This window comes from Bos javanicus, chromosome X, assembly GCF_032452875.1.
Source record: "Bos javanicus breed banteng chromosome X, ARS-OSU_banteng_1.0, whole genome shotgun sequence".
NCBI classification, from domain to species: Eukaryota; Metazoa; Chordata; class Mammalia; order Artiodactyla; family Bovidae; genus Bos; species Bos javanicus.
In genome coordinates, this window is record NC_083897.1 from 38,859,219 (window position 1) to 38,982,519 (window position 123,301).

Genomic DNA, 123,301 nt, shown 5'->3' on the forward strand with positions numbered 1-123,301 from the left:
CCAGCCTCCCCTCAGGCTGAGGGCTCACCTTGTGAGTCCCCGTCACCTCGGGGACATACCAGACAGAGAAGGTACGGTTCTTGTCATTATTGGCGGTCACCTTGGCCTAGGGTGGGAAGGAGCCCGTGAGTCTTCGTTCGGAGCAGCCCCGGGCACACGGAGGCCTGGTAATGCGAGGGCCTACCTGCAGGCTGCCTTACCTCCTCCTGGTGCCCAGCCGGGTCCTCCACGTATACCAGCACCTCTCCCTGCCCGGCGCTTCTGGTCTCCACCGTGAACTCTGCCCTCTTCTTTACCATGTTGCCTGTAGGCTCAATGCCTGCCCGGGAAGTGTGAGGAAGCCACGGGTTGGCCTCAGGGCCACCCCCTCACCTGCATGGGCTCAGCACCCCTCCCTATTCCCTTCTGAACTGGTCTCTTGTGGGACAGGCCTGGGCCTGTTTTCTAGAACGCTCGCTCAAGCGTGCCGGGGCTCAGGCTCCCGTCAGATAACCTGGCTGGGTCTCAAGTTCACTTACAGCAAAGTGGATGGGTCCTTACTCCCTAAACACACTCTGCCTTGGGTGGGTGTGACGTGGGGAACATCCAGCCAGTGGCTGCTTTTGATCAGCCCTGACCCACTCCTGTCTGACTTGCGGAGAGCAGTCAATAACCCTGCGGCCACGTGATGGAAGACTCCCAAGGAGCTGACATTTCCCAGAGGACGCGGCCCCACGGGGAGAAGGTGACCTCGCAGGAGCACTCCTGCCTGGCTCCCTCACCTGGCCCATAGGCTCGGGCTTTCTTCGGGTTGAGTTTGGGCCGCAGGGGAGCCCCTGGTTTCAGCTTGGCCTTGGGGAACTGGGACAGGTAGGTCATGACGGAGTGCTCATCCACGTTGGGGTCCACAATCTCCTCGGGGGTGATCACCTTCACAGACAGAGGGAGGAGCCAGTGGGCCTCCAAGCCTGGGGCTCCTGGGACACTCCACCTCTCCCCATGGGGATCTTGGCCCCCAAGCAGACCCCGCTGGCCAGGGTAGGGGGGCATACCTGAGGGATGCCCAGCCAGTCATCAGCTTGTTGCATGGCTTCCCGTGCATTGTTCACGGGCTTGCTGGCATCCCAGGAATCCCAGTCGGGGCACAGGCCTGCAGATGGAGTTAAGTCGTCTGTCTAGGGACCACGGGACCTCGCCAGAGGCCGTCCCCTTCACCCTCAACACCCGACACCCCTCACCCGGGGCACAGCTGTCGACCAGGGCACCCAGGGCTCTGCCGCTCTGCCAGTCACGGCTGAAGTTGGTGATGGGCAGCTGTGGCAGCTTGTTCTGGATCCAGCCCAGCAGCCTCTGCTTGGGGGTCTGCTTCTTGGCCTCCTCGTCCTCCTCCTCATCCCACATGGGCATGGAGATGGAGTAGTGCAGGATCAGGGTCCAGATGAGGCCCAGGATCAACTTGAGGTTCCCGTCCACGATGGCCTTACTGTCTGCAAGGGCAACGAGTGGCAGCGCTGGGTGGGCACGGCCAACCCGGTGGGGGGGCCTGGGCACAGGCACAGACACATGCACACACACGGTTTCGGGGGTGGGGTGTGGAAGCACACACACGGAACAGCAGGCCACTCCCAGGCACTGGCGAGTGTGGGAGACAGCAAGCCCGAGGGAGGAGGAGGCCTCCGTGAGGCAGGGTGGGGTGCGGGTGCCTGTGGGACCATCAAGGAGGTTCAAGGGTAAAACCCTTCCAGACGCGCAGTGCCAATACAGCACAATCAGGGGGGCTGCCAGAAGCCCTGAGGCCATGGGGGCCCAGAGAACAGACAGGCGACAGACCCAGGCTGTCGATCGGGGCTCTGGGGCCCCGATCCCCAAAGATGGTTCCAGAGAGAGAGTGGGTGAGTGCTTTGCAGCCACCCAGGCCCCTCTCCAGAGGTCTCCAAGGAAGGGGCAGGGGAAACAGCTGGACCCTGGGGCCTTGATGCCAGGGCCCCTGGGCGGGCGCTGGGGAAGAGGAAGCCAAGCGGGGGTTGGGTTGGGAAATACAACTGCTGGCCCAGGGTGGGGGCGTGAATGACTGAGGCTGGGGAAGTTGGGCAAGGACCCTTTGGGTGGAGGGTGTGAACCCCTGCCGGCCCCCACTTCCTTTGTACTCACCCCTCCCCCGACAGAGCCAGGCTGGGGGTTGGGCCATTGGCCTGGTGTAGGGGAGGGGCTGAACACTGGCCCCAAGGAACCGGCGGTCTGGCCCTGACTCACTGGGGCCCAGCAGGGATGGCCTGCCAGCCGGGATGTCGAGCAGGACACATTCCAGGGGCCCCCTCACCCAGCCCGGGGGGGTGGGGCTGGGGTGGGGCCCGCCAGCCTGGGTTGGGTGCCCAGGGCCCCTCGCTTGGCGGGGGGTTGTGGGTGGGGTCCCAGAGTCCCGCTGTCTCAGCAGTAGGCTCAGCCACTGCCCGCCCTCCTCATCACTTAACAGGCCGCTGGGCTGCAGGCGGGTGGCCACCAAGCTCACCACAGGGGAAGTGGTTAGGGCAGGCACCCTGTACCCCATCACCATGGCAACCCCTCAGGGCCCCACCCAAGGCCCTTCTGGGTGTCAGTCTCAAGCTCTTGGGGACTGGGGCGTAGGGCTGGGCCTAAGAACACAGGAGGGCCGCTTATCTTTGGAATCCCTGCTGATGGGTTCCACTCACCCACTCCCCAATAATCAGGAGAAAATGCTTGTCCAGCAAGTCAACTGGGGGGTGGGGACCAGGCAGCCTCTGAACCCAGCAAGCTGCACCTCGAAGACCAGCTCAACACCACTCAGCAGAGTGGCCTCCCAGTTCTCAATGGGGGGCTCATCCCAGTCCTACACCACTGCCCCGCACTATTGCCAAGCGGCAGGACAGGGGGTCTCAGGCTCGGAGAAGACCAAGTACACGGGAGCACTTGCACTTTCCCACCAGGTTCCCATCCCCAGAACCCTGAGCCTGGAACCAGAGCCTCGGGAGGCCTGAGGTCCACCCAGACCCACGAGGGGACACACAAGGCCAAGCTCACCGGTCCTCCCGGGGCTGGGCCCTCCCCCTGGTCCATAGGAGGCTGGCCCAGGCCGTCCCATCCAACTCACAAAAGAGGGCGGGAAGGACTGGGCTAAGAGTTGAGAGACTGACTGGTTGGATGGCCCCGCCCCATCCCACCCCCTTTCCCCAGCCCCGGGCCAGCCTGCCCCCTCCTTCCCCTAATCACTGCTGCTTTCCAACATTTTTTTGCCTTATATGGCAAAGCTCTGGGAACTAGGCCTGCTCCAGCCAGCTCACAAGAGGAGGAGGAGAAGAAGGGTGGGGGGGGGGAGACCCCCCCCCAGACAACTGGGGTGTGGCTCGCCTCCCCACATCCGGTTGCCCCCCCAAGGCTCAAAGATGACTCAGCTTGGCTAGACTGAGTATGGGACTGGGGGGTGGGCCTCGGCCTAGACTTGCATTCCAGAAAAAGAGGTGGGGCCCTTGAGACCTGCTCAGAGTGATTGGGGGCACCTGAGTCTTGGTCCCTCACTTTCTCAGGCTCAGCGTGGACCAGGCCAGGGCTGCAGGGGCTGCTGGAAGTTCTCTTTGAATGCTGAAGAAAATAAAGCTGGTGCCCCTTCATTCCGTGTCTCACATCGCCGCCCCGCCCCCCCGCTCCAGGGCAAAGTCACCAGTTCTGGTGCCAATCCCTGTGTGGCTCCCATCTCGAGAGGTGCCTGGGAATGATGCGGTAGGCCTGGTCAGTGCCAGCCTCACCAGCCCAGTGACACGGACAGTGGGCTGGCAGTGAGCCCAGCACATGTTGGAGTACCTCCCAGGGAACTCCTGTATTCTAGATGCAGAAAAGCAAGTCCTACATAGAAGCAAGAGTTTGGCCCACAATCAACAGTAACTGGGTGTCTAAGCGACTACAAGCCAGCACCCAAACCTATCTCAGGTGCTGTTTGGCTAGCTATGGTCCTTTCTGGGCCCCGAGTTCCCAAAAGGAGATCTAAACTTGGAGCAATCTTCAGTTGAGGGGTCCTAGACAATGGAACCCACAAGCTCCAAGCCTCTGTTTAGGAACCACAACGGTGTTCGGAGGCCCAAGAGCCGTCTCCCAACTGCTATAGGAGGTGGAGAGTCCTGGCCTCCCCCTCGTTAGAGATGAGGCGCTGGGCGTACGGCCAGAGCTTGGCTAGTGCCCGCCGCACCGCCTTCCCACTCCCCCCCACCCCGTCCCGGCCCTCTCCCACCACGGGCGCAGCGGCAGGGGCGCGGCCTGTGGAGGATGTGAGCTCAGCCTGGGCGTGGGCCAGCCGGGGACCGGCGGGCGGGGGCGCGTAGCGGTCCGCACGCACCGCTGGCTTGCGAGCCTTTGTTCTCGAGGCCCGCACGCAGCTGGGTGGCCCCCGGGGCAGCGCCGCAGCTTAAGGGGATGTCTGCAAGGGGTCGGCTCAGGGAAGAGGGGAGGACGCGCGGAAACCCCCACCCTCGCCCCGCCAGCGCCACCGGGCGTCCGGCGCCCTCACCGATGGACACGAGCTTGATGCTCTCGCGGTCCAGGAACTCGAGCGCCACCGACACGTTCTCAAGCTGCATCTGGCGGAAGGTGGGCCTCTGGTTGTGCTTGCGGTGCATCTTCTTCTGGCTGAGCACCTCGAGCAGCGCGATAAGCCGCAGCCCGTCGCTCAGGTCCGTCTGCAGGTTGGCGATGCGCTTGCTCACGCACTTGAGGTGCTCGTTGCACCAGCGCGTGAATGTGTTCTGCTGGATCTTCTTCCACGGCGCATCCTCCGCCAGGTCCTTCTCGGTGGCCGGCATCTCGGCGTCTCGTGTGTCGGCACCGATGCCCAGAACCGCGCCCGCAGCGCTCTGGCCCGCCCGAGAGTGGGAGCTACTCATTTTGAGGCGCGAGGAGCCGATGGGCGGTGCTGCAGCCTAGACGAGGGGACGGCCCTTTAATTAAAGTCGCAGGCACCTCAGCGAGCGCAGGGCGAGGCAGACAGCTGAGGTTGCGCTGCGGTGAGAGCGAGCCCTTTAAATGCTGATGGAGGCGGGGCCAGGAGGCGGGGCCGCGGCGGGGTGGAGCTTTGGGGCCCCACCCGCCCCGCCCCTCCCCACCCGTTGGAATGCCCCCCTGAGTACCCCCGCCCCGGCTCTTTGACCCGACCCCCAGGCTCCGGGAAGGGTCGTAGGGCCCCGGAGCAGGCGAGGCTGCGAGGAAATGCTGAGGTCTCCCTCCCGCGCTGTAGGAAACGCTGCAGCGATGAAAGGCTGAGCAACGTCTAGAGCGGGGGACCGCTTGGCCTGCAGCGGGCACACCATACAAGGGACTTTCCTTCCCCAAGGCCCCTGCGGGGGGTGGCTCGCCCTCCGTGAGTCACGTGGACTCCGCTCGGTCCCCGCCGCCCCCTCTCCCCCAACCTCCGACGCTCGGGGGTCCCTGGCCGCGTCCCAGCCGGCCGCCTCGCCGGCAGCCAAGAGAAAGGGCCCGATCCGAAGGGGCGAGCCCTTGGAGAGCGCGGGTCCGGACTAGGCTCTGCTGCCCGCGCCGGGCGCGCGTGCGCCACGCCAGGGAAGCTCGTAGCCGCCCGACCCTAAGCCGCCCCCCAGACCCCCAGACCCCCTGCCCCAGCACGCCTTCCCGCTCTGCAGGATCCTGGCCTGCGCTCGCCGGTTCCCACCGCCTCCCTCCCTCCCCTCTGCACCCCAGAGGAAATGGGGCACTGGGCCAGGAGGCCATCAGCGCTCCAGGAGCCAGCAGCCTTGGAAGGGGCCCGGGCATGCCAATGGGCACTGGCACGGGGCGCCCTGTGATGCGATGCATGCAGAGATGGCGGGTGCCTGCCTCACCCACCGGCAGTCCACCCGAGGCGCGAGGGGCTTCCCCTCCATGGCTGGGATGGCCCCTGAACCCAGCGTGACCCAGAAGGCTGCCAGAGGGAACTGCCCCGGGCTTCCGATAATGTGCTCTGAGCACCTGGGTCTCAGTGGGCTTCAGGGTCGTGGGAGTGCAGAGGGAGCCTCCCGGGCAGGGGGGCCAGGGGACTGAGGGGGGCAAACCATGAAAGGCAGCCGGGGCCTGCCATGGAGCCAGGACTGGGCACTGGGGACCTATTCACTCAAAATACATTTTCTTGTAGATAACTGGAGACTATGGGGGGGGGGCGGTCACTGTGGGGATACTAAGACCAGCAAGAGGCCTGTCGGGGACAGTCACTGCCACCCTCTTCAGTCTGGAGAAGCCAGCCTACCCGTGGCTTCGTCCCCAGAGTGGACTCACTTCCCTCGGTCCTGTGTACTTTCCCTCTGCAGGATGTTCCCTTCTTCACATCCTTTTTTTTTTTTTTTCCAGAAAAGCATGTCTCTGTCCCTCCTGCTTGGTACTTAGATCGAGCTTCCGACTAGCAGTACCTAAGTTCTCTGCTAAAGACCAGTGGGAAAGGAGCCCCTAGGTCAGCATGCCCAAATAAGGCCGACTCTCACAGCCCTGGGGACTGTGTCACCCACAGTAGGGCTGCAGTCAGCACCTGGCCTCCAGCATGCTCTCTTTGGGGCTGCCTGGCACCCCACACTGGCTTTTGCTCACCAGTGACATTTTTCAGTCTAAAGGCCTGACCACTTTAGACACACCTGTGCAAAACTCCACACCACAGTGTCTGGGGACTGGGATGGAGATGGGAGGGACAGCGGTAGAGGGGGACCCATGCAGACTCCTTCCTAGCAGGCCCCATCCAAGCAGAGATGAGAGCCATCCTTCTGTTCCCCTTGCCCCCCTGAAGAGCCAGTCCCCCAAGGAGAGAATCATACTGAGAATTCATTGTCACTCGACAAGTGCCATCCAGTTGGGTTATCTGTGTTCATTTCTTAATCTGCAGAGAGCAGGGAAACTGAGTCAGCGTCAGTAACTAGCAGCCAACTCCAGCAGAAAGGGGGACAGAAGCCTTGGCTGCCAGCCTTAGGCTTCTTCCCTATTTGGGGGGTGATAAGAGATGGGGCTGTAACGAGTTCTTGTCCCCAGGGGACACAGTATCACCACCAGGTGGCGCCCCATCCCAAAGCCCCCAGATCGGGCAGTCCCTGGAAGCCGAAATACAGCTCTTTCATATTTTCCCTTATTTGGAGTCGATTTCTTGGATGTTGTTAGACACACCCCGCCTCCCACCCCCACTCCTGCCCTCAGACCCCAAGCCAGGCCCTCCCACGGCTGGTGAAAGAGAGGCACAGGGTGGCAGGAGAGGCTGCCCAAGCCCAGGTGTGGCAGGCAGGCTGACAGCGCTCCAGTGCTGAATTCCCACCTTGACTGCACTGCTAGGAGCCCGTGCAGGTGGGTCTCCCAGAGGCCGTCACCTACTCCTCCTGGCCCAGGAATCGGGGCGGGGGAGGGGGGGCGCTGGCCTTCACATCCTACCTGGTAGTGAACATCCAGTTCAGAGCCAACCTGGGACAGGGCCCAGCCTCGAATCTAGCCTGGCCAACCCCGTGTGCCCTTGCCCCAGTGGAGCGCAGCGGCCCGGAAGCCAGCCCCGCACCCCTACCCAAAGCAGCCACTGCCCAGAGCACTGATGTCAGGGAGGAACCGATGGTCGACCTCCCTCCTGGGGGCATATTGGCTGCAGTGTCTTTCCAGGTGGCCTCTCGCCCTGACCCCACACAACGTCCTGCTCTCAGAGCCCTGCCTTCCCGGACAGTCATGCAGTGACCTGTCCCCCGGTTCACCCTCCCAGGGCGCCCCCGTGGCTGTTGGGCTCTCACACTGCGGGGCCAGACCCGGATTCCCCAGGAAACCAGGGAAGGCGGCTGCAACACCACACCCCGGCTTGCACCTGGCCCCGGGCACCCCCCCACCAACGCCGTGAGCTGCCCGCCAACCGCTCCGCTGGGTGCCCGCCGCAGACGCCTCACCTGCTCTCCCTGCGGGCGGCCGGCGGCCGCGGGGTGGCGCCTGGCCGGTCTTCGAGCCCGCGCCGGGCGCCTCGGGGCTCTGCTGGCGTCCGCTGCGCGCCGGGCGCCTCCACGCGAATGGGCCGCTGCCGCCCGCCTTCTTGTTGGCCGCACCCCCGCCCCGCACTCGGCCCGACCCGGCCCGGCGAAAAAGCCTTAATTGGTAAAAATCACCCAGGAACGGGGCGGGGGGGCGGGGGGGACCCGCGGGGGCGCGCCGTGAGCTCAGGCGCCCGGGCAGCCGGCGACGCCCCCCCCCACCCCCGTTGAGATGAGCTCACCCTCTGCCGACGGGGAGGGGCGGCCCGGAGGGTCTGCAGAACCCACGTCTCAGCCCAGCAGCAAAGGCCACCTCCTCCAGGGAGCTGCCCAGTCTTGCGCTGCCTCCCCACCTTTACCCCAAGCCTGAGGCTGATCGGGAAAGTTGGAGTCTACCTTGGAGTGGGAAGTGCAACAGGCCCTAGCAGGTATGCACTGAGCGCCTCCCACCTGAAAGTCTGCACGGGGGCAGGGACCTGAGCCCCAAGACAAGCCAACCAATGTCCTGGGCTGGCATGGGTTTGGCCCCTGCCCAGTGCCAGGCCTGGCCTGGAAGCAAGCAACAGAAACGGACTGAATTCTCAGCAGCACGGTTAGCTGCAGTCCTGAGGGCTGGGCATGGACGGTGGGGTGCAGCCGAGGAGCCAAGTTTCCGGGGAACTAGGTGGGCACAGCCACACCCTGGCACTGCCAGGCTCCCTCTTCCTCTTCTGCGTGCCCATTTCCTGGTATTAACAGCTTCGTATTCAGCTCAAATGTCACTTCCTCGGGGAAAGCCACACAAAGCAGTGTCTTCTCACTGTGACCACAACCCTCAAGAAGAACTGCATCTTACATCCTGAGCCAATACTTGCAGGCACACACGCAGATCGACACAAATGGCTGAAATAAACGTTCCACCAAGTGAGACTGTCACTTACCACCTGAAAAGAACTCTGATCTTTCTTCTTTTCTTCTACTTCATTAAAGGAGAAAAAGCAAAGAAGGGAGCTGCTGCTACTGCTAAGTCGCTTCAGTCGTGTCCAACTCTGTGCGACCCATAGACGGCAGCCCACCAGGCTCTGCTGTCCCTGGGATTCTCCAGGCAAGAACACTGGAGTGGGTTGCCATTTCCTTCTCCAAAAAGAAGGGAGGGAGGGAGGCAAAAAGGGAGAAGCAGGAAGGAACAGGGGGGAGGAAGGGAGAAGTGTGCTGTCACCTGCTAACGTGGTTTGATATCTACAGCTGCACACTAACAGGAAGGCACTGATTGCCCTCCAGGCTTCTCCGCAGCCACTGCTGCCCTTGTTGGCAATGACCTCTCCTCCTTGACCCCAGGTGAGATCGCCTAGCAGTGGCCTCGGTCTCTGTTTCTCCCCGCCCCATCTAGTGGGATCCACCCCTCCGCCTCTCACGGCAGTGGGTTATCCTCCCTTGATAGATGAGCAGCCTGAGTTTAGGTCCACAAGGTAGCTCATGGCCAAGGCTATCCTTCAAGGAGGGACACCCACCTGCCAGAGTTATTGCAATGGGAATCAGTGGTGCAATAGCTGGGGTAGCAGACAGGAAGTGATGGCTTCATGGCTGGATCTCAGGACCCCCCTGCCACCTCCGTTTTAATCCTCTCTTTACTCTCTCTCCCTCCACAGCCCTGAGACACATGCAACTCAGAGTCTCTACTTTTCCAGGTCTGGGGGGAATGAAGGTTTATACAGCACCAGCTCTTCCCTGGTGAAAGATTTTAACAAAGGCTTTTGCTCCTTGTGTTGATGGAGAAGGAAATGACAATCCACTCCAGTATTCTTGCCTGGAAAATCCCATGGACGGAGGAGCCTGGCGGGCTACAGTCCATGGGGTCACAAGAGTTGGACACGACTTAGCAACTAAACCACCACCTTGTGTTGAAGATTCCACAAAAGCACTAAAAGCAGCTCCATTCCTGCTACCATGCCGACTGTCCCAAGGCAGACTGATGTGTCCTAGGACTGGAACACAAGGTGTCATCTGAGAGGCTTTTGGTTGGCTAACCAGTCCCTGCTATATATTGATTGTGACAACCTTCCACATGGTCATTTTCACACTAGTCACCATCTTACAACTTTTGTTACCATCTGAGCCATGTTTTAAAGCATTCGACTGCCAGGCAAAACCCAGAGGATCTTTAACATCCTTGAAGGGAAAAAGTAAGCTTTGTATTGTACCAAAGGACTTAGGTTCTGATCTTAAAACATTAATCACTCAGTGAATAATCGTCTCCTTGGACCTGTTGAGAAATGTATTCATGTTGATATTACTTTTCCTTACAATTTTTTGATGTTGCTAGGATCAGAAGTTACATAATCTATTGCTTAGAATCCTAGTCCTTAAAGGAGAAACTGTCTTCTTGTTACTGACTTGGAATCGGTGGCTTCCAAGCCCTTTTTGCCCCAGCTACAGTTGCAGAGAAATGCCTCCTTTTAACTCTGCCCGGGAGAAGGCAATGGCACCCCACTCCAGTACTCTTGCCTGGAAAATCCCATGGACGGAGGAGCCTGATAGGCTGCAGTTCATGGGGTCGCTGAGGGTCTGACACGACTGATGGACTTCACTTTCACTTTTCACTTTCATGCATTGGAGAAGGAAATGGCAACCCACTCCAGTGTTCTTGCCTGGAGAATCCCAGGGACGGGGGAGCCTGGTAGGCTGCAGTTCATGGGGTTGCTGAGGGTCGGACATGACTGATTGACTTCACTTTCACTTTTCACTTTCATGCATTGGAGAAGGAAATGGCAACCCACTCCAGTGTTCTTGCCTGGAGAATCCCAGGGACGGGGGAGCCTGGTGGGCTGCCATCTATGGGATCACACAGAGTCGGACACGACTGAAGTGACTTAGCAGTAGCAGTAGCAGCAACTCTGCCCACTCTTCCCAGGAAGACTCCCCTCAAGGCCCCAGATTTCCACTACCAGCTCCTCTGCTGACTCGGAATCCCCAGTGGGCCACGCTGTCCAGGTTATGACCCCGAGGGCTAGGTACTGGCTAGGGGAACATCCATGAATGAATTGCTGCACTGGGTGCCCCTGCATAAGTCCCCTCCTTCTCTGGGCCCCTAATTTCTCCTCAATGTGATGGTGGCGGTGCCAAGGGCCTCTCAGCTCTGATGGTCAAGGGCTTGCCTGGTTTCTGGTGGTTTGATACAGGTCTGCCTGCAGTGGGGCTGGCATGGGGTTCCAGGTGGGCTCGTGTGCAGGAGACTATCACAGGTCAGCCATGTGGTGCCATCTGTGGTGGGACCTCATAGTGGGGCAACTGGGGGAGAGGGAAATAAAAGGCAGAGGGCCAAGGCAGGTGCCGGGGAGGGGGTGCTCCCAGAGGAGAAGGCAAACTTAGAATTCCTTGACCTCATAAGGAAACGGCTTGGGTCTGTATGGGGCGGGGGTTGGCAAGGGGAGGCCGGCCTCCGGGACAGGGGCCAGCACTGCAAAAGAAGGCTTGAAGAGGTGCTGGGGAATCTGATCTGGCCCAAACTCCAAATTCCGTGAAGCTGGCTCTGAGGAGCCCAGAGCCCAAATGCCATCTCCCTCCCTGCTCAGAGATAAGCAGCAAGACCCTTGCCCTGCCTGGGGCATTGCCCCTCATCCGACCATGCATATGTGGGGCCCTCATATTTTGGGAGATGGAGAAAGCCTCATCTCTAAAACCTGGCCAACAGCAACCTTGCGGAGGGGCTTCGTATGTGGTTAAACCAGGACCCCATCTTCTCTCCACCCCATGAACGAACTTTCGCTGAGACCAAGGCTGTGATCCTCACCAACTGGGCAAGTCTACCAGCCTTCATCCCAGTTCCGGGAGAGGCACTTCAGTTTCCCCTCATTCCATTGGCTGGCTTTGTTAGAACGTGACTGTCATCTCCTTCCTAATTTCAGGGTCTTTCCTGACCAAGGCTCTCACCAACTCCCTGTGACAGGCCCCCCGCTGCCTTCCATGGTTTGCCCCCCTCAGTCCCCTGGCCCCCCTGCCCGGGAGGCCCCCTCTGCGCTCCCACGGCCCTGAAGCCCACTGAGACCCAGGTGCTCAGAGCACATTATCGGAAGCCCGGGGCAGTTCCCTCTGGCAGCCTTCTGGGTCACGCTGGGTTCAGGGGCCATCCCAGCCATGGAGGGGAAGCCCCTCGCGCCTCGGGTGGACTGCCGGTGGGTAAAGCAGGCACCCGCCATCTCTGCATGCATCGCATCACAGGGCGCCCCGTGCCAATGCCCATTGACATGCCCGGGCCCCTTCCAAGGCTGCTGGCTCCTGGAGCGCTGATGGCCTCCTGGCCCAGTGCCCCATTTCCTCTGAGGTGCAGGGGGGAGGGAGGGAGGTGGTGGGAACCGGCGGGCGCAGGCCAGGGTCCCGCAGAGTGGGAAGGCGTGCTGGGGCAGGGGGTCTGGGGGTCTGGGGGGCGGTTTAGGGTCAGGTGGCTACAGGCTTCCTTGGTGTGGCGCGCGCGCCCCAAGCGCGCAACAACAGCGCCTAGTCTGGACCCGTGCTCTCCAAGGGCCTGCCCCTTCGGATCGGGCCCCTTCTCGCAGCTGCCGGCGATGCGCCTGGCTGGGGCGCGGCCAGGGACCCCCAAGCGCCGGAGCAGAGGGGCAGTTGGGTCCGAGCGGAGTCCACGTGACTCAGGGAGGGCGAGCCCCGCCCAGCGCGCAGCTCCGCCGGGCTCCCACATCCTGGCCGGTTTCTGCTGGTTGCACGGCCACAGGCCCCGCCCCTCCACCCTTCTGACCCGAATAGCCGAGAGGGTGACGTCGCGGCTCGCGGGCCCCGCCCCGCTCCCAAGCCGGGGCGGGTCTAAGCTAGTTCCCGTCGCGCCCAGGCCCCGCCCCTCACTGGGGTCCAGCCCTAAATGCGCTAGCGTGTGACGTCTCTGGGCTCGCGAGCCCCGCCCCTCCCCGCCCGTTCCCAAGGCTCCACCAATCTGCGCTGGCAGCTCTCTGCGAGGCCCGGCCCCCGCTCCGCGCAGCGCGCGCTGCCCGCTGAGACCGCGACTGTGACGCGGGAGTGACGCGCGCGTAGCCGCTCCCGAGGCACTCCTGTTGCCCCCGCCGCGCTCCGAGGCCGTCGTCTCTCGGCCGGTGTTGCAAGGCCCAGGCCTCCCCCAGGCCTCCGCCGCCCGCTGCCCGCCATGGACGACTACGCAGCCCTGTCGGACTCCGAGCTGGCCGCCGTGCTGCGCCAGTACAACATCCCACACGGGCCCGTCGTCGGTACGCGGTGGACGGAGGGCGGGCCCGCTCCCCGCGCTTAGCCCCGCGGCCCCCTCCCGGCCCGCTCCCTGACCGCCCTGTGCCCCGCGTCTGATCAGGTTCCACTCGCAAGCTCTACGAAAAGAAAATCTTCGAGTATGAGTCCCAGAGGCGGAGGCTCTCGCCCCCGAGCTCGTCCGCATCCTCTTTCTCCTATCGGTTCTCGGGTGAGGCTCCCGTCCCAGGGCCCCGCCTGGCCGCCCTTGGGGACACGGTTTGGGGGACGCTAAGGAAGGGGTCGCGGGGGTGTGGCCAGGGCACTGGCTGGAAGGGGCGCGGGGGAAACGGGAGGGGACCCCTGTGGGCCAATGGTCCTAGCCCCTCCCCCATTCAGACTTAGATTCGGCGTCCGTGGACTCGGATATGTATGATCTGCCCAAGAAAGAGGACGCCTTACTTTACCAGAGCAAGGGTAAGGCAAGGGTGGGGTGGGCAGTCTGACACCTTCCTTCCAGTGTCAGCCAGAACCTGAGACCTCAACCCCAAGCGTCCTGCAGGCCCCCCCTCCCAGTGGGATTCAGATTAGGGCCATCGGGCCAGGTGGGGACACCATTGCCCCTTCTGCTACCGCTGCCCCCCCTTCCCAAGGCTATAATGATGACTACTATGAGGAGAGTTACTTGACCACCAGGACTTACGGGGAACCTGAGTCTATGGGCACATCCAAGGGCTTCCGCCAGCCCTCAGCTTCACTCTCAGATGCTGACCCCTTTCACCGCCAGGTGAGCTGAGTTGTCGGGCACCCTGTACTTGGGTACAACCTGAGGGGGTCCTCATGGGGTTTGGATGAGTCAAGGGGACCACTGGGCGCAAATGGTAGTTCAGAAACCTCTTGGGAGAGGTGGGGCCTGCAGACACCTGCCAGGTCAGGGCCTTTGCGAGGGGGGGGGGGGCGGGCTGTCAGAACTGTTTTGACTAATGTGCCCAGGACGTGCCCTAGCTCTGGTCTGGGATCTAGGTTTGAGCTCTTTTTGAGACTACTGGGGTAGAAAGTAGGATTCAGGCAGCTGGAACAAGTGGCACGGCCCTGCAGACATAAGGCTGAGGACCAAGAAGGGGGTCTGGAGGGTGGCAGGGCCCCGGCCTTTAAGCAGTGTTCAGAACAGGCTGGGAAGGGCAGTTTGGACTGAGGGTATGACCTGTCATACCTACATCAACCGTGACAATAGGTATCCTCACTCTGATTCACTTCTTTAGGTCCGTGATGACAATCTTTTCTCTTTGGAAGAGGAAGGCAAGGATCGGTGAGTATTAAGGCGAGCCAGGGGCTGGGGCTGATTCAGGGCTCAGGCTGTCCTGGTCTACCTGCTGCACTCTTTGCCTCAGGGAACGCCTCCTGTATGGCCAGGACAGTGCCTACCAGAACATCGCACACTACCGCCCTATTTCCAACATCTCCAGAAGCTCCCTGGGCCTGTCCTATTATCCCACATCCTCCTCCACCTCGAGTGTGTCCTCATCTTCATCTTCGGCCCCTTCGTGGCTCACCCGCAGAGCCATCCGGCCTGAAAAGCAGGCCCCTGGGGCTGCCGGCCTGGGCCAGGATCGCCAGGTCCCACTCTGGGGCCAGGTGCTGCTGTTCCTGGTCTTTGCTGCCTTCCTGCTCTTTGTTTACTACTTCATGCAGGCCGAGGATGGCAACCCCTTCTGGGCAGAGCCCTAAGGGTCTGACCTCGTACCTTGGAGGCCAGCTCCTCTTGGAAGCCCTGGCTGACTGCCTTATCAGTGTTTGTTGGGGGAGGGGGGTTGGGGCTTTTCTGTGTGTTCTAGCTTGGGGTTACCAGGACAGGGGCAATGTTTGCTGACCCCTGCCCTGTCCTGCCAGGGAGGCAGCAGGCCTGGGCCCTCCGCGGCATGGTGGGCCTGCTTCTGGATCCTCCTGGCCCTGCTTGCCTGTCACCCTTCGGGCCTAGGAGGGCAAGACCCTTCTCCTGGAGAGGAGAACATGGTTTTGGTCATCGCATGCCTCCTATTTGTCGTCACCTCATGGGGGGATTAACCAAAGGCCACCCTGAGTTTGTTTTCGTGGACACAATAAAAGACCATTTATTTTTAATGTGTGGGTTCTTCTCTTTAACATGGGGAGGGGTTGGGCTGCCCCCTGCTAAAGGTTTCCAGGCCTTGGGTCTCCAGAATTGCCATCCAACTTTGTCAGTTCATCCTTTTGTCCTCTGAGCCTGAGATAGGGATCATAGGCTACCCATAGACTCATTTATGTTCTGCTTTTGGTGCATGCTCCCTGACATGTTATCAGAAGCTCTTGTAAGTGCTTATAAAAAATAGTCACACAGAGAGCCCACTGGGAAACGCAGGTGAGGCTGCTTGCACCATGTCAGTTCTGGGTGTTTCAACTGGGACCAGCAGACACCAACCGTGGTGTCCAAGGGCAGAGTGATGGGAAGCAAATGAGGCATCTGCTTGATGGGCTGTTTCTGCTGGAAAGCTGGTTGTCTAATGACAGGGGAAGGCTTTCAGTCCTCTGAATGTTTCATCCCCTTTCAGTAAACCAGTTCCTCACCTGGGTATTACCCACAAGGTTTTCTGCTGTGGGCATTTCACAATTTTCACAGTTTACATGTGATTTTTAACATCTAGTTGGAGAAAGAAATGGTAACCCACTCCAGTATTCTTGCCTGGAGAATCCCATGGACAGAGGAGCCTGGCAGGCTACAGTCCATGGGGTCGCTAAGAGTCTGACACGACTGAGCGACCATCACTCACTTAACATCAAGTGCTAAGGAAACCTGGGGTAGAATGGCACACTGTGCGTCTGGGCTCCACACTGCCTGTAGAGGGCAGTAAAGTCTGGAGAAGCAAGCACACAAAAGGGAAGCAGAGGCACCCGCCGGGCCACCATTGGGTGGGACCCTGGCACCTCAGCTCTGATGGGCTCCTTCCTACAGGTGGCAGGACTTGGCAGGGCCTGCCCTCTCACCTGCACATGCACCATGGGCTCCTGAGCCTTTGGGGCTCTCTGCTGTCTACAGCTGCTGGGTAAGCTCTGCTCAGGGCCAGGACTGGAACTTTTCTACCAAAGCTCCTGGACATTTCTTTTTACTGCATCCTAGTCTCTGCACTTTTGTGGGGTGGGGTGGGTGTTTTCTTAAAAGCAACAGGCTTTTTTTGTGCATTTCAAGTACACCAAAAAGAAATGGCTTCTCATATTCTCACCCCTCCCAGAGCCCCAGCCTCCCTCGTTTGCTGCTAGGCACTCCCACCTGACTCCTGTGGCACCCAGTCCACTGTGGCCGGGACACCCCTGGGCCCCCAGCATCTGTCTCATGCCATCCTGGACCAAGAGCTGAGACACGGATGCTCCGTGGTAGGCAGTGGGCATAGGCAGGAGGTGTGGCCTGCTGATCTGTGACCACAGGGGCAGGTGGTCAAATCGGTGAACTGGAGGGGGGTGAACAAGGAGTCCCATCGTCAGGGCATCAGAACTCTGTAGGGGCATGGCGCAACATCTCATTTCAAGTGATCTCAAGTGCTCCTCCTGGGAGTGGCTGTGCAGCAGGAGCCCCACAAGGTCCTGGTGGAGAGGAGGGATTGCAGGGAGGAAGGGGAGAGAGATGGCATGGCCTCTGGACGAAATGGTCCCCTCCGGGCTTCAGACCCTCCATCTGCAGGACCGAGGGGGAGGCTAGATGTGCTTGGCAACCACTGCCATGTCTGAAGGAAGATGGAGTCGCCTCCCAGGTGACATAGTCTCCCCCTTTTATTTCCCATGGGTGACCACATCCATTGATCACCATGCACCAGACGGAGGGTTTCTGAGGGCCTTGCTTCAAAATCACTGCCCCAGGGCTCTGAGATACCTGCCCCCCAGAGAGCTCTCTTGAGGACTCTGGACCTCCCTCCAGACTCCCACCAGGCTTAGCCTTGCTTTCAAGGCCCTGGACCCCCATAAGGGCACCTGAATGCCTTCAAGTGCTCTGGGCACCCCAGCCCAAAGCTTTTGAGGGCTCCGTGAGCCCCCAAGAGACCTCAATCTTCCAAGTCCCCACCTAGGGCTTTCCAGGGCTCTGAGACCAATCTCCAGGCTCTGCCTGGACCATGGGCTGCAGTGGTACTGGGAGCACAGCAGGGGGCAGCAGCTTCCTAGCGTGCAGGGCACCTCCTGCCATCTTAGGTACCACCAGAGTGGAGTCGGGGGATGGTGGTGGTGGTTGGCAGACATGGAGGAGCTCGGGAGGCCCTGAATGAGGCAACTGAGCTGGTAGCTTCGGACCCTGCCAAACAGCCTGAGCAGCATCCCTGGTGGAGCAGAGAGAGAAGTGCCCAGGAGGTATGGCAAGCAGGAGGAGCTCCTGATGCCACCATTGACATCGGCCGCACCCTCCCCCCGCCTCCTGGTCTAGTGGAAGTAGCAGACAGCATTCCACAATCTAGGACCACTCCCACCTTGACCACTCTACTGGGCTAGTCCCAGCACTGAAGAAGCAGCCATCCAAGAGTGGGTACAAGCCCGTGGGTCCACAAGGATGAACCTCCCCAAGGGACTCAAGAAAAGGAGGGTGTCACTGTTACTGCCCCTGGGGCTGGCCTTTGGCCTTAGGCTCAGCATACCCATGCCCTGGAAACTATCCCCAGCCCCTCCCCAGGGCAGGCAGGAAATCAGTGAAACAAATCAAGTCCTACCCAGAGAAGTCCCCTACCACTGGGGAGAGCCAGGTAGAGAGGTCCTCCCAGAAAGCCCCTTCTCACCTCTGCCGGCCCACCAGGCACCACTCCTCTACCCAGACTCACCCAGATTCTCCTGCCTGCTGCCTGGACCAGCCTGCCAAGAGCAGACAGTCCTCCCTGCCATCAGTCCTCCCTGCCATCCCGTGTCCCAAAGCCTGCTTGGTGGGGGACCGGAAGGGAGAATGACCCCAGAGGAGAGCATAACCAGACCTGTTCCCTCCCTGGATGCCACATCACACCTGGGCGGTCATGACGCCCGCGGGGCGGCAAGGGGAGAAGCTGGAACCTGCAGGGGGAACAACCCTGAGGACAGCCCCAAGGAGATGCCACGGGCCAGACCAGGCCAGAGCCTCGACCAGGCAGGGGCAGGAGGGAGTGAGACAGGGTGCCACCTCTGGAGGGCTTCTGGAGAGGGAGACATGCAGATGGCACCAGGAGCTCATCTGCTGGGGGCAAGCGGCCTGAGACCTGGTCCCCAGGAGCAGAGGAGGGGTCCAGCCACAGACGCCCGCCGGGGCCCTTCTTCCCTACTAAGACTGGGGAGGGGGTGTCTGGTCACACTGTGGGGAGCGGCCCCCGCATCCTACAGGTCCTGTCTGCTCTGAGTCAGGGGGACGGGAGAGCTGACCACTCCCACAACAGAGCCGCCCCCCCCACCCCAGGGAACCCCTGCACCCCACTCTCCCTGGTGCCTGCTCCCCCAGGAGGGTGTGCCGGACCTAGATGAAGTGAGGGGCACAGCGCCCCTCAGGATGGGACGGCCACCCACAGAGAGAGAGCTTCGGCATTTCAATGACGGTGACAGAGCTCTAGAGACCCTTGGAGGTCCCGCACGGCCCCTGGTCTGGGCAGCCACACCCCACTCCAGGGCGCAGGGCCAGGGCACTGACGGGCACCCCGCTGGAACCCTGATGGAGGCAGTGAGCCAAAGGGGGAGCAGCCGATAAGTCAAGGTCAGTGAATGTGAGGAGTGATGGACGCTGGCCTCCAGGAACTCGAGAGAGTGAGTGAGTGAGTGAGTGAGTGAGTGAGTGAGTGAGTGAGTGTGTGTGTGTGTGTGTGTGTGTGTGTGTGTGTGTGTCCCAGTTCCAGGTCCCAGCTGTGGACGAGTCACAGTCAGCAAACATGAGTAATGGATACTGGCCGCCAGGAACTCGAGTGTGTGTGCATCTGCATGTCTGTGTGTATCATCCAGCTCCACGTCCCAGCTGTGGACAGGTCCCCAGAGGACAAGGCCCGCCACCTACAGCAGCCTCCTCCACAGCCCATGGGCACCCCCAGGAGGACTTATGCACCCAGAAGGGGCACGCTGTGCTGCTCAGAGGTCAGGCTGGCCTCAGCCAGCTCCACCACTCGCCACAGACGTCTGCAAGGTCCCCATGAGCCCAGGGAGGCCACAGCCTGGGGAGCGGGGCTGAATGAGGGGGACTGCTCCCGGACCCAGCACCGGCGGAGGCTGGACTACTCCAGATGCCTGAGCTCCAAAGGTCAGGCACCATCATGCCCAGTGGACGGAGGATGAGGACAAGGGTGAAGCCCGAGGCAGGCGGACAGTGGGGTGGGGCCGGGTCGCTGCCCAGTCTGTGCCCATCCACCAGGCAGGTACCTGCAGGAGCTCCGCGAGGCACAGAGGCCGGGCAGCAGGAGAGGGAGGACAGTGCCCACGCAGCCCTGGGCCTGAGGGCATGCTTGAGGAAGGCAGCCCTGAGGGCGAAGACGGCAGGGCAGAGGCCCCTTGTCGGTCCTTGTGCCCGGGGCTCAGGGGCTGCAAGGCGGCTCTACTTAGGGGAACAGTCAGCAGGCCCAAGAGTGTGGGACCGCTGGGGGGCTCAAGCCTCTCCAGGGGACCCCGGGACCCTGCGGCGGCCCCACATCCTGGCCGAGGGGTGTCCCCATGAGTCAGGGCCACGATCCCTGAGGACAGGCCCCGCAAGCTCAGCCTCAGCCTCAGCCTCAGCTTCTGCCCCGGGACGGAGACAGAGAACCCGGCTCTCCTGAGGCCATAGTCATCAGGCTCGAGAAGAGTGTGGTGGCCACGGACAGGGCCAGGAGCTGTCGCCAAGGGCCCCAGCGCTGCCCAGAAGCAAGAGGCAACAGGAGGAGCCCTCACCACCCACAGAAGCTGCATGACACATTCACAGCCACCAAGCGTGTCACCGGGAAGTCCCATCTCAGTCCCAGCCAGGAGGTGGGGCAGCAGGCACATCCCCCATGGGCACAGCGAGAGTGCCTTCCTGGGACCAAAGGGACACTCAGCTGCCACCCCAGGCTGGCACCAGCCCAGCCCAGGGATACCAGGCACAGCCATTGAAGAAAAGGGGCTCATCAGCCTTCACCCCCTCAACGGGGGCCCCCTGGGAAGGAGGGGTGCGGGCAGGGCTGACCACAGGGTGGGGACACCTCGGAGGTCAGAGAGCATGGGGCCCAGGCCTGAGTGTGCACTTGCACAGCCGTAGCATGCACAGGCTGCCAGAGTGAGAAAGCTTCTGCGCCCGTTCCCAGGACTGAAGCACTGGCTGGGACGGCCCTTCGGGCTGCAGACTCCTGGGCGGAGGGCAGAGGGCACACGCCGCGGGCTCTGTGGGCCACGCTGGGATCATCACACGATCTGTTTCTCTGGCTTTCCGTGTGTTTGGTCTGCAACCATTTCAAGGTGAAAAGCCACTCTCTGCCTGTACAACACATGCCTGGCCTGGCTCAGTTCTGGGCTGCAACCCGCCACCCCTGCTTCCACAAAGGACACATTCCTGAGGGGCCTGGGCAGCCCGGGAGTCCCACACCTGGGCTCAGGGGCAGGGACACTCCTTGGAGCCTTCTCATGCGGCATGAACGTGAAGAACCTAGGCCCACGTGGGTACCGTTCTCTTCTCCACGGGGTGACCAGTGTGACCCATAAAATCACAGCAGTGGTGAGGGAGTGTCACCTCGAGATGAGTTACGAGACAAACACTGTGGCTTCCATCTCGGGGCTGCTCTGTCTCTCTGAGATCGCTGGATCTGGGGAAGGCCTGACCCGAGCAGCCCGGTGGAGAGGCCCGGTGGAGAGGCCCGGTGGGGAGGGACCGTCCCCTGCCGCAGCCCCATGAACCCTCCAGAAGCAGAGCCTACCCCCCACCCACCCCAACACCCCAGGCAGACCAGAGGGCTGTGGCCCCGGAGAAGCCTTGACTGCAACCTGTGATGGACCCCAGGCCAGAAGCCCCAGCCAGGCCTTCTAGAATTCTGTCCTTCAGACACCTGGGAGATTACCAGTGCTGGTTGTTTTAAGGGACTACACTACATCTGGGGTAATTTGCTACACATGGTTGCATGCTAAGTCACCTCAGTTGTGTCCGACTCCTTGCGACCCCATGGACTGTAGCCTGCCAGGCTCCTCTGTCCATGGGATTCTCCAGGCAAGAGTACTAGAGTGGGTTGCCATTTCCTTCTCCAGGGGATCTTCGCAACCCACATCTCTTCTGTCTCCTGTGTTGACAGGCAGGTTTTTACGCTACCTTCACCTGGGTAGCCCCTTGTTATTCAGCAATGGGTAATTTATACACGATGACTTTAAATAGAGAAGATCACTGTAAGTCAATTGGGAGCAAACAAACTGACAAGAAACCCCAGAAACCAATAGGAAGACCCTGGAAAGTCTGGTGACACAAACTCTAAGATCGTCTGCCTAGTCAAACACAAACCCCAAACCACAAAGTCAAGAGACAAGTGACAAAGTGGGCCAAAAAATAGTACCAAGATGTGACTCAGGGCTCATATCATTAATGTATAGAGAACTTGAACCAGTCAATAAGAAAAGACCAGTGACCCAAAGGAAAAGGGTGCAGGAGAGGGCCTTGGAAAATGCCAACCAAAGCGCCACCCCACCGCCCTGAAATGACTCCAAGAATGTACTCGGGGGCTGGGGTTCCAGAGCTGCTGGTTCTGGGCACATGGGGCAGCTGGACACTGGCATCGCTTTTCATCTGTGGCTCCAACTGGATGGCGGGCCATCCTGGAGCCAAAGACAGACAAGCCTCGGCAACGACTGGCCAAAGAAGTGGGTGATGGCGCTGGGTGTTGAGGAGGTCTGGGCAGCATCACCCAGGAGCTGGGAGATCCTCTTGGTGAGGAACGTGTGGCAGGAAAGGCAGTGGCTTCCCACCAGCGAGAGAAGGCTGACCACACCTGCAGACCAGACAACTGTCAGGGCAGTTCCTGGGCAGACAACCCCCTTGCTGCTCTCCGCGCGTGTGTGCTAAGTCACTTCAGTCGTGTCTGACTCTTCACAACCCCGTGGACTGTAGCCCACCGGCTCCTCTGTCCATGGGATTCTCCAGGCAAGAATCCTGCAGTGGGTTGCCATGCCCTCCTCCACGGGTCTTCCCAACTCAAGGATTGAACCCACATCTCCTTACATCTCCTGCATCGGAAGGTGGGTTCTTTGCCACTAGCACCACCTGGGAAGCTCTTCGGGTCTCCATGCTCCCCCAGACCCACACTTGGTCCTAGGGCCGATGTTCCTTTCCCATCCCTGACCTCAGCATGTAGGCCTTTTTCCTCTGCCTCATCAGATAGTTCGTCCCCACACCCAGGCACTGGATCTGATCTCGCCCCACCCTCCTACGTGTCCAGATGTTATCAGCCCAAGTGAGGAGCTGTTGAGCAACTCAACAAACCTGACACCTGATCCTGCCTGGGCTGTGGATAGCCCCTCCTTCGGCTTCAGGCAGGGAAGGGTGACGACTGCTCAATGGGAAGCCCCAGATCTCGCGAGAACCACCAGCCTCGTGGCTTTTCCCAGCCCTGCGGGAGAAGGGCAGGGGGCACACACCTAGGAGTCTCAGGCCTCTAGAGCAGCGCGCTTACTGTGAGGTTTCTAGACCAGCAACGGCAGCAGCACTGGGAGCTTGTTGGAGTCACAAATGCTCAACCCCCACCTCAGATGTGCAAGATCAGAGATTCTAGGGCGGTGCCCTATGGTCTGGCTTTGAGTGAGCCCTCTAGGTGTTCTCACGACCCTTCCAGCATGAGAACCAGCGTCAGGATGGATGGTTTCTTTCTTTTTTTTTTTTTTAACGATGGATGGTTTCTGATCACATCCACTGCTAGTGAAGCCAGGAGCTTTCTCTCCCTGCTGGGTTCACTCACCTTGACCTCCAGGGAAGAGGCAGGCAGCAGGCACTGAGGGCTGCAACCATAGGCGGTCCTGGAGAACAGGAGTGCTTGGGCAAGATTCCCTCCCAGCGGGCCACACCTGTCGAGTGACAGGGGGAAGACTGTGTTACTTTGGGCCCTCCCCACCTCCAGAAGCATGGCACCCCTGGCCGACTCCACGTTTCTGGGCACTGGGCTCAGCTCTGCCCACCTCTCCCTTGTTACTCCGTGTGGGGCGGGGGGAAGGGGGCAGGATCCGGGCTTCACAGAGAATCATCCCAGTCACACTCACGGGCTGTGGAACACGGTGGGCCGGGCAATGGGTGGGAGCGGCTGGAGGCGGCCAGATTCGAGACCCTGGGAGGGTGGAAGGCATCAAGACCGCAGGTCAAGGCCGCCCTCAGACGCCAGGACTGGAGGGAGGGGCCAAGCGAAGACCCCCTGACCCTGCCCTTTGGCATATTGGCGGGGTTGCCGCCCACCCTCCCCGCTCCCACGGTCCTTGGGCACCCCTAATACACTGTCCTGGGCCATCCGCCCTCAGTACAGCAGGGGGAGTCCTGCCGGGAGTGGGGGGTGGGGCCCCGACGGAATCCCCAAGGTCTCCAGGGCCCTGGGCTCTGGGGAGACGTCTCTTCGCCCTCTCCCCAGTAAAAGACGCACAACCCAGCAAACTGCGGGGCTTTGGCCCCGCCCAGGACCCAGAAGGCAGGCTGCTGTGCACCGAGATGGAAGTGGGGACGCGAAGCTGGGGGCCGTTTCCGTGCTTCGAGCCCCGCCCTGAGCGTCCCCGCGGCCGTCGCCTCTCGCTCCCCTCCTCAGGCCGCCCACCGGAAGCCGTGGCGTACCGCCTTCCTGCCCACCTCTTCCGGCTGGCTTCACCAATGACCATGCTCGACTCCTGAGAAGACCCGCCCTCCAGCTCCAAGTAAGCCTGTCCCTCTTTGTGACGGGCAGCTCTGTGACCCAATCATAGCAGGCCGGTCGCGTAAGCTCCGCCTTCCGCCCAGCAGTCTGTCTCTTTTTCCTCAGTCCGTAGTCGGGCGTGCTGTGGGCCCCTGGACTTTCCCGCGGGGAGATCCAGACTGTCCGTGCAGAGTCACGCATAGAGTGATCCGATGTGTATACGCCAAGCCCTGCTGTGTGCCTTTGGTGTGAGCTTGTATTCTGAAGGAATTAAGTTCACGGGAAGTTACAGGGAAATGCCCCTCCCGTTGTTGCCCCAGCATCAGCTTGTTGCGTAGCCAGTGGACCGTCACACCAGGAGATGGCATTGGTACCATCGGAAAGCTGCTCAGGGTTCTCGGTGTGTGTGTGTGCGTGCGCGCCAGTGGTTAGGACACCGCACTCCCACTGCCGGTGGCCTGGGTTCGATTTCTGGTTGGGGAGCTGGGATGCAGCATGCCTCACCATGTGCTCGCTCGTGTGTGCGCACACACACACACACACACACACACACACACACACACAGACGTCAGTACGTTAATGAAACCATGCACTTTGAAACCCGGGATGGGCCTTTGTTCCATCACACCCTGCCCTTGAGATCCATCCATCTCAATCAATAGTTGGTTTCAGCAGTCAGTTCTCAGTTTGTATTGCTAGCCTTCGTTGGTGTGGGTCAGCCACAGTTGTTCAAGCCTTCACCCACTGTTGCCTGTTTCCACTTTTAGGTTTCTAGAAAAAATCTGCTTTGAACATTTGTATCCAGGCTTTCCTGTGGTCAGAATTTTTCATTTTCTTTGGCATGAATGCCCAGCAGTGCAAGTGCTGTGTCCTAAGGAAGTGGACGATTAGCCTTAGAAGAAACTGCCAATTTGCGTTCCACTGTGGCTGGACCATTTTACCTTACCACCCTGGATATTTTTAAAGCACATAATTGAAGATTTTTACAAAACATTGTTTTAGGCAAGACTGTTAACAATTGTGTTTCTCACCTCTAACTATATTCTTCTATGGGATCACCTACATAGTTCCTCACTCAGGTTAAAAATACACACACCCTGTATATTCAGTGTGATTTTTAACTAGCAATAATATATCTGCAAAAGTCTTCCTTCTCAGTACACAAGTCTAGCTCATGTCATCTCTGGCCACAAGGTATTGAACAGAACACATGTACTATAGTTTACATAACAAATCCCCAACAGATGTATTATTACTTTTTCTGTACTTCTTGTTTGTTTGTTAGCACCTCTGAAGATTTGTAAATCTCCCTCCGGATGTTACCTTTAAGTGTAACTACCAGGTCAAAGCCATTTTGCTTTTTTGCATTTCTTTTCCATGGGGATGGTCTTGATGCCTGTCTGGGGAGGCCTTACAAATAGCTGTGAAAAGAAGAGAAGCAAAAAGCAAAGGGGAAAAGGAAAGATATAAGCATCTGAATGCAGAGTTCCGAAGAATAGCAAGAAGAGATAAGAAAGCCTTCTTCAGTGATCAGTGCAAAGAAATAGAGGAAAACAACAGAATGGGAAAAACTAGAGATCTCTTCAAGAAAATTAGAGATACCAAGGGGACATTTCATGCAAAGATGGGCTCGATAAAGGACAGAAATGGTATGGACCTAACAGAAGCAGAAGATATTAAGATCAGGTGGCAAGAATACACAGAAGAACTGTACAAAAACGATCTTCACGACCCAGATAATCACGATGGTGTGATCACTCACCTAGAGCCAGACATCCTGGAATGTGAAGTCAAGTGGGCCTTAGAAAGCATCACTGTGAACAAAGCTAGTGGAGGTGACGGAATTCCAGTTGAGCTATTTCAAATCCTGAAAGATGATGCTGTGAAAGTGCTGCACTCAATATGCCAGCAAATTTGGAAAACTCATCAGTGGCCACAGGACTGGAAAAGGTCAGTTTTCATTCCAATCCCAAAGAAAGGCAATGCCAAAGAATGCTCAAACTACTGCACAATTGCACTCATCTCACACGCCAGCAAAGTCATGCTCAAAATTCTCCAAGCCAGGCTTCAGCAATATGTGAACCGTGAACTTCCTGATGTTCAAGCTGGTTTTAGAAAAGGCAGAGGAACCAGAGATCAAATTGCCAACATCCGCTGGATCATCAAAAAAGCAAGAGAGTTCCAGAAAAACATCTATTTCTGCTTTATTGACTATGCCAAAGCCTTTCACTGTGTGGACCACAATAAACTGTGGAAAATTCTGAAAGAGATGGGAATACCAGACCACCTGACCTGCTTCTTGAGAAACCTCTATGCAGGTCAGGAAGCAACAGTTAGAACTGGACATGGAACAACAGACTGGTTCCAAATAGGAAAAGGAGTATGTCAAGGCAGTATATTGCCACCCTGCTTATTTAACTTATTTGCAGAGTACATCATGAGAAATGCCAGGCTGGATGGATCACAAGCTGGAATCAAGACTGCTGGGAGAAATATCAGTAACCTCAGATATGCAGATGACACCACCCTTATGGCAGAAAATGAAGAGGACCTAAAAAGTCTCTTGATGAAAGTGAAAGAGGAGAGTGAAAAAGTTGGCTTAAAGCTCAACATTCAGAAAACTAAGATCATGGCATCCGGTCCCATCACTTCATGGGAAATAGATGGGGAAACAGTGGAAACCGTGTCAGACTTTATTTTTTTGGGCTCCAAAATCACTGCAGATGGTGACTGCAGCCATGAAATTAAAAGACGCTTACTCCTTGGAAGGAAAGTTATGACCAACCTAGATAGCATATTCAAAAGCAGAGACATTACTTTGCCAACAAAGGTCTGTCTAGTCAAGGCTATGCTTTTTCCTGTGGTCATGTATGGATGTGAGAGTTGGACTGTGAAGAAGGCTGAGTGCCGAAGAGCTGATGCTTTTGAACTGTGGTGTTGGAGAAGACTCTTGAGAGTCCCTTGGACTGCAAGGAGATCCAACCAGTCCATTCTGAAGGAGATCAGCCCTGGGATTTCTTTGGAAGGAATGATGCTAAAGCTGAAACTCCAATACTTTGGCCACCTCATTCGAAGAGTTGACTCATTGGAAAAGACTCTGATGCTGGGAGGGATTGGGGGCAGGAGGAGAAGGGGACGACAGAGGATGAGATGGCTGGATGGCATCACGGACTCGATGGACGTGAGTCTGAGTGAACTCCGGGAGTTGGTGATGGACAGGGAGGCCTGGCGTGCTGTGATTCATGGCGTCGTGAAGAGTCGGACACGACTGAGTGACTAAACTGAACTGAACTGAACCAGGTCAAAACCTATGGCCATTTACCATGTTTATTGATACTAAGCAGTTTCCTCCCCAAAAGACCCTGATCGGCATATAGCAGGGCTGTTAGCCCTGTGTTCCACGTGTTGCAGAGATTTTCTCTCAGTCTCTCTCTAAAGAGCTCAGCTTTTTATTGAATGTGTTATTACTAAAGTGAGTGAAGTTGCTCAGTCGTGTCGATTTTTTGCGACTCCATGGACTGTAGCCTACCAGGATCCTCCATCCATGGGATTTTCCAGGCAAGAGTACTGGAGAGGGTTGCCATTTCCTTCTCCAGGGGATCTTCCTGACCCAGGGATCGAACCTGGGTCTCCCACATTGTAGGCAGACACTTTACCATCTGAGCCACCAGGGAAGTTACTACAGAGGTTTAGTCAAAAAGAGCAAAGCTCATGTCATCATCAGAGTCCTCAGATTCTTTTTACTTTGTTCTACTTTCTTCTCCTCAGCTGGGGCTGCAGTGGTGGAGGGGGCAGGACCTTATGGTGGCGCAGTACCAGTTGTCGGGACAAGTCCACCAGCCCCCCCATGGCAGATGAAGCTGCCGATGCTGACACTAGCCAAAGCCTTTACAAACAAGCCTGGCCAGAAAGGGTCAACATTTACACTCGCTGCTTTAACGAGGGCACTGATCTTATCCTCTGTGACCATCACCTCACTGGGCAGAATGAGGGCCGAGTAGGTGCAAGGAAGCTCTGAGACAGAGGCCACAGTGTGGGCGAGTGCTCGGTGGGGCTGCTGGCTTGGTGCCAGTCGCCAGATGAAGTGAGGGCCTCACCCCAAAATGGCCTTGGCTTTTCAGAAGGACAGAGCAGCTTAGGGGCCGCGTAAGAAAGGATCTCTCTTTTTTGGCTGCGCAGCATGGCATGCCAGATCTTAGTTCCCAGACCAAGAATTGACTCGAGCCCGCCCCCTGCAGTGGAAGCATGGAGTCTTAACCACTGTACCGCTGTGGGATTCCTGTCTCTTGTCTCAAAAGACTAGGCCGGCTGGTTTCAGAAGTCGAGAAGTTACAAAATTTTATGTGACCAAATTATTACACTCTGGATTGATGATTTCTGGGTTGTGTATCTTGGGCACAAAGTTGTCCTGCCTCAAGTGAGGAGAGTCATGTGACTCGGGGCAGAATTTCTGAGTTCCCACACCCAATGCTTCGTGGACCCAGGCTGGCTGATTCTTGCTGTCCTGCTGGCCCCACTACTGTGTGTGTGTGTGTGTGTGGGGGGGTGTCCTATGATCTCAGGCTAGGTAGGCCGGGACTGGGGCCAGTGCCTCTCAGACACCCAGCCTCTGCCCCCATGGGATGCCAGGTCAGTTGGGGAAAAGATGAGGAAATGCGTACTGAGAAGAGTGTATTATATTATTTAAATGCATACGTGGCCCGCAGGTGAGCAAGCGAGATCCATGGGGAAAGCACAGATAAGAACCGAGAATCCACCTAAAACCAGTGCTCTTGAAAGGTCACCTGCATGGTACGAAGGAAGGACAAGGCTGTAAAAGGAACTGGGTCCATCCCAGCATGCGTCTGAGTGAGAAGACCGGTCCCCATCATCTGCAAGCAGGGGCTTCCATCCCTCTGCCACAGACAGTGGGGCTTCAGCAAACCACTGGCTGAGGGAGGCTCCCCCCACACCCCCAGCACTGTGGTTGTACTGCTGGGCTCCTGGCAGAGCAGATGGTCCCAGAAGGGACGCCTAACCCCTGGCTTCCCACTCAGGACTCCCAGAGGGCCAGCTGAAGACCGGTCTGCGATCTCATGTTGAAGACACCACCCATCCTCATGGAACGCTGGCAGGTCCTCAGAGAGAGGAGTGGCCCTGTTACGTCCCCAGGGCGTTACTGTCAGAGACCAGATGATATAATTTTCGGTAAGGGCTGGGAGTGTCTGCTATGTGCCTGGACTCATCCATCCCAGACATGTGGCGGCTCTAGGAAGTCGGTAGCATGTCACCCCCTTCTCCAGATGAGCAAATGAGGACACGAAGACTTGAGCAGCTTGTTCTAAATCTCTAGCTAGCAGAGGGAAGGGTGGATAGGGACATTGACCTATCCACTGACCTCCTTTTGCAGGCTGTAAAGTGAAGTGAAAGTCGTTCAGTTGTGTCCAACTCTTTGTGACTCCATGGACCATACAGTCCATGGAATTATCTGGGCCAGAATACTGGAGTGGGTAGCCTTTCCTTTCACCAAGTGATCTTCCCAACCCAGTGATCAAACCCGGCTCTCCTGCATTGCAGGTGGGATTCTTTACCAGCTGAGCCACCAGGAAAGCCCAAGAATACTGGAGTGGGTAGCCTATCCCTTCTCCAGAGGATCTTCCCGACCCAGGAATCAAACTGAGGTCTCCTGCATTGCAGGTGGATTCTTTACCAACTGAGCTCTCAGGGAAGCCCTTTTGCAGGCTACACTCTCCATTTGGCTCCCAAGGAGGTTCCTGGGGCATTGTATCGCACATCAGCTTGTCTTGAAAGCATTGGAGGTGAGTCCCAGTGAATATCCCTGGGCCTTGGACCAGTTTATAAAGGAAGGAGGTGAGAAAGAGAAACACCTGTACTCTTGCCTAATCGGGGGGACTTTGAAACAGACTGACAGTACCTTTGAATTCTCATGAGATCAAGGAGCGGTTCTCATGGATATTTACCAGTCATCTGCATTCCTGTGATAGAAGGCTACTGCAACTCCCCCAATCTTCACTGGCCTCCAAGACACCAAAAGAGACACACATGGTGGGATGTGGGAGGGAGGTTCAAGAGGGAGGGGGACGTATGTATACCTATGGCTGATTCATGTTGATGTACGACAGAAACCAACGCAGTATTGTAAAGCAATTATCCTCCAATTAAAAATGAACTTTAAAAAGTAGATACACAAGAAGGAATCATAAAGATAAGATGAATTCTAAAAGTCTAGGTGGATTTGAAAACCAACTTTAGACACTAGAAACAAAACCACAGTCTTTGAAATAAAAATTTCAACTGATGAATCAAACCACAGATAGACAGATGACTCAGAAGATGACAAGGCAGTGATGTGGAAGAGAGATGGGCTGGTCTTCGTGGCCCCTCATCCTGGGCGGGCTTCCAATGACATCAACCCCTTCCCTTCTTGCCCTGGGTCTGGGGTGGCAGCTGCTTCCTGTACTCACTGCGTGCCTTCAGCCCTCTGAGCCATCCCTGAGTGATCACCTGGGCTCAAGGCTCCCATGACCTGTGGGGGTCTCAGCAGTCACCATGCTGCCCCTGCACTCGACTGGGGTGAAGGGCCAAGGGCAGCAAGTGCCCGAGGTGCCAGAGCGGCTGCTATCCTGAACTGTCATGGAGGGAACACCGGGAACCAAGGCTGGGCTGTGCGGTGACTGCAGTGTCCCTGGGAGGAAACTGACAAGGACACCTGCCTTAGCTCTCGGCTCAGGTCACAGGATGACAGCCACAGCTCTTCCATGGCAGCCTGCAAATTCCCCTGTGCCTGCAGGGCTGACGGGGCTGGAAATCAAACACAGCATTCCACCATGTCAGTTGCAGAATCCCCAGGTTGCCTGAATTCCCAGCCTCTCTGCATTTCCTAGGTGAAAGGCACAGTGCTATGTGAACGAGTGGGACCTTGAAACTGAGACTCAGGATATCTGGCTGCCCTCGGTGGAAGCTCACAATTGGCAAGCCCTCAGTCCCCCAGAGCCTCCCTTGCTGATGGAAGTAGCTTGTCCGGTCGTGTCTGGGAGGCTGGTGTTCTGTCCTTTGAGGACTGTGTCATTACCTCACCTGGTGCCGATGCCTTGCAAGGGGACACTGACTGTCCTCCAGACCCTCTGCCACCACATCCTGTTGCCATGAGACTTATAAGTGGGGTCGGATTACTGCATGATTGAGGGGACAGACACAAAGTCTGACACTTCAGGAAATAGCTCATACATCAATAAATATTTCCCAGACTTCACTGCTATCTACCAGCTTAACTTTATTTGGACATTTGTGGTAAGAGCTTCTCAGGGAGTTCGACTCAGTAGGTGAGCTGGGCCAGTCGATGAAGTGGATTAACTGATAGAGGCCTATTTACTAGAGGGTTCTGATTGAAAGCATCAGTATTAGGACATGCAGCTGCTGTGTAGTCTAGCACGCACTTCACATGGGTGGCTGACTGATACTTGGACCTACTGCTGACCTGCATTTCATAGGTTTTGATGCCAGAAGAGCCCTGACAGGAGGTGGAGGAAAGAATACAAAGGCTTCAGTACAGTTCAGTTCAGTCGCCCAGTCGTGTCCGACTCTTTGCGACCCCATGGACTGCAGCATGCCAGGCTTCCCTGTCCATCACCAACACCAAGAGCTTGCTCAAGCTCATGTCCATCGAGTTGGTGATGCCATCTAACAATCTCATCCTCTGTCGTCCCTTTCTCCCGCCTTCAATCTTTCTGAGCATCAGGGTCTTTTCTAATGAGTCAGTTCTTTGCATCAGGTGGCCAAAGTACTAGAGCTTCATCTTTAGCATCAGTGCTTCCAATGAATATTCAGGACTGATTTCCTTTAGGATGGGCTGCTTGGATCTCCTTGCAGTCCAAGGGACTCTCAAGAGCCTTCTCCAACACCACAGTTCAAAAGCATCAATTGTTCAGTGCTCAGCCTTCTTTATGGTCCAACTCTCACAACCATACATGACTACTGCAAAAACCATAGCTTTGACTAGATGGACCTTTGTTGGCAAAGTAACATATCTGCTTTATAATATGCTGTCTAGGTTTGTTATAGCTTTTCTTCCAAGGTGCAATCATCTTTGAATTTCATGGCTGCAGTCACAATCTGTAGTGATTTTGGAGCCCTCCAAAATAAATTCTGTCACTGTTTCCATTGTTTCCCCATCTATTTGCCATAAAGTCTTGGGACCAGATGCCATGATCGTTGCTTTTTGAATGTTGAGTTTTAACCAGCTTTTTCACTTTCAACAAGAGGTTTTTCAGTTCCTCTTCGCTTTCTGCCATAAAGGTGGTATCATCTGCATATCTGAAGTTACTGATATTTCTCCCGGCAATCTGGATTCCAGCTTCTGCTTCATCCAGCCTGGCATTTTGCTTGATGTACTCTGCATAGAAATTAAATAAGCAGGGTGACAATATACAGCCTTGATGCTGGATATTGACAATATATTCCTTTTCCAATTTGGAACTAGTCCATTGTTCTATGTCTGGTTCTAACTGTTGCTTCTTGAACTGCATACAGATTTCTCATGAGGCAGGTAATGTGGTCTGGTATCTCTATCTCTTTTAAAATTTTCCACAATTTGTTGTGATCCACACAGTCAAAGGCTTTAGTGTAGGCAATAAAGCAGAAGTAGATATTTTTCTGGAATTCTCTTGCTTTTTTGATGATCCAGTGGATGTTAGCAATTTGATCTCTGGTTCCTCTACCTTTTCTAAATCCAGCTTGAACATCTGGAAGTTTTCAGTTCACATGCTGTTGAAGCCTAGCTTGGAGAATTTTGAGCATTACTTTGCTAGTGTGTGAGATGAATGAAATTGTGCAGTAGGTTGAACATTCTTTGGCATTGCCTTTCTTTGGCATTGGAATGAAAACTGACCTTTTGCAGTGCTGCAGCCCTGCTGAGTTTTCCACATTTGCTGGTGTATTGAATGCAGCACTTTCACAGCATCATCTTTTAGGACTGGAAATAGCTCACCTGGAATTCCATCACCTCCACTAGCTTTGTTCATAGTGATGCTTCCTAAGGCCCACTTCACTTTGTATTCCAGGATGTCTGGCTCTAGGTGAGTGATTGCATCATCATGCTTATCTGGGTCATTAACACCTTTTTTGTACAGTTCTTCTGTGTATTCCTACCACCACTTTTTAGTCTTCTGCTTCTGTCAGGTCCATACCGCCTCTGTCCTTTATTGTGCCCACCTTGGCATGAAATGTTCCCTTGGTATCTCTGATTTTCTTGAAGAGATCTCTAGTCTTTCCCATCCTATTGCTTTCCTGTTTCCTTGCAGTGATATTGAGGAAGGCTTTCTTACCTCTCTTTGCTATTCTTTCAAACCCTGCATTCAGATGGGTTTATCTTTCCTTTTTTCCTTTGCCTTTCGCTTCTCTTCTTTTCACAGCTATTTGTAAGGCCTCCTCAGACACACATTTTGCCTTTGTGCATTTCTTTTTCTTGGGGATGGTCTCAATCACCGCCTACTGTACAATATCATGAACCTCCATCCATAGTTCTTCAGGCACTCTGTCTATTAGATACAACCCCTTAAATCTATTCATTTGTCACTTGTACTGTATAATTGTAAAGGATTTGTTAGGTCATACCTGAATGGTCTAGTGGTTTTCCCTACTTTCTTCAATTTAAGTCTGAATTTGGCAATAAGGAGTTCATAATCTGAGCCACAGTCAGCTCCGGTCTTGTTTCTGCTGACTGTATAGAGCTTCTCCATCTTTGGCTGCATTGCTAGCAAAGTAATGCTCAAAATTCTCCAAGCTAGGCTTCAACAGCACGTGAACCGAAAACTTCCAGATGTTCAAGCTGGATTTAGAAAAGGTAGAGGAACCAGAGATCAAATTGCTAACATCCACTGGATCATCAAAAAAGCAAGAGAATTCCAGAAAAACATCTACTTCTGCTTTATTGCCTATGCTAAAGCCTTTGTGTGGATCACAGCAAATTGTAGAAAATTGTTAAAGAGATGGAAATACCAGATCATCTTACCTGCCTCCTGAGAAATTTGCATGCCGGACAAGAAGCAACAGTTAGAACCAGACATGGAAAAACAGACTGTTTCTAAATTGGGAAAGGAGTACGTCAAGGCTGTATATTGTCACCTTGCTTATTTAACTTCTATGCAGAGTACTTCGTGTGAAATGCCCGGCTGGTGAAGCAGAAGCTGGAATCCAGATTTCCAGTAGAAATATCAATAACTTTAGATATGCAGATGACACCACCCTTATGTCAGAAAGCCAAGAGGAACTAAAGAGCCTCTTTGTGAATGTGAAAGAGGAGAGTGAAAAAGCTGGCTTAAAACAAAATTAATGGCATCCAGTTCCATCACTTCATGGCAAATAGATGGGATACGTTGGAAATAGTGACAGACTTTATTTTCTTGGGCTCTAAATCACTGCAGATGGTGACTGCAGCCATGAAATTAAGAGACATTTGCTCCTTGGAAAGGAAGCTATGACAAACCTAGACAGCATATTAAAAAGCAGAGACATCACTTTGCGACAAAAGTCCATATTGTCAAAGCTATGGTTTTTGCAGTGGTCATGTATGGATGTGAGAGTGGACCACAAAGAAGGCTGAGCACCGAACAATTGATGCTTTTGAACTGTGGTGCTGGAGAAGACTCTTGAGCGTTCCTTGGAGTCCAAGGAGACCCAACCAGTCAATCCTAAATGAAATCACTCCTGAATATTAATTGGAAGGGGTGATGCTGAAACTGAAGCTCGAATCCTTTCTCCTGATGCGAAGAGCCAACTCATTAGAAAAGACCCTGATGTTGGAAAAACAGGGCAGGAGAAGTGGGTGACAGAGAATTAGATGGTTGGTTAGCATCACTGACTCAGTGAACATGAGTTTGAGCAAACTCTCGGAGACAGTGGAGGACAGAGGAGCCTGGCATGCTGCATCCCATGGGTTTGCAAAGATTCAGACATAAGTAAGTGAACAGTATCAACTGTTCCAGCTCTGCCTGATGTATACTATACAACCCTAAATGTTCTAGTTCTCGGAGCCAAAAACCTGAGTTGAGCTGCCCCCACGGATAGTCATATCTCACCCCATTTCCAGAGGTAAGGCCTCTGGATGGAATGAGAGATCGTGTTTCCTGAGAAGGACCCCGTGCCACAGCTGGAAGTGCACACAACAAATCTTCCCACGCCTTCCTAGAGGACCCATGCACTAAAGTGACAGGTTGCCCTGGAGAAGAGGTGCGTCCCATCTGTCAAGCGACATGGGGACGCCTTCAAGACTTCCTTACTTTCCTGCGTCCTCACCTCTAGAAGGCTGGGCACCTCTGGCAGACGTTTAGATCCCTGGTGGTAGGAGCATTAGCTTTGCACACTTCTCTGGATACTATCCTTGGGTTGGTGGGGGAAGGATCCGTGCTTTATCTGTAAACATTTCAAAGGCACACTCAGGAGGTGCTGGAATTCAGTGGGCAGGGAACAGAAAGAACTACATCGGGGCTGTGTGTGTTTGGGGGCGGGGCGGCGGGGGGGGGGGGGGCGGTGAGTACCAGATTCTGGGCCCCGGGAGTGTGGAAGATCCCAGGAGTACTGATCAAGGCAGCTCTCGGGGGCCAGGACTGGGACGCAGCCCAGGACTGACAGTGTTCCTTTGCCATCTTAAGGGGATCACCAGCTTCCTTTCCCCTTCTCCAAGGCACCCTGCGGAGAACAACGTCTCATTTCTTGCAAGGGACAGGGTAGGCCTAACGGTGCTCAGGTGGGGTCTCCTGAGCTCTGGATCTTGGTGGCGGCTTTTCCTTGGCCTTTCTCGGAGGAAGGCGCAGACCACCTGGGGTCGGCGATGGACCCCTCTCCCGCCCTGGGTCTTCAGAGAAGGGAGACTTGGGTACTGCTCGCGGACAAGTGGGTTCAAGATTCTTCGTTTGGTGGGGGGCGGGGGCAGGGGCGGGCTTCCCGCTCGGCCTCCAGGTCGACAAAGGAATGCAGGCTGAGCCTCCAGCCGGGCGCATCCCCGCCGGGCTCTGGGGCACCGGGGGAGGCAGAGAGGGCTTGTCCCAGGCTCCGCGATGCCCGGGAACATGCGCGCGGCCGCCGTGAACCCCCACTTGAGGGTACTTCTTTCAACTCTAGGAACATAACGTCCTTCACAGTTACGGCAAAGCCTCGGGCAAGAGCTCTACGCCCAAGATGGCCAGCCGGAAGCTGGGTTCTCGCGCCGATGTGGCGAAGCCCCATTCGCCAGCTGGCTGCCCGCGGTTGGGAGCCCAGCCGCCTTCTCGGTCTGCGCATGTGCTCAGCTCCCACCGCACGCAGGCGCAGAGCATCGCTACATCTATGGTCCGGAAGTCTGATAGAGCGTCTACGCGCCCTCGCCTGGACTCTATGGTTCCTACGCGTGAAGATAGGCTGTCTATATAAGACCTGCGCAGGCGTGGGAGCGCCTCTTTCCCTTTGGCACGGTGAGTAGTCGCGGGCTCTGGTTTTGGCTGTGCTCTTGCCATTTCTGTCTCCTAGTTTAATACCTGTGTTCGACTTCTTTTCCGACTTTGTTTCATTGTAGCCACTGAAGATCCTGGTGTCGCCATGGGCCGCCGCCCCGCCCGGTGGTGAGTGCTACTCCATGTTTTTTCGCTGCTGGGAAGCGAGAGGGAGAGCCATTTAACCGTTAAAAGCAACAGTGGGGTGGGGTCTCCCTGGTGCGGCTTTTCTGTCCTGGGGACGGACTCTGCGTATTTCCTGAGACATTCCGGGTCACTTGAGGTCTTCCCCCATTTTGTTGTAGTGGTGGATTGACCCAATTTTGTATACAACGGCCCCAGTATAGGGGTACAAGCGATGTCTACCTTGTATCCCGCTCTCTGGACTTGAAAATTCGCCAGCTTAGTTTCCTCCTGGGGCCTCTGTGTACCATTCCCGTCTTATTTCCAGGCGACGTGTGATGTGGCCGCCTCGGATGCCAAGGGCAATCCCGGAAAAGTGGTTTCAGCTGCCTCGGCCCTACAGGGGGCGCCAGGAGCCCTTCACATGGCTTGGAGGCGAACTTAATGCCACGTGCTCCAAGGTCCATTTAGGTGGATGGGTTGAACTGTGCTATTTTATATTTAAACCGAGAAAGTGCGTTTCAGAATGTGAGCCTTAAAGCAACGTTTAAAGCAACAGGATCGAGAATGGTATTTTATTTTTTAATCTCCTGTCATGGGTAACTTGAGTTTTGGCTACATCTTGCTTTAGCGCCCATTTCCAGTAAATGAGACCAAGCTTGGAGATTAACATGTGTCAAGCTCTCAGCGTGCATGTTGTAGAGCTCGTTTATGAACCCTGGCTAACCTGAGTCGTTTTCCCTGCAGTTACCGGTATTGTAAGAACAAGCCGTACCCAAAGTCTCGCTTCTGCCGAGGTGTCCCTGGTAAGTAGGGGCAAAGCTCCCAAACTGGTTTGGGCCCGGTGACCTAGTTGCTCATGGAACTCCCACACTAAGCAAGGTTGTCTTATTTTTTTTTCCAGATGCTAAGATTCGCATCTTCGACTTGGGGCGTAAGAAGGCCAAAGTGGATGAGTTCCCACTCTGTGGCCACATGGTGTCAGATGAGTATGAGCAGCTCTCCTCTGAAGGTGAGGCAGGCTTCCTTGTCAATGCTGCCTGGTTCCTTGTGTGTGCGCCCCCCCACCCCAGCCAAACCTGGAACTCACTGCACTGAAATGACCAGCTTATTAATCACAAGTGCCCAATCATTAGCCTCTTTGCTAAACTCATCCCACCAAGACAGAGAGCCATGGTAAATGCTTCTGTGGCATTTTGTCTTCCCATAGCCCTGGAGGCTGCCCGTATTTGTGCCAACAAGTACATGGTGAAAAGCTGTGGCAAAGATGGTTTTCACATCCGAGTGCGGCTCCACCCCTTCCATGTCATCCGCATCAACAAGATGTTGTCTTGTGCTGGAGCTGATAGGTGAGCTGGATCCTGAGACCTGTACTTTGGGCTTGATGATTTTGATCAACCAGGGCAGAGAGGTGGCCCCATAGAGATTGACCCACAGCAAAGCCAGGCCAAAGGGCTAGTAAGTGGACCTCAGTGGACACTGAACAACCCAGAGTCCCAGAAAGAAGCTCAAAAGGCATCATGGCTCTGGGCAACATAGAGCAAGTTGCTCATGTGGGAATAGCTTCTATTTGCACCTGATGACATAATCTGCAAGCAAGCAGGTGGCTGGGGTGGTCATAGGTCAGTTGGCTTTCAGAGGAGCCCAATGGCACCTTGCAGGGACTCTAGCTAGTCTGTTTTTTGGTTCTCTTCTTCGCAGCCAATTAAGCCGACTGTGCTCTTTTCCCTATGGGGGCCCAGTGTGCAATGGCTGCAGATAGCAGCCTCCTTGGTAGTGTATGCAACCTGTTGCCTGTACAGGTTGCCCTAAGGGACCTTGGAGACAACTCTTTCTAGTGGGCATTCATGACTGGCCTGCTGTTTCCCAATCTAGACTCCAGACAGGTATGCGCGGTGCCTTTGGAAAGCCCCAGGGCACAGTGGCCAGGGTCCACATTGGCCAGGTCATAATGTCCATCCGCACCAAGCTGCAGAACAAGGAACATGTGATTGAAGCCCTCCGCCGGGCCAAGTTCAAGTTCCCTGGCCGCCAGAAGGTAAGGAGCAGCCTGGGTCTCCCCTTTGCTCCTAGCCTCAGGGCCCATGACTCAGTTGTTTCTGTCTCTCTCTAGATCCACATCTCTAAGAAGTGGGGATTTACCAAGTTCAACGCGGATGAATTTGAGAACATGGTGGCAGAAAAGCGACTCATCCCAGACGGCTGTGGGGTCAAATACATCCCTAATCGTGGTCCCCTGGACAAATGGCGGGCCCTGCACTCATGAGCATCAGTGCTGTCCCCTCCTTAATCATGCTCACCAATAAATGCTATTTCCTGTCCATCTGTCTTTGCATCTAGATTCATGGGGGGGTGGGGAACTGGAAGCCCCAAGGGTCACTCATTTCAGAAGACTGACAAGCCGGCCAGTTGACAGTAAGGCCAGTGAGGTACATGCCTTGACCCCAGGCAGTAGGTTCTGAAGTCCCCACACCTGTACGTGGAGCACTGAGAAGCACACACTCTGGATCATGGAAAAGGGCTTGTGGTCTAATGTTGGCCTCAGGCTGCTGTGGAACCTCACCAGACACAGCCCTGGAGGTGGGGTCGTCCAGTAAGCCCTAGAGTAAACATCTGTCCTGGGCCTAACTGCCTTTTCTTGGGTTTAGAGTTGTTGACAGACCTTGTTGCCATCCCCCATTCTAAGCCTAGCTCACCACCCCTTATAGGACTTAATTCCCAGGGCCACCACACCTGACATCAAGTTGCTAAGGTGGAAATGTTTAGTCTCTTAAGTTGAGTCTGACTCTTGTGACCTTGGAGGCTGTAGCCTGCCAGGCTCCTCTGTCCATGGGATCTCCCAGGCAAAAATACTGGAGGGGGTTGCCATGTCCTCCTCCAGAAGCTATTACCCCTCCAGTGGATTTTCCCAACCCAGGGATCAGACCCAGGTCTCCTGCATTGCAGGCAGATTCTTGACAAGATGAGCCACCCTTGTACCTCAACTAGATATTTCTAAATCACAGATAATTCACAATACAATGGCTCTGATGTCCAGATTTTTAACGAGGTCTGTTTTCTGGAAAAGGAAGGTGGGGAAGAGCTCTGTGCTGACAACACAGTAAATGGGGTCATTTAGTTAACTTTTGTTGTGTGTCCTTTTACCCCGTGAAGTCGTGTCCAACTCTTTGTGACCCCATGGACTATAGCCTACCAGGTTCCTCCATGGGATTTTCCAGGCAAGAATACTGGAGTGGGTTGTTATTTCCTCCTCCAGGAGATCGTCCCAACCCAGGGATTGAACCCAGGTCTCCCACATTGTAGGCAGCTTTACCATCTGAGCCACCAGGGAAGTCTTTACCCCCGTAGGACCACACATTTACAAAATATCTATAATGGTTGCATGATAACTGGTTTCTGTAGATACTTTGTGTGCATCTATAGCCTTGGCGACTTCTAGGCAGTGCTTGACCATACCCTGAATGGTAGGGGCCAAACTGCACTGTGGTTCTGAACATGGACTTGATCAGAGGTGTTATGGGATCTGGTTAAGTTACAATGAGTTTGACCGCTTGCTGTTTTCTTAACGTGTGTATGTCTGTGTATGAACTGCTGATCTCTACCCTTGTATCTCCTGTTGTTTTCTAGTTTGTGTGTGTGTGTGTGTGTGTGTGTATATAAACTGCTGATCTCTACCCTTGTATCTCCTGGGGTCTTAATACTGTTTCCTAGGAGTCTTGTGTATGTTAAAGATGGCCTTTTGGCATGTCTGCTACACACATGTAATGTCTGTGTCATCTGGCTTTCTGTTCTTGGAGTGGATGGTTTTGTCAGGATAAAATCCTTTGATCTGTTGTGATTCCCTTCTCTTAGCCCTGCCCTTGAGCCAAGATCACCTCTACTGAGCCCCCTCACCCCCTAACCCAGCCTTTTGTCCTCATTCTTGACACTACCCAGGGGACAAGTGGCATGGGTCCAGCCCCAGGGCCCCACCTGCCTTTTCCACCTTCTGATGCCAGGCAGGCACAGGCCCGACCAGAGGACAAACCCAAAGCGAAGGCACACAGAGGGGTGGCACCAGGGCAGGCTGGGAGCAGGGCAGGGCTTTGAGTCCAGAAGACAGGACAGTCCTCACTTTGGGGCAGCAGGTTAGTTTCAGGCCACCAGGTGGTTTCAGGCCACCAGGCCCAGGTGGGGGGCTAGGAGGGGCAGCAGCAGTGACAGCCATAGAGTGGCCAGGCAGGGGGGCTGGACCCCATGCACTGCCCAGCTCAGCGCCAGGTCCACCTCCACAGGGTAGTGGTCACTGATGTTGAGAGCCTGGGGGCGGGCAGAGGGGAGACAAAGCATCAGTCTCAGGCCCGAGGGGCTTCCCGGGGAGCCCACTGCGGCCTCACCACTGCTTTACCTCCTGCTCAGTGAGCCCAAAGCTCTGGGGGAAGTCGAAGGCGGCCGCGCCACGCAGCAGGCTCTGGAGGTGCTCCCCGTGGAGCACGATGCGGTCATAGGTGCAGTGGGTGCTGGCCCGCACCGTAGTGTCCACGCCGTCGGCGATGGCCCAGTGGAAGCCAGCCTGAGTCCGAAGAACTAGGTCATCCAGGCGCTTTTTGGTCAGCGACGTGCAGTCAGCATTGAAGTCCCCGAGCAGGATCACATCCTGGAGATGCAGGCAGCCATCAGGCCCTGCCGCCTGGCTGCCCTGGCCCTCCTCCCTCCCACAGAATCGGCCCAGCCCTACCTTGGTCTGCCAGCGCCCGGAAGCATCCAGAAACACGTCATACAGGGCATTCAGCTCCGTCTCCACAGCCTTCGGAGTGGTGTGCAGTGGGACCAGCACGAGGCTGGGAAGAACTGCAAGACCCCAGGGACACAGGGCTCCCAGCCACTCCTGGCCCTCCCCAGCCCGGTCCTTGCTGGGTGACCGAGCCCCGCCACCTCCCTGGAAGAACCCTCCAGACCCCACTTACTGCTCCCCCATAGCGGGACCACCCTTCTACCCCCTCCTCTTACCCTTGCTGCGTAAAGAGAACCAGCACACAAAGGGCTCCCGGGTAAAGAGATCATCCTGATCATCGTACATGTAGGAGTCCCGGACCTCTGCCTCATGTGACCTGGTGGACCAGGGACAAGAAGCGGTGGCCCCATGTCACTGCTCTTGGTCTGCAACTGCCAATATCAGAGCTGGCACTCAGGGAGGGGGGCCTGCCACCAGCAGCTCATTTTATGGAAGCACAGCCTTCCAGCCCTTCTTTCTAGAACTTCTTTTAGATTGAGCTAGAATTCACTTACCATAAAGGCACCTTGTTTAACATGCACAGTTCAGTGGCAATGCACAAAGTTGTGCAACCATCACCACCATCAATTTCAGAATATTCTTAGCATGTCAAAGAAACATCACTCATGAGCAGTCTCTGTTCCCCTCCCTTTCAGCCCCTGATCTGTTTTCCATCTCTGCTGAACACGTCATGTGAATGAAATCAAATAATACGTAGTATTCTGTGACTGGTTCTTTCCCTTAGCACATGTGTCCCAGCTTCATCCGGGCTGCAGCGTGGCTGAGACTTCCTCCCTTCTTAGGCCAAATGATACTCCACTGTGTGGAGAGACCACCTTTCATTTACCCATTCATCGGGTGATGGACACTCAGATCAATTTCCACTCTGAGATGGTTAGGAGTGGGGCTGGTGTATGGGCAGGGCTCTGTTCCCCCATCATTTTGGACTGAGTTCTAGATATTATATAATTTCATCTATATAGAGGAGCAGGTCTCCATCTCCAACTGCCACCCTTGCCCTCTCAATCCTGACCCCCTCAGGCTGTCCTCCCAGGGATTGAGGGCTGTTTCCAGAAACTGTGTCTGCCCAGGACTCAAGACAGTTCCCCAGGGAACTGCAACCAGTCACTCCCAAAGAGGGGGCCACCCTCGCCCTGAGCCCCAGTGGCTTCTGCAGGGGGGAAGCATGGGGTGCCCACATCTATGCTTCGGGAAGGAAGGTGTCCTGCTGGAGGGAAACATGGGCACCAAAGCTATCTGGGGTAGAGGATGGGAAGACCCAGGGATAAAACCTCTGATGAGAAGTACAATGTGAAGGTGAGGGCCACCCTTGGGGCTACTACACGGCACCAAGCGTCCAGGCCTCCTCAGTCTCCGTCTGTGCTCACCGGTAGAGATACACGTACTTCTCCTTGTATGTGCTGCGCCCCAGCAGGAGGCTGCTGTGGGAGGCGTAGGGCCCAGAGTCACCAAATCTGCCAGGAAAGGGGACCTGGGGTCAGCGACCCTGAGGCTCTCAGTGGGGGGCCCTCTGTTAAGACCCACAGAGCCCTCCTCACCGATTGAGTTCTCGAAGTAAGAGGGGGATGGCAGTGTCAGAAGAGTCCACCACCTCCTGCAGCACCATGATGTCACAGCGAGCCAGAATCTGCAGGAAACCAGGAAGGCTAGTCCGACTCAGGGCCAGCTGCCCAGGGAGAAGGGTGGTCTCTCTGGGAACCAGGCAGTGGCGTGGCCATGAGTGTCATAACACGCTGGCTGCAGACCCAAGAGAGCTATGAGGCTAGAAAAGCCCTGGGAGAAGATGGAATGCCATTGCCATCAACACTGCACCCATTTCACGGAGGAGGAGACTGAGGCCGACAGGGAAGGAAGGTGCTGCTCCACATTGCCACACCATGTCTCCTGATGTCCCCCTCTTCTCTGGGACATGCCCCTGGTCAGACAGGGCTAGGGGTTTTGGGTCATGGTCCTCAGGGGCCCAGCTTCCCTGCAGGGATGAACTGACCTTCACTAAGGTGTCGAGCACAGGTTCCCTGGCCACCTTGGCAAGTGTCAGCCGCTGCGCATTGAAGGCACAGATGCGAAAGGTCTCAGCCCCACTGGCCAGGAGGAGGAGCAAGAGCAGAGCATGGCCGTGTATGGCCTTCTGGAACCCTCCAGAGGAATGCAGGTTGCCTCAGGTTCAGGTCCCAGTTGCGCACAGTTCTAGTCACAGAAGGACATGGTAATATGCAACAGAGAAAGTGATGCTCATCCTGCTACCCAGAACCAGCTTCCCTGTGCTGCCACCATCACACATGTCCTACCTTTCTTCCCTGAGGACACCTTCCAACATCAGCATGTATGTTGGAAGCTCTTTTTCAGCTTGTTCTTTTTCATTGGGATCAAATACACATAGCATCGAGTTTACCATCTGAACTATTTTTAAGTGCACAGTTCAGTGGCGTGAAGCACCTTCACCTTGTTGTGCAACCATCCCCACCATCCATCCCCAGAACTTCATCATCTCCCCAAACTGAAACTCTGTCCCCATTAAACAATAACCCTCCTTCCCTCCCCCAGCCCATGCCCCCCACCATCCTTACTTTCTGTTTCTAGGAATCTGGCTCCTCTAGGCAACTCATGCAAGTGGAGTCATACAGTAGCTGTCTGTTTGTGACTGTTTGATTTCACTGACCATACTGTCCTCATTTCATCCATGATGTAGCAGGTCTCAGAATGATCTTTTGAAATTCTAAATAACATTCCACTGGATGGATGGAGCACATTTTATCTATTCACCTATCCATAGACACTGGGTTGCTTCCACCTTTTGGCTACTGTCAATGATGCTATTGGGAACACGACTCTACAAATATCTCTTCAAGCTCCTACTTTCAATCCTCTTCATTAAGTACCCAGAAGTGAAATTGCTGGATCATGTAGATTCAAGGGATTAGATCTGATAGACAGAGTGCCTGAAGAACTATGGATGGAGGTTCATAACATTGTACAAGAGACGGTGATCAAAACCATCCCCAAGAAAAAGAAATGCAAAAAGGCAAAATGTTTGTCTGAGGAGGCCTTACAAATAGCTGTGAAAAGAAGAAAAGGGAAAGGCAAAGGAGAAAAGGAAAAATATACCCATCTGAACGCAGAGTTCCAAAGAATAGCAAGGAGAGATAAGAAAGCCTTCCTCAGTGATCAATGCTAAGAAATAGAGGAAAACAATAGAATGGGAAAGACTAGAGATCTCTTCAAGAAAATTAGAGATACCAAGGGAACATTTCCTGCAAAGATGGGCACAATAGAGGACAGAAATGGTATGGACCTAACAGAAGCAGAAAATATTAAGAAGAGGTGGCAAGAATACACAGGAAAACTATACAAAAAAGATCTTAAAGACCCAGATAACCATGATGGTATGATCACTCACCTAGAGCCAGACATCCTGGAGTCCAAAGTCAAGTGGGCCTTAGGAAGCATCACTAAAAACAAAGCTAGTGGAGGTGATAGAATTCCAGGTGAGCTATTTCCAATCCTAAAAGATGATGCTGTGAAAGTGCTGCACTCAAAATGCCAGTAAATTTGAAAAACTCAGCAGTGGCCACAGGACTGGAAAAGGTCAGTTTTCAGTTTTCATTCCAATCCCAAAGAAGGGCAATACCAAAGAATGTGCACACTACCACACAATTGCACTCATTTGTCATGCTAGCAAGGTCATGCTCAAAATCCTCCAAACTAGGCTTCAACAGTACATGAACTGAGAACTTACAGATATACAAGCTGGATTTAGAAAAGGCAGAGGAATCAGATATCAAATTGCCAACATCCATTGGGTCACAGAAAAAGCAGAATTCCAGAAAAATATCTATTCCTGCTTCACTGACTATGCTAAAGCCTGTGACTATGTGGATCACAACAAAGTGTGGAAAATTCTTATTTTGGAGAATTCTTAAAGAGATGGGAATATCAGACCACCTTACCTGCCTGCTGAGAAATCTGTGTGCAGGTCAAGAAGCAACAGTTAGAACCGGACATGGAACAATGGACTGGTTCCAGATTGGGAAAGGAGTATGGCAAGGCTGTATATTGTCACCCTACTTATGTAACTTTTATGCAGAGTGCATCATACAAAACGCTGGGCTGGATGAAGCACAAACTGGAATCAAGATTTCCAGGAGAAATGTCAATAACCTCAGATATGCAGATGACACCACCCTAATGGCAGAAAGCGAAGAGGAACTAAAGAGCTTCTTCATGAAAGTGAAAGAGGAGAGTGAAAAGCTGGCTTAAAACTCAGCATTCAAAAAATTAAGATCACGGCATCTGGTCCCATCACTTCATGGCAAATAGATGGGGAAACATGGAAATGGTGACAGATTTTATTTTCTCGGGCTCCAAAATCACTGCAGATGGTGACTGAAGCCATAAAATTCAAAGACACTTGCTCCTTGGAAGAAAAGCTAAGACCAACCTAGACAGCATATTAAAAAGCAGAGACATTACTTTGCCAACAAAGGTCAGTCTAGTCAAAGCTATGGTTTTTTGAGTAGTCATGTACCGATGTGAGAGTTGAACCATAAAGAAGGTTGAGTACTGAAGAATTGATGCTTTTGAACTGTGGTGTTGGAGAAGACTCTTGAGAGTCCCTTTGACTGCAAGGAGATCATACCAGTCAATCCTTAAGGAAATCAGTCCTAAATATTCATTGGAAGGACTGATGCTGAAGCCGAAGCTCCAATACTTTGGCCACCTCATGTAAAGAGTCGACTCATTGGAAAAGACCCTGATGCTGGGAAAGCTTGAAGGCAGGAGGAGAAGGGGACGACAGAGGATGAGATGGCTGGATGGCATCACTGACTCAACAGACATGAGTTTGTTTGAGCAAGCTCTGAGAGATAGTGAAGGACAGGGAAGCCTGGTATGCTGCAGACCATAGGATTGCAAAGAGTTGAACATGACTGAGCAACAACAACAAAATGGTAATTCTCTCTCTTTTTTTTTTTTTTTTTTTGAGGAATGTCATACTATTTTCCACAGTGGCTGCCTCATCTTCCATTCCCACCAGCAGCACACCAGGGTTCAACCTTAGAGTTGATTCTACCTTTTCACCACCATCAGCAACCAGGAGGACCATCATGGTGCATTTCTTTCTCCCCAGCTGCCAGACATGATCTTTAAGACAAACTCCCAGCAGTATAATTGCTGGATTCAAGTTAGCCAGAGTCGTCTTCTTCTCTGCAACCAAAGCCCACTTCCTGCTGGTGTCACCCTCACACAGCCATGTCAGTCCGTCTACTTCCCTCTGCCGGCTTTTCTCTGTTGCTTCTGTGACCTTCCTCCCTGGGCTCACTTTCTCCCTGGCTGGGTCCCCTGCCTGTTTCTCTCTAGCCACCTGCTAGAGTCACTCATGCTAGTTTGGGCTCCTTCCCCAGTGCCTATTCTGGGATGCCCATGGGTCTTTAGGCAGCCCTGGGCAGGCAAGGGCAAGCTTGGAGGCTCTGGGGCCATAGGCTCCCAGGAGGGCGTAGGGCAAGAAGAACTAGACAGTTTCTCCCCTCGGGGCTTCCCTGATAGCTCAGTTGGTAAAGAATCTGCCTGCAATGCAGAAGACCCTGGTTCGATCCCAGGATCGGGAAGATCCACTGGAGAAGGGATAGGCTACCCATGCCAGTATTCTGGAGAATGCTAGGAGAATTCCATGGACTACCATGGGGTCACAAAGAATCGGACACAACTGAGCGACTTCACTTTCACTTTGGCCTCAGCCCAAAGCTGGGTCTGGTCTCCCAATACCAGCCCTGAGCCCCAGCCCTGGAATTCTCTTCCCGTCTGGCCTTCCCAGGCTGGGCCCACTTTCTCCCTTCCCCTCCGGCCAGAGGGCGCCCATACCTGCGCAGACCAGGTCGTCTCTACAACTTTCTGTGCTGTGGGCTGATCGCGACAGCCCCCAGGGAATCGCAGCGCCGACCAAGACGGAAGGAGACAGCAGAGGAAGACGCCGCCAACAGGCTGACAACCCCGTCGAGGCCGGTTAGCCGGCCTCACCCTTCCGGCGGGCGGGCGCGGCCCTGGCTCCGCCTCGGCGGCGGAAGGGAGCGCAGCCCGCAGGCCTGGGAAGCGCTGACCCGGCCGCCCGCCTTCTCAGCAGACTCCGCCTTCCCCTCCCGCGAGGGATCGGGCGCCGCCGGCGGCGGAGGCTCTGAGGCGCCGGGTGAGCCGTGACTCAGAGCCGGTCCTGGGCCCGACCTGGAGCTCCTGGTGCACCGAGGGGAGCCCCGCGGCGAGCCTGGGCGCCCCCCAACCGCCCCACCCCCCCAGGACAAGAGCCTTCTCTTCAAGTCCTCGGGCCGCGCACTCCTAGGTTCTCTGCATGGCCGCAGGCGAGCGGACGCAGGAACGCGCAGTGTAGGTGGAGCCCAGGGCAGACCGCGAGGAGAGTCCCCGTGGGGGTCGCTGCTGGGACAAGTGGGCGACTCGCGCGGGTTCTGCGGCCCGGCGGTGGGTCCTCACTGGCTGTTTTGTAGTGCGGTCTTCCCCGCAACTACCCACTCATGGATTGGGGGTGGTGATGAGCAGAAGGTTTGAGCATTTTTAAATTTTTTGGCCTCGCCACACCTTGCAGGTACTTATTTCCCGGACCAAGGACGGAACCTGCGCCGAGTCCTAACCACTGGACCGCCAAGAAATTGCTGGGGAAATGTTTTTTAAATACATGAAGTCATGCTGTGCTTTAAAAAATAAAAACTAAAAATATTACTGCTTAAGGAATACAGGGACTCCAAGGGACTCTCAAGAGTCTTCTCCAACACCACAGTTTAAAAAAGCATCAATTCTTCCGCGCTCAGCTTTCTTTATAGTCCAACTCTCACATGCATACATGATTACTGGAAAAACCACAGGTTTGACTAGACGGATCTTTATTGGCAAAGGAATGTCTCTGCTTTTTAATATGCTGTCTAGGTTGGTCATTGCTTTTCTTCCAAGGAGCAAGTGTCTTTTAATTTCATGGCTGCAATCACCATCTGCAGGAATTTTGGAGCCTAAGAAAATAAAGTCTGTCACTGTTTCCATTGTTTCCCCATCTATTTGCCATTTAGTGATGGGACCGGATGCCATGATTTGAGTATTTTGAATGCTGAGTTTTAAGCCAGCTTTTTCACTCTCTTCTTTCACCTTTATTAAGAGGTTCTTTATTTCTTCTTCGCTTTCTGGCATTAGGTGTGGTGTCATCTGCATATCTGAGGTTATTGATATTTCTTGATTCCAGCTTGTGCTTCATCCAGCCTGGTATTTCACATGATGTACTCTGCATAAAAGTTAAATAATGGGGTAACAATATACAGCTTTGACATACTCCTTTCCCAGTTTGGAACCCGTCCATTGTTCCATGTCCTGTTCTAATTGTTGCTTCTCGATGTGCATACATATTTTTCAGGAGGCAGGTCAGATGGTCTAGTATTCCCATCTCTTGAAGAATTTTCCACAGTTTGTTGTTGTGATCCACACAGTCAAAGGCTTTGGTGTAGTCAATAAAGCAGAAGTTGATGTTTTTCCGGAACTCTCTTGCTTTTTGTATGATCCCATCAGATGGACATTTGATCTCTGGTTCCTCTCCCTTTTCTAAACCATGCTTAAACATCTGGAAGTTCTCAGTTCATGTACTGTTGAAGCCTCACTTGGAGAATTTTGAGCATTACTTTGCTAGCATGTGAGATGAGTGCAGTTGTGCGGTAGTTCGAACATTCTTTGCCATAGCCTTTCTTTTGGACTGGAATGAAAACTGATCTTTTCCAGTCCTGTGGCCACTGCTGAGATTTCCAAATTTGCTGGCATATTGAGTGCAGCACTTTCACAGCATCATCTTTTAGGACTGGAAATAGCTCACCTGGAATTCCATCACCTCCACTAGCTTTGTTCGTAGTGATGCTTTCTAAGGCCCACTGGACTTCACATTCCAGGATATCTGGCTCTAGGTGAGTGATCATACCATCGTGGTTATCTGGGTCATTAAGATCTTTTTTGTATAGTTCTTCTGTGTATTCTTGCCACCTCTTCTTAATACCTTCTGCTTCTGTTAGGTCCATACCATTTCTGTCCTCTATTGTGCCCATCTTTGCAGGAAATGTTCCCTTGGTATCTTTAATTTTCTTGAAGGGATCTCTAGTCTTTCCCATTCTATTGTTTTCCTCTATTCCTTTGCATTGATCACTAAGGAAGGCTTTCTTATCTCTCCTTGCTATTCTTTGGAACTCTGCATTCAGATGGGTATATCTTTCCTTTTCTCCTTTGCCTTTTGCCTCTCTTCTTTTCTCGGCTATTTCTAAGGCCTCCTCAGACAAGTATTTTGCCTTTTTGCATTTCTTTTTCTTGGGGATGGTCTTAATCCCTGCCTCCTGTACAATGTCACAAGCCTCCGTCCATAGTTCTTCAGGCACTCTATCAGATCTAATCCCTTGAATCTATTGTCACTTCCACTGTACAATTGTAAGGGATTTGATGTAGGTCCTACCTGATTGGTCTAATGGTTTTCCCTACTTTCTTCAATTTAAGTCTGAATTTTGAAGTGTATGTAGATAATTATGTAAAATTACGTAGTGTAATAACATTACATATGGTACATTCATAAAATAATCTATATAATAAAAATGCTACAAAGTAGTTAATTCCATGTTAGATGAAATTAATGAAAATAAAGGGGACGGAGAAGGCGATGGCACCCCACTCCAGTACTCTTGCCTGGAAAATCCCATGGATGGAGGAGCCTGGTAGGCTGCAGTCCATGGGGTCGTGAAAAGTCAGACACCACTGAGCGACTTCACTTTCACTTTTCACTTTCACGCATTGGAGAAGGAAACGGCAACCCACTCCAGTGTTCTTGCCTGGAGAATCCCAGGGACGGGGTAGCCTGGTGGGCTGCCGTCTCAGGGGTCCCACAGAGTCGGACACGACTGAAGCGACTTAGCAGCAGCAGCAGGCCTTGTGGAACTTTCAGCTCGCCTGAGACCTTATCCGTATGTGGTGATATCAGGTGGATGAAGGCAGCTTCTTAATTAATGTGTTCTTGACCTCTCACAAAAAAAGAAAAAAAAAAAAAAAAGAAAGGGGAAAAAACTAAAAGGGCTCTGCCAACCCTGACTTTGAGTGGCGTCAGATAAACGTGCCAGGCAGCACGTTAATCACGGAGACTTTTCCAAGGACGAACAAAGCAGACAAAAGGGAAGTGGACTTGGAAGGGGGGGCGGGGCTCGAGCCCCTCCTGCGCCGGAGCGTGGCGGGGCCGTGGCGTGGCGGGGCCAAGCCGCCCGTGAGCCTGTCATCGCTGCCATCCAGCGGCCTGAGCGCGTTTTGCGACAGTCGGCGGTCGAGCCCGGCGCCACCGCAGTCTCGCTTTCCGGCGGGTCCGCGGAGCTCGCGGCTACCGCCGCCATCAGTCCTGGGTCCTGGGTGCGCTCCCGGTTTCTTGGTTCTGGGACGGCTGGTGGGTGGCGCGAGAGCGAGGCCGGGGCTGGGCCCGGTTCAGGCCCGACCTGCGAGGTGATCTTGGTCGAGTGCCCTGTCGCGCCGGGCTGTGGCGCCCGTCCGTGGGCCTGTTTAGTGACTCGGCTCCCGAGCGGTTGAGGACGTAGACCTAGAGCGGCCCCTATAGGCTTGCCACAGGGCAAGGGGAGCGCCGGGCCGCTGGGGCTGTGGCGGAAGCTGGGTCGCGGGGGAGATGCCCCTCCACGTGAAATGGCCGTTCCCCGCGGTGCCGCCGCTCACCTGGACCCTGGCCAGCAGCGTCGTCATGGGCCTGGTGGGCACCTACAGCTGCTTCTGGACCAGTGAGTGGGCCCACAGCCGAGGCAGGGTCGGCCGCGTGGCTCCACGCCCAGCCAGAGTTGGGGTTCGGGGCGCTGGCAGGGGCTGGCTTGGTAGGGGGGAGCCCTGGGCCCCTGGGGAAAGAAGCCAAGATCCCTACCCTGCCCGTCTCCCCTCAGAGTGCATGAACCACCTCACCGTCCACAACAAGGAGGTGCTGTACGAGCTCATCGAGAACCGAGGCCCAGCCACACCCCTCATCACGGTCTCCAATCACCAGTCGTGCATGGATGACCCTCATCTCTGGGGTACACGGGCCAGCGTGCTCGGCTTGGGGAGGCAAGGAGGGAACCTGGGTCAGGGCCAAACAAGCAGTAACAAACTCACAGGGCTCTTTGCCCGGCCCTGACACTCCTGTTTAAGGGGTGTCCTGCCCCAGGGATGAAAGTTTATTTTGTGGCCCCTTCAGCATTCTCCTAGGCAGTGTGATTGGGAGAGGGCCTCTGGAATTTGGGGGAAGTGAGATGACCACAGGGCAAGGTCTGACAGCTACTTTACTCTGAGCTATCAGGCCTGCGGGATCCTCCATTCTTTAAACTGTTGATGGTTCGGAAGAGCCTTGGGAATAAATCTGAGGAGCATAGGGTGTCCTGTCAAGGAAGCTCTGGGCTAGGGGCTAGAAGACCTGTGTTCTGGTTCCGGCTTTGCCCCAGACTGGGTTTGTAGCCTTCGACCAGCCTCACTGGGGAGTCTAGAAGTTCTGCTGTGCTGACTTCACAGGGAGTTGCTTAGCTCCAATAACCCAGGTGGCTGGCTACAGGGGTGTCCAGAGCTCCCACTGCTGGACGAGGACAGGGAGCTCATGGGGAGCCGTGTGGTCAATTCAGTCTTTCAGAGCACACACTTGCTGCTGGGCAGAAGATGGCCTGTAGGGTGCCAGAGGCAGATCCCAGGGACCAGGAGGAAGGTTTTAGTGCCATCCAGTCACCTGGACCAGGGTGGTGGCAGTGACAGTGGAGGAATAGTTAAAAGGATGTGCTGTGTGTGCATGCTTAGTCGCTTCAGTCTTGTCTGACTCTTTGCGACCCCATGGACTGCAGTGCACCAGGCTCCTCTGTCCATGGGATTCTCTAGGCAAGAATACTGGAGTGGGTTGTCATGCCCTCTTCCAGGGGATCTTCCCCACCCAGGGATCGAACTCCCATCTCCTGCATTGCAAGTGGATTCTTTAATGCTGAGTCAGCAGGGATGGGCAGCATTAGCATATATCAGGGAGGTAGGCAGACCGGATGTGGTGACTACTAAGATATAGGGGGTGGAAGATGGAGGAGCCAGGAGAACTTGGGCGTTCAGCCGAAGGGTCTGGAAGATAGCTCTTTGGGCTATAGGGAAATGTCCTTGTCCCTCATTCCCTGAAACAGGGTGACAGAAAGTGGTGCCCCACTAGGTACAAGCTCAGTTGGGGCATGCAGCCTTCTCTCCTCCAGGGATCCTGAAACTCCGTCATATCTGGAACCTGAAGTTGATGCGTTGGTGAGGAGGAATGGATCCCCACGGTGGGCCCAGCAGGCCTTACCCATCTGCCCAGATTGGCCCTCCTCCTGGCCTGCTCAGGAGGTGGCCTCCAGCAGTCCAGGCAGGGCCTAGGGTGGGACCCCACTGGCCCTCCTGTGCCTCCATTCTGCATTGCCAATGCCATTAGGCAGCACGCTGGTGGGAGGAGGGTGGCAGGGAAGCAGGGTGCAGAGGAAGCCGGGGTGACTGCATCCGTCCCCACTCCAGGACCCCCACAGCTGCAGACATCTGCTTCACCAAGGAGCTGCACTCACACTTCTTCAGCTTGGGCAAGTGTGTGCCCGTGTGCCGAGGTGAGCTGCTCCTCTATGAGGGGCTGTTGGGCTGCTGGGTGCCAGGGACGCTTCTCTGACCCTTCCAGGGGCAGGGAGACTGGTGGCAGTGTCTCTGGTTCAGCTGCACTGGGAGTTGAGGGACTCCAGTGGGACAGGCCACCTGGGTGCCAGGGGCGGCTGCCTCACTCGCATGAGGCCCACCTCCATCATCTGGGAGGAGGGAGCAATGGTTTCTTGGAGAGCACCGATTTCCCTGCGAGTGTCGGAGGACTGGGTGTCCTGGGGCTCTGGCATTGGAGGTCAAGGAGACATTATCCACAGTTGCTTCTCCGGAGGCCGTTGCTAAGAGATGCACTGATGGCCATGTGGTGTCATCAGTCAGTGATGGTGGTGGCACGTGCCAGAGGCTATGAGTTTGTGAAAACAGGCTTCTGTGTCGAGTCATGTGACATGGAGTGATTACTTCGCACCTCTTGAAAGCTTCAGAAGGTCGGGGCCATTCGGATCCCCCTTCTCCAGAAAAAGGGGCTCGGAGAGAGAAATCTGTGGGGCCAAGATCACAGGGCGAGAGGTGGCCAAGCCTGGATTCAAATCCAGCTTGCTTGTTCCTCTGGGGAAGTGGGATTTTTCCCAGCAGAGTATGAAAGGCAAGGCATCCTAGACCCAGGAAGCACGTAGCAAACCCCGGAAGGGTACGTGACCAAGGCAGAAAATGTAGGTTGCGGGCTGCCTGTGAAGCTTCTAGAACAGTCATGCTAAGAATTTGATGTGCTTTCTTGTGTGGTTAAGAGAGAGAGAGCCCCCGGGCTGCAGTGTACCTGGTGGACAGAATCGGGATTGAGTGGAGGCCGGGACCCTGGTTAGGGGCTGTCATGGTTCCTCTGGTGACAGGGCCTCTGGGGGTCACCACAGAGAGCCAGGGACCACGTGCTTTGGGCTGTGCTTTGGAGGTGGAGTTGCTAGGACTTGTTGATAGATTGCTTGTGGCCGAGGGTGGGGGGCAAGGAGAAGAAAACTCAACGATGACGCTAGGTGATGGCAGGTGCCAGGGAGCCACTGGGAGGATGGGACCAGGAACAAGCAGCAGGATGTTGAGAAACCCTGTCACCCTAGGAGGGAGCAATCCAGAGACAGTGTGATGTGCCATTCTGGAACTCTAAAAATCCTGGGAACTCTGGTGCAAACAAAGTCAGCCACACAGAAATGAGAGCATAGAGGGGGAGAGAAGAGACCAGGACAGCCCCTTACCACAGTGGAGACACAAGCCCCCAGTGCAGCAGGGAGCCAAACAGGGCTCCTGGCTATTGTGGAAGCTTCCCGTGACCCTGGAGAAGCCAATTCCCTGAACTGACAGCCATCGGAGCTGTGGGAGTGGTGGGGAGGGGCCCAGCAAGGGGGGCCACTCCTCCCAGAAGTTGGGGTATCAGGAGGAAGTAACCAGGGGGTGTTCGAGGTCAGGGGAACCTTATTGCTAGTAGTGGAAACGGTAATGATGGTTTGGCTCAGTCGGAAAAGAATCTGCCTGCGATGCAGGAGATCCGGGTTCAATCCCTGCATTGGGAAGAGCCTCTGGAGAAGGAAATGGCAACCCACTCCAGTATTCTTGCCCAGAGAATCCCATGAACAGAGGAGCCTGGCGGGCTACAACCCATGGGGTCGCAAGAGTCAGACACGACTTGGCGACTAAACCATCACCATCCAATGAAAAGTTGCAGTGCCCACCCCTCAGGTCTGCAGACTTACTTACTCCCCAGAGACCCCTGCCTGGAACACTCTCTTTTTGCTGCATTTGGAGGCAACTTCATCTCCCCAAAACACAAGCAGAGGCCCCCGTGTCTTGGCAGTTGACCGTGGTATCCATCATGCACTGCTCTGAGCGATGCTGATGCTGCTCAGGTACTCTGTCTTGAGTCTCAGTCCCTCCTTTCTGTGACCTCAGGGGCCTTCCGTGTCCACTTCTAGCCTTGTTCTTCTTTTTGACCTGTATCTACATTTTAGGGTACAATAAAAATAGCAAGTGCAGTCTTAATCCTAAGCACCTTCTGGTGAGAGAATGCGGGAAGGGACAAGCTGTCAAATGCATTGTTCGTGCAGTAAAGGCCTAACAATTGAAGCAAAGGAAGTATCCAGTATACTTTGCTTCTGTGTTCCAGAAAATTTCCTCCCCACCTCATGCTAGGACATGAAGTATCAAAGTGATCTTGCACAAGCCATGCAAGTGAGTAGAAATAGCATTTGTAAAAGCTAAACATCCTGAAGGGTTGCTCCCCAAGCATAGAATTTTAAAATTTTGATCGCGAGCTGAAAGGCTGGTTCACACCAGTGGGTTTTTGTCAAGCAGGAGCCTGTGCCTCTGAAGCCCAGCCCTAGCAGGTCATGTGATCCCAAGTAGGGAACCTGCAGCTCTCACTCATGACACCCAGAGAAACTGCAGTGGGTGACTGCTTCCCAACTCCAGCCCCTGAGGGAGCTGCCAGGCCGTTCCCATGTGGATTGGGTTGAGACTCTTAGATCCCTATCTTGCACCTTCCAAAGACTTGGCCTTGCAGAGAACAGGTTGGAAGTCCATTTCTTAGGGCATCTGCCCAGGTAGTCTTACCATCCCTCTGTCTGTGTCTCCCTGTTTATTTTTCTTGGTCATGCCACAGGGCAAGCAAGATCTTACTTCCCTGACCAGGAATGCACCCGCACCCCCTGCAGTGGGTGGTGTGGAATCTCAGCCACTGGGCCACCAGGGAAGCCCCACTCTCCCCCTTTGTGTTGTGGCTCTCTACTCCTCACTTGATGAGGTAAGGATATTTACCCCTCTTTTTCAGCCTCCATCTTTCTCGGTCTCTGTCCACTCTCCGGACAGGCTTGACAAGCAAGGTCAAGGTTTTTACTGCGTGTGGGCACAGATTGTCCCCATGTGACTTCCAAGTCAAGAGCCAGCAGTCGTGTCTGGGTTATTGCTGACCGCTGGGCCACTTGGGGCCAGTGTCACAGTCTCGGGGCATCTCTGAGGCAGTGTTGCCAGCATTGGGGATGGCTCAGCCACAGCATTTTCCGTGTAGCAGATTTGACTTTTCCCCAACTCTCAGTGACACTGTGAGTCAAAGTCACTCAGTCGTGTCCAACTCTTTGCGACCCATGGACTATAAAGTCCATGGAATTCTCCAGGCCAGAATACTGGAGTGGGTAAGCCGTTCCCTTCTCCAGGGGAATCTTCCCAGCCCAGGGATCAAACCCAGGTCTCCCACATTGCAGGCGGATTCTTTACAAGGGCGACTCGAGTTTTCAAGGGGTGCCCTTTGAGGAAGGGGCCAGCAGGAGGGAGGGACGGCAGAGGCTGAGGACTCAGGTGAGGCTCAGAGGCCCCTGAGGGGTGCCTGTGGGAACTGGCCTGGAAGAGACCCTGGGGAAAGGCTTGCTATGCAGAACCCTGGGCCCCAGTGAGACTGGAGATCACAAATAGCCTTGCTTTGCTCCTGCAGCTTCCTCTGGGCCAGCGGCAGCCACTGGGAGGCTTGCCCCTGGATTAGCTCGTCCCGAGGCTCCAAGAGCCCAACTGTGGAAGCGGGGGCAGGGAGGACAGTAATCGGTTTGGGGGTCCGAGAGGGCACACACTGCAGGTGTCCGACCACAGCCGGAGCTGCTCAGGGGATGCAGCTGTGCTTGGACTGACGGGCAGAAGACGGGGTCATAGATGGGTTGTAAGGAAGTAAGGGAAGTCACTCAGTTGTGGCTGACTCTTTGCGATCCCATGGACTGTAGCCCGCCAGGCTCCTCCATCCATGGAATTTTCTAGGCAAGAGTACTGGAGTGGGTTGCCATTTCCTTCTCCAGGGGATCTTCCTGACTCCGGGATCTTCCCAACCCAGGGATTGAACCCGAGTCTCCTGCGTTGCAAGCACACGCTTTACCATCTGAGGTGTTCCGTGGACCAGGCCCTGAGGGTGAAGTGGAGGAGGGGGGTCCTGGGACAACCGAGACTGACGGAGGAGACTTTCTCATTGGCAGGAGATGGTGTCTACCAGAAGGGAATGGATTTCATTTTGGAGAAGCTCAACCACGGGGACTGGGTGCATATCTTCCCAGAAGGTCAGTGGCGCTAGCAGGGTTGCAACTCGCTCGAGGATCTGGATGGGACTGCCCTCTACCTCCTCCCAGTGGCCCCTAAGCCGCAACTCCATCCTCTCTCTTGACAGGGAAGGTGAACATGAGCTCCGAGTTCCTCCGCTTCAAGTGGGGTAAGAGCCATTGGTCCTTTCTGGCTGGGTGGGACCCGGGCATGTGGGGCGGATAACTGTGATCATTGCCACAGGAGGGGGACGGGCCCAGACCAAGGCCTGCCTGGAAGAGGAGATGGCCCAGGGCAGCTGCTTTGAATGGGGTTGCAGGAAGGGCAGGAGCGACCCTGTCCACAGGCTGGCACCAAAACGCCGCTCATGCCAATGTTTCTGCCTCTTCCCCCTGGGCAGGAATAGGTCGCCTGATTGCCGAATGTCATCTCAATCCGATCATCCTGCCCCTGTGGCATGTCGGTGAGCCTACCTCTCGGGCCACTGCTGCAGCCCAGGGAGAAGGGCTTTGCACAGTGGTCTTGTGGGGTGGGTCTCCTCTGGGTGGTCGAGGCAGGGTGCCCAGACTGCCCCGCTCCACCCCCGACACCTGCACCCTGGCTCTCTGTCTGCTGTGCCGTAGGAATGAACGACGTCCTTCCTAACAGCCCACCCTACTTCCCCCGCTTTGGGCAGGTAGGTGGGGCCACCGATCATGTCTGTCTGTCTGTCTGTCTGCCCTCTGCCCTGTGACTCCCATGCGGCACCACTGAGCCCAGATTCAAGAGGGGCTGGGCTTGCAGCAGAGGGAACAGAGTGAAGCAGAGATGATGGGCGGTTTCCTGGCACCACGGCCAGGGCAAGGGGAGGATAGGGACGACTTGGGCATGGACCCCAGGACTGGCAGGGCCCTTGGATGTCACTGAGCCCAATCACCCCATTTTAAAGAGGGAGGGTGGACCCAAGGGGGTACTCAGCATCTTAGCACTGGGGTTGTGGGCACCCCGCCCCCCGCTCCTGTCAATCCACTGGCGGCTGGTCTCCCCGCAGAAAATCACCGTGCTGATTGGCAAGCCCTTCAGTGCCAGGCCTGTGCTCGAACGGCTGCGGGCAGAGAACAAGTCAGCGGTGAGTTTCTCCCTGGGGCTGTCCTCGCCCGTCCCAGTGCCCTTGGCTTCCCCAGGCACCCCGGGTGAAGCTCCCTAAGGACTGCGTGGCAGCCCCAGTCCTTCGCCCTCAGGTGGAGATGCGCAAAGCCCTGACGGACTTCATCCAAGAGGAATTCCAGCGCCTGAAGAGCCAGGCGGAGCAGCTCCACAACCACCTGCAAGCCAGATAGGTGCCATCCCGCCTAGACCTGGGTCCAGCTGCCTTTTGGACTGGGAGGGGGGGCGAGGCCTGGGCCAGACACAGCTCTGGGACCCCTCCCAGCTCTCTCAGTGCCGCCTTTGGGTGCTGGGCTGGGGGATGGACTGATGCTCGGAGCTCAGATATGGTCTTTTTGACAGATTGGTGCATAACCTTTCCAGGGTTCCCCCTCCGAGTGGGCGAGCATTGCAGCGCCTCTGGTTCTGCCACTGAAAGAAGGCTCTCAGCTGCTCCTCGCACTTGGCCACGCAGGGAGGAAAGACCTTTAGGCAGGGGCCCTGAGCTCTCTCACCTGCAAGCTGTTTGCTCCCAGAGCTGGGGACTGGAAAGAGGGCCTGATCCAGCTGGGCACTGGAAGGAGGAGCCCTGATCTCACCGCTTCCTCAGGGATAGCCATCAGCCATGTCTTTCTTCTGCCTGTGCTCCCTGCAGGCATGGGAGCCTCAGGCAGGGCCCAGCCCTGGGCTGCAAGTGGAAGAGCTGCCCTTTTCTATAAGGGGAGCCCAGTCCAATGGGGCCTAAGACCCGGACCCTCACTGGGGCCCACTGTTCTTTCTGCCTCCCTGGCATCACTTGAATCCCCTGGTTGTCTTATAAACTATTAATAAAGGATTTGTGTTGTGCTCTTTTACCTCTGACCTCTCTGTAGGGGTGGGGCTGGGAGGTGACCCTCTGGACCAGAAGGCTGGCCCCTGAGAGCTCTGGGCACTTCAACAGCACTTAACTGGATGGGCTCTCAGTGGGCACCAGCCACTGAAGACTTCCATCCTTGTCTGAAATCCCCACGCAGCCTGACAACAGTAGGGCTTCATCTCATTCTGCAAATGGTGCAGTGTGAGGTTAATGGACTTGATTCAGAACCTAAAGTTTGCAAGGTAGGGAGAACCAAGTAGCAATTCAGTCCTCAGGCTGGTTCCCAAGGCAGAGGTGGTCTCTGAAGCTCCCAGTGAGCCGCTGCGAACTACACGTGCTGTGATGAGAAGTGGGAAGGGGGACAACTTGACTGAGTTTGGGGCTCTGGGTGGGAGAAAAGGTAGGAGGATCCAGGGTTGTGGCACTCCTGGCAGAAGGGAAATCCTCTTTAGAGAAAAGCCAGCTCTGTTTAGGGCTCCAGTTTGTCCACAGGTGGTGGTTCAGTTGTTAAGTTGTGTCTGACACTGTGACCCCATGGACTGCAGCACACTAGGCTTCCCTGTCCTTCACTGTCTCCCAGAATTTGCTCAAATTCATGTCCACTGAGTCAGTAATGCTATCCAACCATCTCACCATCTGCCACTCTCTTCTCCAGTCCTCAATCTTTCCCAGCATCAGGGTCTTTACCAAAGAGTCGGCTCTTTGCATCAGGTGGCCAAAGTATTGGAACTTCAGCTTTAGCATCAGTCCATCCAATGAGTATTCAGGGTTGGTTTCCTTTAGGATTGACTGTTTCCTTTACTTTTTCCTTTACTTTTCCTTGACTACTTTTCCTTTAGGATTGACTATTTACTTTTTCCTTCACTTTTCCCTGACTTTTTTCCTTTAGGATCAAGTCCCTTGATCTTGCAGTCCAAGGGACTTTCAAGAGTCTTCTCCAGCACCACAATTCGAAAGCATCAGTTCTTCAGTGCTCAGCCTTCTTTGTGGTCCAACTTTCACATCTATGTATGACAACTGGAAAAACCACAGCTTTGACTATACAGACCTTTGTTGGCAAAGTGATGTCTCTGCTTTTTAATATGCTGTCTAGGTTGGTCATAGCTTTCCTTCCAAGGAGCAAGGATCTTTTAATTTCATGGCTGCAGTCACCATCTGCAGTGATTTTGGAGCCCCCCAAAATAAAGTCTGTCACTGCTTCCACGTTTTCTCCTATTTACCATGAAGTGATGGGACTAGGTGCCGTGATCTTAGTTTTTTGAATGTTGAGTTTTAAGCCAGTTTTTTCATTCTCTTTCACCCTCATGAAGAGGCTCTTTAGTTCCTCTTCACTTTCTGCCATTAGTGAAGTTCATTCACTCAGTTGGGTCTGACTCTTTGTGACCCCATGAACTGCAGCACGCCAGGCCTCCCTGTCCATCACCAACTCCCGGAGTTTACTCAAACTCTTGTCCATTGAGTCGGTAATGCCATCCAACCATCTCATCCTCTGCCGTCCCCTTCTCCTCCTGCCCTCAATCTTTCCCAGCATCAGGGTCTTTTCCAATGAGTCAGCTCTTCACATAAGGTGGCCAAAGTATTGGAGTTTCAGCTTCAATATCAGTCCTTCTAATGAACACACAGGACTGATCTGCTTTAGAATGGACTGGTTGGATCTCCTTGCAGTCCAAGGGACTCTCAAGAGTCTTCTGCAGCATCACAGTTCAAAAGCATCAATTCTTCGGTGCTCAGCTTTCTTTATAGTCCAACTCTCACATCCATACATGACTACTGGAAAAACTATAGCCTTGACTAGACAGACCTTTGTGGACAAAGTAATGTCTTTGCTTTTTAATATGCTGTCTAGGTTGGTCATAACTTTCCTTCCAAGGAGTAAGTCACCATCTGCAGTGATTTTAGAGCCCAAAAATATAAAGTCAGCCACTGTTTCCACTGTTTCCCCATCTATTTGCCATGAAGTGATGGGACTGGATACCATGATCTTAGTTTTCTAAATGTTGAGCTTTAAGCCAACTTTCTCACTCTCTTCTTTCACTTTCATCAAGAGTTTCTTTAGTTCTTCACTTTCTGTCATAAGGGTGGTGTCATCTGCATATCTGAGGTTAGCCATTAGTGACAGTTGGACCCTAAAGAAGGCTGAGCACCGAAGAATTGATGTCTTCAAGTTGTGGAGCTGGGAAGACTCTTCAGAGTTCCTTGGTCTTTGAGGAGATCAAGCCAGTCAATCTTAAAGGAAATCAACCCTGAATAGTCATTGAAAGGAATGATGTTGAAGCTGAAACTCCAATACATTGGCCACCTGATGTGAAGAGCCAACTCTCTGGAAAAGACCCTGATGCTGGGAAAAATTGAGGGCAGGAGGAGAAGGGGGTGACAGAAGATGAGATGGTTGGTTAGTACCACCAACTGAATGGACACGAGTTTTAAGAAACTCCAGGAGATAATGAAGGATAGGGAAGCCTGGCATGCTGTGGTCTATAGGGTTGCAAAGAGTTGGACATGACTTAGCAACTGAACAACAACAAGGGGAAAAAACATAAACCCTTGTAAACATTAAAAAAAAAAAAGAACATAAACTCTTATGGCTCAGCTGGTAAAGAATCCACCTGCAACGTGAGAGACCTGGGTTGAATCCCTGGGTTGGGAAGATCACCTGGAAAGGGGAAAGGCTACCCTTTCTGGCCTGGAGAATCCCATGGACTGTATAGTCCATGGGGTCACCAACAGTTGGACACGACTGAGCAACTTTCACTTGTAGGAAAAAACAGATTGTCAGCCAGTTTGCATCTGCATAAGTCCAAATGTAACATCCCTTTTTCACGTATATATTTTATATTCATTTTGACAGACATCAACTATTTCATGAAGAGTTCCGATTTGATACCCTACATAAATGTTCCATTTTTCCACATGGTTGTGTTTTAAATTATTTATTAAATTAATTTTTGGTTGCACTGAGTCTTCATTGCTGCCAGAGCAGGTGGTTACTCTCTAGTGGTGGTGCATAAATTTCTCACTGTGGTGTTTTCTCTTGTTGTGGAGCACAGGCTCTTAGTGCATGACCTTCAGTAGTTGCAGTACGTGAGCTCAGGAGTTGTGGCTCAGTAGTTATGTCACATGGGCCTAGTTACTCTGCTGCACGTGGGATCTTCCCAGACCAGGCATCGAACCTGTGTCGCCTGCATTGGCAGGTGGATTCCTATCCACCATACCACCAAGGAAGTCTCATGTTCAGTCTCAGAAAACTTGGAACAAAATGAGGTGAAAGTCAGCTTTTGGTTTTTCTATGTGGAGAGTCCTAATAGCAGAGAATAATGACAGTGTTGTTTCCTTCTTTACAAGTATTCTACTTTTGATTTCATTTGTCTAACTGCTTTGGTACCACTTCTAGCTTCTGGAACTGAAAGAATACCTGAAAGAATTTATACCCAAATTTTTGGAAACAAGGTTTTAGAAAGTTTCCCAGTTATAAGATCAACATGTATAAAAATCAGTTGTATTTACATACATTCACCAGCAATAAAAAAATTAGAAAGTATAGTTTAAGACACCATTTACAAAAGTTACAAGGTAACTAGGAATCTCACAAAAGATGTGAAAGATCTACATAAGGAAAATCATAACATTTTATAGAAAGGTATTAAAGAAGACCCAAGTAAATGGAGAGTGATCCCATGCTCATGAGTAGGAATACTTGATATAGTAAATATGTCAGTTCTCCAGAATTAATCTACAGAATTACTCACAACAGCAAAAAGGAAACTCAAGGGTCCATCAACAGTTGAATGGGTAAATAAACTGGGGTCATACAAGGGAATATTATTCTCCATAAAAAGAAAGGAAATTCTGACATTGTGGCTGCATTGTGAATGAACCTTGAAAACATTACACTAAGCGAAATATGTCAAACACAAAAGACTACATGTAGTATATGATTCCATACATATGAGATCCCTAGAGTAGTCAAATTCATAGAGACAAAAAGTAGAATGGGTGACAGGGACTGGGGGAGGAGGGAATATATATATAGTGTTTAGTGAAGATAGTTTTAGTTTGTGGTAGATGAGAATGTTCTGGCAACGGATGGAGGTGATGGTTGTAGAACAATGTGAATGTGCTTCATGCCCCAGAACTGGACAGTTAAAAATGGTTACAATGGTAAAGTTTTATATCACTATTTTATCACAATAAATCTTTTAAATAAAAAATGGCTAAAAGGTAGACTTTGTTATATACATTTTACCACAACTTTAAGTAATCTAGCCAATATAATGAATTGATTTTAAAATCAATATGAACACACAATAGCCCAAGAACAGCCTCTTGAAAAAAGGACATGGTGGGAGGATTTGCCTTTTTGGGTATCAAAGTTTATTGTGAAGTTATAATAATTCAGACAGGGTGGTACTCGAGAGACAAACTGATTAGTGGAATGGAACAGGGATCCAAAAACTGACCCACAGCTGTAAGCACACTTAATATAGAGCAAAATTGGTATTCCAAGACAGTGGGTAAAGGACATTCATCTCAAACAGTACTGGGACAATTGCAGCTCTCTTAAAGACACTTGATCCTTGCCTCACAACATACATGAAGAAAGTGAAAGGGTTAGTCACTCCGTCGTGTCCAACTCTTTGTGACCCCATGGACTGTAGCCTGCCAGGCTCCTGTGTCCATGGAATTCTCCAGGTTAGAATACTGGAGTGGGTTGCCATGCCCTTCTTCAGGGAATCTTCCCAACCCAAGGATTGAACCTGCATCTCTTGCATCTCCTGCATTGGCTGGTGGGCTCTTTACCACTCACACCACCTGGGAAGCCCCACAACGTACATGAATGCATGGAAAACAAAGACAACTTCTAGAAGATAACGTAGGCAAATATTTCCATAATCTAGGGGCAGGGAAAGGTTTCTTAAAGAGGATATTAAAAACATGAGGGATTCCCTGGTGACTCAGTGGTAAAGAATCTGCCTGCAATGCAAGAGACGCAGGAGATGCAGGTTTGATCCCTGGGTTGGGAAGATCCCCTAGAGGAGGAAACGGCAACCCAGTCCAGTATTCTCGCTGGAAATATGCCATGGACACAGGAGCCTCACAGGCTACAGTCCATGGGGTCACAAAGAGTCGGACATGACTGAGGGACTGAGCACACATACAAAAAACATGAACCATCAAGAAAATGGTACATATCTCACATTGAAGGTCAGGAAGGGCGGCGGTGAGGAGATACCCCTCGTCCAAGGTAAGGAGCAATGGCTGCACTTTGCTGGAGCAGCCATGAAGAGATACCCCACGCCCAAGGTAAGAGAAACCCAAATAAGATGGTAGGTGTTGCAAGAGGGCATCAGAGGGCAAACACACTGAAACCATACTCACAGAAAACTAGTCAATCTAATCACACTAGGACCACAGCCTTGTCTAACTCAATGAAACTAAGCCATGCCCATGGGGCAACCCAAGACAGGTGGGTCATGGTGGAGAAGTCTGACAGAATGTGGTCCACTGGAGAAGGGAATGGCAAACCACTTCAGTATTCTTGCCTTGAGAACCCCATGAACAGTATGAAAAGGCAAAATGATAGGATACTGAAAGAGAAACTCCCCAGGTCAGTAGGTGCCCAATATGCTACTGGAGATCAGTGGAGAAATAACTCCAGAAAGAACAAAGCGATTGAGCCAAAGCAAAAACAATACCCAGCTGTGGATGTGACTGGTGATAGAAGCAAGGTCCGATGCTGTAAAGAGCAATATTGCATAGGAACCTGGAATGTCAGGTCCATGAATCAAGGCAAATTGGAAGTGGTCAAACAAGAGATGGCAAGAGTGAATGTCGACATTCTAGGAATCAGCGAACTGAAATGGACTGGAATGGGTGAATTTAACTCAGATGACCATTATATCTACTACTGTGGGCAGGAATCCCTCAGAAGAAATGAAGTGGCCATCATGGTCAACAAAAGAGTCCAAAATGCAGTACTTGGATGCAATCTCAAAAATGACAGAATGATCTCTGTTCGTTTCCAAGGCAAACCATTCAATATCACAGTAATCCAAGTCTATGCCCCAACCAGTAACGCTGAAGAAGCTGAAGTTGAACGGTTCTCTGAAGACCTACAAGACCTTTTAGAACTAACACCCAAAAAAGATGTCCTTTTCATTATAGGGGACTTGAATGCAAAAGTAGGAAGTCAAGAAACACCTGGAGTAACAGGCAAATTTGGCCTTGGAATACGGAATGAAGCAGGGCAAAGACTAATAGAGTTTTGCCAAGAAAATGCACTGGTTATAACAAACACCCTCTTCCAACAACACAAGAGAAGACTCTACACGTGGACATCACCAGATGTTCAACACCAAAATCAGATTGATTATATTCTTTGCAGCCAAAGATGGAGAAGCTCTATATAGTCAGCAAAAACAAGACCAGGAGCTGACTGTGGCTCAGATCATGAACTCCTTATTGCCAAATTCAGACTGAAATTGAAGAAAGTAGGGAAAACCACTAGACCATTCAGGTATGACCTAAATCAAATCCCTTATGATTATACAGTGGAAGTGAGAAATAGATTTAAGGGCCTAGATCTGATAGATAGAGTGCCTGATGAACTATGGAATGAGGTTTGTGACATTGTACAGAACAGGGATCAAGACCATTCCCATAGAAGAGAAATGCAAAAAAGCAAAATGGCTGTCTGGGGAGGCCTTACAAATAGCTGTGAAAAGAAGAGAAGCGAAAAGCAAAGGAGAAAAGGAAAGATATAAGCATCTGAATGCAGAGTTCCAAAGAATAGCAAGAAGAGATAAGAAAGCCTTCTTCAGCGATCAATGAAAAGAAATAGAGGAAAACAACAGAATGGGAAAGACTAGGGATCTCTTCAAGAAAATCAGAGATACCAAAGGAACATTTCATGCAAAGATGGGCTCGATAAAGGACAGAAATGGTATGGACCTAACAGAAGCAGAAGATATTAAGAAGAGATGGCAAGAATACACAGAAGAACTGTACAAAAAGATCTTCACAACCCAGATAATCATGATGGTGTGATCACTGACCTAGAGCCAGACATCCTGGAATGTGAAGTCCAGTGGGCCTTAGAAAGCATCACTACGAACAAAGCTAGTGGAGGTGATGGAATTCCAGTTGAGCTATTCCAAATCCTGAAAGATGATGCTGTGAAAGTGCTGCACTCAATATGCCAGCAAATTTGGAAAACTCATCAGTGGCCACAGGACTGGGAAAGGTCAGTTTTCATTCCAATCCCAAAGAAAGGCAATGCCAAAGAATGCTCAAACTACCGCACAATTGCACTCATCTCAAACGCTAGTAAAGTCATGCTCAAAATTCTCCAAGCCAGGCTTCAGCAATATGTGAACCGTGAACTTCCTGATGTTCAAGCTGGTTTTAGAAAAGGCAGAGGAACCAGAGATCAAATTGCCAACATCCTCTGGATCATAGAAAAAGCAAGAAGAGAGTTCCAGAAAAACATCTATTTCTGCTTTATTGACTATGCCAAAGCCTTTGACTGTGTGGATCACAATAAACTGTGGAAAATTCTGAAAGAGATGGGAATACCAGACCACCTGATCTGCCTCTTGAGAAATTTGTATGCAGGTCAGGAAGCAACAGTTAGAACTGGACATGGAACAACAGACTGGTTCCAAATAGGAAAAGGAGTTCGTCAAGGCTGTATATTGTCACCCTGTTTATTTAACTTATATGCAGAGTACATCATGAGAAATGCTGGACTGGAAAAAACACAAACTGGAATCAAGATTGCCGGGAGAAATATCAATAACCTCAGATATGCAGATGACACCACCCTTATGGCAGAAAGTGAAGAGGAACTAAAAAGCCTCTTGATGAAAGTGAAAGTGGAGAGTGAAAAAGTTGGCTTAAAGCTCAACATTCAGAAAACGAAGATCATGGCATCCGGTCCCACCACTTCATGGGAAATAGATGGGGAAACAGTGGAAACAGTGTCAGACTTTATTTTTTGGGCTCCAAAATCACTGCAGATGGTGACTGCAGCCATGAAATTAAAAGACGCTTACTCCTTGGAAGGAAAGTTATGACCAACCTAGATAGCCTATTCAAAAGCAGAGACATTACTTTGCCAACAAAGGTTCGTCTAGTCAAGGCTATGGTTTTTCCTATGGTCATGTATGGATGTGAGAGTTGGACTGTGAAGAAGGCTGAGCGCCAAAGAATTGATGCTTTTGAACTGTGGTGTTGGAGAAGACTCTTGAGAGTCCCTTGGACTGCAAGGAGATCCAACCAGTCCATTCTGAAGGAGATCAGCCCTGGGATTTCTTTGGAAGGAATGATGCTAAAGCTGAAACTCCAGTACTTTGGCCACCTCATGCGAAGAGTTGACTCATTGGAAAAGACTCCGATGCTGGGAGGGATTGGGGGCAGGAGGAGAAGGGGATGACAAAGGATGAGATGGCTGGATGGCATCACTGACTCGATGGACTTGAGTCTGAGTGAACTCCGGGAGTTGGTGATGGACAGGGAGGCCTGGCGTGCTGTGATTCATGGGGTCGTAAAGAGTCGGACACGCCTGAGCGACTGATCTGATCTCATCTTACTACAGTAAAATTAAGACATTCTGTTCATCAGAAGACATCATGAAGAAAGTACAAGGGCGGGGGGGCTTCCTTGGTGGCTCAGTGAGTGGTAAGGAATCTGCCTGCAATGCAGGAAACTTGGGTCTGATTCCTGGGTTGGGAAGAGCCCCTGGAGAAGGGAAAGGCTACCCATCCTAGTATCCTGGTCTGGAGAATCTCACAAATAAATCACTATTTACCCAGTCCAGTATTCTGGCCTGGAGAATTCCATGGACTGTATAGTCCATGGAGTCATAAAGAGTCAGACATGACTGAGTGCCTTTCACTTCACTTCATCCACTATTTATCTATGGAGAATCCCATGGATAAATCACTAAGATGAAGATAAGCAATCCATAGAAAAATGGGAAGATTGGTGTGAGCAGGTATTTTATTGAAGAGGAAACACAATGGCAGAGCTGAAAACATATATACTGTAAGAACTTCCTGTAATTGCATTAACAAAGCACAATAAACTGAAGTGTTAGTTGCTCAGTTGTGTCCAACTCTTTGCAACCCCATGAACTATAGACCGCCAGGCTCCTCTGTCCATGAAATTCTCTAGGCCAGAATACTGGAGTGGGTTGCCATTCCCTTCTGCAGGGGATCTTCCAAACACAGAGACTGAACCTGGGTCTCACACACTGCAGGCAGATTCTTTAGTGTTTGAGCCATCACAGAAGCCTGGACATGAATTTGCGGGGGACACTATTCAACCCAGTATATGCTAAGTTGCTTCAGTCGTGTCAGACTCTTTGCAACCCTATGGATTGTAGCCGGCCAGGCTTCATCTGTTCATGGGATTCTCCAGGCAAGAAAACTGGAGTGGGTTGCCATTTCCTTTTCCAGAGGATCTTCCTGACCCAGGGATTGAACTTGTGTCTCTTACGTCTCCTGCTTTGGCTGGTGGGTTCTTTACCACTAGCACCACCTGGGAAGCCCATTCAACCCAGTGTATATACCCTATGACCTGAGATACACACACACACACACACACACCCCCCTATGGAAATACACATACATGTGCACCATTAGGCAAATATATGTTTGCAGCAACACTAGCTGTGGTAGCTAAAGTGGGAAAATACTCAAATATCCCTCAACAGAAGGGCTCAATGACTGGCAGAATATCTGTCCAGAGGAACAGCAGTCATGTGGCTATTAGGCAATGACTCACATTAACCTCCCAATTTTGAGCACAGAATCTAGACACAAATATAATACTGAATAATTCCACTTATACAAAGTCCCAATGAAGACAAAACAAAACCATTGTATTGAGAGATGCCTGCTTATCTGGTTCCATGGTCAGGATGTCTGTCCAAACTCATATATTGAAATCTAATGCCCTAATGGTATTTATTAGGAGGTGGGGGCCTGGGAGAGGTGCTCAGGTCATGAGCTCATGAAGGTGAAGTCCTCAAGATGGGATGAGTGTCTTCATCAAAGAGGCTCCAGTTTCTTCAGTCCTCCTACCCAGTGAGGATACAATGAGAAGTCTGCAACCTGGGAAGAAGACCCTCCCCCACGCTGATGGTACCTTGATCTCTGACGGCAAGCCTTGGTGAGCAATAAACTTTCGCTGTTTCTAAGTGCCACTGTCCGTGACACTTTGTCCCAGCACCCCAAACAGGCTGATACAATTGGTAAGGTTATGAAAAGCCAAGAGATGACCCCAAAAATCAGGTGCGTGCTCACTGGTGGAAGGGAGAAGGAAGTGATGGGAGGGGGATGAGGATGTAGACATTTGAATTCTCGACTTGGGCGATGCCAAGGCAAAGTTCGCTTTGCTAAGTCATTGAGCTGGACATCTGGATTTCTCAACTTTTCTTTTTCAGTCACACAAGGACTGTGTGGGGGAAAGCAAGCCTGGGAGGACTGTGTGACGCCTGGGTGAGCGGGCTCAGGGTGTGGACTCCACTTTGCGGAGCACTCCAGGTGACATGGGCTGCAGAAGTGAGGTGGTGGCCCCCTTCACCTGTCTCACAGCAAGTACAGCATGGAGCTCAGGGTTTTGTAAGCAACGTTCCATTGCCGAGTCACTTGTGGTGAGGGTGCTGAAAGATTCCCACAGGGGGCCTGTGGGTCTCCTGATACCCTGACCCCGCCACTTGCAGTGTGTCTCCTGGCTGGCAATGGGCAAGGAGGGGTGCTCCTAAACGGAAGGAGACGGAATCATTGTGAACAAGAGGACCGTCGACCATGGCCCCGGAGACATCTTGCATCTGTAGGTCATTAAGAGCCTCCCGGCAAACCAAGGGACAGTAAGAAGCACCAGCATCTGCCAAGGGAAGAGGAAAACCAGGCATTGGCTTTACTCCATGAGGATGCTCTGATGCTCCCTGTGTCCCCTGTGTGGGTCTATGAGCAGGATGATGCCATTTTGTCAAGCTCAAGTATCAGCAGACTGAGCACAAGACTGTTTAGGGGGGCATCCTGAAGTGGTCAACCTCTAAGAGAAAAAGGAATGATAAACAGCAAACTTAGGCTAGCAATTACTTCCAGGGGGCAGGGAGGGGCAGGAGAAAGGGATTTGGGGAGAACAATTTTTGCCCAGGACCTGGCAGCACTCTGTGAAGTCTGGGGCGGGTGATGGGGGCTCCTTTTATTATCTATTTCACATGCAATAATGTGATGTGTGTAACGTAAAGGTGATGCGTGTCTACACAACATAGGTAATCCACGCAGCACACAGATATTACACTGATTTGGCGATGTGTCCAATACTGTATTAAAAGAAGACACAGGGATGGTGAGGGCCCAGGTGGGTTTTCATGAATAAATGCTTTCACCCCCAAAACGAAGCCACAGACAGAAGGTACTCATGGGTGCTGTCAATATTTATTGAAGGACTCAGCTTAGATGTCACCTTGCGGTTGAAGCAGACTTAGGTGTGCGCCCCTCTGTGTGCCTCCCTCCTGGCCCTGTGTGTCTCCCTTTTGAACATCCATCACCCTGGGCTGGGACCCCTCATGTCCCGTCTCCTGCAGATCAGATTGGGAACTTGAGGGGCAGAGTCTGAGTCCGACTCAGTGCCCGGCCCACAGCCACTGCTTCCAGAGGATTACCACTCCAGGGACCTGTGGGAACTGAGCAAAGAAGAAAAGCATCTGTGGGCCTCTGTAATGACGGGGAGCAGGAGACTGCTGGCCCACAAGGTCACACCTTTTGAGAAAATCTTTCCCTTCAAACTTGGACTTCAGTGATGCTGTGATGCCCTGTTTGGGCGCGGCGGGGGGGATCCCTGTTTTTTTTTCCCTTGGGGCACCAGGCTGAGCAGGATTGACAGACCAGGGGGATGCAACTGAGCCACCGGGCAGAGAGCGAGAGCAAGGACAGGGAAGGACTCGAGCATGTGGACTCTGGTCTCTCCCTTCCCCATCTGCTGGCGACCCTGGCTCTGATCTCTCACTTCAGATGCTCCCAGGGCCCCTGCCACCACGCCACCTGCTCGAACATCAGCCCCACATCAGTGCTGAGGCAGTGACCTCTGCAGTCTCTCTGGCTTTTTCCTCTGCCTCTCCATCACCTGGTCCAGCCCCATCACCTTCCTCCCAGACAAGGGCAGCAGCCTCTTGCTGGTCTCTGCTGCCACTCTCCCCACCTCATCTGTTCTGCTTCCACAGCCAAATCAGCCCTTTTAAACACAACTTAGATCATGGCCCTAAGCCTTCCAACCTCTCCTGGTCTTCTGGGGACACAGTGAGCTCCAGCAAAAACCTCTCCCTGAAGCTGACTCAGACGTTGCCACTGAGGGGCCCCACAAACAATCCAAAATTAACTGTCCCCAACTTACCTTATCTCCTAGTCCCCAACTCAGACGGATCCAAGAGCCACCTCCAGTCTCTGTCTTCCTCAACAATGGCAAGCCCACCTCCTTTCTTCAGTTCAACTGCCACTGTCATAGTTGAAGCCACATAGTTGAAGTGACAACCATGATTACAATCTCCTAAGCAGTTGATAAGTAGAGGTGATCAGTGGTCTGTCAGCTCTGTGGGGCTAGGAGGGGAGTCACATAGATTGAATTCTGCCAAGGAGATGGTATTTGAGGGGCAGGGATGGCAGCAGCAGTGGCTGGACACTGTCCTGATGTCCAGTCCCAAGTACCCACATCTTTGTAACCACAAACGGTGCTGCAAAAGCTCTCTTTATGTGCACTTGGCTGAGTATTTCTATTGAAAGTGAAAGTGAAGTCACTCAGTCATGTCTGACTCTTTATGATCCCATGGACTGTAGCCTGCAAGGCTCCTCTGTCCATGGGATTTTCCAGGCAAGAACACTGGAGTGGGTTGCCATTTCCTTCTCCAGGGGATCTTCCTGACCCAGGTATCAAACCCAGGTCTCCCACACTGCAGGTAGACTCTTCACCATCTGAGCCACCAGGGAAGCCCATTTCTATTGAATGGATCCCTAAGAGGGAAACCGCTTAGTTACAGGTCATACAGATTTCAGTTTGTTAGATGCTGCCAAATTATCCTCTAAAAACAGTTCGACCAGTTGATATTTTCACCACCGTGTAGGCAAGACTATTTCCCAACATCCTTGCTGGCAACGGGCATGATCAAACTTTTATCTCCCCATATTTTTTATTATGAAAAATTGCAAACATATAGTGTTTTAGTTTCCCAGGGCTGCTATAAGAGATTACCACAAACGGGCAGGCTTCAACCAACAGAAATTTATTCTCTCCCAGTTCTGGAGCCTAGAAGTCCAAAGTCAAGGTGTAAACAGGGCTGTGTTCCCTCTGAAAGCTCTAGGGAAGAATTTCTCCTTGTGTATTTGTTTCTGGTGGTTCCAGGAGCTCCTCAGTTTGTGGCTGCAAAACTCTGTCTCTACCATCGATTGGCCTTCCCTGTGTGTCTGTGTCAAAACTTCTCTCTTCTTAGGAGGATACTAGTCATTGGATTTAGGGCCCGCCCTACTCCAGCATGACCTTATTTGGATCACATCTGCAAAGATCTAATTTCCAAATGAAGTGACATTTACAAGTTCTGGATAGACATGAATTTTAGGGGGATACTCTTCAACCCAGTACATGTATCAATGTTAAAAAAAACAAAACAGCACCCATTTACTTACCCACTAGATTCCAATGGTCGCCAATATGAGAAATCAAAAATGGCACAGACAGAGACTTCCTCAGTGGTCCAGCAGTGGTCCAGAAGACTCCATGCTTCCAATGCAGGGGGATTTGGGTTTGATCCCCGGTTGGGGAACTAATACACCACCTGCTGCATGGTATGGCAAAAAAAAAAAAAAAAAGAGGCATATAGCTAAAAAACATGACATTTTGATTCCACTTTTTTGACTTAGTATGAATAGATTGCTAGATTTCTTTTTTTTATTTCTAGATTCTAATTAAAAAAATAGATGTGCAACAAGCAACAAAGGTTTACTGTATACCATAGGTAACTATAGTCAATATTTTGTCAATATCACTAATGGAATACCTATAATGGAAAATTATCTGAAATATCTATAATGGAAAATAACCTAACAATAATAGATGTGTCTATTATAAAAATAACATATGTGTATAAGAACCACGTAGCTGTGCACCTGAAACATTGTAAGTGTTTTGTATGTGCTTTTGTAAACACACACACAATATATATATATATATATATATATATATTAAGAAAAAAAAAAGAGGCACAGAGAAAGATGAAAGTCTCCCAATTCATTTGAGGTGGTGTCTCACATCTTCTGGCTCTAGTTGTCTCTTTCCTCTCCTGAAGGCAAACTTCGAGAAAGGAACAATCAACGCTGCGTCTCCACTTCCTCACAATGACATCACTTTTAGCAAACTGGTGTTGCGAAGTACAAGAAAGTGTTCTGTCTTCATCTTACCTGCTTCCTGGTAGCAGTCGAGACTGACGTTGTTAATCATGGCGTCCTTGAAACTTCCCAGGGTTTTCCCCCTCCTCCTTGATGCTCCTCTCTGATCTCTCTTCTGATCCTCCTCCCTGCCCCTAGCAAGTGCTGGTGTTTCTCTGGACGCTCTCCTGGGCATCCTCTTCTTTCCTTACCTGTATAAGGGAGGGTCCAACTGCGGGAAAAAGAAAGCCCTCTTGCTATTCTAAGCATTCAGTTCAGTCGCTCAGTCGGGTCCGATTCTTTGCGACCCCATGGACTGCAGCACGCCAGGCCTCCCTATCCATCACCAACTCCCGGAGTTTACTCAAACTCATGTCCATCGAGTCGGTGATGCCATCCAACCATCTCATCCTCTGTCGTCCCCTTCTCCTCCCGCCTTCAGTCTTTCCCAGCATCAGGGTCTTTTCCAAAGGACTCAGTTCTTCGCATCAGGTGGCCAAACAACTGACTCATTGGAAAAGACCCTGATGCTTAAGTTTTAAAACAGGGAGACGGTAAGCCGTGAGTGCGGGGACAAGCGGAGCCCAACCCGCCCAGTACCTTCTGCTGGGTCCCACCCACCAGCATCCGCAGATTGGCAGGCGCGCTGTGGGAACCAAAGGAGCTCTGCCCCGCCCCCTTAACCATTTGTAGCGTGCGCGCCCGGAGAGAGTACAGCCAACCAGCGAAAAGGAGCAGCTGTGAGTGACAGCCACATCGTTCAATCACCTGAGAGTCTGGAGAGCCGTCTTGCGCCCGGACCAATGGCAGCTCAAGGCGGACTTTGGGCGGGGGCGTCGGTCACCTGATCCGCGGCGGCCGCGGTGGGTCCTGGCAGTACAGGCCGAGAGGTTATGATGGCGGCGACCGCGGCGGCTCAGGTGCGGGCGGGGACGCGGTGGGCTCCAGCGCTCTGCCGGATGCCATGGCTGCCGCTGATGCTGGTGGCGGCGGCAGCGGCGACGTCGGAGCAGCAGGTGCCGCTGGTGCTGTGGTCGAGTGACCGGTGAGCGGGGCGGGCTGCGCTGCGCGCCGCGGCGGTTGAGGGGCCCTAGCTCGACTCCGGAGCTGTCCTTGGCGGGGGCGGTGAGGCCCAGGGGGGGCTGTCCCTTGTTCGGAGGCCTGTAGCAAGGGCGCTGGCTCTGGGCCCCAGGCATCAAGCTGGGAGCCCACGGGCTTCGGATCTCAAGCCCCCGCTTGATAGCACCTCTCTATCCCCTGCCAGAGGCCTGTGGGCTCCTGCGGCCGACACCCACGAGGGCCATATCACCAGCGACATGCAGCTCTCCACCTACTTAGACCCCGCCCTGGAGCTGGGCCCCCGAAATGTGCTGCTGTTCCTGCAGGACAAGGTGCGCCTCCCCCAACCCTCTCTCCCTACGTCATTCAGGAGACAGCCCCCTCTCCCCCAGGACACTGAGGCCCATTCCCCGAGGGAAGCTGCAGTGACCTTGTCCAAACTGCAGAGAGGTGTGGTTCCTTCCTTAGGAAGGCCTGCGGGAGAATGTTCAGTGGGAATGGTGTGTGCCTGCTAAGTCGCTTCAGTCGTGTCTGATTCTTTGCTACTCTATGGGCTAATAGCCCGCCAGGCTCCTCTGTCCATGGGATTCTCTAGGCAAGAATACTGGAGTGGGTTGCCATGCCCTCCTCCAGGGGATCTTCCAAACCCAGGGATCAAACCTGGGTCTCCTGCATTGGCAGGCAGATTCTTTACAGTCTGAGCCACCAGGGATGCTCCTAGTCAAGAACAGTGGAGTGGGTTGCCATGCCTTCCTCCAAGGGATCTTCCCCACTCAGGGATAGAACCCACATCTCTTTAGGACACCTGGATTGGCAGGCTTTTTTTTTTTTTTTTTAAACACTAGTGCCACCTGGGAAGACAAACAGCTAGCAGAGGATGGTTTCCATCCGTCTACCTCTGGGTTATGGGCACAACACCCTTCCACTGAGCCACTCAGCTGAGCATGGGAATGGTGAGGGCCCAGAAATGGCACCCACTTGATTGGGGGAAATAAGGGGTCAGAGGCCAGATGCTGATTGAGTACCAAACCCTTACCTGACTCACTACAAGGCGAGGATGATGAACCCTGTTTACAGATGAGAAGCCCAAGGATGGCAAGTGACTTGCCCAAGGTCACATAGCTATTGGGTGGCAGAGTTGTGATTCTGACTGTAATGATCGTAAGACAGAATGGAAGAATGATTGATCGCTTACTGAGTGCTTCATTCATACTAGCTGAGCTGATGTCATTATCTTGGTTTTACTGTCTAAGGAGCTAAGGGTTGTAGGATCAGCTGAAGTTCCATGGCTTGTGCAAGTCCCAGGTTATTCCAGCCTGAGTCTGTTGGACACCCCTCCCCCACTGTGATTTTGTGCTCATACCCAGCACACTGTTTACCCTCCCATCTGGGCATTTCTGGCCCTAAAGCAGGTATGCAGACCACAAGAAGATTCTAGGGCAGTGTAGGATTAGTGTTTGTGAGATTATTGAGCTTCTGCTTGTCTCTTCCTCATTGGTGGCCTGTTCGGGTCATTCCCTTTGTGGTCTTGCTCTGTGGGCAGAGGGTGGTAGCTGTGCTGGCCTGTAGTCCTTCCAGGAGGTGGTGAATAATGTAGTCAGACTGGAACTCAGTTCCAGTTCTATTGCTTACTGGCCTTTGGACATGTGAAATACTCTGCAAATACCAGTTTCCACATCTGTAAAAAGACACCACTGACATCAGAGGGCAGTGAGGAGCAATTCTGATAGTCCATGTAAAAGATCTGGCTGGCGCCCCCCCCCACCCCCATCTGATGGCATTCACTCATTCATTCATTTGTCAAATATAGACTACCTACTCTGTGACAGGTATTGATTAAGTGCTGGGGACATACCAATGAGCAGAATCACCCAAGCCCCTACTCCGAAGCAGCTAACACTCTTGCGAGGGTGAGAGGTTTACGTAAATGCTAAGTTGGTATGATATAATGTCAGCACTATAGTCCTTAGATAAGAAGGAAGCAGACTTGGGGACAGAGTGACTGGCAATGCTGTGTAACATAAAGAGGGAGCAGGCAAGTGCTCGCTGAGGAGGTGGTATTGAAGCAGAGATGTAAGCAGAGGTAGAGATGGAGCCATGTGGCTGGGGGAGGAAGGTATGCATTCCTGGCAGAGCAGCAGGTGCAAAGGGTGAGCCTGTGGAAGAGCTGGTGTGGCTGGAGTACAGTGAGTGAGAGAAAGGCTTAGGAGATGGTCAGTTGAGGAGCCCGGACATGAGGGGGAAAGGGGTTGGTCGCAGTTCTAAAATGTGGCAGGAAGTCTTGGGTGATTTCGAACAGGGAGTGCACACAGGCTTTCTGAATGATAGCCTCGGCACCAGAGAGGCTCAGGATTCCTGCCCAGAAGGGCAAGGAGGCTGGGCAGGTGTGTATACTAAACACAATGACATCAGGGAAGCTGATTAAGATCACCTCTGGGCCTCCCTGGGAAAATACAGAGGAAGCTGGGAGTTGGAACGGAGGGCTAAAGTTGAAGGACATCCATAGGTTGTGGAGATTAGAAGGATGGGGGTCAGGGTGATTGTGGTCCAGAGTGCTCAGAAGCCTTCTGTGGTTGGTCCAGTGTGTTCTGAGATCTTCACCTCTGTCCCCTTCCACCAAAACTGGGGCGGGGAGGGGGGATTTCTCACCCTCCTTTGCAAAGGGTCCTGTGCAGACTGGACAAAGGCGGCTCCAGCTGTTGCAGCTGGCATGTAGGTTCTCTTTTTACTGGGCCTTCCGCCCCGGGGGCATGCAATCAGTGTTCTTAGCTGCTCCCAGCCCCCTCCCCACAGCTTCCCTCTTCTGTCCGAAGTTCCTCTTATCTCCAGGCAGGCCGTTGACTCTTACTCCTGAGGTTATCATGAGTCAGCTGCCCACACATTTTCTCCCAACCCCGTGACTGCCTTCCTTGTCTTCTTGCCCTGCTGAGAGGGTTGCTGGCGGAAAGAAAGAGAACCTTCCACACCCCCACCCCTAAAATGCACCCTCATGCTCCAGATCAAACCTGCCTCTAAATGAGATGTTGCTGGCCCTGCAGAAATGCCCAGGGCCAGTGTCTGCCCCCTGCCCTGGCCCCACATCTGTCCAACCTTCTGAGGCTGTTTCCCTCCCTTTTACTAGCTGAGCATCGAGGACTTCACAGCATATGGTGGCGTGTTTGGAAACAAGCAAGACAGCGCCTTTTCTAACCTGGAGGTAAGAGTCTACACCCAGCCGGTGACCCTGGAGGCCACCCCGTGCCTCCCTCCACCAGCATAATAGGAACTATCCCCTCAGGAACCAGAGACGTTGGCTTGATGGGGAAAGGCCAAGTGTCAGGGCCAGGAGTGTGGTGTGTGTTGTTTCTTACCTGGAGTGAGACCCGGTGTAGGTGTGGCTTGCTACCGAGGTCTGGGTAGCTGGCCGACCCTGGTCCCGTGGCCCCTTGCTAACTCATCTGCCTGTCTCCCCCCTGTTCCCAGAACGCCCTGGACCTGGCCCCCTCCTCTCTGGTGCTTCCTGCTGTTGACTGGTACGCGATCAGCACTCTGACCACTTACCTGCAGGAGAAGCTCGGGGCCAGCCCCCTGCACGTGGACTTGGCCACTCTCCAGGAACTGAAGCTCAATGCCAGCATCCCGGCCTTGCTGCTCATCCGCCTGCCCTACACAGCCAGGTATGGGTGGGCCTCTAGCCTCAGGGCCCAAGCTCTGGGGGCACAACTCTGTCCAGCCAAGCCGTCCTCCATTTAGCACCCTGAGGCCCTCCCAGAAGGCGTCTGTCTGGCCAGAAGAGGCAGGAAGGCCCTCCAGCCGGGTTGGGACTCAGGAGTCAGTGCCCAGCATCAAGCTAGGCCTCTCAGGCCTCCTGAGATGAGCCAGGCATGGGCCTCGCTAGCAGGGAACCAGCCTGCCTAGTGGGGACTGTTCATGGAGAGGTGGCAGGGACGTGACTGGGACTCTGGAGCTGGGGGAGAAGGCACAGGGGATTCCAGGCAGGGCCGCGAGGTGAGCAGAGGTCCTGGGAGGGGGGACTGGTGGTGGTGAGTGTGGCTCTTGGAGGCCCAGCTCGAGTGTTCTAAGTGGCAGGGCTATACCAGGGAATGCCAGGGCCTGGAGGGGCTTCAGGAGGCAGCCCAATGAGTGGCAGAGAGCCATCAGGATTTGGGCAGCTCGAACTTTATGTCTCTTCCCTAGCTCGGGTCTGATGGCACCGAAGGAAGTCCTCATGGGCAATGGTGAGTGGGGTCGGGGAAGGTGCACGGTTTCCATCTTTATCCAGCCCTTGGCCATGCGGAGCTGGCCCAGGTTCCTCAGCCCCTCTCCATTCCCAGGGGGCCTGGCTGCTTCTCCGAGCCCCTGGCAACTGGGCAAGGTCCCTAGGCCTCGGCCCAAGCGTTGGATGCCCAGGGGCCTCCTCAGCACAGCCTGGAGCCAACTTCCACCCAGACAGCCTGCACCCTAGGGTCTGGGGGTTTAACACGCCAGCACTGTTTCAAACACCTGTTCTGAGAACTTGTCTCCCTTGCGCTAGAGAGGACAGTTCTTCCTCCCAGAAAGGTCACCGGAAACTTGCCATGCTGGATTTGGTGTTTTCGGTAGCTGTCTGTCTTTCCTCTGTCCACGTGGGGGAGGCGGTGACTGGGGCCATGGTATCCCAGGGGAGGCCAGAAGCGGGGGGGATGATAAGAAGTGGCTGTTGAAACGGAAAATGCTACTGGGGGTTGATGGGAGCCGGCTCTTGGAGGGGCTCGGTGTCCCACATGGGGACATACTGGTTGCTAGGGTGAGAAGGGCTTCACAGTGGAGACATCTAGGGGTGCCCGCCTCCACAAGGTGATCTCACAGAGCGCCATCCAGAGAAGGCGCCCAGAGAGGGCATAGAAGGGTACAGCCTGCCTCTCCTGGCTTCTGCTGGGTACAGTGGCTGCGAGGGGCTGCCTCTGACCTGCGTTTCTGTTCTCCCCCTGGCCCCTCAGATGAGGTCATTGGGCAGGTGCTGAGCACACTCAAGTCAGAAGACATCCCCTACACGGCGGCCCTCACGGCGGTCCGCCCTTCTAGGGTACGTGCCCATGCCCAGGGCTCCAGGAGGCGTGGTCGGGGAGCCTGGAGGGGGGCTGGTTCCTCTGGGCAGGTGTAGGGGTGGGGGGCATGGATGAGCCACAAAGTCAAGCAACCACTGCCCATCTCACCCCATTAGCCTTATGGGCTGGCATTTTCGGACATGAAGTCCAAGTGTTCTGAAGTTGCAAAGATTAGCAATGTCACAGAGGCTTAGGGGAAAGCTGCTCAAAGGAAGCTTTTGCATATGAGCATCACTGGTGGGACCAGAGATGGTGCTCAGTGGGGAGAGGAAGGGCAGGCTATCTGGTTCAGGGCTCGCCCCAAGGGCTGTTGAGAGAAGGTTTTGTGGGCTCTTGTCTGCAGGTGGCCCGCGATGTAGCCATGGTGACTGGGGGGCTGGGTCGCCAGCTGTTGCAGAGAACGGTGGTGCCGCCTACAATGAATGTCCCCGTGAGTTACAATGACAGTTACGACACCCGGATCCTCTTCTGGGCCCAAAACTTCTCAGTGGCATACAGGGAGCACTGGGAGGACCTGACCTCCCGCACCTTTGGGGTCCAGGACCTCAACCTGACTGGCTCCTTCTGGAATGACACCGTTGCCAGGTGAGGGCAAAGTGCGTGACCCTGCCTGGGTCTGTGTTGGGGGGCGTTCAGCGTGAAGATGCAGGTGGTGGTGTAGGGTGGGGCTGCTGCTCAGAGCTCTGCCTGCTCATGCCTTCTCATCCTTAGCTGGGGCCTTGGTTGTTAACAGTTCCTAATCACCCTGGATCCCAGTGCCACCCCCTTGGGCAGCCTCATGGCCCAGCCTGAGCACCTTAAGCAACTCCAAGAGGGAGTCTGGGGGTTCAGGGAACCCAGAGGAAGGAGCCCTCAGCTGGAGGTGGGGCACCTGTGTGCTACCCGGCTCCTGACTTGGAAAGGGATGGGGCCTCAGGTCTCCTATCTGTCAAGCTAGGGTGCTGGTTCTTTAGGTGGCTCTGCGGGAGGACCTGGTGCAGCTCAGGTAGAAGGAGACCTGAGGGCCTTGCTCAGAAGTGTTTTCAAGGCCATTCCAGAGTCTGAAAACCCCTCTTCCTCTGCAGGCTGGTGCTGACATATGACTCACTCTTTGGGACCATGGTGACATTCAAGTGAGTCTGAGAGGCAGGGGCAGGTGGGCTGCTGTGGCTCCAGCCTCTCCAGCTGCCTGACCCCGCTCCGCGGCGCACCCCCCCCCCCCCCCAGGTTCATTCTGGCTAACAGCTACTACTCAGTGTCTGCCCGGCACTGGTTTACCTTGGAGAACCTGGAAATCCACAGCAATGGCTCCGTCGCCTACTTCAATGCCTCCCAGGTCACGGGGCCCAGCATTTATTCCTTCCACTGTGAGCATGTCAGCAGTGAAAACGAGGATGGCAACCTCCTTGTGCCTGACACGCAGCCCTCTCTTTGGCAGATGACTTTTCGGGACTTCCAGGTAGGAAGGGAGGAGGGACTGTGCCTGACAGTGGGGGAGCCCTGGCTGGAGGAGGGGTTCGGGGGGAGCAGAGGCCTGTGAAGGGTTTCTGGGTCCTTTCAGGTTTGGGCCTGGGAATGTAGTCCCATCCCCTTGCTGCTCTCTTCCCACCAGCTGGGGAACACTTACCTGGCCTCTCTGGGTGGGGCCATTCGGTGCTTTCTGTCCCTCAGATCCAGGCCTTCAATGTGACAGACAAGAAGTTCTCCTATGCTAGCGACTGTGCAGGCTTCTTCTCCCCGGGTATCTGGATGGGGTTGCTCACCTCCTTGTTCATGCTGTTCATCTTCACCTACGGCCTGCACATGATCCTCAGCCTCAAGACCATGGATCGCTTCGACGACCACAAGGGCCCCACCATCACTTTGACCCAGATCGTGTGATTCCACACCTGCCGGGGGGGGGGGGGGTTGAGGGCGTGGCTGGGGTCCAGGTTGTCACCTCCCCATCAGAGGCCCACTGGGCAGGAAGGCTTCTCCCTCTTCCGCCATCCCACGACTCCCTGGCTCCCCCTAGCTTGTCAGGCTACCTGTTCAGCCTGCTGAGGGTCTTCCCTGGGCTGTCCACTCCCCACCACATCTCTCTCCACAAGGTGTATATATTTCTGCATAGACAGTAGACAGATCTCCCAGGCTTGATCATTATAAAGGTAGGGGCCGTTAGTTCTACAAAATCCACCCCGCTTCTCCTTATTTATTCTCATTTCTCCACTTTTGCTCCTTGCTGTTGATAGTGCTTTTGTGTAGCCAGTCCTCCCTTCCCAGGCTCTATGGGGTTCCTTGTAGCAGCCAGGAGCTGTTCCATTCCCTGAGTTTGGGGGGAGTGTGGAAGTACTATTTGTCTGTCCCGCTTAGCTGGCGTTATTGTTTTATTTTTTGGTGATGTGCTAACAATAAGGCGTACACTGGGGTTTATTCCTTTGGCCTAAGAAGGAAGGGACCTCCATGGCAGGTGGGCTGGGTGTGATCACGGGGTTTGGGACCTGTTCCTGTCGGGAGTACCCGGCAGGAGCCCCGGGGTGCTCGTGGTTTTCTTCCAAATAAAATAAAGACGGGTCGCCATGCTTGGGTTTCTTGTCACTCATTTCTGCGCTGGGCACAAGGGAGGATGCGCTTGGCTGAAGGCCGAGAGAGGAGGCCTGAGGATGGAGGGATGGAGGCTGCTTTTCCAGCGACCCAGCAGAGGCCGAGAGGGTCGTTCGCAAACTGGATTTCCCCCGGCCCCCGCCTTAGCGACTAGTGGAGGGCGGGGGCCTTCAGCGCCCGGGAGAGGGAGGCGGGGGAGACGGCCACGACAATAGTCGCCCCCACGTCCCCAGGGGCCCGCCTCGGGCTGCTGCAGCAGTGCGCACCCAGCCGGCGAGGCCGCGCCGAGCTTCCCAGGGCGGGGCGCGCGAGGCTCCCGCGCACGGATCCCTGGCGGGTCTCAGCACCGTCTGCCAGGCCGCCCCGCCCCGCCCCGCCCCGCCTCACCGCCGTCTTTTCTAGGCCCTCGGCGAGGCGACGTGGCCAGCCGAATGGCGCGAGCGCTAGAGCCCGGGTCCCAGCAACCCTTCCCGGGAGGCAAGCGGGGACAGCAGGGCCCCTGGTCGGCGCAGCAGCGGCGGAGGGGAGGGGCCGGGACTCTTTGACGTGGCGGAGGGGTCGAGCGGCGCTGATGCGCCGCCATCTTTGGTCCACTGCGGCGGCGGCGGCGGTGGCGGCGGCGGTGGCGGCTGTGGCGGAGGAGGAGGAGGAGCCGACGGGCGCTGACACCGAGGCCTGACCATGGACGAGGAATACGACGTGATTGTGCTGGGGACCGGACTCACCGTAAGTGTGGCCTCCGGGGTCCAGGGCGCCGCCTCTCTTTCTCCCTGGGATGCTGCAGCCCCCGGCCCCATCCTCCCATCAGTGCCTGCGCGGCGCTGTTCGGTCCCCAAAAAGACAGCCCCGTGCCCAACAACCGTGATGCGGCCTCCATCCCTGTCATGGCCGGTCTGCCAAGAAGCGGCCCCTTTTCTGGCTGTCTCTCTTGACCGATTCCCCGGGCCCGACCCCCGGCCCCTACCCAGGACCAACTTAACATCCCCTCTCATTTTGCGCTCATTCTGGCGGAGATGTTGTGGTACAGGGACCTCCAGTCAGGTCGGGGCAGGGGAACTAGCCAGGGTGGGCTTTCATCCTGCCTCCCCAGGTTCTCAGGGGGCCCGAGGACCCAGGGAATGTTCCAGAAGGAGCCGCGGTGGGGACCGTGACCACATTCCCGCTACCCCACCCCGGTTTCCCATGGAGACCTCGGGGCTGAGGCGTATTTGTAGCCTTTGTCCTTGGGCTGGTGACAGTGACTGGTGAGGGTGTTTGCCCTCCCCCGAACCCTGTTGGACTGCTTCCCTGAGAGACGCCTCCCCCACAGTCGGGTGTGGAAGCCCCTACTGTGGCTGGGAAAGCTCAGGGTCAGGGGTTCCTCTTTGAGGAAAGCGGCCCAGGGTGGGGCCTGGGATTTCGGCACCATGCTAAGCCTTTCTTTACTTCCTTTTCGGGTCCTTTGCTTGTCCAGCTAGGCGATCCCTGTGTTTTTATCTGCCTTTTTGTGGGCTTCTACGTGGATAGGTGATTTTCTTGGCATCTTGGTTGCTTGAAGACCATCCATATGGCTGCTGGATATCCTTTTCCTTGTTCACCTTTTTACCCAGCAAGGTTATAAAAGGAAACCGTGGTCAAATGAAGGCGCCCCCCCCACCCAATTTCAGGCAGAGCGACCAGCCATAGATGCAAGGAACTGTGTGTTGAGGCAGAGGCCCTTCAGGTTGACTCTCCCCTCAGGGTTGGAGTGGGGAACACGGTCAGGGCTGCTGGTGGGAATGTGGGCAGATGGGAGTGCAGTGAACATTGCCCCTCACTCAGGAATGTATCCTGTCGGGTATCATGTCTGTGAACGGGAAGAAGGTGCTGCACATGGACCGGAACCCCTACTATGGGGGCGAGAGCTCCTCCATCACCCCCCTGGAGGAGGTAGGCTGCTCCGGGCCTGGGCCTGTCCCTTGTTAACCTCTTGCATGGGGTGCTGAATGAAGCAGCTCCCCAGGTTTTCTGGGTGGGGGGCGGGGGCGGGAGGGGATTCCTTGAGATGCATCTTTCTGTCTCTCTCTTCCCCTTCCCCTGCCTGCAGCTGTATAAGCGTTTTCAGTTGCTGGAGGGGCCCCCTGAGACAATGGGCCGGGGCCGAGACTGGAACGTTGACTTGATCCCCAAATTCCTCATGGCCAATGGTGAGGGAGACGAAGGAGGTATTGTGGGGGGCAGGGTGATTGGGACAAGCAGAGAAGGGTCAGACTGCAGACCAGGGACAGACAGACCAGCTCGAGCTTGTGAAGGGAGCCATGCTGACCCTGTTGCCTTGCCCACACCACCCCGCAGGGCAGCTCGTGAAGATGCTACTGTATACAGAGGTGACACGCTACCTGGACTTCAAGGTGGTGGAGGGCAGCTTTGTCTACAAGGGGGGCAAGATCTACAAAGTACCATCTACTGAGACTGAAGCCTTGGCTTCCAGTGAGTGTGGGTCCCGTGAGCCAGGGAATCGAAGGGGGGGGCGGAAGGGGGGACAGCTATCGAGAGCAGGGTGGCCCTTGCTGCAGGTCATGTTTCTTGTGCAGTACCAAAAGCCCCTTGCTCTATCATCCCCCTGTGTGCACCCACTGGTTGCTAGGAGGGGAGTCCGAGTGTGAAGGGAATACGGTGTCCTGGACAGATTTCAGCTTTTGACAGGGGCTTCACCTAATCAGTGAAACATCCCCAATGTCAGAGCTGGGAGGGCCCTCAGAGGCTGTCCAGCCAGACTCACTGTTGGTACAGTTGAGGAAACAGGCCAATAAGCACAGAGGGGTTAATTGAAAATCACACAGTGGTCGGCAAGAGAACCCTGCTGGGAGTTAGGGCACCTGCTTGCTCTGCCTGCCTGGCAGGTGGAGAGGTTCACAGCCCGCACCTCAGTGGTGCTTTGCATGTGGCCCTCGCAGACCTGATGGGCATGTTTGAGAAACGGCGCTTCCGCAAGTTCCTGGTGTTCGTGGCAAACTTTGATGAGAACGACCCCAAGACCTTTGAGGGCGTCGACCCCCAGAACACCAGCATGCGTGACGTCTACCGGAAGTTTGACTTGGGCCAGGATGTCATTGACTTCACTGGCCATGCCCTGGCGCTCTACCGCACTGATGAGTGAGGGGAAACTGGCATGGCATATTACCCCTCAGCCGGCCCACACCCTGCCCTCCCCACTCCTGCCTGCTGCTCTCTTGGCTCACCCTGAGTACTTCCCGTACTCAGCTCTGGGCTCACTCAACTGTCACCTTTTCTGTCCCTTCCCTGCATTTGACCCATGGTCTTTCCCAGGCTTGCAAGGGTGGGAAGGCTGGCCTGATGCCAGGGTGGGGGTGCACTGGGCCTTCTGCTCTTGGAGCCTCTTCTGACCCTATTTCCCCCAGCTACCTGGACCAGCCATGTCTTGAGACCATCAACCGCATCAAGTTGTACAGCGAATCCCTGGCTCGGTATGGAAAGAGCCCGTATCTGTACCCACTCTATGGCCTTGGCGAGCTGCCCCAAGGCTTTGCAAGGTGAGGGCGTGGCTTCTGTTGGTTGGCAGTGGAGAAGGCTGAGGCCAACAATGGGAAGGGTCCCCTTGGGCATCTCCACTGTGTTTTGTTACTTTCCCACTGTGGGCTTAGTTTACTTCCCACCATCCTCGGGTGATGGCAGCCCAGTGGGACATTGAAGTGCAGAGATGAAGGACCACAGATAGGGCTCGTTTGGCTCCTAGCTGGAGTCAGATGGCACAAGGACTGGGCCTGTGGCCTTGAAACCTCCGGTCGGATTCTTCAGAGCCATTCATTCTATTCCCTGGGATGTTTCTCTGAGGAGCTACCCTCATACTAGCCCTTTGCTCGAAATTTCTGGCATTAAGTGTAGAGAGGAGGGCCCCTTCCAGGTTCAGTCTTGAGGTCCTGGCAACAACAAAGCTTGGAAGAGCCCCCAGGTCTCCTGAGCTCTGCCTGCCTGAGGCCACCTTCTCCATGCCCTGTGCTGCCGGGGGCAGGGCATGCAGTAGCGCTGGTCCCCTTGTCTCCCAGGAGGCACCCTCATGGTTCCTCTCCCCACTGTAGATTGAGTGCCATCTACGGGGGGACGTACATGCTGAACAAACCAGTGGACGACATCATCATGGAGAATGGCAAGGTGGTGGGCGTGAAGTCCGAGGGCGAGGTGAGCCTTCCTGCTGCACAGGCGTGCTGGTCTGGGTGGGGCTCGGCCCATCCTTTGAGACCCTCTTCCCGGTCACCTTAGCTCTGCTGGGGCTCCTGCAACTCGGCCAGGCGCCTCAGCCCGGGGACCAGGGCTCCAGAGGAAGACGGTCGTCACTGCTGTCAGCAGACAGCTGTGGATGAGGGCCCAGCTTCCCGAGGTGTGGGAGGAGAATGTACGCTATGGGAGGGGTGATGGTGACAGCTTTGGGGAGTGGCCCGCCTACCAGAGCTGCCAGCCCTCCCTGGGTGTCCTGGCCCTCAGACATGGAGTGGGGGTCAAATAGGGCCAAGGCCTTCTGGTGCTTTCACAGGTGGCCCGCTGCAAGCAGCTGATCTGTGACCCCAGCTATGTTCCTGACCGCGTGCGGAAGGCCGGCCAGGTTATCCGTATCATCTGCATCCTCAGCCACCCGATCAAGAACACCAACGATGCCAACTCCTGCCAAATCATCATCCCCCAGAACCAGGTCAACAGGAAGTCAGGTAGGCCAAGCCCCACATGACTTCCTCCAGTGTGTTCTCTTCTTTGGGGTAGCCCTGTCTCGCTGCCCCCCACCCCCAGCCCGGGGGCTGGCTCTCTGCTCAATTCCTCCATGGAAGAGCAGGGATCCACATCACGGTCCCCATGTCTTGAGGCCCTAGGGAGGGATGCTTCCTTTCCACGAGGGCGGCTGCTGGGATGTGGCCAGCTCTGCAGGGCTGGGGAGGGGCAGGAGGGCCCAAGTTGAGCTTGGCCCCCAGAAGCCTCCCACGTACCCCTGCTAATGGAGCCTTTCTTGTGGGCAGACATCTACGTGTGCATGATCTCCTATGCACACAATGTGGCCGCGCAGGGCAAGTACATTGCCATCGCCAGCACCACAGTGGAGACCACAGATCCCGAAAAGGAGGTTGAGCCGGCCCTGGAGCTGCTGGAGCCCATTGACCAGAAGTGAGGGGCTGAGGGGCTGGGGCTGGAGCTGGGGGGAGGAAGGGAGCCAGGGAGCTGGAGGACGGACATCAGGGAGGGCAAGGCTGATCCTGAGACTTGTTTCAGTCCCTCCATCTGCCCCTCAGGTTTGTGGCCATCAGTGACTTGTACGAGCCCATCGATGATGGTTCCGAGAGCCAGGTAAGCAGCTTGTCTTGGCCCTGGGTCCTGGCTGCCGGCCCAGGGCCCCTGCCCCACTCACCTCGGGCCCTGGGCGCTGGCTGTTTCCAGGTGTTCTGTTCCTGCTCCTACGATGCCACCACACACTTTGAGACAACCTGCAACGACATCAAAGACATCTACAAGCGCATGGCAGGCTCCGCCTTTGACTTTGAGAACATGAAGCGCAAACAGAATGATGTCTTTGGGGAAGCTGACCAGTGATGGCTGACCCCTAGCCCAGCCCCTGGTGCCCTCTCCCCCAACCTGTCTGTTCTCCCTGAAGGCTGGGGAGACGGGTGTGGCTGGGCGTCCCTGTTTCCAACATCTTCTGCTTCCCCTACCACATTCCTGTCATCCACCTCATTGATTCACTGACCAAATCCTTAACCTTAGTGATGGTTTGGGAGATGGGGCGGGGGGTTGGTTAGTATCCTCCTTCTTGGCCCTTCCTTATCCTGGGGAAAGGGGGTTCCTCTCCTTGTGTGTGTATCTTCCCCCCACCCCTAATTCTTCTGCTCTGTTTGGGAAGAACGTGGAGGAAAGCTGATTTCTGCCCCCATTGCTCTTACCCCTACTGTAGTGGCCTTTGGAGATGCCCCCTGCCTCCCCCCACCAACTCTAGTGTGTTGGAAAGAAGGGGCCCTCCCAGCACAAAGTTACATTCCTTTCCCTAGTCCATCCCCGTAATTTATTCTAATTTATTAACTTTGGCCCACCCTGTGTGAGAAAGGAGCCCTGTCCTCTGCAACCTCGCGGTGTGCCCTGGGGCTGTGGAACAGCTACCCTGGCCGGGCCTGCCTGACCCTGGCAACCCTGGCACAGCTTGGGAAGGGAGAGGGCTTGGGTGTGGCCTTGTTGGAGGTTGATCTTGTTTTTGTTTCTTGTCTTTGTGTCCGCTGGTACTGGCTGAGAGAGAAATGACGTGTGAACAAAGCAGAAGGAGGTGGGAAAATGGATCCAAATCCCCTGTGCCCTGCCCACCCTATTCCTTCCCATTAGTGGTGGGAAATCCTTATCTTGCAAAGTGAATGTGTCCCTTTCCCCATCCTCTAGTGTATTTCACAGAAAACAAACTCTCCCAATAAAACTGTGTTGAAATCTGAGCCTAGATCTTTAGTTTTTTCTTCTCAAAGCTGTTTTCAGGCCAGGGCCTTGGCTCCCTGGGCTGCCCTGCTCTCGCACAGGCTTGGGACTACACGTCGTTTAGCTTTGTTCCCGATGGCTATAAAATGTGAATTCCTTCATCAGGGAATTGCAGAGCTCCTGAACTGAAGGGAGCAGGTCACATCACCCTGCCCAAGGCTACATATCACAGGTCACATCACCCTGCCCAAGGCCACACATTGAGCTAGTACTGACATCCAGGACTCCAACCCTTGGGGGTCAGTGTGAGGGAAATGGGAGATGGGTCCAGCTTGCGGTGGGGGTTGAGGTGGTGGAAACAGAGGTACAGGGCCCCTGCCTTCAGGCCAAGAAGGAGGAGGAGGAGGCAGAGGGGACTCAGGCCCAGTCCCGTGGCCTGGGGAAACAGGACTGGGGCCCAGTCCTGGGAGGGGAGTCAAAATCAAGGATGCAGAAGTAACCAGAGGGACTTCAGGCAGGGAGGCAGCAAAGGGACTGAGGGGATCTACCCTTAGACTGAGATCAACACTGAAGACGTGAAGGGTCCGGGGTGGGGGCAGCCTTGGGGTCAACAGAAGGAAGTAGGACTGGGGACCCAGCCTCAGGCCAGGGCTTATTGTGAAACTGATGGGGAAGCTAGAAGAGCGGGATCGTCCAGTCTCCGAGGGCCGGCGGGGCGGGGCCACTAGGGGGCAGGGCGACTGGTGGTCACGTGTCTGGGCGGGGCGGGGCGAGGCGGCTGCGCGATCCCTGGTGGCTGACGTCAAGGCGCGGGCGTCAGCGGACGGAGCCGCCGTCTCCACAGCCGCTCCGGAGCCCTAGCTAGTCCGTCGTCGCCGCCGCCGCCGCCGCCGCCGCCATGGCTCAGTACAAGGGTGCCGCCAGCGAGGCGGGCCGCGCCATGCACCTCATGAAGAAGCGGGAGAAGCAGCGCGAGCAGATGGAGCAGATGAAGCAGAGGATTGCTGAGGTGCTGGCCGGGCCGGGGCCCCTCACAGCAGGCGCTCGAACCGCCGCCCCGACTTCCCGGGACCCCGCGAGAACCTGGGCGGCGGGACTGGAGTGCAGGCGGCGGGTTGGGGTGGGAACGTTGCTCGCCAATCTCCAACAAGGGGCGGAAGCAGGCCGGCGACAGTGTGCTTCTCTGTAAAATGGGCCCAAAAGGCTGAGGCGAGCTAGGTTGTGACAAGCCTGCAACAGGAAGGAGCCACATTCAGTGGTTGCATGTGTGGCAATTGGGGCGACCCTCGAGGGTACAGAGCATCCTGTCTCTCTGGCTCCTCAATGCCCGGGTTCAGTGGCTCTCCGGAAGAGCGGGCCCCAACCACTCTGCCGGCCACTGAACCCGGTTCAACTAATACAGGCAGGCGGGAGGGTCCTAGGTGCTAGCGGTTCACTAAGGGCTTCTGTGAGTGGCCGCTGGTGGTGGGCCACCCCACTTAGGTCTTTGGGGGCCTTGGGTCCCGCGACAGCCGGGAAGTGGCTGCATGCTGAGGCCCGACTGCTGCCTCAATTTACACTCAAGCCCCAACCCGGCTGTTGCCGTGTGGCCAGACGGAGGTCCATCTCTCTGTGGAGGTTCATACAGTGGTATGCAGTGGGATGGGGCAAGCCTGGAGCGAGGGGGCCTCATGAGGGAGCCACACTGCTCAGTGAGGGTCTAGGCCCCCATCTGCTCTCCGCTTCCTCTTGTCACTCCTTGCCTTGGGTCTCCAGAGCTTCAGCTCAAGAGCTGGGTGTGAAAAATACCAAAGGCAGATAGGACCCACGGCTCCAGACTACTGAGTGAGCAGGACATGTGGATGGACCAGAACAGTGCAGGGAAACCACCCCACTTGGCTGCCTGGGCACTTGGAAGAGCCTCTCACAGCCCTGTGGGACCCTCCATCAGGCAAAGGGGCCATGTCTTTCCCAAGGCCACATCATAGTCTAGGGACTCATTTGGGATGAGAACCCAGGTCCCCATTTCCATGGTGGGGTGGCAGGTGGCCATCATCACTGCTCTGCCTCCTGGACAGGAGAACATAATGAAGTCCAACATTGACAAGAAGTTCTCTGCACACTACGACGCTGTGGAGGCTGAGCTCAAGTCCAGCACTGTGGGTATGCAAAGCGTTTGTGCCCCCACTCCTGGCCCAAGGCCCGCTGTGTGGTTTGCTCTGGGTGACCGCCTTTCACCCCCCTGTCTCCTTAACTCTCAGGTCTTGTGACCCTGAACGACATGAAGGCTAAGCAGGAGGCACTGGTGAAGGAGCGGGAGAAGCAACTCGCCAAGAAGGAACAGTCGAAGGAACTGCAGCTGTGGGTCCTCCCCTCCAGATGGAGCTTGTGTTTGGGGGCGGGTGAGGCTGTTCCTGCTTGTGGAAGCCGGAGGTGGGGGTGCCTTTTGATCATCAGAGCGCTGCTGGTGAACTTGAACGGACCCAGGGCGGTAGGACTCTGGGCCTGTGCTGTCTGGGACCTGCCCTGCACTGAGCACACTGGTGGCTCTGGGTCGGAAAATGGGCCTTGGGGGTGTGGACGTGCATGGTAGCCACCCGTGCCTTGGCAGGAAGCTGGAGAAGCTGCGAGAAAAGGAGCGCAAGAAGGAGGCCAAGCGGAAGATCTCCAGCTTGTCCTTCACCCTGGAGGAAGAAGAGGCAGGCGAGGAGGAGGAGGAGATGGTGGCCATGGATGAGGAGGAGCTGGAAAGGGAAGGTGAGGGCAGGCTGGGGATGGGTTCAGCAGGCAGAGCTCTGTCTGGGTCTCGAATGAAGAAGCACATCCACCAACAACCTTGACTGCTCACCACATTTGCGGCCTTGAACCTCAGAAGTTGGGGCAAGAGAGAGAGCCAAGTCTTCACTGTGGCAAAGCTGAGTAGAGGGCTTGCTTTCGGGTGGCAGACTGAGTGGGAACCAGGTATGCAGTCCCTTGGCGGAGGTGTGGGGCTCATATGACTGGGGCACCAAACTGTTAATAATTTCAGTGTAAATTGACACAACCATAGACATTAAGTGGCTGCTAATTGGACAGAGCAGCTCTTGCCCAAGGGAACAGGGGGTAACAGGGAAGACTTGGGAAGGCTGGTGAGCAAGAACCAAGATGTCATGGGGCTCCTGTGTGCCAAGCACCCACTTGCAGATGGGCTAGAACCAAGGCAGACGGACAGACACTGGGCACCGTCTCTGTCCTGGTGGGAGTCACACAGGACACCATGCACCCCACTGGGGCCAGAGGAGAGGGGATGATTTGAGTTGGGCCTTCAGGGTGAGGGGAATTTCATTAGCACCCAGAGATGTGGGGAGTTGGGAGGCGTGTAGAGTTGAGAGATGAGTGTGCCCAGAAGTGGAGCCAGCGGGAGTGCACACATTTTAGGCCTAGGGAGGGTGCAGCTGCAGGCCTGGAGGGGGTGGGTGTTTAGAAAGCCTAATGGTCTGGGATCTGTATGGTAGAACTGAGGCAGGGGTTGGCACAGGGACAGCTTTGAGTGGAGCAGCCAGTGCTGTCAGGAGAAAGAGCGAAGAGCCTGCCAGCCTCTTGGGGGAAACCCTGGGATAGTCTTTGTAGTATTTAGTAACATTAAGTATTTGGTGTCTAAAACGTTCCCATTGGCAGGTCAGTTGTATTGGCTGTTAGCTGCATCTGTGTAGCAGAGGCTACCTTTGGGACAGCACAGGTCTAGAGGGAGGCTTTCAACCTCACTGTGTGTCACTGGGGCTTTATGGGTGCTTCCCCTCCCCATGGAGATTTTGTTTTGGGGGCCTGGCCGTTGGTACCCAGTGTAGAATTTTTAAAAATATTTTTATTTATTTGGCTGTGCTGGATCTTTCTTATAGGATCTGTAGTTGCAGCATGTGAACTCTTAGCTGTGCCATGCAAACTCTTAGTTGTGGCATGTGGAATCTAGTTCCCTGACCAAAGATCGAACCTAGGCCCCTTGCATTGGGAGCACGGAGTTGTAGCCTCTGGACCACCAGGGAAGTCCCTGGTGTGGAATTTTTGTAAGTTGTCCAGGCTCTGGAACCCTTGCCCTGGAGTGTGGACTCATCTTCTAGGTTGGCGGTTCTCAAAGAGTGATCCAGTGACCCTAGGGTCTCTGAGACCCTTTGGAGAGGTCTGCGAGGTCAAAACCATCTTCATCATCCTGTGAAGACATCTTTGGCCTTCTGTACACTTGTTCTTTCACCACTGTGCTGTGGATTTTTTCATAGATCATGTGACATGGCGTGACGTCCTTCTCTGACAGTTGATAGAGTTGATACAGTTGCCCCCCTGAGGCAAGGGCCATCATACTGTTGACTTCTTGTGTCTTCTTTTGCTCCAGAGATCACCACAAAGAAGAAAAAAATGGGGAAGAACCCAGATGTGGACACAAGCTTCTTGCCTGACCGAGACCGGGAGGTAAAGGTGGCGTGACCCTGGCAGAGGCTTTCAGTCAGGAAGCGGGGGCCACGCGTGCCCCCTGAGCAGCCTTGGGCCTCCCTGCTTTGCCCATTTCTCTTCCAGGAGGAGGAGAATCGGCTCCGGGAGGAGCTACGGCAAGAGTGGGAAGCCAAGCAGGAGAAGATTAAGAGTGAGAGTTCCTGGAGTGGGAGGCGTGCAGCCCGGGGCGGGGGCCATGCCTGCTTTCCTGTGAATGCTGCTCTGGGCAGTGCCCTGAGCCCCAGGGATCTGGCAGGGGTCTGGAGGCCAAGCAGCAGGTCTGTCTTGTAGGTGAGGAGATTGAGATCACCTTCAGTTACTGGGATGGCTCTGGGCACCGGCGCACAGTCAAGGTAGGTGATGTGAAGCCTGTGCCCCATTTCCCTTGCTCTTGGGCCCAGCCTTCCAGTGGGAAGGAACTGTCAGTCCTGACAAAGCTCACAGACCCTTTGGGATGAGTGGCCTGGGGGGAGCAGGGAAGAGGGCAGTGAGTGTTCCAGGGTGCCTGCCTTCTCGAGGGCCCTCTTCTGGGCTTCCATCCTCCTTTCCCAACCCCTTGGTTTCCTGCATGCCTGTTCACACAGATGAAGAAGGGCAACACGATGCAGCAATTCCTGCAGAAGGCACTTGAGATCCTGCGCAAAGACTTTAGCGAACTCAGGTGGGGCTGTGTGGGCGTGTGAGTACATGTGAACATGTGCACCAGATACTGCAGCCTCAGCCTGGCACCTGGGACCCCAAGTGGCAGCTCCTGCTTGTGGCATACTGGGCACTGCGCTCCTGAGAAAGGAGTTCAGGCCCCTTTTTCCATCCCTCTCCCCATGGGGAGCTGGGGTAGGAAGTGCCTTCCAGACTGGGCTGCCTGCTAGCCTCGCAGGCCTCCTGCACTGGCGCCTGGTATCCTTGACCAGTGGCTTCCTCGTCTTTTCTTCCTCAGATCGGCAGGGGTGGAGCAGCTCATGTACATCAAGGAGGACTTAATCATACCCCACGTTAGTCCCTTCTGTGTCCTTGCAGCCCCAGGCGGTGTGGTAGGGAGGGTCTCAGGCTTTGGCACACCCAGGGAATTCAAGGGGGCCCTTCCTGCTCTAGGTCTTTGGCTTGGGTGGGCAGGGTCGGAGCCGGGCTTGCAGGCAGCTAGCTGCGAGACACCGAAATGAGTCACCCACTGTCACTTTCCTGTGCTTGGCTTGTAGCACCACAGCTTCTACGACTTCATCGTCACCAAGGCTCGAGGGAAAAGTGGTGAGTGCGCCCGGCCATGCCCTCCTTCCTGAGCTTGCCCCTGTTGTAGGGTGGCAGCTGAGAGGGGTGGGGTCTGGACCCTTGTCCCTGCAGGGCCCCTCTTCAATTTTGACGTTCATGATGACGTGAGGCTGCTCAGTGACGCCACCGTGGAGAAGGATGAGGTATGTTTGGGGCCCGCCAGGGCAGGGAGGAGGGGGCAGGCATCCAGCAGCCCTGAGCTATAGCATCTGGGCCTCTTCCCGTCCTTAGTCGCACGCAGGCAAGGTGGTGCTGCGGAGCTGGTATGAGAAAAACAAGCACATCTTCCCCGCCAGCCGCTGGGAGCCCTACGACCCCGAGAAGAAGTGGGACAAGTACACGGTATGGAAGCCCTCGAGCGCAGGGTGGAAGCCCAGCCGGGCTGGCAGGCTGGAGGCCCACCCAGCCCCACTCCGCTCACCTCCTCCTCTGTCCTCTGGTCCCGCACCAGATCCGATGACATGGTGGCAGTGTGGCCCCGGCTCCCTGCGGTCCCCTCCTCTGGTCCCCAGGACTCCGGGTGCCCAGCTCCCCGCTCCTGAGATGGGATCGGACCTGCTCAGCCCCTGCCCTGGCGCTGTTGGTTCCTGCCTGTTTCTTTCATGACACTTGGATCACCCGATGTGTGTTTTGTCTAAAAACTTTTTTTGATCGAGCTAAAATTCACATACGATGAAATTCACTGTTGTGACCATGTGAAAGTATACCACACGGGTATTGCGTACATTCACGGTGTTGTGAATCACCCCTGAAGGAGACCCCATATTCATTAGCAGCCAGCCCCTCACCCCCCTTAGTCTATTTCCTGTCTGTTTGGATTTGCTTATTCTGGAAGTTTCGATTAACAGAATTATACAGTATCTCTGCTTTCTGTGTCTTGCAAGAGTGTGTTTTTCAGGGATTTGAGGGTGGAAGGTGATTGGGTGGAAACGTGAATCCGTGGAGGCAGGAGGGGGCACTTGTGATCCACTGGGGGCCTAGGCAGGCCCAGCTGTCCTTGTAGCCAGCCTGTCCCCACCACAACCCCTATGTGGGTAGGAAGGCCATTCCTCCCTGGGCTGCCCACCCAGGCCCCTCGGTCTCCTTTGTGTCTCCCAGTGGCCCATTCCGTAAGGGCCATAGCTGTCCTGTGGCTCCCAGCTGCCCTGTGTCCCCATCACAACGTTTCTCCCCAGTGCTGACACAGGAAGGCCACTGTGGGTGCCCTGTACCCACCGCTTGCCCACCTCACCCTGGCAAGCTCTGCACACACTGCCCTGGAGCTGGCTGCTCTCATCGCCCCCAGGGGGGCACGCCCTGGCTTGAGGGTGTCATTCGTGCCCCACCTCGGTGGCCCCTTCCAACTCCTAATTCCCCCGGACCCAGCTCCAGGAGGCTGAGGAAGGTAAGCTGACCACCTTCTTCACTTTGCCTGCAAAGGGCAGTGGATAGCCCCCAGCCAGTGGTGAACAACATCCCAGCTCTGGGTCCGGCCCCACGTCCCAGGCCAATGGGCAGAACTGATGGTAGTGGTGGGTTCTGCCCAGTGCAGTCTCCCTTGCCCTCCTCGTCTGGCAGGGCCCTGTCAGCCCTGGCCTGGGGAGGCCCATCTGGCAGCTAGGAGCTGTCACTTGGGCTTCCTCACCCTGTGTTTGGGGCAGGGCCATCTGGGGTCACTTGGAGGAGGGAGGAGGGGAGCATAGGCCAGAGCACCTGGGGCACAGCAGGGAGGGGTGGGCAGGCCTGGCCCTGAGCCCTGGATGTGGGGGACAACTCTGAGAAAGTCAATGGGGCCTTTTGTGGGGTTCCAGAAACCTCAGAGAGGGAATCCTCTGGCCTGCACCAACCCTCTCCTGCCCTCTTTGAGAAGCCATCAGAAGAGTGGTTTCCTGCGGAGAGGGAGCCCTTCAGCAGCTCACCCAGAGCTGGATGGTTTCTGAGGGACGCGTGTTGCAACGAAAACCTGACGCGGTCAAATAAAATCAAAAAGAAGACATTTCCCAACAGCCTCTGCCTCTGTGCAGCTTGAAGGATTCTTAGTTCTCTGCCCAAGGATTGAACCCACGCTCTCTGTGGTGAAAGCTGAGTCTTAACCACTGGATCACCAGGAAAGGCATAATTAAGTTTCCAGAGAGTGATAGATTTTTCTCCCTACACCCCTCCCATTTTGTAGCATGATCACCGGGTGAGAATCCTGGCTCCCCAGCTTCACCAACACGGTACTGTCATTCCCGAAGAGGGGGGACACTTATGCAACCTGAGATGGCACATGTGGTCTCTCACTGGGGGATTTTTTTTTTCAACTGAGGAGAAATTCACAACAAAAAAAGTAACCATTAACCATTTAAAAATGCACATTTCAGTGGTACTGAGTACATTTCATAATGTTGTGAAGCTATCACCTCTATCTACTCCCAGAATAATTTTAGCACCTCAAAAGGAGAGAAGAGGGGGTAGGGGTAAAAAAAAAAGGAGAGAAGAAATGTCTGTTGTTTTAGCTACTCAGTTTGTGGAACTTTGTTTTGACAGCCACAGGAAACAAACACCCCTTACTTAGACAATGGAGAAAAATGAATTTGACATGGGTTGTAGACCTAAAAGTAAAAGCTAAAACTAAAAAAAGCATATAAATGAAACAAGGGAGGAAATCTTTGTAACCTTGCTCTAGGCAATCTGGGCAAAGTTTTCTTGCACAGGATACAAAAAATAATCATAAAAAGAAAAACTGATATATCAGACTTCACAAAAATGCAAACTTTTGCTCTTTAAAAGATATGAAAATGAATACACAAGCCAGTAGATTCGAGAAAAGAAAATATTTTTATGACAGAGGGGTGGTATCCAGAACACATTCACACAGACATACAGAAACTCCTGCAAATCAATAAAAATTAGACAAACATCCCAACTTCTTTGTTGCTGTGCTGCACAGCATGCAGGATCTTAGTTCCCTGACCACAGATCGAACCTGGGTGCCCTGCATTGGGAGCATGGAGTCTTAGCCACTGGACCACCAGGGAAGTCCCTGTAAACAGTGTTTAAACACAGCACTTTTACTTTATACCTTCAGTTTTAAGACAAAAGAAACTAAACAACAGAAGTCCTGCAAGGAAATTCCAGACCCCTCTCAGTAGGTTTATTTGTCCTAGGGACAAATACTTGACTCTGAAAGTGCTCTCTATGCATTATTGGAGGATCAAGCAAATGAGTCAATATGTCAGTGGTGTTGGGAGCCAGGTCTCCCAATGCTGAAGGGAGATACAAATATACACTGGGGAAAGGCTAGGAAGTTTTGCTGTGGAATTGGAGTGGGGGACATCAGTATGTATGTATTCAGGATTTTTTTTTTTTTTATATATATAGCCTGTGTGTAGGGGTTTCCCAGGTGGCCCTAGTGGTAAAGAACCCACCTGCCGATGCAGGAGACGTGGGTTCAATCCCTGGGTTGGCAAGATCCCCTGAAGGAGGGCATGGCAACCCACTCCAGTATTCTTGCCTGGAGAATCCCATGGACAGAGGAGCCTGGCTGCCTACAGTCCATACGGTTGTACAGAGTCAGACACGACTGAAGTGACTTAGCACACACAGCACGGGGAACTATTAATAAGATCCTGCATTCCATGTAGTGTGATAAAAAAAAATTAATGGGTTACAATCCATCAAAGAAAATCCACATCCATGAGTCCACACAGATAATGTATATATAGATAGATAAACAGGAGTTCTTTCTGAAAGGATGCCATTGAGTAGGAGGGATCATAAAGGGAGAAAAAGCACTGTTTTGTAACCATCATCTTGAGGTTTGGAACTTAGCAACTATGAAAATGAAAGTCATGTCCAACTCTTTGTGACCCCATGGACTGTAGCCCACTAGGCTCCTCTGTCCATTCTCCAGGGAAGAATACTGGACTGGGTAGCCTTTCCCTTCTCCAGGAGATCTTCCCCACCCAGGGATCGAACCCAGGTCTCCCGCACTGTGGGCAGATTCTTTACCAGCTGAGCCACAAGGGAAGCCCAAGAATACTGGAGTGGCTAGCCTATCCCTTCTCCAGGGGATCTTGCCCACCCAAGAATCGAACCGGGTCTCTTGCATTGCAGGCAGATTCTTTACCAACTGAACTATCAGAAAAGCCCATTGAGAAACTGGTAGTTACCACCTTAACTAAATGCTTAAAGTTAACATCACAGTGAAGGGACAAAACAATAACACTTGCCTCTTGATAAGAAGCACAGAGAGGGCCTGGCAACCTCCCACCACACATAGCCCGAATCTTGCCCTGAGAAAACATCAGACAAATGAAACCTGAGGACGGTCCACCAAATACCTGGCCTGCACTCTTCAAAAATGTCCATGTCATGAAAGGCCAAGAAAAGCAGGAGTTTTCCAGATTAAAGGGGGCCAATGAGACATGAGAATGAAATGCCATGTGGGGTCCTAGACTGGATCCTGGATCAGGAAAAACAAAACTATAAAGGACATCATGGGGACAATTGGTGAAATTTTAACAAGACCTTAGATAAAATATCATCATATCAACATTAACATTTCTGAGTTGAGAGTTATGCTATGGTTATGTAAGAGGTTATAATTACTATAGTACAGTAATTATGCTGTGAGTGAGTGAGTAAAAGTCACTCAGTCGTGTCTGACTTTTGCGACCCCATGGACTATACAGTCTGTGTAATCCTCCAGGCCAGAATACTGGAGTGGGTAGCCTTTCCCTTCTCCAGGGAGTCTTCCCAGCCCAGGGATGGAGCCCAGGTCTCCTGCATTGCAGATGGATTCTTTATGAGCTGAGCCACCAGGGAAGCCAATTATGCTGTAGTTATGAAACACAGAGGGAAGTATTTAGGGGTTAAGGGGTAAGCTGTATGAAACTTAGACATAGTTGAGAAACTATTTTCATTATAGTTTTTTCAGAATATCAGCCTCATAGGTTTTTTTCTTCTTTTATTTCTTTGTTTTTGGCTGTGCTGGGTCTTTGCTGCTGCACGGGCTTCTCATTGCAGTGGCTTTTCTCTTGTTGTGGAGCACGGGCTCTAGGGTACGTGGTTTACAGTAGTTGTGGCTTCTGAGCTCTAGAGCACAGGCCCAATAGTTGTGGCACATGGGGCTAGTTGCTCTGAGGAATGTGGGATCTTCCCGGACCAGGGATCAAACCCATGTCTCCTGCATTGGCAGGTGGATTCTTTACCACTGGAGCCACCAAGGAAGCCTGAGAAAACATTATTCTAATATATGAAATAAAAATATATGCACCCACAAGAGATTAAGAGAATGAGAAAGCAAATGGAACAAAATATGAACTCTTGGTGAATGTGAGTTAAGGGTACATGGGAGCTTTCTGTACATTTATTATAGCTTTTCTGTAAGTCTGAAATACTTTCAAATTATAAAGTTAAAAAGAAAATGCCCACTTCTATCCAACATTTGACTGGAGAGTGTTCAGTTCAGTTGCTCAGTTGTGTCCGACTCTTTGCGACCCTATGGACTGCAGCACACCAGGCTTCCCTGTCCATCGCCAACTCCCAGAGCTTGCTCAAACTCATGTCCATCGAGTCGGTGATGCCATCCAACCATCTCATCCTCTGTTGTCCCCTTCTCCTTCTGCCTTCAACCTTTCCCAGCATCAGGGTCTTTTCCAATGAGTCAGTTCTTCGCATCAGGTGGTCAAAGGTTTGGAGCTTCAGCTTCAGCATGGGTCCTTCCAATTAATATTCAGGACTGGTTTCCTTTAGGATTGACTGGTTTGATCTCCTTGCAGTCTGAAGGACTCTCAAGAGTCTTTTCCAACACCACAGTTCAAAAGTATCAATTATTTGGCACTCAGACTTCTTTATGGTCAAACTCACACATCTATACATGACTGCTGGAAAAACCATACCTTTGACTATACGGACCTTTGTTGGAAAAATAATGTCTCTACTTTTTAATATGCTGTCTAGATTGGTCATAGCTTTTCTTCCAAGGAGCAAGCGTCTTTGAATTTTATGGCTGCAGTCACCATCTGCAGTGATTTTGGAGCCCAAGAAAATAAAGTCTGTCACTGTGTCCATTGTTTTCCCATCTATTTGCCATGAAGTGATGGGACCAGGTGCCATGATCTTCGTTTTTTGTATGTTGAGTTTTAAGCCAGCTTTTTCACTCTCCTCTTTCACTTTCATAAGAAGCTCTTTAGTTTCTCTTTGATTTCTGCCATAAGGGTGGTGTCATCTGCATATCTGAGGGTGTGGCCAGGGCAGTATAGCCAGCCAGACAGGAAAGGAAGAAATAAAACTATCTCTATTCTCAGATGATATAATCTTGTATATGCAAATCTTATTACATGTGCTGGAAAAAACAGTAGAGCTAATAAATGAGTTCAGCAAACTTGCAGGAAGAAACATGATTACACAAAAATCAATTGTATTTCTATACCTGAGCAATGATCAATTGTATTTCTATACCTGAGCAATGAACAATTCTGTTTTACAATAGCATCATAAAGAATAAAATACTTAGGAATAAATTAACAATAGAAATAGCAAGACTTCCATATAAAATAGGTACTTCCACATAAAATAGGTAGCCAACAGGAATTTGCTGTGTGGTTCAGGAAACTCAAAGGGGGGCTCTGTATCAACCTAGAGGGGTGGGATGGGGAGGGAGATGGGAGGGAGTTTCAAAAGGGAGGGGATATATGTATACCTATGGCTGATTCATGTTGAGGTTTGACCAAAAACAACAAAATTCTGTAAAGCAATTATCCTTCAATAAAAAAATAAAAAGAAAAAAATTCACATAAACCATCAAAAAAAGAAATGCAAGACTTGTACACTGTAAACTAGACAATATCACTGAAAGAAAATAAAGCACACCTGAATAAATGAAAACACATTTATTTAGTCAGGGTTCTCCAGAGTAACAAAACAGGATACACACACACACACACACACACACACACACACACACACATGATTAATTTTAAGGAATTAGCTCATGTGATTGTAAGGGCTGACAAGGTGGCAAGTTCAAAATTTGCAGGGCAGGTCAGCAGGCTGCAGATTCAAGCAGGACTTCTACATTACAGTCTGGAGGCAGAATATCTCTTTTCCCAGGGAACCTCAGTTTTTGCTCTTAAGGCCTTCAATTGAGTGGACAAGATTCACCCACATTGTGGAGTGTAATTTACTTAAAGTCAACCAATTGTTGATGTTCACCACACCTATGAAATTTCTCCAGAGCAACAGCTAGATGAGTGTTTGATTAAATAATTGCCAACTATAGCCTAGCCAAGTTGAAATTAATACACATGAATTCATCATCACAACATCCCAAGTTCATGGATGGAAAGGATCTTGTTAAGATGGTGTGTGCGTGCATGCTAAGTCACTTCCATTGTGTCTGACTCTTTTCGACCCTATGGACTGTAGCCCACCAGTCCCTCTTGTCCCTCTGTCCATGGAACTCTCCAGGCAAGAATACTGGAGTGGGTTGCCATTTCCTCCTCCACGGTGGTCTACCCAACCCAGAGATCTAACTCACATTTCTTATGTCTCTTGCACTGGCAGGCAGGTTCTTTACCACTAGTACCATCTTGGAAGTCTTGTTAAAATGGCAACATTCTCCGAATTGATTTACAGATTCAATTCAATCCATATTAAACTCCCACTGGCTTTTTTTTTTTTTTTTCCAGAAACTGAAAAGTCCATCCTAAAATTCATACGGGGTGGACTGAGGGCTGGCTAAAGGGTATATAGAGATTTACTTTGGGGGTGATGAGAATGTTTTGGAATCAAACAGGAGGAATGGTTGCCCAACTTTGTGTGAATATATTAAACGTCATTGAATGTTACCCTTTACATGAGGGACTTACATGATAGATGAATTATAGGTCAATAAAGTTGTATAAAAAGAAAAGGAAAAAGGAACCAAGGGACTGAAAATCTCCAATTCAGGGGCACTGGGGAAGGGGCCAGGTGGTAAAGGCCGACAGCCTCAGTACTCGTGGATGTTATCAGATGCAGGCCCTCCGGATTAGTGGACCTTCTCCAGGAGAGTGTCCTGGGTCAGGACCGCGAGTTCCGGGCTGGTGTGTGCCTGTAGGATGGTGACCGGGGTGCGAGGGACGGGTGGTGGTGCTGCGAACCAGCGGCAGGTGGCCTTGGGCGCGCCTCCGAGCGCCCGGGAGGCGTCTGCGCGACCCCGAGGCCCGCGCTCTCCCCGAGCCCGAAGGGGTTGTGGCGCGGGAGCGCGCGGGTCCCTGGGTGGCGGGAGGCGGTGGGCTGAGGGGCGCGCGCCCCGGACGCGGCCATTGCGCGAGAGGAGGGGAGGGGAGGGGAGGGTCGTCTCGCTGCGGGGGGTGGGGGGGAACCCCGGCCGCTCGCCGGGGCCGGAGCTGCGCTGCTGGGCCTCTCCCGTGGCTCGGGGAGAGGCGGTCCCCCAAGGCCGCGAGCACTGCCGCTCGGCCCTCTCTGGGCACCCCTGCCCGGCGCGGTGGTACGGTCCGGGTTTAAAAGGCCCCGGCGGCCGCGGGCCGGCCCCAAAGTGTGGGCGGCGGCGGCGCGGGCGCGCGGGGTGCGGCAGCGAGGGCGCGCGAGCGGGGCGGCGTGGGGCTCGAGGGCGCGTCCACGTGGCCGACGGGCGGCCACCCGGACCCGGCGGCGGCGGAGGGACAGGTAGGTGCCTGCCACCCCCCCTCCCCCGCCGCCCGTGCGAGGCCAGCCTGTTCATCCGCCCCGGGGTCGGGCATCCCTGAGGTTCGCCTTGGCCTCCCAGGGGTCGGGCCCTGCCCCTGCCTTCTTGGGCGCCCGCCCGACTGGTCCTTAGTGCTCGGCGCCCCCGCCGCCAGCCCCCTACCCGATGGGGACCCTTTGTGGCGGAGAAGCAGCCCCGGCGCCTCCGTCCACTGGGGGGAGTGGGGCGGCGGAGGGGGGGCGGTGTCCCTGGATGGGGGCAGGGCAACCTGGGCTGGCAGAACCGCGCAGGTCATCGGGGAGCGAGTGCGAGAGCCCCGTCTCTGCCAGGGTCTGCCCGCATCCTCGGGCTCCGCAGGGCTGGCTCAGAGAGGCTCGGTTGGCCCGAGGCTCCCGCTTCCAGGTTGTGCTTTGGAACGGGCATTTGGGCTCCACAGCGTGCCTCTCCAGGTATCCCTCCCGACCGGTCCCGTTCCCCTTCTTAGGCTTGTATTCCTGTGTGCTGCGGAGGAGGTGAGGGTGGCATGACGCCCCCCTTCTGCGCCCTCCTTTCTTCTCTGGCTCTGGCATTCAGGGTCCAGGATGTGGACCTTGACAAAAGAGCCTGGGAGAGCCGAGCTGTCTTGAGCTGAAACTTAGCAGTTCCAAGCTGGGTCTGCTCCTGGTTCTGGCAAATGCAATCCACCCCCACCCCCCTGCCCCATTTCTTCTGGGCTGCCTTGGTTTGGTTCCCCGCCACCGCCTCCAAGGTGGGGTAACTTGTGTCTCCCTTGGGGCTTGGGCACCGACAGGGGGGCCCTGAGCCCTGCCCCGTTGGCTGCCACGACACTGCTCTGCTGTCTTGGCTGCCTGAAGCTGGGTGTGGCCTCGGGGTGAAGACCCAGCCAAGCCCAGCACTGCTCCTGGGGTCCCCCGGCCTGTCTCCCCAGAGTCTCAGCTGTGTTAGCCATCCTGCCTCGCCCCTTCACCAGCTACCATCTGGCTTTGGAGGGGGCTGCGTGCACCCCTGCCCTGGGCATCCATCCGGTTGTGCCTGGGCAGAGCCTGATTTCTGTCTGTCTCTGTGCATTGCTGCGGGGGCCGGCACCACTTGGCTTTTGTGTGGCAGCCTATAGACCGGATCGCAGGCTCCTGGTCAGCCGGAAGACAGAGGCCCTTGTGGCAAGGAGGCAGCGGGGGTGCGGAGGGTGGATTGGTGTCCCTGGGTGCTGTTTGGGCTCAGGCTTTGATGCCTCAGACCTCTGATGTCCTGACACCCCAACGTCCCATTTGCGATTGTTTTCCCCCTCCCTTGTCTCCTCCCCGCCCCCCCCCCCCCAACTAGGGGTGCGAGGCGGCTCTGTGGCCTTGAGTGGCCCGTGGTTGCGTTGCGCCCGTGTGTGGCTGGCCACCCTCGGGCCTGGGATCTGCTGTTTAGCTTCTCCTTCCTGGAGGGCCTCCCACCCTGCCTCTCCCAGCATCTGGCGCCGCGGCCCGCTTGGGTGTGGCCCAGCTGAGGCGAGGCCTCCCGGCTGCTTGCCAGCAGTGGGTGGGGGGTGATTGATGGCCCCCAAGCCTGCCTGTGCTCGTGGCTCCCTCGCGCACCCTGGCGGATGCCCCTCCTCTCTCCCAGCTGGGGCTGCCATCTGGGGCCCTGGTGCAGTGGCAGGTGATCGGCCTCCACCCTCTAGGCCATGGTTCTGGGCTGGCCGGAGGCCCAAGGCCAGGCCAGGGGGTAGGCCTCTGACTGGCCTCCGCTGTCTCTCCCCAGGTTCACCCCCTGGGACTGCCACCAGCCATGCCCACCATCTTCATCCTGCTGTTCCTCCTGGCTGCCGGGCAGGCCCTGGGCAGCCGTGGGCCCTTCCCTGCTTTCTCAGTGACGGACACCTCACTCACCCACCTGGCTGTGCACCGGGTGACTGGGGAAGTGTTTGTGGGCGCCGTGAACCACATCTTCAAGCTGGCGCCCAATCTGACTGAGCTGCGGGTCCACATCACGGGGCCCGTCGAGGACAACGCCCGCTGCTACCCGCCCCCCAGCATGCGTGTGTGCGCCCACCGCCTGGCGCCTGTGGACAATGTGAACAAGCTGCTGCTCATAGACTACGCAGCCCGCCGCCTGGTGGCCTGCGGCAGCATCTGGCAGGGTATCTGCCAGTTCTTGCGGCTGGACGACCTCTTCAAGCTGGGTGAGCCCCACCACCGCAAGGAGCACTACCTGTCGGGGGCCCAGGAGCCGGACTCTATGGCTGGCGTCATCGTGGAGCAGGGCCAGGGGCCCAGCAAGCTGTTTGTAGGCACGGCTGTGGATGGCAAGTCCGAGTACTTCCCCACCCTGAGCTCCCGAAAGCTCATCCGGGATGAGGACGGTGTAGACATGTTCAGTCTGGTGGGTGAGACCCCCCTGGCCGTCAGGCGGCCCCTGCCCTCCCTTCCCTTCACCCTCCTCTGGAGAGCCAGGCCCTGTGCCCTCCTACCTTCATGTGTCCTGCCTCTGCCCCCGGAAGAGACCTGGTTGGTCCTAGATGGGACAAGCTGCTGAGGATGGCAGGGCGGGCCAGGTCACGGCCTGCCCTCTGGAGTCTTTCTGGCCTGGGGTCCTGTGCATGCATGGGCAGGGGGTTGTGATGGAAGCCCCTTGGGGACCCTGTTGTGGGATTGAGGCCAGGGCGAGTAGCAGGGGCCACGGATGGGGAGGCCACAGGTGGACCCTGGCCTTGTCCCAGGCTCTCTCCCCCGTCTGTTCCGTAGGTGTACCAGGACGAGTTCGTCTCCTCGCAGATCAAGATCCCCTCTGACACACTGTCCCTGTACCCGGCCTTCGACATCTACTACGTCTATGGCTTTGTGAGCGCCTCCTTTGTGTACTTCCTGACACTGCAGCTAGACACCCAGCAGACACTGCTGGACACAGCGGGCGAGAAGTTCTTCACGTCCAAGATTGTGCGCATGTGCTCAGGAGACTCCGAGTTCTACTCATACGTGGAGTTCCCCATCGGCTGCTCATGGCATGGTGTGGAGTACCGCCTGGTGCAGAGTGCCCACCTGGCCAAACCTGGCCTGCTGCTGGCCCAGGCCCTGGGCGTGCCAGCCAACGAGGACGTCCTCTTCACCGTCTTCTCTCAGGGCCAGAAGAACCGGGCCAGCCCACCACGGCAGACCATCCTCTGCCTCTTTACCCTCAGCAACATCAATGCGCACATCCGGCGTCGCATCCAGTCCTGCTACCGTGGGGAGGGCACGCTGGCCCTGCCCTGGCTTCTGAACAAGGAGCTGCCCTGTATCAACACTGTGAGCTCCTGCCCACCCCCTACCCCTCTGCCAGGCCCTCTGTCTCTTCCCAGGTCTGCAGGACCAGCCCCGGTGGTCACATAGCAGCCAGTAGGCTGCCGGCCTGTCCCAGGCTGCACAGGCCCGCTCACCTGGGAGATGCTTCCCTGAACCATTTCAGGAGTGATAGCTTAGCCCAGAATTCCCCACCCTCTGGTGATCCCCTCCCTGCCTTTGCAGCTTCTCTTTCCTCGCCAGCCTGCCTCCCTGCCAGTCCTCTGGGTGGGCACACTCTGTTTGTGGACCACTCCTTTCCTCTTCCTGCCCCTCTGTCCCCACCTGGCTCCTCCAGCTCTATCTTGTGGGTGCCCCCTCACATTCTGCATCAGTGGCAGCCTCCTAGGCCTTGCTGTCTACTCCCCACTCCTGCCTGCTCGCCTTCCTGCAGCTCCTTTCTCATCCCCCCATTTCCTGTGGGGTCCGAGACTAATGGTTGGTTGGTCTTGGCTAGCAAGGAACAAATTCTGGGTCCTCTTCCCTGCCACAATGTGGGATCTCATGGCCGACGTCCAGTGGGTGCCTGTGAGCTGACCCGCGTGCACCCCTCCTGTTTCACCAGCCCATGCAGATAAATGGAAACTTCTGTGGGCTGGTGTTGAACCAGCCACTGGGTGGACTGCACGTAATCGAGGGGCTGCCCCTTCTAGCTGACAGTACCGATGGCATGACCAGCGTGGCCGCCTACACCTACCAGCAGCACTCTGTGGTCTTCATCGGCACTCGCGGTGGCAGTCTCAAGAAGGTGGGCACCAGCCTGTGGGCATCAGGGCAGGCTGAGATGCAGAACAAGGGGTGGGGACAAGACTGTGCAGGCAAGCCCTGTGTTCACCTGCAGCACCCACGCTCACTGGTGCCACTGCCTGCTGTGGCCTGAACCACTGACTTCCTGTGGCAGACCCAGGCCTCTGTCCTTATCTCTGGGCTTCCCTGCCAGGAGAGCAGGAGCCATTGTTGCTGGGTCCTCCTTGAATGAAAAAGGAAAGGAAAGGAAAGTTAGTCGCATAGTCGGGTCCAGCTCTGCAATTCCACAGACTGTAGCCCACCAGGTCCTCTGTCCATGGTATTCTCCAGACAAGAGTACTAGAATGGGTTGCCGTTCCCTTCTCCAGGGGATCTTCCTAACCCAGGGATTGAACCTGGGTCTCCTGCATTGCAGGCAGATTCTTTACCAACTGAGCTACTAGGGAAGCCTCCTTGAATGAATGAGGGAACAAATGTGAACCTGACTGCCTTTGCCATCTTGTCCCCTCATAGGCCCAGGGGTTGCTTCTGTTTCAGGGCTGGGAGCTCTGAGGTTTTCTAAAGGGACAAGGAGTCAGACCAGCTACCAGCTTCTTCTCGTGCTCACCTGGGAGATGCGGGCTGTTCCTAGAAGGTCTGGAGTGGCCAGGGAAATCTTGGGGGCCTAGTCTACTCCCCTCCGGGTCCTTTTTTTGCATTTCTCACAGCTTTATTGGGGTATAACTCCCATGTCGCACTCCCACCCTCATATAAAGCATCTCTCTGATTTGGGTACATTTGCAGAGTTACACTGCCATGAACACTCTTTCGTTCTAGGGTATTGCCATCATCCCGAAAATCCCTTCCCCTATAAATCTCACCTTTTCCCCATGCCCAAACTCTATAGTTACAGTTCAGTCACTCAGTCGTGTCTGACTCTTTGTGACCCCATGGACTGTAGCACACCAGGCCTCCCTGTCCATCACCAACTCCTAGAGTTTACTCAAACTCATGTCCGTTGAGTTGGTGATGCCATCCAGCCATCTCATCCTCTGTCGCCCCCTTCTCCTCCTACCTTCAATCTTTCCCAGCATCAGGGTCTTTTCCAATGAGTCAGTTCTTCGCATTAGGTGGAAAAAGGATTGGAGTTTCAGCTTCAGTATCAGTCCTCCCAATGAATATTCAGGACTGATTTCCTTTAGGATGGACTGGTTTGATCTCTTTTCAGTCCAAGGGACTCTCAAGAGTCTTCTCCAACACCACAGCTCAAAAGCATTAATTCTTTGGCTCTCAGCTTTCTTTATGGTCCAACTCTCACATCCATACATGACTACTGGAAAAACCATAGCTTTGACTAGACGGATCTTTGTTGGCAAAGTAACCTCTCTGCTTTTTAATACGCTGTCTAGGTTGGTCATAGCTTTTCTTCCAAGGAGCAAGCATCTTTTAATTTCACGGCTGTAGTCACCATCTTCAGTGATTTTAGAGCCTAAGAAAATAAAGTCTGTCACTGTTTCCAGTGTTTCCCCATCTATTTCCTATGAAGTGATGGGACCAGGTGCCATGATCTTCGTTTTTTGAATATTGAGATCTAAGCCAGCCTTTTCACTCTCCTCTTTCACTTTCATCAAGAGGCTCTTTAGTTCTTTGCTTTCTACCATAAGTATGGTCATCTCTCTCTGTGCCCTGTGAGCCTTTTTGGACCAGCTGTGACACCCCCAAGAGCCTCCAGGGGGCAGCCTTGGTGTTATCCTTCCCCGTCTGTCTATGATGGGACAAGGCTGGGCCCCTGGCAGCAGAAGAGCCTGCCCGGGTATGTGGGCTGCTGCTGTGGCGTCAGGTGGCTGGTCTTGTGGCCCAGGTGCGGGTTGACAGCTCTCAGGAGGCTCACCTGTACGAGACGGTGCCCGTGGTGGATGGCAGCCCCATACTCCGTGACCTGCTCTTCAGCCCTGACCACCGGCACATCTACCTGCTGAGTGAGAAGCAGGTGGGCCCGGGGCAAGTGGCAGGGTGGGCTGGGGGCAGGGCGCAGCATGTGCTAACTCGGCTGTGCCCAGGTGAGCCAGCTCCCGGTGGAGACCTGTGAGCAATACCTGAGCTGCGCGGCCTGCCTGGGCTCGGGGGACCCACACTGTGGCTGGTGCGTGCTACAACACAGGTGAGGACCTGCCCAGCTCTGCCCATGGCTGGGGGCCGTGGTGCCCGCCCTCTCCCACGTGCCCATCCCACCAGCTGTGCCCTTGTAGCCTCCCTCCCTTCCGACTTTATCCTGCTAATGAGCAGAACCTCTGGCCCGAGTGACGTCTCTCAGGCCCTCGGGGATGAAGCCGAGGCATGCGGTTGCCTGGCACCGTATGCTGGGCCGGCTGCCCCCTTGTCACCCCTTCCTGGCCCCCAGGGCAGCTGTGGGATGGGCCTGGCCTGACCCCACACAGGTGCTGCCGCCAAGGGGCCTGTCCAGGTGCTGTGGCCCCATATGGCTTCGCTGAGGCGCTCAGCAAGTGTGTCCAGGTGCACGTCCGGCCCAACAACGTGTCGGTGACATCACCTGGTGTGCAGGTGAGGGGCGTGGCAGGGACATGGCAGGGGTGTGGTGCCCACATGCTGCAGTGGACCCTCCTCCAAGCCCTCGGCTTCCTGCAGCTGACCGTGGCCATGAGCAACGTGCCAGACCTCAGTGTGGGCGTGAGCTGTGCCTTTGAGGAGGTGACCCAGAGCGAGGCCATCCTGCTGCCCTCTGGGGAGTTACGCTGCCCCTCGCCTTCCCTCCAGGAGCTCCGGGCTCTTACCCGGGGGCACGGTCAGTGGACGGGGCTGTGGGGGGCGGGGGATGCTGTCTGTCCATGGCTCACATGGGGTGCCGCGGGCTCACTGCAGGGGCCACCCGCACCGTGCGGCTGCAGCTGCTCTCCAAGGAGACCGGTGTGAGGTTTGCTGGGGCCGACTTCGTCTTCTACAACTGCAGTGTCCTCCAGTCGTGAGTAGTAGCTGGCCTGCCCCCAGTCCCATCTATGTGGCTCGCAGTGACGTGGGCACCTTTTTCCTTTGGCTTCCCGTGTGGCCCACACGGGGGACAGTGAAGGGCCTGGTTTGGTCTCCTCCATGATTTCTGAAGCCTCTCCCCTCCAGGTGCATGTCCTGCGTCAGCAGCCCTTACCCCTGCCAGTGGTGTAAGTACCGCCACGTGTGTACCAGCCAGCCCCATGACTGTTCCTTCCAGGAAGGCAGGGTGCGCAACCCTGAGGTGAGGCGGGCATCATGCACGAGGGGGCCGGGCTCCCTGCAGGCTAGCCCCTGGGTTTGCTGCCCTCCATCTTGGGGTTTTCTTGGAGCCTCTTCAACGCGGGGGTTCTCCCCTCAGGGCTGCCCTGAGATCCTGCCCAGCGGGGACCTCCTGATCCCGGTAGGCGTTGTGCAGCCCCTCACCCTGCGGGCCAAGAACCTGCCACAGCCTCAGTCAGGGCAGAAGAACTACGAGTGCGTGGTCCGGGTGCAGGGCCGGCATCAGCGGGTGCCTGCCGTGCGCTTCAACAGCAGCAGCGTGCAGTGTCAGAACGCCTCGGTGAGGCCCACCCTGCCTATCTCGGGGATCCGGGCTGTGCCCAGCAGACTCTTCGGGAAGCCTAAGCTCATCCTGGCAGAGGACTTTCTGAGTCTCCTGCTGGGGATTCCTGAGCTAGGGTTGCAGGGGGGTGGTCTGCACACCTTCACGAGGGTCACACAGGTCCTTCTCCCCCAGTATTCCTATGAAGGTGATGAGTATGGTGACACCGAGCTGGACTTCTCCGTGGTCTGGGATGGCGATTTCCCCATCGACAAGCCTGCTACCTTCCGAGGTGAGCTGCGGGATGGGGCTGAGGACCTCACTTCCTGGGGCAGCATAGGCATGAGCTGGGGCCGGGGTTCCACAGGGGGACCTTTCATCAGGGCCTGTAACTGCTCCCCAGTGATGCCCTCTGTGCCCACAGCCCTCTTGTACAAGTGCTGGGCGCAACGGCCCAGCTGTGGCCTCTGCCTCAAGGCTGACCCCCGCTTCAACTGTGGCTGGTGCATCTCGGAGCACAGGTGCCAGCTGCGGGCCCACTGCCCAGCCCCCAAGACAAACTGGATGCACCCGCACCAGAAGGGCGCTCGCTGCAGCCATCCTCGCATTGCGCAGGTCGGTCTCCCCTCCACCCTCTGCCCTCTGGGCACCCGCCAACTCAGCTTACCCTCCCGCCTCCCATCCTGCTCCGCAGATCCACCCAGTCATGGGGCCCAAGGAGGGGGGCACCTGGATCACCATCGTGGGTGAGAACCTGGGCCTCACCTCCCGAGAGGTGGGCCTGCGGGTGGCTGGCGTGCGCTGCAACTCCATCCCCGCTGAGTATATCAGTGCTGAGAGGTGAGTGCAGCCCAGCTGGCGGACACCAGGCCTCATCCCCCACTGGGGGCTGGCCTCCAGGGTCTGACCTTCTCGGACCCTGCCCTCAGGATCGTCTGTGAGATGGAAGAGTCACTGGTACCCAGCCCTCCACCAGGGCCTGCAGAGCTCTGTGTCGGCGACTGTTCGGCTGACTTCCGCACGCAGTCTGAGCAGCTCTACACCTTTGTGGTGGGTGGGGTGCCTACCCGTTTCCTCTCCCATCGCTTCTTGCCGGTAGCGTGCGGCCTGGCCAACCCCCCTCGCCCCGCCCCTTAGGACATCTTCTCCCATAGACGCCTACGTTTGACCGTGTGAGTCCCAGTCGGGGCCCGGCCTCCGGGGGCACGAGGCTCACCATCTCTGGAAGGGCTCTGGACGCCGGCAGCAGGGTCATGGTGACCGTGAGAGATGGCGAGTGCCAGTTCGTCAGGTGGGTTGTTCGGAAGCTGGGGCCTCAGGCCAGCAAACGGCGGGCAGCCCTGGGCCACTCTCTCCAAGTCCCCACTTGCTGATGCAGGAGGGATGCTGAAGCCATCGTGTGCATCTCGCCTGTCTCCACCCTGGGCCCGAGCCAAGCCCCCATCATGCTGGCCATTGACCGCGCGAACATCTCCAGTCCTGGTGTTGTCTACACTTACACCCAGGACCCCACTGTCACACGCCTCGAGCCCATGTGGAGCATCATCAAGTAAGAGGGGACGCTGGGGACCAGGTCTCTGAGTGCCTGGTATCAAGTTCCACCCCCTCTGAGCCTGAGCCCTCCTCAGCAGAGGGGAGCCTGGTTCCTCCATGACCACACGGCACTTGGCACCTACTGGGTGACCCAGGTTTAGGGAGGCTCCAGGGCCGCTGGATTGGGAAGATCCCCTGGAGAAGGGAAAGGCTACCCACTCTAGTATTCTGGCCTGGAGAATTCCATGGACTATATAGTCCATGGGGTTACAAAGAGTCGGACATGACTGAGTGACTTTCACTTCACTTCCACTTCCAATGGGGAAAGCAGAGAGAGGACCATGCTTGGGGCAGTTGGGGAGGAGCCCTGAAGTCCCTCACTCCTGTCCCTAGTGGAAGCACTGCCATTACCGTGAGTGGGACCCACTTGCTGACGGTCCAGGAGCCCCGGGTCCGGGCGAAGTACCGAGGCATTGAGACCACCAATGTGAGTGCCAGCTGCGCACCCCCCCACCCCACCCCTGCCTCCCTGCCCGCTGTGGCCTCAAGTGCTGGACTGCTTGCCTTTGTCCCCGCAGACATGCCAGGTGATCAATGACACTGCCATGCTGTGTAAAGCCCCTGGCATCTTCCTGGGGCAGCCCCAGCCACAGGCCCAGGGCGAGCACCCAGATGAGTTTGGCTTCCTGCTGGACCACGTGCAGACTGCCCGCTCCCTCAACCGGTCCTCCTTCACCTACTACCCTGACCCCAGCTTTGAGCCTCTTGGGCCCTCTGGGGTCCTGGACATCAAACCAGGCTCCCACGTAGTGCTAAAGGTGCCGCTGGGGCAGGAGCAAAGGGCAGTATGGCTGGGGTAGTGGGGAGCCCTGGCTGACTGGGCTGTCTGTGTGCAGGGCAAGAATCTGATCCCCGTGGCAGCTGGCAGCTCCCGCCTCAACTACACGGTACTGATAGGGGGCCAGCCATGCGCGCTAACCGTCTCCGACACGCAACTTCTCTGCGACTCCCCCAGCCAGACGGGCCGGCAGCCTGTCATGGTGGGTATGGGGCAGGGAGGCGGCCAGGGCAGCCTGGGGCAGGCATGGGGCTCGCTTCACCGTGTGCCCGTCCCTGCAGGTGCTGGTGGGCGGTCTGGAGTTCTGGCTGGGCACCCTGCACATCACAGCCGAGCGTGCCCTGACCCTGCCAGCCGTGGTGGGGCTGGCGGTAGGGGGCAGCCTCCTGCTGCTGGCCATCACTGCCGTGTTGGTTGCCTACAAACGTAAGACTCAGGATGCTGACCGCACGCTTAAGCGGCTCCAGTTCCAGATGGACAATTTGGAGTCCCGGGTGGCCCTGGAGTGCAAGGAAGGTGCCTGTGTGGAGGTGGGGCGCGGGGCAGGCCGCAGGGGCTCCCCGCTCCTGCCCTGCTCACTCTGCCCCACTGGCCCTCCCCAGCCTTCGCTGAGCTGCAGACAGACATCAATGAGTTGACGAACCACATGGACGGCGTGCAGATCCCTTTCCTAGACTACCGGACCTATGCTGTGCGAGTGCTCTTCCCAGGGATCGAGGCCCACCCAGTGCTTAAGGAGCTGGATGTGAGTCCCACCCCGCCCCGTACACTCCCCCCACCATTGTCTGCCCCTGCCGTGTCATTTACAGGGTCACCTCTGCTCTCTGAGACACCCTGTCTCCTACAGACCCCCCCCCACGTTGAGAAGGCCCTGCGTCTTTTCGGGCAGCTGCTGCACAGCCGCGCCTTCGTGCTCACTTTCATCCACACCCTGGAGGCCCAGAGCAGCTTCTCCATGCGTGACCGGGGCACCGTGGCCTCCCTCACCATGGTGGCCCTGCAGAGCCGCCTTGACTATGCCACAGGCCTGCTTAAGCAGCTGTTGGTGGACCTCATCGAGAAGAACCTTGAGAGCAAGAACCACCCAAAGCTGCTTCTGCGCAGGTACTGGGTCCCCCCTCCCCCAGCCCTGGGCCAGCCCTGCCCCGGCCAGTCCCCACCCCTAGGGAGGCCCTTACCGGCCAGGACCCCAGCGCCCCTTTCTCTCCAGGACTGAGTCAGTGGCTGAGAAGATGCTCACCAACTGGTTCACCTTCCTGCTGCATAAGTTTCTGAAGGTGTGCATGCTCACAGGGCAGGTGGTGGGGGCCGTAGGGTGGGGAAGCTGCCAGCTGGCTGGCAGGCAACTGTATGCCCAGCCCTGCCTGCAGGAGTGCGCGGGGGAGCCGCTCTTCTTGCTGTACTGTGCCATCAAGCAGCAGATGGAGAAAGGCCCCATCGATGCCATCACAGGCGAGGCACGGTACTCGCTGAGTGAGGACAAGCTCATCCGGCAGCAGATCGACTATAAGACACTGGTGTGTGGTGTGGGGGGGGGGTGGTCAGGTGGATAGGGTGTCGGGTCTGCGGGGAAGCCTCACCCAGGACCCACCCTGTGGCCCCCCACCCACTCAGACCCTGCACTGTGTGTGCCCGGAGAGCGAGGGCAGTGCTCAGGTGCCCGTGAAGGTGCTCAACTGTGACAGTATCACCCAGGCCAAAGACAAGCTGCTCGATGCTGTGTACAAGGGCATTCCTTACTCCCAGCGCCCCAAAGCTGAGGACATGGACCTAGGTGAGGCCCCTGCCCTCTCCTCCCGGCCCCTCCGCACCTCCTGGTACTATGGCTGTTGTTCATGCTCCCCCCCTACTGAGCTGTTTGTGGCCTGCAGAGTGGCGCCAGGGCCGCATGGCCCGTGTCATCCTCCAGGATGAGGACATCACCACCAAGATCGAGTGTGACTGGAAGAGGGTCAACTCGCTGGCCCACTACCAGGTGAGGAGCTGGAGGGCCACCCATGACCAGTGCTCCTGTGAGGCTGTGGTCCCGCGCTGGCCCCTCCCCTCCGTCACCCCCACAATACAGGCCCTTCTCTGGGAGCTGTGGGAGCTGCCCCACATACTCCCACAGGGTCAGCCCCTTGGCTTCTCAGCCTCTTGCATTGCCCCCTCTCTGTCCCTGGCATCTGCAGGTGACAGACGGTTCCTTGGTGGCGCTGGTGCCCAAACAAGTGTCAGCCTATAACATGGCCAACTCCTTCACCTTCACCCGTTCCCTCAGCCGCTACGGTAAGTGTCTTCAGTGTGGTGGTGTCTGCTGGCCTCGTGGCCTTTGAGGCTGTGTTGGCCGTGGTCCCCAGACCCTGCTCTCAGGAGGTCTGGGCTCTTTAGAGCCTAGAAGTGCAGGGCTCCTGGGATAGAGGGGGCATGAGCCATGGTGATGGCTGGGCTACTGGCCTAAGGGGGCACACCATCCCCTGCCCCAGAGAGCTTGCTTCGCACGGCCAGCAGCCCCGACAGCCTCCGCTCTCGGGCGCCAATGATCACCCCGGACCAGGAGACAGGCACCAAGCTGTGGCACCTGGTGAAGAACCATGACCACGCCGACCACCGAGAGGGTGACCGTGGCAGCAAGATGGTCTCAGAGATCTACCTGACACGGCTGCTGGCCACCAAGGTGCGCCTGTCCTGTGCCATCCTGGCCTGAGTGTGGGTCCCTTCTGTCCTGGACTTGGCCCTCAGACTGGCCCCGGCTGCCTGGGGTAGGGGCCACTGGATTGTTTCCATGCCAAGGGACTGTCTTAAGGCCTTTGCTATGGAAACTATCACCCTGAGGTCAAGGCCAGGTCTATCTGAGGGGTGTTGTTAGCCGGGCAGAGAAGCCCTGCTCACTGTCAGGCCTCTCCATCCCCATCTGTCCTGGTGTGGGAACATTCCTCCTTGGCTCCCTGTCAGCTGGTGCCCTTGCTGTGCCACTGCAGGGCACACTGCAGAAGTTCGTGGATGACCTCTTCGAAACTGTGTTCAGCACGGCACACCGCGGCTCGGCCCTGCCACTGGCCATTAAGTACATGTTTGACTTCCTGGACGAGCAGGCCGACCAGCGGCAGATCATTGATCCTGATGTGCGCCACACCTGGAAGAGCAACTGGTACCACTGTGCGCTGGCCCTCCAGGGCTGGGTGGGAAGAGGAGGCTTGGCTGGTACTTGGGGACCTCGGTCAGGGTGACAGTGGGGGCTGGGGGCTAGACTGCTCATCCCAGCAGGAGAGGATAGTGGCCTGGCATTGATGGTGCCACCGAGTAGGGAGAGCAAGTGTCTGTCACTCTGCCAGGGGTTTGGGCGGCTGGGATGCAGATAGTGTTCCCTGCACTCAGAGGTGCCCTTGACTGTCTGGGCCTGGCTGCTCACCTGGTGATACCGCTGGCACAGTGCAGAGATGCTGGAAGCCTGGTCCAGGGGGTGAATGTGTGTGTGGGAGGAACATTGAAATCACCAAGGCCAGAATGCCATTTCCTCTTACTTCTCACTGCTTGAAGTGAGGCTGAAAATTAAAGAAAAGGCTGCTAACTCTCAGTGTGTCATCTTGCCACCTGTGGGCCTGTGGAGGTGAGCAGACAGGAGGATGTGGCACAGGGAAACTGGGGAGCTGTGGGCCTTTGTCCCTCTGTCTAGCCTGCCCCTGCGCTTCTGGGTGAACGTGATCAAGAACCCGCAGTTCGTGTTCGACATCCACAAGAGCAGCATCACAGACGCCTGCTTATCAGTGGTGGCCCAGACCTTCATGGACTCCTGCTCCACGTCGGAGCACCGCCTGGGCAAGGACTCGCCCTCCAACAAGCTGCTCTACGCCAAGGACATCCCCAACTACAAGAGCTGGGTGGAGAGGTGGGCCCCAATGTGTGGGGGTGGGGGGCCTGGACACCCACAGAACATGGCTACTGGGTGAGAGTGTAGAAGCTGGCCCTGCCTAGGCTGGCTCATATTAATGAAGGGCCAGCTTCAGGAAGAAAGCCCAGAGGCTGGCCTGGCAGCCAGGACAAGGGCTTTGACTTTTGCAGCAGCTGCCAGCATGACTTCTTCGGGATCCCATTAGGTACTACCGGGACATAACCAAGATGGCATCCATCAGTGACCAGGACATGGATGCATATCTGGTGGAGCAGTCCCGTCTCCACGCAAGTGACTTCAATGTCCTGAGTGCGCTCAGTGAGCTCTATTTCTACGTCACCAAGTACCGTCAGGAGGTGCGTGCCACCCCCGCAGGCCCGTTGAGTTTGAGAATGCAGCCAGTGGCAAAAGCAGGGGCGTGATGGGAGTCAGGGAGACCAACTCTTGGATTACTCACAATTCCTCCCACAAACAAGCCCTCAGGATGGCACACGTGATGCTCTCTGTAGATGTGGGGAGGTGAGGCACCCAGAAAAGAAGCTACTGGCTGAAGCACCAAGTTCTGGTTGGGAGAAAGTAAAGGGCCAGGAATGCAGGGTAGGGCCAGAGGTGGGCAGGGTCAGGCCACCTGCCTGATTTGTGACTGGAGCCTCAGTAGACAGGGAAGCCAGAGGGTGGGCTTCAGGATTGGGCTCCTGGTTGGAGATGAGAACTGATAAACCTCAGCTGGATACAGGCCTGAGAGCCCTGAGCCTGGATGAGCTCACCAAGGGGGTCCTCGGGCAGCTAGAGACAGAGCTGTGGCCCAGGCACTGAGCCCTGGGGCCCTGGGACACTCTGATGTGGCAGAGCAGAAGGGGAGGTGGCTGTGGAGTCTGAGGAGGGTTGGGAGGGACACCCCCACCCCCAAGTGCCACACGGGCCCGGAACACATGCGTGAAGAACCCCCACCAGGTGTCAGGAGGAGTGATGGGCTATTGGGTGCTGCCCATGGTCAATGGAGATGAGGCCCGAGAAGGCCTGCTGCTTTGGATGGGAAAGGTCTAGAGGGGGATTGGGGGTCTGCAGGGGACGGGAAAGGGGAGCTTCGAGTCCACATCACTCTTGGACGGGGCTGCATGCTGGCCGTGGAGAGGAGGGATGAGAGTTGTGCGGTTGGAGGAGGATTTGGGGTCGAAGAGGGGCTGTTTGGAGGCCATGTGCCCAGGGTCCTGGCCAGCAGGGAGGGACACCCTGAGGCCTGAGGGAGGGGCAAGCTTGCCCCAAGGAGCAGGGGGCTTGGCTGGGAGGAACAGCCCGCCGTCCCTGAGAGGCCAGCTCGGGGCCTGCTTCCCAGGTTCTTAGCGCTCTGGACCGAGATGCCTCTTGTCGGAAACACAAGCTGCGCCAGAAGCTGGAGCAGATCATCGGCCTTGTGTCCAGCAACAGCTAAGGGTGGCCGACCCGGAGAAAGGCACGTCTCAGTCCTGAGCCAGTCTCCCGTCCAGGGGGCGTCTCGGGCCTGGGTCCTGGGCTGAGCCCCGGATCAGGTGGCACCGGGCCGAGACACCCCCAGCATAGCCCGGGGCCCTTCATTAGTGCCTTGCTTTGGGCCCTGCATGGGGAGGGGGCGACCGGACCAAGCCCCCCACCACAGCAGCAGCAATACCCCCACCCTCCCTCTGCCCTCCTGCCCAGTCTGGTGATTGCCCCTGACCTCCTTGCTATTTATGCCTCGACCACCTATTTATTTAATTTATCTCCACTCACCCTTTCCATATGTAAATACGGCCCCTCCTGCCCCAGATGTCCCAGTCTCACTCACCTCCTCTCCTTGAGTCCTCCCAGCTCCCCTTGGGACAGGGTCAGCCTTGGCCTCACCTCTGGCCCTGCCCCTTCCCCTGGCTGCCCCCGCCCATCTTCAGGAGAGGGCCTGGACACCAGCAGCACTCGGGGTGGGCAAGGCACCAAAGGTGCCCTCAGACTATGGCTCTGCGGCTGACACAGAAGCCTGTCTAGACTTCTCAGGCTGGGCCTGGGCCTCCTCCCAGGCTGTGTTCTCTGAAGCCTGGAGAGCTTGAATCAGGCTCCTGCCAGGGCCAGATCTGGGCCTGGGGGCACCGGACTCTCCTCCTCCGGGCCTTGCTGCCAAACTCCGTCTGCGGGGTCTGTGCGCCCCAGACCACTCACCCCCCGCTGCCCTGCCCTGTGCACGCCTCGAGGGGCAGAGGTGGCAGTGCCTTACTCCTTTGTTCTTCTGCCTCCTTGGAGGAACCCAGCCCCGGTCCATGCTCCTACAAACTCGATTTGCCCCCCCTTTTTTTTCTGCATGAGGTTTTCTTTGACCCTGTCATCTTTTTTTTCCTAATTAAATGTTGGGAAATGGAGTTGGCATGTGGCTTTGTTCTCAGGGCAGGTGGAAGCAGGTGGGGAGACTGTCGGACTCTGCCTGAGCTGGATGCCATCTGTGGGAGGAAGGGTGACTCCTTGTGGGGTTTCTGAGGATCTGAGGTGGTCCAGGATGGCCATGTCCAATCCATCAACGAGGCCGGGTGGCTACACCTTCAAGACACGTTCAGAAGCCACTTCCTTCTCCCCATCTCCACTGCCCCTGTGTAGTCCAAAGCTGCCCTTGTCTCTTGCCTGGATGCCAGTCTCCCCATTTCTGCCCTGGCTACCTTCAGCCTCTTCTCACCATGGGAGGCACCGGGACCCTGTTAATAAACATGGTGGCCCTCGTCCCCACTCTCTTCAAAATGGTCCAGAGCTTCATGGCCACCAAACACCTTCATGTCTGCCAACTCTGTACTGTCCCGAGTGCATTGCAGTCATTGTGCCCCTGTGCAGTGCTGAGTCCCTCAATCGTGTCTGACTCTTTGCGACTCCATGGACTCCCACCAGGCTCCTCTGTCCATGGGATTCCCCAGGCAAGAATAATGGAGTGGGTTGCTATTTTCTCCTCCAGGGGATCTTCTGGACCCAGGGATCAAACCCTCATCTCTTGTGCCTCCCACACTGGCAGGTGGATTCTTTACTGCTACACCACCTGGGAAGCCCCCAATGGTGACACTAATGTGGGAAAACCAGAATTCTGGTGGGAGGGTATTTTATGGAGAGTAATTTCACATACTTTAGATTGAGAGCTTTAAATATTTAATTAATTCTACTTCTTATAATCTTAATCATTCATGCAAAGATCTATATACAAGCATTCCACTGAATCATTAACTATAATATGGCAAAGACTGAAAATAGTTTAAACATTCAATAATGATTTTGAAGAATATTTAGAAAAAAGTTCATGTTAGATGAGAAATACCAAGAAAAATGCTAAACTTGCACAATATCAAATATTATTGTTACACGTTTACTATATAACTATAAAACTCAGAAAATACTCCAAAATATTGATAGTAGCTAATACTGAGAGACAGGACCTATCCTCCTCCATTTCTTAGATGATCTTCACTTACACTGTACTACTTGACTATCTGAATCACATAACCCTCCAATCTAAGGACAAAGGCAAGAATTTTGAAGGTGCTATAGTTGAAAATAAACTCATCATAGGTCAATTTTATTTTCAGTAGTTAAGCATTTAAGCACCAAACAATGCAAGTGGACCTTGAGCACCCAAGGGCCATTATAGGCAAAAGATGAGGCCCCCATAATAACTCGGCAACTAGTGCAGGAATCACTGCCCTAGGAAGGATCACTGTCTAGGAAGGGCCACCAGGTCAGACCTTAACCCCCCCTTTCCCCAGCCCTGGCTTAGCGGGCAACAGAGGGCCCAAAGCGCTGCATGGTTCGCATCACCAGAGAAAGCTGGTCCAGAAAGTTGACAATGGAGATTCGAAGGAGGCGGCAGTCTTCAGCTCTCCAGCAGCTGAAAGTCACAGAAAAAGAGAATCAAGGTGGAGATAGGCGCAGCACACTGCGTCACCTCCATAAACACAGCCCTTGAGTGTGTCCAAATAGAGCGCCCCTGGAGAGAGACGAGCTTGGTCACCTGCTACCACTTCCAACCAGCCCCTTTTCCAACTTACACCACCAGGACACTGCCGCTCACTGTGAGCTCCTTCCCAACCGCTCCACGGTGAGGTTCGACATCTGGGGCCAGGGACCCACGGGCAATCTCTGCCTCCAAGGCGGACGGGAAAGGCACGCTTAGGGTGCTGATGGAGACGCGGTTAAGGTACCACCCACAAGGATTTGGAGCTCTGGGTCCTGTCTCAGGACCTCTTCCAGCCCCTCCGGGCCACTCGTAGCCCTAATCCAGCCCAACTACCCCGTTGCCCCGTGATCCCATTTCTGCCCCCGACTCACGCCACCCCGGCCCATCCCCGCTTCCAGTCTCCCTTCAGCTTTCTATTCTCTGCCCGCCCCAAGCGCCCTGGCCATTCCACCCCTCAGCAGCCCCTGAGCCGCCGGTCCGTTTGTCCCACCTCCCACCGCAGGCAGCCCCCAGCCCTATCTGCACTGCCCTTCGAGTAGGATACAATACGCATGGTCGGCTTCCCGGCCGTTGGGCCGGGGACCACGGGTCTCCGCCCAGCCCTGAAGAGTGCTGGGCCGGCGCGACACCCGGAGCTCCGTGGTCTGCAGCGGAAGCAGCACCCGCGCTGCGGGGGCCGCCCCGGCCACCCCCGACACCCCGCCGGCCCCGGCTTTCGGCGCCACCCGCCAGGCTGCCTGCGCCTACGTCCCAACCTGTCTCCTGCATGGCTGCCGTGCTCCGCCTCCAACTCCACCCACGGGTTCCGGGCCTTGGCGTTGCCCGCCCACTCCGCGAGCGGCTGAAAAACTGCTGCTCCTTCCTGAAGTGCCGCCCCCGCCCCGCGCGCCTGCGCAAACAGGTCCGGTGGAGCCGGCCGGCCGATGGGGTCTCAGTCGGCCGCAGGGAAATGAGCCTCCCTTCCACAGTTCGGGGCTTCCCTTGTAGCTCAGTGGGTAAAGAATCTGCCTGCCATGCAAGAGATCCGGGTTTGATCCCTGGGTCAGGAAGATCCCCTGGAGGAGGAAATGGTAACCCACTCCAGTATTTCTGCTTGGAGAACCCCATGGACAGAGGAGCCTGGGGGGCTACAGTCCGTGGGGTCGCAAGAGTCAGACACGACTTAGTGACTAAACCACAGAGTCGGGCACGACTGAGGGACTGACTCTTTCTTTCCCACAGCTCGGGCCGTTCGCAAACTTTATTATTATTTTTTTTTATTTTTTTTTCAACCATATTTTTATTTTTTTATTTTTCTTAAATTTTATTTTTAAACTTTACAATATTGTATTAGTTTTGCCAAATATCGAATTGAATCTGCCACAGGTATACCCGCGTTCCCCATCCTGAACCCTCCTCCCTCCTCCCTCCCCTACCCTCCCTCTGGGTCGTCCCAGTGCACCAGCCCCAAGCATCCAGTACCGTGCATCGAACCTGGACTGGCGACTCGAATACATGATATTATACATGTTTCAATGCTATTCTCCCAAATCTCCCCACCCTCTCCCTCTCCCTCTCCCACAGAGTCCATAAGACTGATCTATACATCGGTGTCTCTTTTGCTGTCTCGTACACAGGGTTACTGTTACCATCTTTCTAAATTCCATATATATGCATTAGTATACTGTATTGGTGTTTTTCTTTCTGGCTTACTTCACTTAAACTTTATGACTCGATTTTAACTTCCCTTTTCTGTTCTGCAAGTTTTTGACAGTAACCTTGTACGGCATTTTTAATCAAAAATAAGTTTTTAAAGTGACATGAAATTTCTGATGGTGATAGGCCTGTTAGTTTTTTGTTTTCCTCCTTTGTAATCATAAGGAAGGGCATAAAGGTGAAGTAGGTTATCAAAGCCTGTTGGATCACCCCTCAAAATCCATCCTGAATCAGCCTACCCTCTCCCCCTTCATTGCTAGTCTCCACCGGTGGCCACCCTATCTCCCTGAACTTGAAAAGCTTTATTTTTTCGCATATAGTTTAATTGTTTTTGGCTGTGCTGGATCTTCCTTGCTGTGAGGGCTTTTCTCTAGTTGCAGCAAGCAGGCTCATTGCAGTGGCTTCTCTTGTTGGCAGAGCTCGGGCTCTAGGGCGTGTGGGCTCTAGAGCACAGTCTCAGTAGTTGTGCCTGGCTTAGTTGTTCCCAGGCATGTGGGATCTTCCTGGATCAGAGCTTCCAAGTCTCCTGCACTGGCAGGCGGATTCTCTACCACTGGGGCTTCCCTGGTGGCTCAGATGGTAAAGAATCTGCCTGCAGTGCAGGAGACCTGGGTTCGATCCCTTGGTGGGGAAGATCCCTTGGAGAAGGGAATGTCTACCCACTTCAGTATTCTTGCCTGGAGAATTCCATGGACAGAGGAGCCTGGAGTGGGACACGACGGAGTGACTACTACTTTCACTTTTTTTTTCTTCACCAGGGGAGCCCCTTGAACAGCTTTCTGACTAGTTTTCTTCTATGCTTGCTCCTCTACATCCTGTTCTCCACAGTAGAATCAGTTCTTAATTTTTAATATATATCACATCATATCATGTCTCTGCTTAAAGTACTAAAACAGTTTCCTGTTGTCTTTGAAACCAAAGACAAACTCCTTCCTGTAGCTTCTAAAAGTCCTGTGTGACCCGGCTCAGGGTTCCTCCACCTGCTTGCTTCCCTACTCTGTGGAGCCTCTAGGGACTTCTCTCTGC

At 54.7% G+C, this 123,301-nt stretch overlaps 11 protein-coding genes, 2 long non-coding RNA genes, 1 other non-coding gene and 1 pseudogene across 36 annotated transcripts in view; 9 read left to right on the forward strand and 6 right to left on the reverse strand.

Annotated features, from left to right (window-relative positions):
* Window positions 1–9,067, reverse strand: part of FLNA (filamin A) — a 26,172-nt gene extending 17,105 nt beyond the window's left edge. For 2 of the 6 annotated variants that reach the window (XM_061409018.1, XM_061409017.1), the window contains exons 1-6: window positions 4,496–4,970; window positions 1,218–1,466; window positions 1,032–1,129; window positions 762–909; window positions 201–319; window positions 29–106 (exon numbers count right to left, since the gene is read on the reverse strand). In XM_061409018.1, coding sequence (XP_061265002.1) covers window positions 29–106; window positions 201–319; window positions 762–909; window positions 1,032–1,129; window positions 1,218–1,466; window positions 4,496–4,868 — 1,065 coding nt within the window. In that variant the 5' untranslated portion in view covers window positions 4,869–4,970. Of the gene's footprint in view, window positions 1–28; window positions 107–200; window positions 320–761; window positions 910–1,031; window positions 1,130–1,217; window positions 1,467–4,495; window positions 4,972–7,871; window positions 8,003–8,869 lie in introns of those variants that run through there. The other 4 variants (XM_061409015.1, XM_061409014.1, XM_061409013.1 and 1 more) reach the window with 4 other exon arrangements.
* A 3,869-nt stretch (window positions 9,068–12,936) lies between these two features.
* On the forward strand, window positions 12,937–15,254 carry EMD (emerin). Its single transcript, XM_061409029.1, has 6 exons — window positions 12,937–13,159; window positions 13,258–13,365; window positions 13,533–13,610; window positions 13,787–13,920; window positions 14,396–14,442; window positions 14,525–15,254. Exons 1-6 carry the CDS (start codon window positions 13,078–13,080, stop codon window positions 14,859–14,861), a joined length of 786 nt encoding a protein of 261 aa, XP_061265013.1. The 5' UTR covers window positions 12,937–13,077; the 3' UTR covers window positions 14,862–15,254.
* A 6,364-nt stretch (window positions 15,255–21,618) lies between these two features.
* On the reverse strand, window positions 21,619–24,256 carry LOC133242815 (uncharacterized). 10 transcript variants are annotated; one of them, XR_009734901.1, is made up of 5 exons: window positions 23,739–23,874; window positions 23,226–23,371; window positions 23,009–23,114; window positions 22,537–22,663; window positions 21,619–22,045 (listed from the first exon to the last, which is right to left on the reverse strand). XR_009734901.1 is itself a non-coding variant. In XM_061409023.1 (5 exons), the coding sequence occupies exons 1-4, from the start codon at window positions 24,119–24,121 to the stop codon at window positions 22,583–22,585; spliced, it is 696 nt and encodes a 231-aa protein (XP_061265007.1). In that variant the 5' UTR covers window positions 24,122–24,256; the 3' UTR covers window positions 21,619–22,045; window positions 22,537–22,582. The 10 variants fall into 10 exon arrangements, 9 of the variants coding, with proteins under 9 accessions (XP_061265007.1, XP_061265003.1, XP_061265006.1 ...); XM_061409023.1 differs by having other exon boundaries at window positions 23,307–23,371; window positions 23,678–24,256; XM_061409019.1 differs by having other exon boundaries at window positions 23,307–23,371; window positions 23,739–24,217.
* Window positions 24,257–27,609: 3,353 nt separating this feature from the next.
* On the reverse strand, window positions 27,610–36,231 carry LOC133242555 (large ribosomal subunit protein P1-like; annotated as a pseudogene).
* A 137-nt stretch (window positions 36,232–36,368) lies between these two features.
* RPL10 (ribosomal protein L10) lies at window positions 36,369–38,835 on the forward strand. 2 transcript variants are annotated; one of them, XM_061409032.1, is made up of 6 exons: window positions 36,369–36,513; window positions 37,255–37,313; window positions 37,412–37,519; window positions 37,718–37,856; window positions 38,383–38,545; window positions 38,621–38,835. In XM_061409032.1, exons 1-6 carry the CDS (start codon window positions 36,491–36,493, stop codon window positions 38,771–38,773), a joined length of 645 nt encoding a protein of 214 aa, XP_061265016.1. In that variant the 5' UTR covers window positions 36,369–36,490; the 3' UTR covers window positions 38,774–38,835. The 2 variants fall into 2 exon arrangements, with proteins under 2 accessions (XP_061265016.1, XP_061265017.1); XM_061409033.1 differs by lacking the exon at window positions 38,621–38,835 and having other exon boundaries at window positions 36,403–36,513; window positions 38,394–38,502.
* On the forward strand, window positions 38,203–38,337 carry LOC133243590 (small nucleolar RNA SNORA70). The gene has a single exon (XR_009735141.1). It is a non-coding gene; the product is annotated as a small nucleolar RNA SNORA70 (small nucleolar RNA).
* Window positions 38,836–39,532: 697 nt separating the features above from the next.
* DNASE1L1 (deoxyribonuclease 1 like 1) lies at window positions 39,533–43,562 on the reverse strand. The gene is made up of 8 exons (XM_061408749.1): window positions 43,526–43,562; window positions 43,269–43,438; window positions 42,820–42,908; window positions 42,649–42,735; window positions 41,497–41,597; window positions 41,225–41,337; window positions 40,895–41,143; window positions 39,533–40,806 (listed from the first exon to the last, which is right to left on the reverse strand). Exons 1-8 carry the CDS (start codon window positions 43,560–43,562, stop codon window positions 40,660–40,662), a joined length of 993 nt encoding a protein of 330 aa, XP_061264733.1. The 3' UTR covers window positions 39,533–40,659.
* A 2,485-nt stretch (window positions 43,563–46,047) lies between these two features.
* On the forward strand, window positions 46,048–48,016 carry LOC133242820 (uncharacterized). The gene is made up of 2 exons (XR_009734902.1): window positions 46,048–47,653; window positions 47,871–48,016. It is a non-coding gene; the product is annotated as an uncharacterized LOC133242820 (long non-coding RNA).
* Window positions 48,017–50,640: 2,624 nt separating this feature from the next.
* On the forward strand, window positions 50,641–58,930 carry TAFAZZIN (tafazzin, phospholipid-lysophospholipid transacylase). Of its 2 annotated transcripts, XM_061409031.1 has the most exons (11): window positions 50,699–51,069; window positions 51,226–51,354; window positions 52,534–52,579; window positions 52,829–52,914; window positions 56,896–56,976; window positions 57,084–57,125; window positions 57,357–57,419; window positions 57,580–57,632; window positions 57,987–58,064; window positions 58,177–58,275; window positions 58,466–58,930. In XM_061409031.1, exons 1-10 carry the CDS (start codon window positions 50,961–50,963, stop codon window positions 58,273–58,275), a joined length of 786 nt encoding a protein of 261 aa, XP_061265015.1. In that variant the 5' UTR covers window positions 50,699–50,960; the 3' UTR covers window positions 58,466–58,930. The 2 variants fall into 2 exon arrangements, with proteins under 2 accessions (XP_061265014.1, XP_061265015.1); XM_061409030.1 differs by having other exon boundaries at window positions 50,641–51,069; window positions 58,177–58,930.
* A 9,866-nt stretch (window positions 58,931–68,796) lies between these two features.
* LOC133242825 (uncharacterized) lies at window positions 68,797–73,954 on the reverse strand. Of its 4 annotated transcripts, none has more exons than XR_009734904.1 (4): window positions 73,394–73,954; window positions 72,623–72,774; window positions 71,340–71,492; window positions 68,797–69,824 (listed from the first exon to the last, which is right to left on the reverse strand). It is a non-coding gene; the product is annotated as an uncharacterized LOC133242825 (long non-coding RNA). The 4 variants fall into 4 exon arrangements; XR_009734906.1 differs by lacking the exon at window positions 68,797–69,824 and adding an exon at window positions 70,366–70,632 and having other exon boundaries at window positions 71,340–71,441; XR_009734903.1 differs by lacking the exon at window positions 68,797–69,824 and adding an exon at window positions 70,366–70,632.
* Window positions 73,955–74,178: 224 nt separating this feature from the next.
* ATP6AP1 (ATPase H+ transporting accessory protein 1) lies at window positions 74,179–82,025 on the forward strand. Its single transcript, XM_061409034.1, has 10 exons — window positions 74,179–74,405; window positions 74,625–74,751; window positions 77,541–77,615; window positions 77,882–78,075; window positions 78,596–78,636; window positions 79,378–79,463; window positions 79,829–80,070; window positions 80,550–80,597; window positions 80,692–80,923; window positions 81,136–82,025. The coding sequence occupies exons 1-10, from the start codon at window positions 74,254–74,256 to the stop codon at window positions 81,343–81,345; spliced, it is 1,407 nt and encodes a 468-aa protein (XP_061265018.1). The 5' UTR covers window positions 74,179–74,253; the 3' UTR covers window positions 81,346–82,025.
* A 323-nt stretch (window positions 82,026–82,348) lies between these two features.
* Window positions 82,349–88,481, forward strand: GDI1 (GDP dissociation inhibitor 1). The gene is made up of 11 exons (XM_061409035.1): window positions 82,349–82,773; window positions 83,848–83,955; window positions 84,113–84,212; window positions 84,361–84,495; window positions 84,963–85,161; window positions 85,428–85,559; window positions 86,106–86,205; window positions 86,558–86,729; window positions 87,033–87,177; window positions 87,303–87,357; window positions 87,448–88,481. The coding sequence occupies exons 1-11, from the start codon at window positions 82,729–82,731 to the stop codon at window positions 87,598–87,600; spliced, it is 1,344 nt and encodes a 447-aa protein (XP_061265019.1). The 5' UTR covers window positions 82,349–82,728; the 3' UTR covers window positions 87,601–88,481.
* Window positions 88,482–89,243: 762 nt separating this feature from the next.
* On the forward strand, window positions 89,244–95,041 carry FAM50A (family with sequence similarity 50 member A). Its single transcript, XM_061409036.1, has 13 exons — window positions 89,244–89,470; window positions 90,519–90,603; window positions 90,702–90,801; window positions 91,052–91,197; window positions 92,807–92,883; window positions 92,989–93,055; window positions 93,196–93,257; window positions 93,489–93,565; window positions 93,842–93,896; window positions 94,101–94,149; window positions 94,243–94,313; window positions 94,402–94,512; window positions 94,622–95,041. The coding sequence occupies exons 1-13, from the start codon at window positions 89,360–89,362 to the stop codon at window positions 94,628–94,630; spliced, it is 1,020 nt and encodes a 339-aa protein (XP_061265020.1). The 5' UTR covers window positions 89,244–89,359; the 3' UTR covers window positions 94,631–95,041.
* A 7,684-nt stretch (window positions 95,042–102,725) lies between these two features.
* Window positions 102,726–119,012, forward strand: PLXNA3 (plexin A3). Of its 4 annotated transcripts, none has more exons than XM_061409038.1 (33): window positions 102,727–102,807; window positions 104,576–105,196; window positions 105,559–106,098; window positions 106,697–106,879; window positions 108,719–108,847; window positions 108,918–109,018; window positions 109,296–109,419; window positions 109,504–109,660; window positions 109,738–109,837; window positions 109,990–110,104; window positions 110,222–110,422; window positions 110,600–110,696; window positions 110,829–111,019; window positions 111,099–111,244; window positions 111,334–111,454; window positions 111,559–111,695; window positions 111,783–111,953; window positions 112,331–112,424; window positions 112,516–112,755; window positions 112,834–112,977; window positions 113,057–113,291; window positions 113,378–113,520; window positions 113,623–113,879; window positions 113,986–114,052; window positions 114,134–114,292; window positions 114,390–114,549; window positions 114,647–114,750; window positions 114,947–115,043; window positions 115,241–115,431; window positions 115,736–115,905; window positions 116,431–116,643; window positions 116,852–117,002; window positions 117,983–119,012. In XM_061409038.1, the coding sequence occupies exons 2-33, from the start codon at window positions 104,603–104,605 to the stop codon at window positions 118,076–118,078; spliced, it is 5,628 nt and encodes a 1,875-aa protein (XP_061265022.1). In that variant the 5' UTR covers window positions 102,727–102,807; window positions 104,576–104,602; the 3' UTR covers window positions 118,079–119,012. The 4 variants fall into 4 exon arrangements, with proteins under 4 accessions (XP_061265025.1, XP_061265022.1, XP_061265024.1 ...); XM_061409040.1 differs by having other exon boundaries at window positions 102,728–102,807; window positions 114,146–114,292; XM_061409039.1 differs by lacking the exon at window positions 102,727–102,807 and adding an exon at window positions 102,907–103,275.
* A 749-nt stretch (window positions 119,013–119,761) lies between these two features.
* On the reverse strand, window positions 119,762–121,449 carry LAGE3 (L antigen family member 3). The gene is made up of 3 exons (XM_061409042.1): window positions 121,125–121,449; window positions 120,672–120,800; window positions 119,762–120,511 (listed from the first exon to the last, which is right to left on the reverse strand). The coding sequence occupies exons 1-3, from the start codon at window positions 121,346–121,348 to the stop codon at window positions 120,397–120,399; spliced, it is 468 nt and encodes a 155-aa protein (XP_061265026.1). The 5' UTR covers window positions 121,349–121,449; the 3' UTR covers window positions 119,762–120,396.
* Between the last annotated feature and the right edge of the window lie 1,852 nt (window positions 121,450–123,301).

What these genes read in the sequence shown, in the direction of transcription:
- LAGE3 (XM_061409042.1), bottom strand. Translation starts at nt 121,348, where the DNA reads ATGCAGGAGACAGGTTGGGACGTAGGCGCAGGCAGCCTGGCGGGTGGC. An exon ending in GGAAGCCGACCATGCGTATT is followed by an intron (nt 120,801 to 121,124) that starts GTATCCTACTCG and finishes CGTCTCCATCAG; the next exon opens with CACCCTAAGCGTGCCTTTCC. An exon ending in AGCGGCAGTGTCCTGGTGGT is followed by an intron (nt 120,512 to 120,671) that starts GTAAGTTGGAAA and finishes TGTGACTTTCAG; the next exon opens with CTGCTGGAGAGCTGAAGACT.
- TAFAZZIN (XM_061409030.1), top strand. Translation starts at nt 50,961, where the DNA reads ATGCCCCTCCACGTGAAATGGCCGTTCCCCGCGGTGCCGCCGCTCACC. An exon ending in CTACAGCTGCTTCTGGACCA is followed by an intron (nt 51,070 to 51,225) that starts GTGAGTGGGCCC and finishes GTCTCCCCTCAG; the next exon opens with AGTGCATGAACCACCTCACC. An exon ending in GGATGACCCTCATCTCTGGG is followed by an intron (nt 51,355 to 52,533) that starts GTACACGGGCCA and finishes TCTCTCCTCCAG; the next exon opens with GGATCCTGAAACTCCGTCAT.
- FAM50A (XM_061409036.1), top strand. Translation starts at nt 89,360, where the DNA reads ATGGCTCAGTACAAGGGTGCCGCCAGCGAGGCGGGCCGCGCCATGCAC. An exon ending in CAGTCGAAGGAACTGCAGCT is followed by an intron (nt 90,802 to 91,051) that starts GTGGGTCCTCCC and finishes GTGCCTTGGCAG; the next exon opens with GAAGCTGGAGAAGCTGCGAG. An exon ending in CAAGCAGGAGAAGATTAAGA is followed by an intron (nt 93,056 to 93,195) that starts GTGAGAGTTCCT and finishes TCTGTCTTGTAG; the next exon opens with GTGAGGAGATTGAGATCACC.
- ATP6AP1 (XM_061409034.1), top strand. Translation starts at nt 74,254, where the DNA reads ATGATGGCGGCGACCGCGGCGGCTCAGGTGCGGGCGGGGACGCGGTGG. An exon ending in GTGCTGTGGTCGAGTGACCG is followed by an intron (nt 74,406 to 74,624) that starts GTGAGCGGGGCG and finishes ATCCCCTGCCAG; the next exon opens with AGGCCTGTGGGCTCCTGCGG. An exon ending in TGGAATGACACCGTTGCCAG is followed by an intron (nt 80,071 to 80,549) that starts GTGAGGGCAAAG and finishes CTTCCTCTGCAG; the next exon opens with GCTGGTGCTGACATATGACT.
- LOC133242815 (XM_061409019.1), bottom strand. Translation starts at nt 24,121, where the DNA reads ATGCGTGACTCTGCACGGACAGTCTGGATCTCCCCGCGGGAAAGTCCA. An exon ending in CCCACCGTGTTCCACAGCCC is followed by an intron (nt 23,115 to 23,306) that starts GTGAGTGTGACT and finishes GTCACTCGACAG; the next exon opens with GTGTGGCCCGCTGGGAGGGA. An exon ending in CAGGCAGGATCAGGTGTCAG is followed by an intron (nt 22,046 to 22,536) that starts GTTTGTTGAGTT and finishes TCTGGTCTGCAG; the next exon opens with GTGTGGTCAGCCTTCTCTCG.
- GDI1 (XM_061409035.1), top strand. Translation starts at nt 82,729, where the DNA reads ATGGACGAGGAATACGACGTGATTGTGCTGGGGACCGGACTCACC. An exon ending in GCGCTCTACCGCACTGATGA is followed by an intron (nt 85,162 to 85,427) that starts GTGAGGGGAAAC and finishes TATTTCCCCCAG; the next exon opens with CTACCTGGACCAGCCATGTC. An exon ending in GCGTGAAGTCCGAGGGCGAG is followed by an intron (nt 86,206 to 86,557) that starts GTGAGCCTTCCT and finishes GTGCTTTCACAG; the next exon opens with GTGGCCCGCTGCAAGCAGCT.
- EMD (XM_061409029.1), top strand. Translation starts at nt 13,078, where the DNA reads ATGGACGACTACGCAGCCCTGTCGGACTCCGAGCTGGCCGCCGTGCTG. An exon ending in CCCACACGGGCCCGTCGTCG is followed by an intron (nt 13,160 to 13,257) that starts GTACGCGGTGGA and finishes GCGTCTGATCAG; the next exon opens with GTTCCACTCGCAAGCTCTAC. An exon ending in CTGACCCCTTTCACCGCCAG is followed by an intron (nt 13,921 to 14,395) that starts GTGAGCTGAGTT and finishes TCACTTCTTTAG; the next exon opens with GTCCGTGATGACAATCTTTT.
- DNASE1L1 (XM_061408749.1), bottom strand. Translation starts at nt 43,562, where the DNA reads ATGTGTGATGGTGGCAGCACAGGGAAGCTGGTTCTGG. An exon ending in TTACTTCGAGAACTCAATCG is followed by an intron (nt 42,736 to 42,819) that starts GTGAGGAGGGCT and finishes CTTTCCTGGCAG; the next exon opens with ATTTGGTGACTCTGGGCCCT. An exon ending in AAGTACGTGTATCTCTACCG is followed by an intron (nt 41,598 to 42,648) that starts GTGAGCACAGAC and finishes CTGGTCCACCAG; the next exon opens with GTCACATGAGGCAGAGGTCC.
- RPL10 (XM_061409032.1), top strand. Translation starts at nt 36,491, where the DNA reads ATGGGCCGCCGCCCCGCCCGGTG. An exon ending in TCTTGTGCTGGAGCTGATAG is followed by an intron (nt 37,857 to 38,382) that starts GTGAGCTGGATC and finishes TTCCCAATCTAG; the next exon opens with ACTCCAGACAGGTATGCGCG. An exon ending in AGTTCCCTGGCCGCCAGAAG is followed by an intron (nt 38,546 to 38,620) that starts GTAAGGAGCAGC and finishes GTCTCTCTCTAG; the next exon opens with ATCCACATCTCTAAGAAGTG.
- PLXNA3 (XM_061409038.1), top strand. Translation starts at nt 104,603, where the DNA reads ATGCCCACCATCTTCATCCTGCTGTTCCTCCTGGCTGCCGGGCAGGCC. An exon ending in AGATCGACTATAAGACACTG is followed by an intron (nt 114,293 to 114,389) that starts GTGTGTGGTGTG and finishes CCACCCACTCAG; the next exon opens with ACCCTGCACTGTGTGTGCCC. An exon ending in CCGTTCCCTCAGCCGCTACG is followed by an intron (nt 115,044 to 115,240) that starts GTAAGTGTCTTC and finishes CCCCTGCCCCAG; the next exon opens with AGAGCTTGCTTCGCACGGCC.